Source organism: Moschus berezovskii, chromosome 8, assembly GCF_049115385.1.
Source record: "Moschus berezovskii isolate FMDL1 chromosome 8, NW_MosBer_1.0, whole genome shotgun sequence".
Taxonomy (NCBI): Eukaryota; Metazoa; Chordata; class Mammalia; order Artiodactyla; family Moschidae; genus Moschus; species Moschus berezovskii.
In genome coordinates, this window is record NC_142467.1 from 97,554,701 (window position 1) to 97,694,177 (window position 139,477).

General features: G+C 51.2%; 5 protein-coding genes and 1 non-coding gene across 22 annotated transcripts; 3 read left to right on the top strand and 3 right to left on the bottom strand.

Annotated features, from left to right (window-relative positions):
• Positions 1–568: 568 nt before the first annotated feature.
• Positions 569–48,764, top strand: DOCK6 (dedicator of cytokinesis 6). 6 transcript variants are annotated; one of them, XM_055428658.2, is made up of 50 exons: positions 569–700; positions 9,123–9,210; positions 9,868–10,043; positions 10,523–10,591; positions 10,843–10,972; positions 12,490–12,702; positions 14,668–14,753; positions 16,423–16,489; positions 16,593–16,742; positions 17,671–17,751; positions 17,870–18,023; positions 18,197–18,324; positions 18,458–18,551; positions 18,927–19,089; positions 22,348–22,465; positions 22,552–22,622; positions 22,818–22,956; positions 23,043–23,144; positions 23,784–23,870; positions 24,606–24,837; positions 25,062–25,223; positions 26,554–26,717; positions 27,542–27,646; positions 29,848–29,940; positions 30,177–30,272; positions 30,948–31,088; positions 34,223–34,336; positions 34,462–34,632; positions 34,963–35,102; positions 35,193–35,362; positions 37,474–37,634; positions 37,904–38,086; positions 38,752–38,878; positions 39,183–39,267; positions 39,414–39,510; positions 39,644–39,778; positions 40,084–40,236; positions 40,731–40,889; positions 41,005–41,105; positions 41,929–42,121; positions 42,193–42,336; positions 43,676–43,807; positions 43,907–43,921; positions 45,430–45,555; positions 45,654–45,743; positions 46,293–46,529; positions 46,842–46,985; positions 47,081–47,187; positions 47,870–48,031; positions 48,520–48,764. In XM_055428658.2, the coding sequence occupies exons 1-50, from the start codon at positions 657–659 to the stop codon at positions 48,560–48,562; spliced, it is 6,342 nt and encodes a 2,113-aa protein (XP_055284633.1). In that variant the 5' UTR covers positions 569–656; the 3' UTR covers positions 48,563–48,764. The 6 variants fall into 6 exon arrangements, with proteins under 6 accessions (XP_055284633.1, XP_055284635.1, XP_055284636.1 ...); XM_055428660.2 differs by having other exon boundaries at positions 25,062–25,199; XM_055428661.2 differs by lacking the exon at positions 29,848–29,940.
• On the bottom strand, positions 19,327–21,053 carry ANGPTL8 (angiopoietin like 8). The gene is made up of 4 exons (XM_055428672.2): positions 20,755–21,053; positions 20,416–20,577; positions 19,549–19,658; positions 19,327–19,464 (listed from the first exon to the last, which is right to left on the bottom strand). The coding sequence occupies exons 1-4, from the start codon at positions 21,049–21,051 to the stop codon at positions 19,437–19,439; spliced, it is 597 nt and encodes a 198-aa protein (XP_055284647.2). The 5' UTR covers positions 21,052–21,053; the 3' UTR covers positions 19,327–19,436.
• A 730-nt stretch (positions 48,765–49,494) lies between the features above and the next one.
• Positions 49,495–76,134, top strand: KANK2 (KN motif and ankyrin repeat domains 2). 11 transcript variants are annotated; one of them, XM_088838993.1, is made up of 14 exons: positions 49,623–49,700; positions 51,126–51,343; positions 52,118–52,160; positions 52,303–52,417; positions 52,918–54,129; positions 64,828–65,031; positions 65,129–65,231; positions 66,447–66,698; positions 67,332–67,419; positions 67,921–68,140; positions 69,299–69,441; positions 71,766–71,966; positions 72,048–72,137; positions 74,238–76,134. In XM_088838993.1, exons 4-14 carry the CDS (start codon positions 52,381–52,383, stop codon positions 74,388–74,390), a joined length of 2,703 nt encoding a protein of 900 aa, XP_088695119.1. In that variant the 5' UTR covers positions 49,623–49,700; positions 51,126–51,343; positions 52,118–52,160; positions 52,303–52,380; the 3' UTR covers positions 74,391–76,134. The 11 variants fall into 11 exon arrangements, with proteins under 11 accessions (XP_088695118.1, XP_088695120.1, XP_088695119.1 ...); XM_088838998.1 differs by lacking the exon at positions 52,118–52,160 and adding an exon at positions 74,041–74,112 and having other exon boundaries at positions 74,238–74,373; XM_088838992.1 differs by lacking the exons at positions 49,623–49,700; positions 52,118–52,160 and adding an exon at positions 49,495–49,515.
• Positions 76,135–83,644: 7,510 nt separating this feature from the next.
• On the top strand, positions 83,645–89,705 carry SPC24 (SPC24 component of NDC80 kinetochore complex). The gene is made up of 5 exons (XM_055428891.2): positions 83,645–83,833; positions 87,529–87,673; positions 87,849–87,953; positions 88,079–88,155; positions 89,488–89,705. Exons 1-5 carry the CDS (start codon positions 83,674–83,676, stop codon positions 89,592–89,594), a joined length of 594 nt encoding a protein of 197 aa, XP_055284866.1. The 5' UTR covers positions 83,645–83,673; the 3' UTR covers positions 89,595–89,705.
• An 8,351-nt stretch (positions 89,706–98,056) lies between these two features.
• Positions 98,057–131,326, bottom strand: LDLR (low density lipoprotein receptor). 2 transcript variants are annotated; one of them, XM_055428878.2, is made up of 18 exons: positions 131,110–131,325; positions 121,101–121,223; positions 119,293–119,415; positions 116,445–116,831; positions 114,376–114,498; positions 112,060–112,182; positions 110,356–110,475; positions 109,585–109,710; positions 108,553–108,724; positions 108,224–108,451; positions 106,261–106,379; positions 105,844–105,983; positions 105,300–105,441; positions 105,037–105,189; positions 104,431–104,550; positions 101,991–102,068; positions 100,463–100,620; positions 98,057–99,800 (listed from the first exon to the last, which is right to left on the bottom strand). In XM_055428878.2, the coding sequence occupies exons 1-18, from the start codon at positions 131,174–131,176 to the stop codon at positions 99,765–99,767; spliced, it is 2,538 nt and encodes an 845-aa protein (XP_055284853.2). In that variant the 5' UTR covers positions 131,177–131,325; the 3' UTR covers positions 98,057–99,764. The 2 variants fall into 2 exon arrangements, with proteins under 2 accessions (XP_055284853.2, XP_055284854.2); XM_055428879.2 differs by lacking the exon at positions 121,101–121,223 and having other exon boundaries at positions 131,110–131,326.
• A 4,632-nt stretch (positions 131,327–135,958) lies between these two features.
• LOC129559703 (U6 spliceosomal RNA) lies at positions 135,959–136,065 on the bottom strand. The gene has a single exon (XR_008686632.2). It is a non-coding gene; the product is annotated as a U6 spliceosomal RNA (small nuclear RNA).
• Between the last annotated feature and the right edge of the window lie 3,412 nt (positions 136,066–139,477).

A 139,477-nucleotide genomic window follows, 5' to 3' on the forward strand; every position in this document is an offset into this window, starting at 1 on the left:
TTTTCCAATCCCCCAAATACTGGAGCTTCAGCTTCAGCATTAGTCCTTCCAGTGAATATTTAGGGTTGATCTCTTAAGATTGACTGGTTTGATCTCCTTGCTGTCCAAGGGACTTTCAGAAGTCTTCTCCAGCACCATAGGTCGAAGGCGTCAATTCTTCGGCCTTCTGCCTTCTTCACGGTGCCTCAGCTTACTCATCTGTAAAATGGAAGAAACGATAGGTCTCCCCCAACCCCACCCCCGTTCACGCCCTACCCTACACAAGAGAACTACAGGGCTTTGGTTAACAAACGCTGGAGCTGACACTTACGGTGATTATAGTGATTGCCAGCCAGAGGGCAGAAAGAGCATCCCCAGGGGAGGGAGTCAGAGACCCCCCGCCCCAGTCCCCTGTCTTCTCCCCCCTGCCCACCCCAGCGCCTCAGTTTCCCCAGCTCAGCCCCGAGGGCGCGAAGGCGGCCCCGGGGACCCGCGCCCCTCCGGCCGGCAGGGGCAGCACAGAGCGGCCCGGGACACCCGGAAGGGCCCCGCCCCCGGCCCGGCCCCGCCTAGCCCGGGCTGCCGAGAACCGGGAGGCGCCGCGGCGGCGGCGTTCGCGGCGGGGACGGTGCGCGCGGCGGCGGCGGCGAGGCCGGCGGCGGGACGCGCCGGGCGCCATGGCGGCCGCCGAGCGCCGCGCCTTCGCGCACAAGATCAACAGGTAGAGCGGCCGTCGGGCCCCCTCCCGGGCCGCCCCCACGTGTCCGAGCCCCGCCCCGGGGCGGCCCGGCCCTCCCCGGCCTGGGCGCCCCTCATTCAAGCCCCTCGGGTCTTCGCCAGGTCCGCCCGCTTCCTGCGGCCGCGGGGGCGCAGGCGTGGGGAGGTAGGGAGGGCGGCGGGGGTCGGGACTCGGGGTCGTGTCGGGGCTGCGGGCGCGATGGTGGCGGAGGAGCCGGTGGGACTCGTAGGGGTGTGTCCGGGGGCCTTCCTGGAGGAGGTGGCTCCCGCGCCTCCTCGCCAGCTCCTGGCCGATTCCTGGCCCTCGAACCCCGGGGCGTGGGAGTTGGGGGGCTCCTTCCGTCCCATCTGTGCCTGCTGTGCGGCGGGAATGCATCAGGCGCCGGAATCTGGGGCCGGGGATGGCGTTCCCAGCGACCCTTGAACCCCCTCGGGAAGTTTCCCGTGTTCTTCTCCCCGCCAGGGTCCCGTGCCCAGCTGTCTGGGGCGGGTGGGGGGTGGGGAAGGAGACAGCTGTGGACGTCCCCCCGCCCCCAGCCCTGCTTCAGGCTCTCCTAGCACCGCCTGGACGCGCTGGAGATGGATGGGTGATTGAATGGAAGGAGTGGGGGCTGGGAACAGAACCAGCTGGTGGGCAGACGGGGGAGGGGACGGGCGCCAGGCGCTGGGGAATCCGTTTCCGTGGCCACTGGAGACTCTAAGAGACTCGGCCCGGGGAGGGAGGTGTCAGACTCTCTGGGGCTGAAGCGCCTCCCCCCGCCACTCTGGTCTGTACCTCCAATAGTGCATTCAGAACCTGCTGGGGGCAGGGAAGCGGTTCTCTTGTATTAGGGGATGGGTCGGGACACCCTGTGTGTCCAGCACTGCCCTGGTGGAGACCCCGAAAAAGAACCCACCCTTGGGGGCAGATACAATGGGGCAGACAGAGCAGAAGCCGGATAAAGTAGATTACGTGTTAGTGGTAAGCGGTGTGGGGACATACCAGGCAGAGATGGGAGGTGATGAGTGTGAGAACTATTTTAGACCTGGGAATCAGGATCAGGAAGGCCTGGAGAAGAAGATGACATGTAAACAAAGATCTGAAGGAGATGAGGGAGGGATCCGTGCCTGGATGTGGGGGGAAGGGCATGTGCAAAGGCCCAGGGGCAGGAGCAGGCGAAGTGTGTTTACAGATACCTGAGGCCAGCCGGGCTTCCTTGGTGGCTCAGATGGTAAAGAATCCACTTGCAATGTGGGGGATCTGGGTTTGATCCCTGGGTTGGGAAGATTCTCTGGAGGAGGGCATGGCAACCCACTCCAGTCTTCTTGCCTGGAGAATCTCCATGGACAGAGGACCCTGATGGGCTACAGTCTATAGGGTCGCAAAGAGTCAGACACAACTGAGCGACTAAGCACCCAGCAGGCTGGAGCAGAGTGAGAAAGGGGCTGTGGGAATGGGTTGTACAGGGCTTGTGGGTTATGGGGAGGAGTTCAGCTTTTACCCTGAGTGAGATGGGAGCCATGGAAAGTTCAGAACAGAGGAGGGACGCTATGACCTGGTGTCTGGGGGCAGTTTTTATGTTCTGCTATCTCTGTGTCTGAATTTTCCTTCTGTCTTGGACCTTCGGTGTTTCTGAGCCTGGGGAGGTTATTACTGTTTCTTTGCCACTCAAGTCCCTGTGTCCTTGGGTCCTGGCTTCCACTCAAGTGAGAAACAGAGGCCCTGGGTTTTGCCCTGGGAGATGGACATTGTAGAGCTCAGGGTAAGAAAAGCAGAAAAAGATCTTAGGGCTGCCATGTTGTCGTTGTTAAGTCGTGTCTAACTCTTGCCACCCCTTGGACTGTAGTCCACCAGGCTTCTCTGTCTATGGGATTTCCCAGGCAAGAATACTGGGGTGAGTTGCCATTTCCTTCTCCAGGGGATCTTCCCAACCCAGGGATCTAACTTGTGTCTCCTGGATAGCAGGCAGATTCTTTACCGATGAGTCAGATTCTACCCCACCGGGGAAGCCCTGGGGCCCTAGTGAACCACAAGCAGAGCAGTCTAGTGGGCACCCAGGTGTCTGCATGCTGAGACCTAGGCTTGTATTCATCTCCTTGTTCACTGAAATCATTCATTCCACAAATGCCACATTAACCTGCTTGTTAGACTGTCCCCCAGGTTCCTAATGAACAGGCTCATTTAAAACAAAGATTTGGAGGGACAACTTAAAAATACAAACTCATATAGCCAATGGTTAGGACTCCAGGCGTCCACTGCAGTGGGCATGGGTTCGATCCCTGGTCTGGAACTAAGGTCCTGCAAGCCATGTATCCAGAAAAAAAAAAAAAGTGATGGTCATTATCAGCTTTCCAGGTTGGATTTTATTTTAAAGAATACAAATGAAAAAAAAAACCATTGTGTTACATACAGTAACATTTGTCCATATTGTATGTGCTCAGTTGTGTCCAACTCTTTGCAACCCTATGGTCTTCAGCCCAGCAGGCTCCTTTGTGGGATTCTCCAGGCAAGAATACTGGAGTGGGTTGCCATTTTCTTCTACAGGGTTCTTCCCGATCCAGGGATTGAATCCACATCTCTTGCATCTCCTGCATTGAATTGTCTCCTGCATTGCAGAAGGATTTACCATTTGAGCCACCATGATGGATGCTATGCATTCAGAAAAATGCCAAGTTTAAAAGAGTAATTATGAAACAAATTCCAGGACTTCCCTCCTGGCCTACTGGTTAAAACTCTGTGCTTCCAATGCAGGAGGTTCGGGTTCCATCCCTGGTCAGGGAACTAAGAGCCCACATGCCTTGCAGTGTGGCCAAAAAATTGAAAAAAAAAAAAAAGAAAGAAACAAATGCCATGGAAGAAGTTACTTGGATCAAATCAGGGGCTGTCTCTACCTTCCTGAGCCTTCCCACTCTGGTCACCCTCCCAGGTGATCTGCACCTGGTTCTGCTCCTCAGGGAACTACCATGCTGATGGCTGCTACTATCGTTTCCCCACTTGCATTATAATTTCTTCGTTTAATTTGGCTCCCTGTCTGCTCTGAGTTGGCTTTGCCTATTTAGAACATCCCATAAATTTAACCGCATGGAATGTCGAGTCCTCTATGGCAGCGAGATGTCAGGAGAAGGGCTCATCTGTGTTGCTGCTTATAGTCAGATGCATCCTTTTTCATTGTTGCATACTATTCCCTCTGCTTGTGTGTTCTCCATCTTCAGTCAAGGAACTTGTGAGATGTTTTCCTTTGAGGTTGTGATGATCAGAGCTACCATGAACATTCTTGGCCATGTGTTTCCTCCTGAGTATCTACGCCTCAAGTGGAATTGCTGGATTGTCCTGTTTCCAACTTTGCTTGTTCATTTACAGATGGTTTTCCAAAGGGATTCCCCCAGTAGCAGATGAGACTTTCTAATCCTTGGTGGCATTCGTATTATTTGCCTTTGAATTTTGCCAGCACTCACTGTTCACCTTCTAATTTTTCTGCCAGTCCAGGAGGTGTGTATATAGGGTGGGATATGAAGAGGAGTCTCTTTATGGTTTTATTTTTTGAATTTTATTTTTGGCTGCACTGCATGGCTTATGGGATCTTAGTTCCCCAACCAAGGCTTGAACTCATACCTCCTGCAGTGTAAACGCAGAGTCCTAACCATTGAACCACCAGGGAATTCCCTCTTTATGGGTGTTTGTTTTTTTTTTTTAAGATTTTTAAAATTTATTTCAGTTCAGTTCAGTCGCTCAGTCATGTCCATCGAGTCGGTGATGCCATCCAGCCATCTCATTGTCATCCCCTTCTCCTCCTGTCCCCAATCCCTCCCAGCATCAGCGTCTTTTCCAGTGAGTCAACTCTTCACATGAGGTGACCAAAGTATTGGAGTTTCAGCTTTAGCATCAGTCCTTCCAGTGAACACCCAGGACTGATCTCCTTTACAGTGGACTGGTTGGATCTCCTTGCAGTCCAAGGGACTCTCAAGAGTCTTCTCCAACACCACAGTTCAAAAGCATCAATTCTTTAGCGCTCAGCTTTCTTCACAGTCCAATTCTCACATCCCTACATGACCACTGGAAAAACCATAGCCTTGACTAGACGGACTTTGGTTGGCAAAGTAGTGTCTCTGCTTTATAATATGCTATCTAGGTTGGTCATAACTTTCCTTCCAAGGAGTAAGCGTCTTTTAATTTCATGGCTGCAATCAGCATCCGCAGTAATTTTGGAGCCTCAAAAAATAGTCTGACACTGTTTCCCCATCTGTTTGCCATGAAGTGATGGGACCAGATGCCATGATCTTAGTTTTCTGAATGTTGAGCTTTTTCACTCTCCTCTTTCACTTTCATCAAGAGGCTCTTTAGTTCCTCTTCACTTTCTGCCATAGGGTGGTGTCATCTGCATATCTGAGGTTATTGATATTTCTCCCGGCAATCTTGATTCCAGCTTGTGCTTCTTCCAGCCCAGCGTTCCTCATGATGTACTCTGCAATTTATTTAGTTATATTTATTTTTGGCTGCGCTGGGATCTTTGTTGCTGCTTGAGGACTGTTCTCTAGTGGTGGCGAGCAGGGGCTACTCTAATTGCGGTGCTCTGTCTTCTCATTGCCATGGCTTCTCTTGTCGCAGAGCACAGGCTCAGTAGTTGTGGCACATGGGCTTAGTTGCTCTGCTGCCTGTAGGATCTTCCCAAATCAGGGATTAAACCTGTATCTCCTGCATTGGCAGGAGGATTTTTTTTTTTACCACTGAGCCACCAAGAGAGCCCTATAGTTTTGTGTTTATTCATTTTCTTCCCTCACTTTTTGCAGACTTATGTCAAATTCCAAGGCTTATGTCATTCTTATTTCTGGTTTATCATCCTCCTTCCCTGTAAGAGTAGACCTCTGTTAATCTGACCAGCCCTAGGCGGAAGGTCCACAGTCTCACATGAATTCCTAGTGATGCCACTGCTTCCTCTTTCCCCTCTGAGCACCTCTTTAGAATCATGTCAGGTTGTCAGGTTTTCACCTTAGAAAGATTGATCTCATCAGTCAAATTATGAGACCCGTTCCTGAGAAAACCCACTAAATTCAGCTCAGCATTTTGCCTGCCTTTTTGTAATGTGGTCCCCAGGGACATCTGAAGCGCATCTGATGTGGGAGTGAGACAGAGGAGTGGGTGATGACTCCAGGTGAGGGTCCTGAGCGTCCACAGGGCTGGGGCTGTGCTTACTGAGACACACAGGATGGTGGGAGGGCAGCTGTATGTGTGTAAGTTGCTAAGTTGTGTCTTACTCTTTGCAACTCCCTGAATTGTAGCGCGCCAGGTTCCTCTGTCCATGGAATTCGGCTGGCAAGAGTATTGGAGTGGGTTGCCATTCCCTTCTCCAGGTTCTCTGTATGGGGCCGGTTAATCTATATAGCATAGATCTGAAGATTTGTTGGTGTTCAAATGGTGCTGAAGCGCCGAGACTGGATGGGACCGCTCTGGGGGCAGGTAATGAGTGTGGGCAGGGAAAGGGGAGGTGTTCTGCAGTCTCTGTTCTTGGCTCTGCTCCCTGTTAAGGGCATCATGGCATGCCTAACACTGAAGGACTTTGACCCCCAGCTGACCAGGGTTCTATTCTGGGCACTGCTGTGTGACCCTGGGTGCCTCACGACCCCTCTCTGAGCCCCACTCACCTTTGGTTTACAAAAGCAGGATCAGAAATTCCAGTTTCCCAGGATGCTCTTTGAGACAATGTGGTGACAGCAACTCTTAATTAAGCACTTACTGTGTGCCAGGCCCTATACTCAGAACAATTCAATAAGAGGTGGGTACCAGGGTGGCACAGTGGTAAAGAACCCGGCTGCCAATGCAGGAGATGCAAGACACATGGGTTCTATCCCTGGGTGAGGAAGATCCCCTGGAGGAGGAAGATCCCCTGGAGAAGGAAATGGCAACCCACTCCAGTATTCTTGCCTGGGAAATCCAATGGATTAGAGGAGCCTGGTGGGCTATAGACCATGGGGTGGAAAAAGAGTTGACACTACTTAGCGACCAAACAGCAACAAATACCACTAAGCCCAGAGGCCTGGAGAAGAGGTGTCTTTCACCCATGCTCGCCCAGCTCCAAGTGCAGAGCTCTGTGACTCAGTAAACTAGTTCCTGTGGCCATACCATTGTGGACTCAGTGTTTTCCCACCCTGGGGCACTCACTCCAAGGCCAGTGACCAAATGAAGCTGGACGTTCAGCCCCCACTCCTCTCCCTGCTTTGCAGCAGCAGCTGCAGAACAGCTGGGCCCAGGGCACAGACAGGTTCCCTGTTCCAGCATCTTTTGTAAATCACCCCCAATCCTCTGTGCCCAGGCTTCCAGAGGAAGTGGCCGGGACTTGGGGAATTTGAGGACAAGTCTCTGGTGGCTCCGAGGGTAAAGAACCCGCTTGCAATGCAGGAGACCTGAGTTCCATCCCTGGGTTGGGAAAATCCCCTGGAGGAGGAAATGGCAACCCACTCCAATGTTCTTTCCTGGAGAATTCCATGGACAGAGCAGCCTGACGGGCTACAGTCCTTGGGGTCGCAGAGTTGGACATGACTGAGTGACCAACACTTTCACTTTCCCTGATTTTTAATATCCTTTGAAATTCCTGCAAGCTAGTCTTCCCTCTTCGCCTCCCATCCCCCTCCAATAGAAAGAGTTGACACAGAAAAAGAATCCAGGGTCAGAGAAAGGAGGCTGGGGTCTCACATCGGAGACCCCACGTTGAATCAGGGTCGTGGTCGAGTTCTGTTTGACCCACACAGATTTGAATTCAGAGGCTTCCAGACTCTGCTGAAGCTCCCAACTGACCCCACCCCTGCACCACACCTGTCTTACCTAGGCCCACCCCGCACATTTATCTCATTGGTGACTTGTGAGCCACATTTGAAATCCTTAGCACTTTTAATTTTTTTTTGTTTCAATAGTTTAAAAAAATATTTATTGTTTATTTCTTTGGCTGCACCGGGTCTTACTTGTGGCACTCAGGATGTTTAGTTGCGGCATGTGGGATCTTAGTTCCCCAACTAGGGATTGAACCTGGATTGGGAATGTGGAGTCTTAACCACTGGACCACCAGGCAGTCCCAGACACAACTTTTTATTAAGCAGATTTCCAAACAATGAGAAAAGAGAGAAGCAGGAGTGATTGAGGCCTGAATCTCCCACAATTGCTTTCTTGATTTTAAGAGACACTGAGGCCCAGAAAGATTGTCCCACCTGCCCAAAGCCACACAGCTTAAAGATAAGGGGCTTCCCTCAACTTACGGTAGATTTTGGCAAGTTGGACTGAGAGGGAGATCAGAAAAGATTCACTCATTCCATAAAAAAAAAAACATTGATGGGAATTCCCTGGCGGTCCAGTGGTTAAGACTTGGCACTTTCACTATCAAGAGTTTGGGTTTGGTGGAGGAACTAAGGTGTGGCGTGGCCAAAGGAAATGATTTATTGAGCATCTCCTGTGTGTGGGGTCCAGTGCAGGGGCCTTCATGGGGACAGCGCAGTCCTACTCTTGTTTGTACAGAGCCCTCGGGGAGTGAGGGTCTCCAGGCCCAGAGCAGAGCCCAGCCTCAGAGCCTTGGCACTCACTGTTCCCTCTGCCTGGCACACTTTTCCACAGATAACTTAATGGCTGTCCCTTCCTGCAGGCTCAGCTGAAGGAATTGAGAGTGTGGGGAACCCCTGCCCCTACTGGGAGTGTTCCCAATTCCTCTCCTTCCCCTCCTCCTTCTCCCATGCTGGCTCTCTCTCCCCTGGGGGTCTGACCCTTGGCCCTCAGTCTCTGCTGTGACTCTGAAGGCCAGCGCAGATGCAGATGGTCCAGGAAGGTCACTGCACTGACCTTGGTGGCTGGGTTGCGCTCCAGGAGTCATGCTGGCCTCTTACACACCGTCAGCCTCGGTCTTAGACCCCTGATAGGGTGTGTGTACGAACACCAGGCCCCCTGCTCAGCTCCACTGCTCTGTGAGGGCAGGGCAGCTCCAGATGGGTAAACTGAGGCTCAGGGGCAGGAGTGACTCATCTAGCAAGGGTGGAACGGGGCTCACCTTCCCGATAGGGGGTGAGGTGGGCAGAGATCCCCTAGATGAGGACGTGGAGGCCTTTCTGCAGATCTGGGAGCCTGTCCTGGTGGGAAGAAGAAACCAGGAAGAAGAAGAGCCAGGATCAGTGACCCCCAGGTGCTGCCCAGCCGCAGCCCCCTGTCCCCCTTATCTGTGCTTGGAAGAGGAAAGGGGCTGATGTGTCTGCCACAGCCTTGGGGGCACCCATGCTGAGATCTGTGCATCCTGGATCCTGGGTTCTCTTGGCCCATTACTGGATTTTTTTTTTCTTTTCACAGCCTGGATTTTCCTCTCCTAGCATGAATCTGTGGGCCCCAAAGCCTCAGTTCCCAGGGCTCTGCTGCCCAAGTTTTCCTTCCCCCTATAGTCCCCTTCCTGTCCCCGCAGGACAGTGGCTTCCGAAGTGCGGAAGCAGGTGTCCCGGGAACGCAGCGGCTCTCCCCATTCCAGCCGGCGCTGCAGCAGCTCCCTGGGGGTGAGTGTTTGGGAGGCGCTCCCCCACCCCACCTGCTGTGGGGGAGCTGAGGCTGGGAGGGGCCCAGCTGTGGCAGGGGAGGGGGTCCCAGTCCTGTACCAGCACTGTCGCATTCCCGGTCCCAGTGAGTGTGATGGGGAGGCTGGCTGGTCCCCCTCTGCAGGGATCAGCCCCGTGGGTGGTCAAGGGGGGAGAGGTTCCAGCCCCCAACCACCCACCCCCCTCCAGGCCCACACCTCCTGCTGTCTAGACTGGACCACCCAGCCGGGGATGCTGGGGAGGGAGGTCTGGGGAATGGGCCGCCCTTCTAGCTGCAGTAAGGGAGGGGGTGGGGCTCTCTCGCCCCCAGGGCCTTAGGAATTGTCTCTTTCTTTGCTACAGTCTACAGGCCTTTCCTTCCACCAGGAGTTTCCTGCCCTTCTAGGCACAGGGTGTGATTTCCTGCCTGGAAAGAGGGGCCTGGCCCAGCTAGGGTGGGGGTGGAGTGGCTGAGGTCACTCACTGTCCCCTGTGGCTCCTCCGGGGTCCCTCCCACCACTCCATCACCCTCCATGGCTCCCACCGCCCTCTTGATTGTCCAAGGCCAGCCCAAGCCCACACTCAGCCTCCAGCCCCCAACCCCGGGACCCAGGTCATAGCCACTTTGCTCCACTTCAGGTCCCACTGACCGAAGTCGTTGAGCCCCTGGATTTTGAGGATGTGCTTCTGAGCCGACCACCGGATGTAGAGCCTGGACCTCTCCGGGATCTGGTCGAGTTTCCAGCTGATGACCTAGAGCTACTGCTGCAGCCCCGGGAATGCCGTACCACGGAGCCCGGTATCCCCGAGGACGGGTGGGTCGAGCCCCACACCCTCCCTGTCTGTATCCCCACGCTGCCTCTGTATCCCACATCAACTCCGCTCTCCCGGCAACCTCCCGAGAGCCCTGAGTTCAGCTTCTGGCTTGGCTCTGTGACCTTAGACAAGTCCCCTTTCCTCTCTGAGTCTTTACTCTATAGCCCTGAAAAAGACAGAAGGACAGGCCACTGGAAAGATTTAACACTGGGTCCTGCTTCTGTGTGGGGCTTCCTTGATGGCTCAGACAGTAAAGAAACTGCCTGCAATTTGACAGACCTGGGTTCGATCCCTGGGTTGGGAAGAACCCCTGGAAGAACGCATGGCAACCCACTCCAGTATTCTTGCCTGGAGAATCCTATGGACAGAGGAGCCTGTTGGGCTACAGTCCATGGGGTTTGCAAAGAGTTGGACATGACTGAAGTGACGGAGACTTTCATTTCTCTGCTTTCGTTTACCCTGATTGTATTTTGTGCAGAAAGATGGATGCCCAGGTGAGAGCTGCGGTGGAAATGTACACTGAGGACTGGATCATTGCCCATAGGAGGTGGGTCTGACTCAAGGGCAACTCAGGGTAGAGAGGCCAGGTCTAAGCCCAGAGGAGCCCATTGTCTGCCGCTGTCGCCACTCCTCCTGGTTATCCGCCCACTGTCCCTGCAAGGGTAGCTGAACTTCTACGGCGGAGTGTCTGGTGGATGGATGACTCTGCAGGCATCACGTGGGCCTTGCGGGTGTGTCAGTCAGCACCTCAGGGAGCCCTGGTGAGCCCTTATCTCTGCTACCCTCTCATCCTCCTAGATACCAGCACCTGAGTGCGGCGTACAGCCCCATCACCACGGAGACTCAACGAGAGAGGCAGAAGGGGCTCACCCGCCAGGTCTTCGAGCAGGATACTTCTGGGGATGAGAGGTCCGGCCCTGAGGACTCGGTGAGGGAGCCCTGGCAGAGGTCACTGTCAGGGGGGTGTGTGTGCACGGCCTGCCTGAGGCTTCAGCTCTCAATCCTCTGTGATGGGCAATGACCCAAACAGCCTCCAGCCCCACAAGAAATGTATCAGCCCTGTAACTGAAAAGTTAAGAATCAATCATAAGCCTTTATGAAGTGCTTTTTTTTTTTTTAAAGTTACTCAGTCATGTCCGACTCTTTGCGACCCCATGCACTATAGCCTGCCAGGTTCCTCTTTCCATGGAATTCTTCAGGCAAGATTCTAGAGTGGGTAGCCATTCCCTTCTCCAGGGGATCTTCCCAACTCAGGGATCGAACCCAGGTCTCCCGCACTGCAGGCAGATTCTTACCATCTGAGCCACCAGGGAAGCCCTATTAAGTACTTGGTGTATACTAAATGTTTTATACTTGTCCTCTTTCATCCTGTGAAGCAGGGCAACACCCATTTTGCAGATAGAGAAATTGAGGCGGCTATTCCCTGGTGGTCTAGTGGTTAGGATTCGACACTATCACTGCTGTGGCCCGGTTTTAGAACCTGGTTGCAAGGAATTGAGATCCCGGAGGCTTCCCAGTGCAGCCAAGCCAAAATTTTATTAAAAAAAGAAAAAATAAACCAAGGCATGCCTGGCTTAGTAGAGGGCTTTCATTGGCCTGCTGAGTTTTGAACCTGTATTTTATTAACCAATATTTATTGAGTGCCTACTTTTACCAAGAATCATATAAAGAATTACTGTTATTGTTTCCATTGTTAGCTGTTTATGAATGTAGTTGGAGAAACTGAGGCCCTTAGCTGTTGGGGTTAGAGACCCAGGGTCACAGAGCTGAGCTGGGATTCAAACTAGGGTAATCTGCCTCTGGGGACTTCCCTGGTGGCTCAGCAGTAGATAAACTGCTTGCCAATTCAGGAGTGTGGGTTCAATCCCTGGGTCTGGAAGATGCCCTAGAGGAGGAAATGGCAACCCACTCCAGTGTTCTTGCCTGCGAAATTCCACAGACAGAGGAGCCTGACAGACTCTAGTCCATGGGGCCACAAAAGAGTTGGATACAACTGAGCAACTCAACACCAACAAACCTGCTTCTGACCAGAGCTGAGTCTAGAAGGTCTGGCAGATCCTGGGCTAGTAACAGTGAGAAGAACTCTCCCTCCCCTGGCAACAGTGAGCAAAGTCCTCAAAGGCTCTCATTGGCCCAGCCCAGGCATATCCTGACTTTGTTATGTTCTGATTGGCCAGGCAGGGTCATATGATGACCAGATTGGGGAAATAGCCTTCCCACCCATAGTAAAGGGTAACACCTATTTTGCAGATGAAGAAACTGAGGCATGGCCAGCTGAGTCTTGAGCCTTTATTTTTTCAGCTGATATTGAGTGTCTACTTTTACCAATAATAATCATATCTCCAGACAGAAGTTTCTAGAAAGAAGGTCAGCAAAGCCCTCAGGTGACCCGTGTCATGGTGACCTCAGCCCCTGGTCCTGAGCGTGCCCATTCTCTACTGGCAGGATGACCCTCGACACTCCTCAGGCTCCCTGGACGACACCCCACGAAGCAGTGGTGCTTCTGGCATCTTCGACCTGAGGAACTTGGCGGCAGACTCTTTACTACCCTCACTCCTGGAGCGCGTGGCCCCAGAGGACGTGGACCGGCGTAATGAGGCATTGCGGCGGCAGCACCGGCCCCGCGCCCTGCTCACGCTCTACCCCGCACCCGACGAGGTGGGTGCCCGCTCAGCTGCACAGCCCCTGAGATCAGTACACAGCCAACTGACGTGTACCCCTATGTATGATCCCAGTGAGATTTCCTGGGTGCCTAATGTATACCCTGCATTTTAATTCAGGAGCTCTTACTGGATACTCCTGTATTGTATACCCCTGTATTTATCCAGCCAGCATTTATTGGGAACTTACTATATGCTGCTGCATTTACTCAACCAATATTTACTGTATGCCTACTGTATAGTCTTTAAACAAACAGCATTTAATCAACCAGCATTCATTAAGCACCTATTATATATGCCTGTATTTATCCACCTAGTCTTTTATTGGGCACTTACGGTGGTGCTCAGTCCCTGAGTTATGTCCAGTGCTTTGTGACCCCATGAACTATAGCTCGCCAGGCTTCCCTGCCCTTCACTATCTCCTGGAATTTGCTCGAACTCATGTCTATTGAGTTAGTGATACCATCCAACCACCCCATCCTCTGTTGCCCCCTTCTCCTCCTGCCCTCGATCTTTCCCAGCATCAGTGTCTTTTCCAATGAGTCAGCTCTATTTAATGACTATTATTTATTACATATCCCTTTATTTTTATCTACCCATCATTTATTGGGCTTTTACTATAGACTCATATTTATTCAGTCAATATTCACTGTTTGTCTACTGTATAGTTTTCTATTTAATCAAACAGCATTTGAGCAACTGATATTTATTGAGCATCTATATATCCAACTAACTTTTATTAAACACCTAGTATATACATCTGTCGGAGAAGGCAATGGCAAGCCACTCCAGTACTCTTGCCTAAAAAATCCCATGGATGGAGGAGCCTGGTAGGTTGCAGTCCATGGGGTCGCTATGGGTCGGACACGACTGAGCGACTTCACTTTCACTTTTCACTTTCACACATTGGAGAAGGAAATGGCAACCCACTCCAGTGTTCTTGCCTGGAGAATCCCAGGGATGGGGGAGCCTGGTGGGCTTCCGTCTATGGGGTCACACAGAGTCGGACACGACTGAAGTGACTTAGCAGCAGCAGCATATACATCAGTGTTTTAATTCAGCCATTTACTGAGTGCTTGCTGTATAGCCCTATATTTATTCAACCAGTTCTTACTGGGTGTCTAGTATGTATCACTGTGTATGTCTAGTCAGCATTAATTAGATACTTTCTGTATACATCTATGTTTGTTCAACCACATTGTAATAGGTACCTACTACATACCTCTGTATTTATCCAACCAGGATGTGTGAGTTCCTGTTATATAGCAGCCACTGGGGATACAGCCATGAACAAGATAGACCCAGTCCCTGCCCTCTGAGTTCATTCTAGTGGAGAAGAGACCTCCCTACAGGAAATGACAACCCAGAGTAGTGCCATGATGAGCCGTGTGTCATTGTTCCTCAGGGCTTCCCAGGCGACACTAGTGATATAGAACCTACCTGCCAATGCAGGAGATATTAAGAGATGCCGGTTCGATCTCTGGGTCAGGAAGACCCCCTCAGAGGAGGGCATGGCAGCCCACTCCAGTATTACTGCCTGGAGAATCTAATGGACAGAGGAGCCTGGAGGGCTATGGTCCATAGTGTTGCAACGAGTCGGACACAACTGAAGCGACTTAGCACACACGCATGGACATTGTCCCTCTCACAGCCCTCTGTGTCCCAGCCATGGGGCCCACTGCATCAGGGCCTGGTGAGGACCTGGAGCGTCAGATACCTCCGGGTGAAGGAAGGCTTCCTGGAGGAAGTGCCAGCTAAACTGTGACCTGCTGATGAGCAGGTATTGGCCAGGCCAGGAGGAAGGGAGAAGGAGGGCATTCCAGGCTTGGGGAACAGCATGTGCAAAGGCTCAGAGGCTGGGGACTGAAAGCTTAATCAGACTGAGGGTAGAGCTGGTCTCAGGCCACACGTTGCAACCCCTCCCTGGAGGATGTGTCCCAGCTGCCCTTCCGGCTCTTGGCAGGATGAGGCCGTGGAACGCTGCAACCGCCCAGAGCCACCGCGGGAGCACTTTGGACAGAGGATCCTGGTCAAGTGTCTGTCGCTTAAGTGAGTGTGCTGATCCATCCCTCCCTCAGGCATGCGAGGGGGAACCATGGGGGATTACGGTGAGGCACACAGTCGGCGCTCACTATGCGAACCACGCCATTACTGTGTGCAGCCCTGAGCCCATGAGGAGCCCCATCGACTTTCCGGCTGGGAAATCAGGCTTCTTTCATTATTCACAGCCACTAACCCCAAGTTCCAGTTGTGTGCCAGCCTCAGTTCTCAGCCTTCCATGTTTATTTCTTCTTTCTCTATTTATGTGTGTGTGTGTATTTTTTATTTAAGATTTTTAATTAATTTTAATTTTTCAAAAACCTTTGCTGTGCTGGGTCTTCGTTGCTGCCTGGCTTTCCTCTAGTTGCGGCGGGCAGGGGCTACTCTCTAGTTGCAGTGCATGGGCTTCTCGCTGCGGTGGCTCCTCATGTTGCGGAGCATGAGACCTAGGTGCACAGGCTTCAGTAGCTGCAGCACTTGGGCTCAGTAATCGTGGTCCACAGGCTTAGTTGCTCCGGGGCACGTGGATCTCACCGTACTAGATATCAAACCTGTGTCTCCTCCACTGGCAAGCAGATTCTTTACCACTGAGCCACCAGGGAAGCCCTCCACGTGTATTATCTCTGACCTTCACCACAACATCACGTTGTGGGTGCAGGTGGGAAACTGAGGCATAGGGAGGCATAGGAAGTCATTGTGCCCAAGATCATGGCTTCGTGAGGCCGGAGTCTGGCCCTCGCCCAGTCTGCAGCTGGCACCCAGGCTACAGGGGGCGCTGGTGGCCCTGGGCTGGCTTCCCGCAGCCACAGCCCCCTCCACGTCGGCCCTGGGGAGCGGCCCTGGGGAGCAGCCGGAGTGCGTGGGAATGGAGCGGAACAGGATGTGGCCTTGGACCCCAGCCCGGCCCCGCCCCTCCCTATCCTGAGTTCCTGCCTGGATCGGGGCAGGAAAGGGAGGCCCCATCTGGCCTGAGGCCGTGGTGGGCCGCCCGCCTCCAGCACACAGGCTGGGCACCAGCTCTGGAGGCTCATTCAGTCATTCAGCCCACAGTGAATTCAGCCTCCTGTGTGCAAGCTGTGTAACTGGGGTGACCACATGGGGCTTTCTGGGTGGGGGGTACAACACACACAAAGGTCTGGAGAAAGGGACAGTGAGGACAAGAGGTGGGTGGGTTTGGTCCACACAGGGCAATGGTGAGCCTCAAATGCTGTGTTTTTTTTTTTTTAATTTCTTTCTGGCTGTGCTGGGTCTTTGCTTCTGTGCCCTGGGTTTTTCTAGTAGCACCGAGTGGGGGCCGCTCTCCCGTTGCGGTGCTCGGGCGTCTCATTTCGGTGGCTTCATGGACTCTGGAGTGCGGGCTCAGTAGTGGTGGTGCATGGACTAGTTGCCCTGTGGCATGTGGAATCTTCCCGGACCAGGGATTGAACCCGTGTTTTCTGCATTGACAGGCGGATTCTTATCCACTGGACCACCAGGACAGTCCTCAGTTTCCCCTTTTGCAAAATGGGACAGGTCTTTCCTACCAGTCCTTAAATGGTGCTTCTTTGTGACCCAGTGGGAATCAGATGCCCTCCCACTCCCAGTGCACCAAGGCTGGGCTGGACCTCAAGAGGGAGAGGGGATATGGAGGTGGGAGGGTCAAGGTCAGCCGCTGCCAGAGAGCCCCCACTCATTGCAGGTTCGAGATTGAAATTGAGCCCATTTTTGGCATCTTGGCCCTATACGATGTGCGAGAGAAAAAAAAGGTAGGAGCCCCTTTCTTCCCCTTTCTCCCACCTGCTCCTCTTCCTTGCTGCAGGGTGATGGTCTTACTGGGGGTGGTGGCTCAGCTGTTTCTTGTGCCCCTAGATCTCAGAGAACTTCTACTTTGACCTGAACTCGGACTCCATGAAGGGGCTACTGCGGGCCCATGTCACCCATCCTGCCATCTCGACCCTGGCCCGCTCTGCTATCTTCTCTGTGACCTATCCCTCACCTGACATCTTCTTGGTCATCAAGGTATACCAACTGGGGCTGGCAAGGGGGTGATCATGGTGAAGGCCACAGGTGAGGTCCCTGCTCTCATAGAAGAAGGCATGTCACCAAGAATGGTGATCAGGGCTGTCATGGGGGAAGCCCAAAAGGAAGCCTGAGCCCACAGGGAGCTTCTGAGTGAACCCAGGTGGGGAGAAATCACCAAGGGCTTCTTGGAGAGGTGACAGCTGAGCTGACACCCATGAGTAGGCAAGCTGGGGAGAAATGGCATCCTGGCACATGTGGGTAGACATTTAAAATGGTTTTTTTTTTTTGGTTGTGTTTTTCAGTTTATTAGGGGTGGGAAAACTTAATTGGCACATGGTTTGGGATTTTGTTTCCAGGAGTGAGCTCAAATTTCCTTTCCCAAAATGTTCAATTAGTTTTTGATCAATTAATTAATGACATTAATTAGATACCTTCAGGAAGGCACTGCTTCCAGTCAATCAGGCTTCACAAGGATTCTGGCCTTTGTTCCTCACAGCCCAGGGAGGTGGGGGTTGCCATGGAGCCCATTTTACAGATGGGGAAGCTGAGGCACAAAATCCAGAAGGAATGTGCTCAAGGTCCCACAGCCCCCAAGTGGTCAGGTTTGGAGTCCAGGCCTAGAGCCGTGCTGGGAGTGGACTTTGCTTATACTAAGAAGTAAAGATATAAATATGGGAGGAAAAATGGAGTCTTGGGTTTGGGGGCGGGGGCAGCTAGTTATTCAGGCTGACAGGTAGCACTCAGTCCAGGGGATAGTGGGAGCCATGGGAGGTGTTGGAGCCAGAGCCCTAGCTGGGTGGAATGTTCGGGAGACCTAGCTGGGTGGAATGTTCAGGAGACGGTGAAGGTCAGAGAGGTTGGGAGTGAGGCGGGGAGGTTGGGGCCTTGGCAGCAGCTCACTGGGCTTGCGCCCCACCCCCCTCAGCTGGAGAAGGTGCTGCAGCAGGGAGACATTAGCGAGTGCTGCGAGCCCTACATGGTGATGAAGGAGGTGGACGCAGCCAAGGTGAGTGTGGGAGGCTGGGCCAAGTGTTGGAGGGGTCCCCCCCGCAGAGCAGATCCTGGGTTCGGCAGGCCTGGGACACTGAGCTTGTGGGGTGTGTGTGTCGGGGGTCTGCTCCCAGAACAAGGAGAAGCTGGAGAAGCTGCGCCTGGCGGCCGAGCAGTTCTGCGCCCGGCTGGGCCGCTATCGCATGCCCTTCGCCTGGACCGCGGTGCACCTGGCCAACATCGTGAGCAGCGCCGGCCAGCCGGACCGCGACTCGGACTCAGAGGGCGGTAAGGAGGCGGGGCCGACGGGCCGGAGGCGGGGCCGGAGGGCCAGGGGCGGAGCTACCAGGGTCGGGGAGGGGCGCCCTCTGCTGGCCGGACTAGGTACTGGGCCTGAGTCGGCCGTGTCTTGGCTCCCCGCACCCTTCATTTCTGTCCCTCTCCATCACTGTCTCCCCTAGAGCGCCGACCCGCCTGGACTGACCGCCGCCGTCGGGGACCGCAGGACCGGACGAGTAGTGGGGACGACTCCTGCAGCTTCTCTGGCTTCCGCCCAGCCACACTAACCGTCACCAACTTCTTTAAGCAGGTGTCATGGCTGTGGGGGCAGGGGGCTGAGAGAGGGGGACCCCACACACATCCCTATTACCCTCTTGCGGCCGCACGATCCCCGGGGATCCCAAAACCCCTCAGCCCTGGTTCACTGGGGCGGGTTCGTGCAGGAGGCTGAGCGGCTCAGTGACGAGGACCTCTTCAAGTTCCTGGCTGACATGCGGCGCCCGACATCCCTGTTGCGACGCCTGCGTCCGGTGACCGGTGCGTGGTGTGCCCCGTACATGAGACGCGTCACTCATGTAGCCACTCAAACCCACATCTGCTGTGCCAGGTCCCGGTGACGGTGATAGACAAAGCCCTGACTTCAGGGGTAGACCTTCCAGTGGGGGCCAGAGATGAGAAACAGAATAAATAAGACAGTAGTGGGTCAATCGGGGAGCGTGGGCAGAGCTGATCAAAGATGGGAGGCAGCAACGGGAGTTGAGGGTGACCTCCCGCCATAGCACCTGAAAGATGGAGCCACCAGAGGGCATGTGGGAGAGTCAGAGCCCTGGCCTGTGCGCCGAGTGTGTCGGGGGGGAGGGGGACCCCAGGTGGAGACTCCCAGGAAGGTGCAAACTGGCTCCCCTTCCCCAGCCCAGCTCAAGATCGACATTTCCCCGGCCCCCGAGAACCCCCACTTCTGCCTCTCGCCGGAGCTGCTTCATGTCAAGCCCTACCCAGACCCCAGGGGCCGGCCCACCAAGGAGATCCTGGAGTTCCCTGCCCGTGAGGTCTATGCCCCCCACACCAGCTACAGGTACAACCTCTGGGGCAGCCGGGCACTTTTGAGTATGGGGGGCATCATGCGGAGTGAGGTCTGCTTCCCCTCCGACACACACAGGCGCTGGCCTGGATGCCACTGCTCTGCTTTAATAGGGAATGTATAGGCATGAAGGGGCATATCCTTCCTCCACCCCTCCTCAGCCATCCGTGTTCTATGCCTGCGTCCCCGCCTGCTTCCCTCTCTGCTCCGTGACTGGAAGCGGGGCCCAGCGCCCTGGCCGACCTCAGCGGATGGGCAGCTTCTCCCTGTGCAGGGGCCGCATGGGGCAGGGCTGTGTCCCTCGGTGCATGACTGGTCCTCAGTTCTGCCCAGGCTCAGGCTCAGGCTGGGAGCGCAACCATGTGAAGTCTGGGAGGGAGATGAGGCTTAGCCAAGGCACAGGGATACCCCCATTCCGCTGCCCTTGCTCACCTAGACCCCTGCCAGGCTCACCTCTCCTGAATCTGTCTCAGCCGCTGCTGCTGTGCCATCATCTCCTGCTTCTGTCGCTGCACATGACCCGTGAGGACCCACACGACGTGGCTCTGCTCATCAGCATGGGCCTGTGGGTCAGGACAGAACCCTCAGCTGGGGGCCCCTTCACCTCCTATCCCTGGAGTCTGCCCAGACTCCCCCGCTTCCCACTGTATCTGTGTGATCCGCAAGCCACTGCCACTCCTTGGCCTCAACTTTCCCGGCTGTAAAATGGGAATGAAATAGGAGTTCCTCTGTGGGATTGTTCTGAGCATAATAGAGATTGTGATGATTTAGTCGCTAAGTGTGTTCGACTCTTGCAACCCCATGGACCGTAGTCCACCAGGCTTCTCTGTCCGTGGGATTTTCAGGCAAGAATACTGGAGTGGGTTGTCATTTCCTTCTCCAGGGGACCTTCCTGACCTAGGGATTGAACCTGTGTCTCCTGCATCATGAGTGGATTCTTTACCACTGAGCCACCAAGGAAGCCCATGATAGAGATTATTAGAGGGTATAAAACAGTGCTGGGTACATCATAGGTGTTCCAGAAACACTCCTCTAGTATGCATTTATTGAATAACTACTATGTGCCCCATCCCAGGGTGAGGATTTTATCTGCACTGAGTCCCTGGCTCTATTTTGAGACATCAGTTATTTTTCTTATTTACAAATAAGGCAGCTGAGGCATGGGAAGGCACATGGCTTTTGCCCAGGGTCACACAGCATAGAGGCCAGGGTACCAGAAGGCTTAACTGGGTCTGGGGGGGTCTCTGGGACAGAAGGTTCAGAAATGAGGTCTGATTGTGAATCGAGGTCTTGATTCCCCCAGGGCCAGGAACCCCTTACCTTTAAGGCCTCGAATTCTTGGCGGGCATGGCCCAACCACACGCCCTTCAGTTGAACTTCTAGCCGCTTCATTTTCTCCCGCAGCACCTGCTGTCCCCGGGCCACCTCCCCCAGCGCCTGGGCTGTGGCCTCTGCCTGCAGCTTGAGACCATCCTCTTCTACCTACCAATAGACCATGGATGTCAGTAGGATGACCTACTGAGATCAGCCTGATTTAAACACTGGAAATCCTGTATTCCAGGAACCCCCTCACTCCTGGGAAAACCCCAAAGGTCAGCCCAGGCATAACTCCACCATAGACTCCTACCCACCCCACAACACCCCAACTGCAGTGCCCACCTGCATCTCCAATAGACTCGCACGTAGCTCTTGGGCTGCATCCTGGCCCTGGCTGACCTCCTTCCCCAGGAGCCCCAGCGCCTGGCCATAGAGGCTTAGGCTGTTCCTGGCCTTTGTCAGCTGTGCCTCCGTGGCCTTGTACATGCCGTTGAGAGCCTGGCTCAGCTGCAGGGCCCCGTGGAAGAGCAGGGTCAGCTCCTCCTGCTGCGCTGGCTCTGAGCCACTCATGGAGCCCACCAGTGCCGGCTGGGCCGCTGTGGCCAGGGTGCACAGCAGGCACAGCACGAGCAAGGGCATGGCTGGAGGGCTGGGAGGGTGTGGCCACAGCCTCACTGGGGCTGCCTTTTATGCATTAACAGCCCCCCCCAACTTCAGGTCAATCATTAACCAGCCAGCTGGGTGCCCCGTGTTGTGCAAGGGCCTGGAGGTGGCACCACAGTTGCATCAGGCGAATGTCCAGCCAGCCACGCTGGAATCACGCTGGCTAGGGCTTGGGGCCAGGTGTGGGCTGGGGCACTGGGGAGAGGCTAGGCCCAGGTCTGGCTGGAGAACCCTAAGGCTCCTAGCCTCCATTTCCCATCTGTGGATGGGCGTGACGACCATAACGGCAGTAACAGTGAGGCTTTTATTATTGCCAGTGGTTCACCTGGAGCTGCCCCACTGCTGTTACACAGTAGCTGGTCTCGTAACCTTCTCACAAGCCTGCAGTGCCCAAGTCTTTGTTGACCGGGTTAAGAGCTAGGGGAGCAGGTGGTGGAGATGCTTTCAAGGCCATGCAGCCTGACTCCAGGACCTCCACGTGCTCTGGATCAATGTTCACTGCTGTTTTTCTCCCTGGATGACTGAGCAAATGCTTCTGTTTCCCTGCCTGTGACTGTGAAATGGGGGATGATGTGAGGTTCCCCCCGCTCCCAGTAGGCTGCTGGTAAGAAATAAATGAGTTGTTTCATGTCAGGTGCTTAGAACAGAACCCAACACACAGTTAGCCCCACATTAGTGTTTGGTGCAATTACTGACATTGTCACTTAATATCATTGATATGACAAAGGCTCAGCTGGGAGGCTTGATGCCCTCATTATATAGTTAGGGAAGCGGAGACCCAGGGGACTGCTGGGGCTTGTACAAGCTTACTCTGGAGGAGGGAGGCAGAACTCTGACCCCAGCCCAGCTCTTGCCTCCAACTCTCGCCCCTGTTTCCCCAGCTGAGAGACAGGCCATATAACTCTAGTGGCCTTTTCTGGGGGAAGGGGCAGTCAGGCTCCTGAGCTGGATGATGGGCAGGTCAGCCTGGGCGGGGCTCAGGCTTGATGCTGGCTGCCTGGGCCACCTTCTTGGAAGCCTGGCCCTGAGCACCCATCTGTCTCCTCTACCTCACCATGCACCCTCAGTGACCCTGAAGTCCCTCTGTATTCCCACCCTCTGTTCCCTGATCTGTGCTCTGAATGGTACCTGTCTATTCCCCACTCTCTACACTCACATCTCCCGCCTGCTGCCCATCATTGTCCCTGACCCAGCCCTCAGTGTCCCAGTGGGGTGGCCACTGTCCGCCAGGCTCTCTGTCCCTCCGACGTGGACATGCCCCTGCCCCCGCAGGAGCCTGCTGTACGTGTACCCACACAGCCTCAACTTCAGCAGCCGCCAGGGCTCCGTGCGCAACCTCACCGTGCGAGTCCAGTACATGGCGGGCGAGGACCCCAGCCAGGCCCTGCCGGTCAGTGGCTGGGCCCGGGGGAGGTGGAAGGAGGCGGGCAGGGGGGTTGGTCCCCAGCCAGTCCCTCATGCCTTTGCTCCCCCCAGGTCATCTTTGGCAAGTCCAGCTGCAGTGAATTTACCCGTGAAGCCTTCACCCCGGTGGTCTACCATAACAAGTATGTGGGCTGGGGGTGGGGGGGACTGGTGGGGGTACAGATGGGCAGGAGGAGGGGTGGGGGGATGGGCAGGCTCCTAGAGTGCAGATGGGGGAACCTGAGGCAGACAGCAGGGACAGTGGGGCCTGGCAGAGGGGGTGGGACAGGCAAGGGGGGGCCCAGCCCCCAGCAGAACCCCCAGCCCGGCCCTGCCAGGTCTCCCGAGTTCTACGAGGAGTTCAAGCTGCGTCTTCCTGCCTGCGTGACTGAGAACCACCACCTGCTCTTCACCTTCTACCACGTCAGCTGCCAGCCCCGGCCTGGCACGGCCCTGGAGACGCCCGTGGGCTTTACTGTGAGCCCCCCATTGCCTCTCCCCATCCATGCCCAGCCCTCCCGGCCCTTGTCCGGCCCCGCGTCTGACCCCCTGTCTCCCCCCAGTGGATCCCGCTGCTGCAGCACGGCCGCCTGAGGACAGGCCCTTTCTGCCTCCCCGTGTCGGTGGACCAGCCCCCGCCCAGCTACTCCGTGCTCACACCAGATGTGCGTGCCATGGACCCCCTGCCCGCCAGCACCAGGCCCCCAGAACCCCAGCCATGCCGTGATTTCCTTCGCGCAGCACTCCTGGGTGCCTTTTCCTCTGTTGAGGCTCATCACACCCACCCCTGTTATTAATCCTGTATGCCTTCCTGCCCCATGTGTGTCCCTCCGTGCTGTGGGGTGTCCTTCTCTCGTTAATGGCCCCCACCCCTGCACTCACTGTTCCCCACTAAGGCCCTACTGCCTCACTGCTTCAAGCCCCCGTTTGTAGCCCTGCCTGCCTGGTCACTCTCCCTGGAGCATGTCCTCCCCATGGGAATGCTATGTCAACCTCCCACAAACACTCCATTTGCACCCAGGTCCTCTCCTTATGCCGTTTTCTGTTCATTCCCTCCAATAACATTCATCCTCAGTCTCCCTTCTCCTATGAGCGTCCTGGGCATCCCTGAGCCTGCCCAGTGCGCCCCACAATCCGCCCCCATCTCTGGGCTGGGCTGCAGGGGCCAGGGGACATGGTGCCCAGCTGTTCCCCCAGGCAGGGCCACAGTCAGGCCACAGTGTTGCAATGGCTGAGGCTGGTGGCCTGAGCGGTGGGGCGGGGGGAGGGCGGGCCAGTGCCCACCTGGTGTGTCCCTCCCGCAGGTGGCGCTGCCGGGCATGCGCTGGGTAGATGGCCACAAGGGCGTGTTCAGTGTGGAGCTCACAGCTGTGTCCTCTGTGCATCCCCAGGTAGGGGGTGGGGCCATAACCCAGGAGTCTGGCCCTGGGGTTGGGCAACAGTTTCCTCCGTCCTGGGAGTCCTGGCCTTGGGCCATGGACGTGACTTTGGTCAGCAAGGCTGGCTCCCAGGGAAGCTGCTGACTCAGGCGGGGGTGGCCATGCCAATGGCCATCGTAGCTGGAGCTTTGGCCTTTTTTGCATGGTCTCTCTTCTTCCCCCTGCCCCCGGTTTGTCCCTTGCTATGTCTGTGATCGCTCCTGTCTTTTTCTTTTTTTTTTAAATTTTATTTATCAATATTGATCTATTTGTTTGTTTTTGGCTCTGCTGGGTTTTCGTTGCTGCACACACTTTCTCTAGTTGCAGTGAGTGGGGGCTCCTCCCTAGTTATGGTGCATGGGCTTCTCACTGCGGTGGCTTCTCTTGTGGAGGGCAGGCTTTCGGGCACACGGGTTTAGGTAGTTGCAGAGCGCGGGCTTCAGTAGTTGGGGCATGCGGGCTCTAGAGCCTGGGCTCAGTAATTGTGGTACACAGGCTTAGTTGCTCCGTGGGCATGTGGGATCTTCTCGAGCCAGGGTTCGAATCCACATCCCCTGCATTGGCAAGTGGATTCTTAACTATTGGACCACCAGGGAAGTTCCCTCCTCATCTTTTCCATTCACTGGTCTCCAGCCTCAGGGTCTTGACCCACTCAGTCTCCTGCTCAAACCCCAGGTCCTACCCCGCTCACCCCTGGTCCCCCACCAGGACCCCCACCTGGACAAGTTCTTCACCCTGGTGCATGTCCTGGAGGAGGGGGCCTTTCCGTTCCGGCTGAAGGATGCTGTGCTGAGTGAGGGCACCGTGGAGCAGGAGCTGCGGGCCAGCTTGGCGGCCCTGCGCCTCGCCAGCCCCGAGCCCCTTGTCGCCTTCTCCCACCACGTACTGGACAAGCTCGTTCGTCTGGTTGTGCGACCCCCGGTCATTGGTGGCCAGATTGGTGAGCAGTCACAGCCTCAGACTTTAGTTTCCCCATCTGGAGAATGGGCCCTGTGTCTAGTGGTCCTGGGTGACCTCCCATAGCCCATTTATCTCTCTGATCTCAACTTTCCAATCTGAAAAATAACCCCTCAGTCCCCTAGTCCCCTGACCTTTTGAAGACCACATGACCCCCTTGGACCCTGAAGTCGGAGCTTGGAACTTAACCTCTGCTCTGCCTGGCAGTGAACCTGGGTCGTGGAGCCTTTGAAGCAATGGCCCATGTGGTCAGCCTCGTCCACCGGAGCCTAGAGGGTGCCCAGGACACCCGTGGTCACTGCCCACTGCTGGCTGCATATGTCTACTACGCCTTTCGACTGCCTGGTACGGAGCCCAGCCTCCCAGGTGGTGAGTGTTGGTGGGAGACTCTGGGGCACAGGAAATACCTGGGAGGAAAGCATCCTAAGCAGAGGGAAGGCATGTGCAAAGGTCCTGAGGCTGTACCGGCCTTGGTTGGTTTGCGCAATTTATAGGAGAGCAAGAGAGAGAGAACTTTTTGCCCCAGCCCCAGGACTGTGGTCTCTATAAATTCTATTGAAAGTGATTCAGCCAGTTAGCAAGCAGGGACTGAAGCCGAGCTGCCTGGGTTTGATTTTCAGTTCTGCCTGTAAGCTCTGTGACCTCAGGCAATGACTTTACCTCTCTTGGCCTGTTTTCCTGTCTTTTAAGCAATGATAATAGTAGTGCCCCTCTCATAGGGGTGCTGCTGCTGCTGCTGCTGCTAAGTGGCTTCAGTCGTGTCCGACTCTGTGTGACCCCATAGACAGCAGCCCACCAGGCTCCCCCGTCCCTGGGATTCTCCAGGCAAGAGCACTGGAGTGGGTTGCCATTTCCTTCTCCAATGCATGAAAGTGAAAAGTGAAAGTGAAATTGTTCAGTCGTGTCTGACTCGTAGCGACCCCATGGACTGCAGCCTACCAAGCTCCTCCATCCATGGGATTTCCCAGGCAAGAGTACTAGAGTGGGGTGCCATTGCCTTCTCCATGTGGGGGTGCTAGTAATAATAAATGGCAAGTGAAAGTGTTAGTCACTCAGCGACCCCGTGGATTGTAGCTCACCAGGCTCCTCTGTCCGTGGGATTCTCCAGGCAAGAATACTAGAGTGGGTTGCCATTTCCTTCTCCAGAAGATCTCCCTGACCCAGGAATTGAACGCAGGTCTCCTGCATTGCAGGCAGATTCTTTACCATCTGAGCCCCTAGGGAAGTCCAAATGGCGTAGTAATCCATATGAAATACTTGGCACAGTGAACGCCCAATAAAGTTGGATATTTTCATTTGCTAAATAATTAATAATAACCAGTAACCCCTCTGGACACATACAGTATGCCGGGCACTCAGTGTTTTTCATCCTTCTCAAAATTGCTATGAGACAGAGCCACTATTATACCCATTTTATGGGTGAGGAAACTAGAGGTTTAGAGGCACAAGGTAACTGGGGACTTCCCTGGCGGTCCAGTGGTTAAGACTCTGTGCTTCCACTGCAGGGGACGTGGGTTCAATCCCGGGTCGGGGAACTAAGATCCTTCATGCTGCATGATGCAGCCAAAAGAACCACCCCATAACAACAACAAAAACACAGAAAAAGAAAGTGACTGCACCAAGGGCATCCGACTGGGAAGGGACAGGAGGTCATCAGGGCAGGTGGGCAGGGGGCTGAGCATATTCCTTCCATCCTCAGGGGCCCCTCCAGTGACGGTGCAGCCTGCCACGCTGGCCCGTGGCCCTGGCCGCCCCGCCAGCCTCTACCTGGCACGCTCTAAGAGTATCAGCAGCAGCAACCCCGACCTGGCCGTGGCCCCTGGCTCTGTGGATGACGAGGTCTCCCGCATCCTGGCCAGCAAGGTAGGTGAGGGGCCCCTGCTGGCGCCAGCCTCAGCGGTCATGGCTGCTGGGTGGGTGGGTGAAAGATCTCGGTGTTGAAGGAAAACCGGGAACGGCAAACAACAGCACAGATGAAGACTTGACCCTGGGGGATTCCCTGGCGGTCCAGTGGGTAGGACACTGCACTTTCACTTCCAAGGGTGCGGGTTTAGTCCCTGGTTGAGGAAATAAGATCTCACAAGCCAGGCGTGTGTGTGTGTGTGTGCGTGCGTGCGCACGCGCTAAGTCGCCTCAGTTGTGTCCAACTCTTTGTGACCCAGTGGACTTTAGCCTCCTGGGCTCCTCTGTCCATGGGATTCTCCAGGCAAGAATCTTGGAGTAGGTTGCTATTTTCTTCACACAAGCCACACAGAATGGCAGAAAAAAATAACTTGACCCTGGACAGCAGGGCTGGGCTCTGGCCGTCAGTTCGGGAGCTGTGACTTGGATTCTGAGGCTGACCCAAGGATGGGTGACTGGAGCTGGAAAAAAGAGCAGCGTGTACGTAGCGCAGCGAGGTGTTTCCACATGTGCCACATGCGTGTATCCACGGGGGGTGCCCACGTGCACATTGCCCACACACATTGGAACATGGTTGCGTGTTCCTCGTGATTCTATGCACCGACATATGTGGGAGGCATATACACACATACCTTGTGTGTGTTTTGCACACATGTATTGCAGGGTCACATGTGGGTGTCCACGTGGGCACATGTGTGGCCCAGGGCAGTGAGCACGCCCCGTGTTTGTCGCTGGTTTCCCTGCCCTCTGCCCACAGACACTACCACTTACCCGTGTATCTCCAGGGCATCGACCGCTCACACTCCTGGGTGAATGCTGCTTATGCTCCGGGAGGCAGCAAGGCTGTGCTGCGACGGGCCCCCCCTTATTGTGGGGCCGACCCCAGACAGGTGCCCTCCCTACCTGATGTGCCCCTGCACGTGCATCACCCCACCTCAGCATGGGCTCCTCCCACCTTCCTGGCTGCTGCCGACTAACCTAGGGGGGGCTGCCTGGAAGAGGCGGCAGATCCACCCTGCACCTCCTGCCTTCGTTTGGGGCTGTGGCATGGATCTTGTGGATGTTGTAGGCAACACAGGGGCATCTTCACCAGCCTTTTGCTGCCACACAGACCACAGCCTCAGGCAGAGACAGAAGGGACAGAGTAGTATCCAAACAGCATGAAAATGATGTGCAGTGACAGAAAGGGAGGGGCAGTATGCAAATAGCATGCAAATGACCCAGCCAGTCTAACCTCACTTCCTGCATGGCCTCTCTCTCCCCTTAATCCACTCTGTTCAGGAGATTCAACTGTCCCCTTGCTACAGCAACCTGAACGATGCCCAGAGGGCAGAACTGAACGTTGGCTCCCTCACCCCATCTCATGCAGAGGGACCCCTTCCCAGGACCCTGGTGTGGGGAGGGGCTTTGCCATCAGGTAGTCCTGGAATGAGTCCTGGTTCTGTTAGGGGCTCACTCTGCACTCCAGGCTTTGAATTTTCAGAAGTAGTGAAGACTCACTGTTCAGTGCAGCGGCCCCAAGCCTGGGAAGGAGTTAGGGCATCGCAGGGAGGACTTCGTTGGGGAGACAGATCCTCGGGCCAGCCTCATCCTTGAACTGCTTGCTAGTCGGGGAGATTGATGCCCATCAAACAAACGCACGACTATGTAAGTGCAGGAGGTGAAAACACCTGCAAGGAAGTGAACCAAGACAGGGTGGTCTGTCGAGTCTCTCTCCTAGAGGGTGACCTGAAGAGTGAGATAGAGCCATCCAGGGACGAGTGGGTGTTTCAGGTGGAGCGAAAGGCCTCTGCAGAGGTTGGGAGCAAGCTCAAAGGCCCCTGGGTACCCAAGGCTAGATTCCCTGCACACTTGGCCCCAGGCCGAGTGTTCCAGCTTTATGCCTGTCACCTAGGCAACCTGCACGGCATGGCAACCAGGGGACTGTTCACAGCTTGAGCAGGGGAGCTTCTGGGCAGTCTTCTAAGGTTTCTGAGAGTCTGGCTTCATGGGCCTTTCCAGTACCCCCCTGACATTTTTAACAGGCCTCCCCACAGTGCCCTCAGTTCTCTGGGGTGTCAGCTGGGCTTGGAAGAGCACACTGGAGGTGACAAGGTGTCAAGAGTGCAGGCATTCCAGACCTCAGGAGGAGGAGGAGGGAGGCGGCAGTGAGGCTGGCCTTGGCAGTGGGTAGCCCATCTGATGCAGGCCAGGGAGCCCAGGGCGTGTAGCTGGGACTGTGGGAGCTGTGGGGGCCCCCTCATGCTCGAGGCAAGGGCCTGGGCAGTTTCCAGGGCTGGGCCAGCTCCATCATTGGGTCATCTCCTCTTCCTGTCAGTGGCCTCACCTTCCTTCTGACCAGCAAAGGAGGTGGGGAGAGTGGAGCTTGAGCACTCCATGCCCATTTCACAGATGGGGATGCTGAGGCCTGGCGAGGCCCCAAGTAAGGCTGGAGTGGGGCCAGGCCTGGAACCTGGAGCTCTCGGCTGCTCCTGCTGCCTCTCATCATTTCACCTCCTCTGTCCTGATCTTTCTTTTTTTCTTTCTCCGCCTCCATTCTCCCCTTTAATCCTCTTTGTCTATACTCTGTGCCCCTGTCTACACTCTCACTCCTCCACCTTGTTGCTCTGTCCATCGGTGAATTCACGGACTCGCTCACCGACTCCACCCTCAACCCCACTCGCGCTCCCTGCCTCTGACCACGTTATCTTCTCCATCTATGTTGATTTCATCCTCTCCACCTACACTCCCCGCCACCACCACTTTTCTCTTACCTTTGTCTGCTGGGTCCTGCTCCATCCGTGCTCACCTCTGACGGGCTCCCATCCACATCCTCACCTGTTCCCTTCACCCTGCTTGTCACCTCCTTACCGTGTCTTCCTTATGCTCATCTCTTCCATCACTTTCATGCCTTCTCCGTCTGAATCCGCACACTGCTGTCTTTATTTATTAACACTGCTCGTTCCATCCACGCCCCTGCTGTCCATCCACATGGGCACACCTCCCCTCTGTCCACGCCGCCGACCGTCTCTCTTCTCCATCCGTACCGTCTGTACCCACACTAACTGCCCCCCACCCCCCACCATCCCATCCCCTCGCCATTCCATCATAGGCCATCGACCGCAGCTCTAGCCGAACCTCTTCCTGCCTCGAGAGCTCCTCCTCGTCCCCGCCCACCACCCAGCCGAGACCCACTGTGCAGAAGGTAGTAGGAGGCAGGGGTGGGTGACTCCACTTTGGGGTCCAGAGCTCCCTTGACTCCCCCAAGCCCAGTGGGGTCTGGAGAACCAGGGAAAGGGCACACTGACTCCTTCTGGCCCCTCTCCTCCTGCATGGCCTCCCATTGCTCTAACCCCAAGCCATCGAGCTGCATCCTCCCTGTCACACTGGGGGTACAGCGTGGGTGCCTCTGCACTCCGTGACCCCTGCCCCTGCCCCCAGCTGCTGCATGAGGAGCTAGCCCTGCAGTGGGTGGTCAGCGGCAGTGCTGTGCGTGAAGCCGTCCTGCAGCACGCCTGGTTCTTCTTCCAGCTCATGGTGAGACTCCCTGTTCCCTGCCCGAGAGCAAGGGCCCCTGGAGAGACTCTCTTAAGGGAGAGAAACACCCTGAGATTGCACCTAAGCCCCCTGAGAAATGGCCCCAAGAGACCCCCCACATAGAGATAAGATGCCTAAGGGAATCTCTCCCTGGAGAGCCCCTGAAACTTACCTGAAACCCCCTTCCCTGTGTGAAGGATTCTCCCCCTACTTTTACTGTGACACCATTGAGAAACTCTACCTAGCGAGGAGGCCCACCTCATCCCCAAGAGACAGAAGGAAACTATTGCGATCAGATTTGAACACGCCCCCAGACTCTTCAAGAGGTGCCTTGAACTATTCCTGCTGACTCTAACGCCCCCACCTCAGTCTGGTGGGCCTTGAAGCCCCACCCTTGTTCCTACCGCCCAACTTTGACCCCTGGAGACCAGTTCTAGCCCCACACACGCTCTCTCTGAGCCTCCTACCCGCCTAGCTCGCCCTCACTTAGGCCCCACCCATGGCCTTCTCAGGCCCCGCCCACCGTTCTCGGGCCCCGCCCACACGGTCAGATCCCAGTATCCCTTTTGCCCACCTTTAGCCCACCTCAAGCCATCACTCACAGCCCCCCAAGCTCCACCCCCTTCTGGCGAGCCACCTCCACCTCCACCCCCTATCTTCTCGCTTGGCCCCCAGGTGAAAAGCATGACACTGCACCTGCTTCTGGGTCAGAAGCTGGACACAGCCCGCAAACTCCGCTTCCCTGGACGCTTCCTGGATGACATCGCAGCCCTGGTGGGCTCTGTAGGCCTGGAGGTTATCACCCGCGTCCACAAGGTGAGGGCTGTGGGGCCTCCACGGTGTGTAGGGGGGCGGGGGTGCTGAGGGAAGACATGGAGCCAGCCAGGTGGGGTGCCAATCTGCCCGGTGCTTCCTGGCTACAGGACCACAGATCCCATTCCCTGGATGGGTCTGTTCACTCAATATCTGTTTCTTAAAGCACCAACTGTGTACACAGCCCTAGGCTGGGACAGACCATGGTGACCAAAGCAGACCCAGTCCCTTGCTTTCATGGAGCTGTTAGGGAGAGATTTGAAGGAGGTAAAGGAGCAGTCTGTGTGATAATCCAAGGAAAGCGCATTCTAGGCAGCGGGAACAGCAGTTGCAAAGACCCTGAGGCAGGACCTGCCTCCATTAGAAAGCAGTGAGGAGGTGAGTGGCTGCAGTAGAGTTAACCAAGGACGGGAATGAGATTTGGGGAGGACAGGGAGGTGGCAGGGCAGATCCATTAGCAGTAAGTACTCAGTAAATGGACATTGATATTCTGGGACCTTGACAATTATCCAGACTCTGAACCACTGATTCTAGTGCTCACAGGAGCTGTGCAGACAATAGTAATGGTAATAAAATTGTGTGTTTGTTGAGCACTTGCCGTGTACCTGAATACTTTAGGATCCCATCAATAAACTCTCCCAGCAGCTTCATGAAGTTAGTGTTATTGGTTTCTCCATTTTACTGATGGAGAAACTGAGGCAGAGAATGACTAATAACCTGATATCACATGACTGGGAAGGGGCAGAATGGAGATTTGAACCCTCACCACCAGGTTCAGTTGGGAGAGTAGGGCTTCTGGTGGACCAGAGGGCATGTGCCCACTGGCTGTGGCCAGAATGTTTGATTTTTATTTATAACTTTATTTATTTTGGGCTGTGCTGGGTTTTCATTGCTGCTCGCACCTTTCTTTAGTTTTGGAGAGTGGGGTCTACTCTCTAGTTGCGCTGTGCAGGCTTCTCATTGTTGTGGAACACAGGCTCTAGGGCACGTGGGCTTCAGTAGTTGCGGCACGTGGGCTCCATAGTTGTGGCTCCCAGGCACTAGAGCACAGGCTCAGTAGTTGTGGCGCCCGGGCATAGTTGCTCCCAAGCATGTGGGAATCCTCCCAGATCAAGGATCGAACCCATGTCTCCTGCATTGGCAGGTGAATTCGTAACCACTGAGCCACCAGGGAAGTCTAGAATGTCTGGTTTTCAAAGAGAAAGGGGACTTCTGTATTTGGTGGGAATTTTTCAGATGTTTGAAATGCCTGTCCAGCCCAAGCTGGCTCTTGTGCAATTCCCCATAACCTTTGGGCTGATCTCAAAGGCCTTGACCTGGTTGCACTAAAGTCTCCCTAACAGCTAAGTTCCAGATTACGAGGAAACCCCGCTTCAAGAGGGCTGCAGGGAAGAACAGCACCCTTGAGAAGCAGCTTTGTCACAGCCACTGGGGGTCTTTGGTGACGGGTCCCAGCGGTCATTCCTTCACTGGACATTTATGGAGCATCCAACTATATCAGGCTCCATGCGCCAGGCAGACCCTGTCTCTGCCCTCCTGTGGACTTGGAGCTCAGGCAGGTTTTGTATTTTTGTCTCTGGTTCACAGGACCTGAGAACCCCTGAGGCTAACTTGTGAGGCCATCGGGTAACTCATGAGAACAGGAGGGCAGCTGGGCCTTGAGGCCTCCTTGATGTTCTTCCACTTGCTGGGCACTTCCTGCTCCAGGGCCTTTACTCTTACTGTTCCTTCTTTCTCATCCTTCAGGCTTCCCTTTCTTTTTTTTACTTAATTTGTTTTTGGCTGTGATGGGTCTTCATTGCTGTAAACGAGTTTTCTCTAGTTGCAGCAAGCAGGGGGCTACACTCCAGTTGCAGTGCTCAGGCTTCTCATTGTGGTGACTTCTCTTGTTTTGGCCACCTGATGCAAAGAGCCAATTCATTGGAAAAGAACCTCATGCTGGGAAAAATTGAAGGCAAAAGGAGAAGAGGGTGGCAGAGGATGAGATGGTTAGATAGCATCATCGACTCAATGGACATAAATTTGAGCAAACTCCTGGAGATAGTGAAAGACAGGGGAACCTGAGATGCTGCAGTCCATCAGATCGCAAAGAGTCAGATACAACTTAGCGAATGAACAACTCTTGTTGTGAGCACAGGCTCAATAGTTGTGGAGTATGGGCTTAGTTGCTCCGAAATGCATGGGATCTTCCTGGTCCAGGGATTGAACTTGTGTCCCCTGAATTGGCAGGCAAATGCTTAACCACTGGACCACCAAGGAAGTCCACAGGCTTCTCTTGAAATAGCATTCTGTTAGGTGTCTTTGAAACATGTAGAACTATCTGGAATACTTTTGTTTATCAGGCCAGAGGTCAATTTGCTTGAATATCATCACAAGCGGTTTAAATGTGACCAGAGTTTATTCCTGAGCATAAGTGGGTTGCAGGGAGCTCCACAGTGTGGGCCTGGCCGTCTCAGTTCATCATAGTACCCACCACATCAGGTATTACAAGGTAGTGGGAACAGGAGGACCCACCACATCACTTTTCTTAAATTCCATTGGCCAGAATATGGTCACGTAATTGTTCTCAGTTGCAAGGAAGGCTGGGAAATATAGTCCCTACTCTAACTCTGAGAAAGGGCCCCAATACCTGAGAGAGGATATGGGTGGGGGAGGTTAGCAGCTAGTCTCTGCCATCTGTGTTGTCTTACTGAAGTCTGGTGAGAGAGGGGACTTCCCTGATGGTCCAGTGGCTAAGACTCGGTGCTCCCCATGCAGGAGGCCCAGGGTTTGATCCCTGGCCAGGGAACTAGATCCCACATGCTGCAACTAAGACCCAGCACAGCCAAATGAATAAATACTTATAAAAATACATAAATAAAATCTGGTGAGAGAAGAAAAAATAGTGCCCTCAACAGAGCTGGATGGAGAGTAGACACCTACCTGGGGGGAGGGAGAGGCTAGTCAGAGAGAGGAGGACAGTCAGGAAGGCCAGGAGTCTGGAGCTGAGACAAGGGCGTGTCCAGGAGGCCCAAGGCTTTGGGGCAGTGACCCGGCTCCTGGAGGTCACTGGTGGCCTTGGCGAGAGCCAGGCCCAGGGCAGGGACTGAGGCTAGACGGAGCGGGTGGGCCTAGGCTGACAGGCCGTGTGCCCCCAGGACGCGGAGCTGGCCGAGCGCCTCAACGCCAGCCTGGCCTTCTTCCTCAGCGATCTGCTGTCCCTGGTGGACCGCGGCTTCGTCTTCAGCCTGGTCCGGGCTCACTACAAGCAGGTAGGAGTGGGCATGGTGGGCACGGCGCACCTGCAGGAATGTGAGGGGACTGGCAGTCCTTCGGGGGACGTGGGTGGGGAGTGGGCAGAACCATGTGATGTCACCTGCCAACCCCTCCCCCACAGGTGGCCACACGGCTGCAGTCGGCCCCCAACCCGGCAGTGCTGCTGACCCTGCGCATGGACTTCACGCGCATCCTGTGCAGCCACGAGCACTACGTGACCCTCAACCTCCCCTGCTGCCCTCTGTCGCCCCCGGCCTCGCCCTCACCCTCTGTGTCCTCCACCACCTCCCAGGTGGGCCGGCCTCACTTCCGCCGCCTCTTGACCCGTCAGCCTCTTGCCTTCTAGCCCTCATCTCTGTCCATTTCACACATAGGCCACTGCTCAAGGGATTGACCCCTTCTCTCTGACCCTTCACCTCTGACCCTGCATTCTCAGCAACTTCCCGGGAGGACCAGCTTCTGATTTCTTACTTCTAACTCCCAGACTGGCATTCCATCTGCCATTTCTAAGATCTCTGATTTTGGACTCAACCCCCTGTCATCTCACAGATGAGTTAACCCCGATCTCTCCCCTCTGACCCTTGACCCCCTCATCCCCTGTTTTGTCCCCCATGCTCTCCAGAGCTCCACCTTCTCCAGCCAGGCCCCAGACCCCAAGGTGATCAGCATGTTCGAGCTGAGCGGGCCTTTCCGGCAGCAGCATTTCCTGGCTGGGCTCCTGCTGACGGAACTGGCCCTAGCCGTGGAACCTGAGGCCGAGGGGTGAGTGCAGGCCCTGTCTGGTCCCTCAGGATGGGGAGTAGGGTGCAGGAGCCATGCCCACTCCATCCTGAGCACCTCACTACTTTACAGGGCGTCTCTGCTGCACAAGAAGGCCATCTGTGCTGTCCACAGCCTGCTCTGTGGCCATGACGCCGACCCCCGCTATGCCGAGGCCACCGTGAAGGCCCGGGTGGCCGAGCTGTACCTGCCACTGCTGTCACTCGCCCGGGACACGCTACCACGGCTGCATGACTTTGCTGGTCAGCGGGGCAGGGTGGGGTGGGGCGGGTTCTACCATCTGGGGACCTGATACATCCCACAAGGCTCAGGTTGGGAAAGGTGGGCAAGGAGTTAAAACACGGGTATTAGGGTCAGAGGAGCGGGTTTAAGTTCTGCCACAGGGCCCCAGGAAGGCCTCAAGGTCAGAAAAGGCTCAAGTCAGAAAAAGCGGGCAAGGAGTAAAAAACCTGGGTGTTAGCATCAGAGAAGTGGCTTTAAGTCCTGCCACAGGGCCTCAAGAAAGCCATTAACCTTGCTGAGCCTCAAGTTTCTCACCTGTAAAATGGAGACAGTGGTAGTACCAACTACTCCTAGGATTTTGTGAAAATCTGGGGAGGTGTACTACTGGAATACTGTCAGTGCACGATAAACGGGAGATGACTTATCTTTAGAAAGAGGTGGGAGCAGGGAGAGGTGGGGAACATCAGGGTGAGAGGGCAGTTGGAGCCTTGTGTTCATTGATTTGCACATTGACCAGCACCGGCCATGAGCAAGTGTGCACTGGGGTTGAAGCACACAGACTTGGAATTGGTGGGTTGATGCGCTTTGTCATTTCGGGGAGACTCTCAGTTGTTATCTTTTGATTTTTTTTTTTCCTGCCTCATTTTCTCTCTTCTCTCCTCCTGGGACTCCAATGACACGTATGTTAGACCTTTATGATCCTGTTACGCGTGTCTGCTGTGCTCTGTTCTGCTTTTCACTCTGTTCACTGTCTTGTGCATGAGTTAGGAAACTTTTCACCTGTGTTTGAGCTCACCACCTCTGTCTTCTGCTATGTCTGGTCTTCTGTTAACGCCCTCTGTTGAGTTCCGAATTTCAGATGTTTCATTTTTCACTTGTAATATTTGATGTTTTTTTGTTGTAGATTTCAGCTCTCCGTTGATCTTCTCCATCTTTTTACCCTTGTTTGTGCATCTTTTCTTTATCTGATTTTTAAAAATTTATTTATGTGGTTGCACCGGGTCTTAGTTACAGCATTTGATGTCTTTAGTTGAAGCACATGAACTCTTAGTTGCAGCGTGTCGGATGTAGTTCCTTGACCAGGGATTGAACCTAGACCCCCTGCATTGGGAGTGCGAAGTCTTAGGCACTGAACCACCAGGAAAATCCTCCACTTTGTATTTCAGTGTCCTTGTTTGCTTACTTCAGTATTTGATCATCTCTGTGCGTGCCTGCTTCTGTTGTCTTTTCTCCCCTGTCAATCACATTTTCCTGCCTCTTCACATCTTATGATTTTTTTCTTGTATTTTGGACATTGTGTGTAAAAGGGCCATCAGGACTGAGGCAATGTGCTCTTTTCCCAGTGAGGGTTCGTCTTTCCTTCTCTTAGGCAGATAAGATGAGGGGCTGATCACCTCAATCCAGTCGGAAATCCATGTTAAACTGGGCTGAAGCTTGAGTAAAATTCAGTTGACCTTTTATCTCAGGAATCTCTAGGCTGAGACCTATTCTGTATTTGTTGGTAGCAACTCTCTCTGATGGTACTGTTTTGGGGGCGAGTAGAGAGGATAATCTTTTAAGATCATAGATTTTGGAACCAGACTGTTTAGGTTAAAATTCCAGCTTTACCACTTACCTACTGTGTGACCCCAAGCAAGTAACTTAACCTGTCTTTACCTCAGTCCCTTCTTCCAGAAAGTAAGGATGATGAAAGTACTTATCTCATAGGGTTGTGTTGAAGATGAATGGTTAATATTTTTAAAGTGCTTAGAACACCACCTGATACGTAAGAAATGCCATGTCCGAGTCAGCTGATGCTATAATAATCGCAGCAGCAGTTATTATTATGGTTGTCACCATTGTCATCATCTTTACAATGACTGCTCCTGTGTGTGCACCAGGCCATGTTCTAAGCGTTGAGCATAGAGTGGCCAGAGCAGATAGATATAGTCCAGGCCTTTGTGGATCTTCTTTGCACGATGACTGTATCTGATTGCAAATACAATAAGTAAGCTCTGGGAGTCAGTAACTAGAGACCGCACCCTGGTCTGGGGGGTGGTATCAGGAAAGGCTTCCTTGAGGAGGTGACCTCTAAGTTGAAATTTGAGAAGGAGACAGAACTAACTGAGCTCTCTTGGTTCTCTTGTCCCAGAGGGCCCAGGTCAACGCTCAAGACTGGCCTCTATGCTCGACTCAGATACAGAAGGAGAAGGGGATGTGGGAGGCACCATCAACCCCTCAGTGGCCATGGCCATTGCAGGTGGCCCCCTGGCCCCTGGCTCCCGGGCCAGTATCTCCCAGGGCCCAGTGACGGTGAGTACTGGCCTTGAGCCCAGAGACACCATCTAACATCTGATCATCTTTATGCCTGTGTCTAATGTCTTTTCTCCCTTATCAATCACATCTTCCTACCTCTTCACATGTCTTGTGATTTTTTGTTGTATTTTGGACATCATGTGCCCGATAACCCAGTAATAGAAGTTACGTGATAAAGTACCAGTCGGCCAGTTCTCTGTTAACTATGGAGAAAACGAAGGTCAACTGTCTTCCTTCTGAGCCCCCTGTCCCCTTTCCGGCCCCAGGCTGCTCGCTCAGGCTATGCCCTCTCTGCTGAGTCCAGTCGGACCTTGCTGGTATGTGTGCTGTGGGTCCTGAAGAACGCTGAGCCGGCCCTGCTGCAGCGCTGGGCTGCGGACCTGACCCTCCCTCAGCTGGGTCGTGTCTTGGACTTGCTGTACCTCTGCCTGGCTGCCTTCGAGTACAAGGTTCGAAGGTCGGGCAAGGGACTGGCGCATAGGGGGCAGGTTGAGGACACATAGTGGGGGGGCCTGGAGTGACATGGGCTGGGTGTGAAGGGGTGGACTGTGCACCAGTTGCTGGGGGGAAGGGGTAGACTGTTTCAGTGATGTAAGTTACCAACCAACTGCTCCTGCAGAACTCCAACTGCTTCTCTCAGTTTTGCCTCTGAGAAGTTCCTGATAGAAATCAAGGAATAATAAGAGTCAATGTACCTTTCTCAGTTCCCCGAGTGGCTCAGTGGTAAAGAACCTACCTGCCAGTGCAGGAGACACAAGAGACGTGGGTTTGATCCCTGGGTTGGGAAGATCCCCTGGAAGAGTAAATGGCAATCCACTCCAGTATTCTTGCCTGGAGAATCCCATGGACAGAGGAGCCTGGTGGGCTACAGTCCAAAGGGTCGCAAAGAGTCAGACATGACTTAGCAACTTAGCACATGAGCAGGTGCTGAACCAAAGCAAAAAGGGAAAATTTCCTTCATGAACAGAATCCGGGAGGTGCTGAGAACTTGCTGTAAAGGGGAGGACTGTGTTTGCGAGCACAGGTTCCTGGAGGGATAGGGCCAGAAAAAGCAGACCAGGTGAGCCCACAGAAAGGACAGAGTCACCCTTGAATCTGTTCTCTGCCGTCTCAGGGGAAGAAGGCCTTTGAACGCATCAACAGCCTCACATTCAAGAAATCGCTGGACATGAAGGCCCGACTGGAGGAAGCTATTTTGGGCACCATCGGAGCCCGACAGGAGATGGTGCGACGGAGCCGAGGTGAGAGGAGGGTGTACCCCCACACATGTCCCCACTCAGCGCCTCCCACACTTTGTCCAAGGGTCTCCGAGACGGGAGCCATTCCTGCTGATCTGTCTGACTCACTCTTCCCAGAAGTCCACACATTATCTCTGTACACGTGGCACATGGGTTTCTGTGCTCCCTGTTCACGTCTAAGCGCGTCCACTCCGCAGGCGTCCACATCACCCAGTGTCCTCACAGGGATCCCATATGTGTATCTTTTCGTGGTCATGTGTGTCCTTATGTTTTTGCACATGTGTGAACACCCACCTGTGTGTCTCAGAGAGGAGCCCGTTTGGGAACCAGGAGAACGTGCGCTGGCGGAAGAGCGTCACACACTGGAGACAAACCTCGGACCGTGTGGACAAGTGGGTGTAGACGGGACCTAGTTCACAGGGGTTAGATCAATTTCCAGAGAACTGCTCCCCCAGGGAAGATAAAGGGACAGTGTCCAGCTGTCGGGGGAGGAGTCTGGCCAGGAGAGGCCCTCCCAAGCCCCTCCCATCCCCTCTAGGACCAAGGATGAAATGGAACACGAGGCCTTGGTAGACGGGAACCTGGCAACCGAGGCAAGCCTGGTGGTCCTGGATACACTGGAGATCATTGTGCAGGTATGGCTTGATCCAGCATCTCCATGACCTCTGACCCCACCAAGGGGCCTTGTGATCTCTGACTTCAGAATCCCTCTCCCTCCCTGACTCATAACCACCCCAGTCTCTAAGAGCTGGATTTCTGGCCCACCAGACGGTGATACTGTCAGAGGCCCGGGAGAGCATCCTAGGTGCGGTACTGAAGGTTGTGTTATACAGCCTGGGCAGCGCCCAGAGTGCCCTCTTCCTGCAGCACGGCCTGGCCACACAGCGGGCTCTGGTATCCAAGGTGAGTATCTCTGACAGCCACGCCTCTTAGAGTAACAGTCACTGCCCAGTCACTGAGCACCTGCCTTGTCCCCAGACACACTCCTTAGCCACAGTTTGCAGAGGAATTGAGGATCAGAGTGGCAGAGTTGGTTACCTGGAGTCACACAGCAAGGGCTTAAACTCGCTCAGATGCCAAAGCCTGCTGGTTTGGCCAGAGAAGGCAGAAGAGCCCTGTGCTCCTACCTAAGTCCCCACAGGGAACCATATGAGTCAGAACAGGGAGGGGCTCACTGGTGTCTGTTTCACCTTGGGGGCGGGGGCCAGTTCCCAGAGCTGCTCTTTGAGGAGGACACGGAGCTGTGTGCCGACCTCTGCCTGAGGCTCCTGCGCCACTGTGGCAGCCGCATCAGCGCCATCCGCACCCATGCCAGCGCCTCCCTCTACCTTCTCATGCGCCAGAACTTCGAAATTGGCAACGTAAGTGGGGAACGGGGGGCGTGGTCTGCACAGGGATCCAGGGAGGGCCATTGATTAGGGTTCTTTATTCATTTTTTTTTAATAAGTTGTATTTGGTTACTTATTTTTGCCGGGTTGGGCCATATTCCTGCCCGCGGACTTTCTCTAGTTGTGCACAGGCTTCTCGTCGCAGTGGCTCCTCTTACTGCAGTGTGCAGGCTCTTGGCCTGTGCGCTTTAGGAGTTGCAGCTCGTGGGCTCAGTAGTTGTGGTACATGGGCTTGGTTACCCTGTGGCATGTGGAATCCTCCCAGACCAGGGATCGAACCCGTGTCCCCTGCATGGCAGGCAGATTCTTAACCACTAGACTACCAGGGCAGTCCTGACCAGGGGTCTGGATCAAATAGATGCAAGGCAGAAGGGGAGAGGGGTAATGGCAGCAGGCTGAGAAGGCCCTGCTTGGCGTGAGGATCCAAGGCCCACAGGCAGGCGTGCTTTTCCTCCCGGCCCACCCAGAATTTTGCCCGCGTGAAGATGCAAGTGACGATGTCACTGTCGTCCCTGGTGGGAACAACACAGAACTTCAGTGAAGAGCACCTGCGCCGTTCACTCAAGACCATCCTCACCTATGCCGAGGAGGACGTGGGGCTGCGGGACAGCACCTTTGCTGAGCAGGTGAGCCCCCAGGGCCCCGGCCGCACCTTCCACACCCAGGGTCTTTGCCCCATCCTGCTTGACCCCCGACCCCACCACTTTGGCCACATCACTCCCGGCCCTTCCCCCACTCCAGGTCCAGGACCTGATGTTCAACCTGCACATGATCCTGACTGACACGGTGAAGATGAAGGAGCATCAGGAAGACCCAGAGATGCTTATTGACCTCATGTACAGGTGAGGAGGGCTGGTCGGAACAGTCAGCCATTCACAGACAGGCGAGGGGAGAGGATGGTGGGAGGGAGCAGGTGCGCGTACAGGTAATAAGAGAGACAAGTAAGGATGGACAAGTGATGAGGGACCAGGATAGCAGACAGATGAAGACCAAGGGAGAGGGAAGAGTGGAGCAGTGAGAAGACAGGTGAGGGCACAGTAAGGTAAGGGCAGGTAAATGAGCAAAAAGAAAGGGTACCAGAGGAACATACAGATCGGGATAACAAAGCAGAACGAGGAGAGGTGAGGGAGACGGGTGGGAGAGACAGGTGAGGCGCTCACCCCAAAGGGGTGACAGATCAAGAGAGCACAGTGATTTGGAGGAGAGAGGAGTATTTAGTAAGAAACTGGGGAGTGGGAGGTGGGGGCCCAGGTAATGCAGACAGGGAAGGGAGGGGGCATACAGAAGGGAGGGCCTGAGGCAGACAGGTGGCATGGTTCAGGGTTCCAGGTAAACTGATGAGCAGAAGGACAAGTGAGGGAGTGACACTTGTGAAGGGACGGACAGGTGTGTTGTGGGATAAGTTAGGAGACAGGCGAATAGAGGTGAGACAGGTGAATGGGGTACCGGTGAGGAGATTGGCTGGTCAGTGGGAGACAAGGAGGAGGACTGCTGAGAAGGACAGTAAGTGAGAAGCCAGGTAAGGGGATGGACAGGTGAGACAGGTGAGGGGAGGCATAGGAGAGTGAAGATTCAGGTGAGGAGATCGTCTGGGGTGGATGGACAGGTGAGGGGCAAGCAGGGAGGGGCACCCTCCCACTCCCGTCGCCCTCCCCTGGGCTCTAGGATTGCCCGGGGCTACCAGGGCTCCCCAGACCTGCGGCTGACGTGGCTGCAGAACATGGCGGGGAAGCATGCGGAGCTGGGCAACCACGCGGAGGCCGCGCAGTGCATGGTGCACGCGGCCGCCCTGGTGGCCGAGTACCTCGCTCTGTTGGAGGACAGCCGCCACCTGCCTGTGGGCTGCGTTTCCTTCCAGGTGAGTGGCGGGGGTGGGGGTGTGGCACGTGTGGGTAAAAGACCAGGCTCTGAGCCCCCCTCCCACCCCAGAACATCTCGTCCAACGTACTGGAGGAGTCCGCCATCTCCGACGACATCCTGTCACCTGATGAGGAGGGCTTCTGTTCCGGGAAGCACTTCACAGAGATGGGGCTGGTGGGGCTGCTGGAGCAGGCAGCCGTCTACTTCACCATGGTGAGGCCCAGGGCCTGGGGCAGCGGTGTACTTCTGCTCTTGCTCGCATACCCGCTCCCAGAGATTCCAGATGGAGCTGCTGCGAGGATGCTTTCTGGGTGGGAGACTTGTGGAGGAGAAGGATTTGGGTCCCTCTGAAGCCGCTTTCCTGCCTTTGTCCCCTTAAAACTCTTGGTACATGGGTAAAGCTTGAGTATGTTCAGTGACCATTTTTAAAAAATTTTTATTTTGGTCATGCCTGGAGGCTTTGGGGTCTTAGTTCCCTGACCAGGGATTGAACCCTGGTCCCCTGCAGTGAGAGCGTGGAGTCATAACCACTGGACCACCGGGGAAATTCCTAAAATTCTTTTGTTATGAAAAATTTCAAGAACACATAAAAGAAAGTTGTGTCCCCACCACCCCTCATACCCCGCACCCAAAATCAGTGTCCATCTATGTTTACCATCCTGTTTCAGTTCTTTGCATTGAACCTTCTTTTTTTCCTTTTTTTTTTAAATTTTATTTATTTGTATTTATTTTTTGGTTGTTCTGGGTCTTCATTGCTGCACGAGTTATTCTCTAGTTGTGGTGCATGGGCTTCAATAGTTGTGGCTCCCAGGCTGCAAAGCACAGGCTCAATAGTTGTAGGTGTTGGCCCTGGCCTAGTTACTCTGCGTCATGTGAGATCTTTCTGGATCAGGAATCAAACCCATGTCTCCTGCATTGGCAGGTGGATTCTTTACTACTGAGCCACCAAGGAAGCCCTTAGAGGTTTTTTTGGTGTTGTGTTTCTTATTGTTACTTTGCTGGAGTCTCAGAGACAAAGGCCTTGGGAATAAGCCAGATGGTGGACACAGACCTCGGACAGTCAGCAAATAGCTCGGGACACCTGTTGTGTGCCAAGCTTGATGTTGGCCCTGGCTGGCACTCAGGAGCGCCCATTACCATGTGCCAGCAGGCAGTTGTGTGTGGAGGCCTTAGGCATCATGCCAGAAGGGCTCACATTCAGGTCCTGGTTCTGGGGAGCCCCTCCTGTCTCAGGTTCAATTTCCTATCTGAGGGATGGGGAACAAGAAAATGACTCCTCCTACCAATGAAGGAACATGGATAAAGCATAGATGTACACAGCACCTGGTCCACAGTAGGATGGTGGAGACCACAGAGGATGTCTGTAAGGGCTGAGTGTTTCCTTTCGGCTGGTACCCGATCTGGGGCAGATGCAGTCAGGGTGGGCTTCCTGGAGGAGGTGATAGACGATGGCACCCTGGGGGAGTGGGTAGGAGCGTGGCTGTTCTAGGCAGGAGAGAAGACCAGGGTAGGTGCTGGAAACCCTGACATATCTCCACACCCCCATCCCCAGGGTGGGCTCTACGAGGCCGTGAACGAGGTCTACAAGACCCTCATTCCCATCCTGGAAGCCCACCGCGACTACAAGAAGCTAGCTGCCGTGCACGGCAAACTGCAGGAGGCCTTCACCAAGATCATGCACCAGGTGGGCCCAGGAAGCCCTCCCAGCCCCTGCCCCCAGCCCCAGCCCCTGCTGACCCCTGCCATCCCCAGCTGACTTTGCCCCTTCTCTCTCCCACCACAGAGCTCCGGCTGGGAGGTGAGTGGCCACCTGCCTGCCTCTGGGACCCCCGTGACAACGGGTCAGCAGTGGTCAGGGACCACCAGGGGGCGCTGGCGGAGCACGGCTGCCTGGCCTCAGGGGCTCAGTGGGCGATGACCAATGACGCACCCCCACTACTTCCCCCCGCCCCGGTCCCCTTCCCTGCCCCAGATCTCCAGGGCAGCCTGTGACTCACCCAGCTGGGAGCTCTCTAGTGCCACCCCTCCCTCGGACCGGGCCAGCTTGGTCACTGCCTGAAAGGGGGCCTCGCGCTCCCGCCCTCTCTTTCTTTTTGTCTCTGTCTCCTGGTCTCTTCCCATCCATCTCCCCCGTCTGTCTGCTTGCTTGCTCACTCTGGGTGTCTCATGTCTCCCTGTCTCCTCAGCTTCCCCCAGGATCTCTGCTCATTTGCCATTTCATGTTCCCCCTCTCTGCCTCTCCCCTACTTGGGTCTATTTTTAGGCATCTCCTAGTTTGGGGAGAATTTTCTGGCCAAAGATGGCAGGAACCCAGAGCTAAGGCGGGAGGGCTGGGTGGGGGCCAGGCAGGGCAGGCGGGTCTCCTCCCTCCCCGGATCTCCCTACCCATAGAATGATTGTCATTGGGCTGCATAACCAGGACCCTGGGGGTTGGGGGCTCTGACCTCTGACCTCTGCAATGACTTTATCTCTCTGCCCCTGGCTCCCACCGCCCTCTCCTGGTGCCCACCCCACCCTACCTGGATCCGCTTTGGTGAGTGAACATGAGCCACCCCCGTCCTTCCTGGTGGTGGGTCATCTACCTAGGGTGGGAGGAGGGGGTGTCTCTCTTTCCAAACTTAGATCAGGGAGGGGAGGGGATGCCCTGGAACAAGGGAGCCAGAGCCTCTGTCCCAGAGCAAGAGACAACCATGACTTCCTTCAGCCACGTGTGCATTTATTGAGCACCTACTGTATACCCGGGGCTCCCAGGTGGCACAGTGGTAAAGAATCTGCCTGCCAAGGCAGGAGACGCGAGTTCAATCTCTGGGTCGGAACAATCCCCTGGAGAAGGAAATGGCAACCCACTCTAGTATTCTTGCTTGGGAAATCCCATGGACAGAGGAGCCTGGCGGGCTGCAGTCTCTGGGGTTGCAGGGAGTCAGACATAACTTAGCAGCTAAACAACAACTATATACCCAGCCCCACAGACATTGAGAAGCGACTTGTGAGCAATAGAGCCCTGTTCCTCGTTGAGTATTGAGATTCATACTCTGAAGAACTGCATGGGGCGAGAGGGAGAACCAGAAACTCAGGGTTTGTGTTCAATGAGAATAAAGATTGAGGGAGCAGCAGATAGGCTGGGGAAAAAGAGTCAGGGTGTGGGCAGTGGACAGTCGGCCAGGTCCATATCTCTGCCTGTGATGTGATGTTCTTGGGGTCCCCCAGTCCTCCACCCATGCCCCCATCTTCTGCACATGGGGCTGGAGGACACGTGTCTTTGGGGTAGGGGCCTCCCAGTGAATAGTAGCTCTCCCACAGCCCCAGCGCGTGTTTGGGACATATTTCCGCGTGGGCTTCTACGGCGCCCGCTTTGGTGACCTGGACGAGCAGGAGTTCGTGTACAAGGAGCCGTCCATCACGAAGCTGGCTGAGATCTCACACCGGCTGGAGGCACGTCCTGGCGGTGGGGGTTGGACAGGGCACTGGGCCGCCCTGGGGCTGGGTAGGGGCTGCAGCTGTGTGGCCCTGAGTCAGCCCTGTGTCCCCAGGAGTTCTACACGGAGAGGTTCGGGGAGGATGTAGTCGAGATCATCAAAGATTCTAACCCTGTGGATAAGACCAAGCTGGACCCACAGAAGGTGAGGGCTTCCGACCATCCTCCCAGGATCCCCCAAATCCTATATTCAGAGACTCCATGTACCACATCCTGTGGCCCCTCAAATCCTATTTCTCTAGGAAACTCCAAAGCTTGTCTCTCTCAGGGACCTCAAAATCCTATTCCTCAGGGATTCCCATATATCCAGATGAGATGTGAAAGCGTTAGTTGCCCAGTCATGTCTGACTCTTTGCAACTCCATGGACTGTAGCCCACCAAGCTCCTCTGTCCATGGGATTCTCCAGGCAAGAATACTAGAGTGGGTAGCCATTTCTTTCTCCAGGGGATCTTCCCAACCCAGGGATTGAGCCCTGGTCTCCTGCATTGCAGGCAGATTCTTTACAGAGCCACCAGGAAAGCCCCAGATGAGACATAGGGAGACCTGAGAACCGAAATCCCTGAGAACCCAAAGCCGGCAGACCCAGGGAGGCTCAACCCCTTTTCTACAGGGATGGGGCCCCTGCGGGAGGCCGGCAAACCCCAGATGTGTGTGTTGGGGCTGAAACCCTTACCCCTGGACCCTGCACCCCAGGCCTACATCCAGATCACATACGTGGAGCCGCACTTTGACACCTATGAGCTCAAGGACCGGGTGACCTACTTTGACCGCAACTATGGGCTGCGAACCTTCCTGTTTTGCACACCCTTCACGCCGGACGGGCGTGCTCACGGTGAACTGCCGGAGCAGCATAAGCGCAAGACACTGCTGAGCACGGCCCACGCCTTCCCCTACATCAAGACCCGAATCCGTGTTTGCCATCGGGAGGAGGTGGGTGGTCAGGGGCGGCCTGGGGAGTGGGGAGGTGAAGAGACCCCAGACCAAGGGAGGCAGACTTAAATTCCCAAATTCCAACCTCCAGACCCTAGTCGGCAGACTTAAACCCCTCTCTCCAGACCTCGCTGACCCAAGTCTGGACTAGAACCAGACCAGAGTTAGCAGCAGCACACCAAAATCAGCTGAACCTTGACCCTCACCCGCCAGACCCAGGCAGGCAGGACCCCCCAGACCCAGTTCCTCACACTGCCTTTTGGACCCCTGTGAGGCCCCAGCCGGTGGCGCATGCCCATCCCTACCCCACAGACGGTGCTGACCCCAGTGGAGGTGGCCATCGAGGACATGCAAAAGAAGACTCGGGAGCTGGCCTTCGCCACTGAGCAGGACCCTCCTGATGCCAAGATGCTGCAGATGGTGCTGCAGGGCTCTGTGGGGCCCACCGTGAACCAGGCACGGCCGGCGGGGGAAGCAGGCTGCCCAAAGCCCCACCGGGGGCAGGGGGTGGTGGTGTGCAGACGGCCTCATGAACCCCTGTCACCCCACAGGGACCTCTGGAGGTAGCCCAGGTGTTTCTGGCTGAGATCCCAGAAGACCCCAAGCTCTTTAGGCATCACAACAAGCTGCGGCTCTGTTTCAAAGACTTCTGCAAAAAGTAGGCCTGACCCCATCCCCAGACAGGGCCCCTCTAACCAACCCCCCATTATGACTCTCTGCCTACCTGACTACCCAGTACAGCCAGTCTATCAACTGATCCCCCTTTATGGCCTCTCTGACTTCCATTAAGTCATGTCCACCATCAGTGACTCAGTGGACATGAGTTTGAGCAAGCTCCAGGAGATAGTGAAGGATAGGGAAGCTTGGCATGCTGCAATCCATGGGGTTGCAGAGAGTCAGACACGACTGAGCAACTGAACAACAATATATCCACCTATCAGACCCCGATTATCACTCCTCTGCATGACTGACCCAGCTCATGGCCTCCTCACCTCATTTTTTAATCTTTTTTCTTTTTTCGGTTGCACTGGGTCTTCATTGCTGCACGCAGGCTTTCTCTAGTTGTGGCAGGTGGGGGTTACTCTGTTGCGGTGTGTGGGCTTCTCATTGCGATGGCTTCTCGTTGCGGAGCATCGGCTTTAGGGCCCACTGGCTTCATCAGTGGCAGCACGTGGGCTCAGTCATCGCGGTGTGCCGCTCTACAGCGCGTGGACTTCAGTAGTTGTGGCGCCTGGGCTTAGTTGCTCCAAAGCACGTGGAATCTTCCCAGACCAGGGATCAAACCCAGGTCCCCTGCATTGGCAGGCGGATTCTTTACCGCTGAGCCATCTGATCCTCAGGTGTGAGGATGCACTGCGGAAGAACAAAGCCCTGATTGGGCCGGACCAGAAGGAGTACCATCGGGAACTGGAGCGCAACTATTCCCGCCTGCGGGAGGCTCTGCAGCCTTTGCTCACCCAGCGTCTGCCCCAGCTGCTGGCACCAAACACAGGCGGCCTCAGGTGCCTAACCCGAGTCCCCCACCCACCACCACCACCCCGCCCACCCCAGAGAGAGCGAGATGGGGCAGGCAAAGCCCGGCAGAGTGTGGGGACTGCCATACATGTGCCCATCAACACGGGTGCTCGGGTCTTTGCACATGCGTGTGAATACTTGCACATGTACATAATATTCAAGCTCTAAGCCACCATTTCTGATCCTGGCCAGGTTATTTCTCAGGAGTGTGACTTCATTTTTCTGAGCCTCAGTTTCCTCATCTGTCAAATGGGTATGATTCATATCTCCAGTGGTGGATTCTATGAAGGAATCTCCAGTTCCACGGCTGGATCAGAACCAACGTTAAAGGAACCAGGATGACCATAGAAGGATCTTAGGAGGGGGAGGGGGAAGAGGGGAAGGAAAGTAGTGGGAGGAAGAGGAGGTGATGGCTGGAGAGCATTATGGAGTTGGGGACCATCTGGCCGTGTTGATTCATTCCTCCCTCCCCCAGGAACTCTTTGAACAGAGCAAGTTTCCGGAAGACTGACCTCTGAGCCCACAGGGCCTGAAGCCACTCCTAGAGGAACCAGGACCCTGGCCTCAGCTACCTGTGCCTTCCTGACAGTCTCTTCCACTGCCCACTTGGCTGTGAGGCGACCACATCGTGCACGGGGCTGGGCCCTCTGTTCCTCTGTTCTCGTCTGTGTGCACTGATGCTTCTTGTCTTTTCTAATTTAAAATGGTTTTTGTAAACAGCCTGTGTGGTGTGGTCCCTGGGGGTGCTGGGTCCCAGGTTGCATACTCGACCTAATTGTTGAAGGACACTGAGAACTAGTTGGGTGCAACAGATAGCAGTGACGACCCATGCAAATTCCTGCCCTTGTAGAGCTGACATTCTAGTGGGGAAGGCAACACACAAGTAACAATGTCATGTGTGTTCATGGGGAATAATAGTGACATTTGTTAAACCCTTGCCCAGAGCCCAGACCTGTATAATTGCCTCCCAGAAAGACACTGTCCCATCTATGGGCCTGGCTGCATGAGGGACAGACTGCTTCACGGTTACAGAATCGTCTCAACACCACTGTCGGGCAGGCAGCATTCTTATCGCGGCTTACAGATGGGGAAACTGAGGCAGCCAGTAGTTAGAGGCTTGGTGGTGTTGAGATTGGAAATCAGGTCTGGCTGGCCATGGAGCCCAGGCCTTGGCTGAGGTCTGCGGCCTCGCGCTGACCCACCCCTCCCTTCCCGCCCCGCGGTGGTCACGTCACAGTGTACCAAGCCTGCGCTGGGCGGCTGGGGGAGGGGTGACCTCCCGCAGTCACCACCACCACCACCGCCCGCCCTCCAGGAGCTGGACTCCGGCCATCCCCGCCCCCTCCCGCCCCCCGCAGCCGCCCAGCTGCAGCGGGCCGGGAAAGACAGCAGTAGGGGAACCCTGTCCCAGGGACTGGAGGAGGGGACGAGGCCGGACACCCCCACGCGCGCGCATACACCTGCCGTCCAGGTGCGGCCGGGTCCCTTACCATCCCCCTCCACGTTGGCCCGGCCGCAGGCGACAGGGGGCGGGGCCGGTCCGAGGGGGCGTGGCGGGGCGGGGCTACCGCCGAGGGCTGGGCGGGCAGCGGCGGCGGCGCGCGGAGGGCGCACGGGCGGCGGGACGCTGGGACAGCGGCGGCCGGAGCGCGCGAGGCGAGTAGGACCCGGGTTGGGTCGGGGTTCGAGTCCGGTTTGGGGTTCGAGCGTGGTCCCCACCCCACCCCACCCCACCCCACTCTCAAGCCCGGGGCGCTATCTCGCCGGTCTCTACTAGCCGCTGCCTCCAACTCCATCATCTATGCGCAAACTTTCCGGACTTAGTGTCTCGGTCCCCGCGCCTCTGCTCGGTCCTTATTGACCCTGTCCCTGCTGGTCTCTCCAAACCCCATCCTCCATCCGTACCTCCCTATCCCTTCGCCCCATCACTGCCTCCCCGCTGCCCCTCTCCCCTGCCTCCATCCTCCTTTCTACCTCTGTCCCGTCCCCCTCCTCCCTCCCTTGTCCTCCCTCGCCCTCCTCCGTGGCCGGGCCGGAGCCAGGCCCCAGGCGGCGGGAAGGCTGCCGGGCGTCCGGCCGGGCTGGGCCTCGGCCTAGCGGCTGGGCCGGCGTGGGGAGCTGCAGCTGTTTGCCATTAGCTGGGGACCCCGCAGGCCCCGCCCCCTCCCTGCACGGGGCGGGGTCCTCCTCGCCCCCGTCTTTGGGAAGGGGAGAGGAGCGGGAAGCCCCCAGAGACGTCCAGGCTGGCCTGGGACGGGGGCTTTAGGGAGACCCCGCTGGACATTCGGGCCGCCTCCCTGGGACCCCGCGTTACTTCCCTGAGCCACCTACCTGTCCCCTCGTGGAGTGGCCTGTCTCCCTTTCCATATCTTTCTGTCCTGTCCCGTGTACTCGCCATGCTCCAGGGAAGGTGAGCCACAGACACCCACCACCACTACCCTTTCCCCCACCATCTGCTTTCTCCACCCTTAGTCAGTCACCGACCCACATGGAGCATGGTAACATGGCTTCAGACCTCAGTCTCTGCCTGGAAAACGGGGGTGTGGGTGGTTTGGCTGGCAGTGAGGGGAATCTACGAAGCTAAGGATTCAAATCCAGACCCAGCTACTTCCTCAGGCTGAGTGACCCTGGGCAAGTCACTGTGTGTTTCTTTCTCTTTATTTTGGCTGCCCCACATGGTATATGGTATCTTAGTTCCCCGACCAGGGATCAAACCCATGCACCCTACATTGGAAGCATGGAGTTGTAACCATTGGATTGCCAGGGAAGTCCCCATTGTGTGTTTCTGTGTCCCCAAACACTTCATCTTACCGAAGACACCGTAATGCACGGTGATAGCTACCCCCCTGGTAGGGTTGTCTTGATGATCAAAGGAGTTGCCCGGATGATAATTATAGTTATACTATTATTGACCCCACCCCCTTCGCCTCCAGGGGTCTCCACAGGGGTACCATTCCTGCTTCCTGCCTCTAGTCTCTCTCAGGTTCCCAGAAAATATTTTAATCACTTCCCTGTTGTGCAGAGGGTGACCCTTCAGGCAGGTGGAAGCCAGGTTTCCTACAATTGATGACTGTGTTCCAGGTACTGAAAGAAGTGAGGACAGAGATGTAGAGTGACAGGGCGGGAGAAGTGCAGAGAGACAGAGACGTGGAGAGGCAGAGACGCAGAGAGGCGGAGACACGGGGAGACAAGCAAGAGGCTAAGCAAGGAGGACGTGAGGCAAGACGAGCTCGGCTGCCCCTGGAGCTCCGGCCCCGCCTGAATGCCCAGCAGGTGCTCCACCTGGCCCATCCTCCCAGGTACCCACTACCCTGGCCACGGCCTGAAAAGGGTGGTATGGGCCGGAACCTCTGCAGCAGCGTGGTTAGAGGTCAGACAGCAGAAAGGACTGGCCAAACTCGGTCAGAGTGTGGGGGACAGAAGTACCCTGGCCATCCTCCAGGTCTGGGGGTGCAGGTTAGTGAGCGGCCCTGATTGTCCCTCCCCTTTCCAGCCTCTGGCACCCCCTCTTACTTCCTCCCCCCACCCCCATGACTTCCGGGGCCTCCAGCCACCTTCTATCCTTGCTGCACCCCCGAGCCGCCCCCCCAGCCGGACGCATCCTGGGGGGCGGGGAGGGGGAGCAGGAAGTTCTCGTGTAGCCCGGCAGCGAAACTGTTTATTTTTAGAGAAAATTGTTTCCATAAAGGGGAAAGGCTTTGCTCCTTGCTGCCTCCCCCCAACTTTCCCTACCAGCCCCCCGCCACTGCCCAGCCTGACCCAGCTCTTGTTTGGGGGTCTCCTACCCTGAGCTCTGTTTCTCTTTGTGCCCCTGTGTCTCTGTCTCCCTAGATCCTTGCAGGAAGGCTGGCTGTCTCCCCATTAGTGCCCCCATCTGTCCTGGTATACAGCTCTTGCCTGGGCTGAGGGGAGGGGGCACAGGAAGGGTGGCGCCTGTCGGACTTCAGCACCCCACCCCACCCCCCGCCCCTGCTGGGGGCCTTGTGGAGGCGGGGCTGTGGGAACAGCTGGAGCCTGTCCAGGGGCTGGACAGATGTGCAGGCGGACCGTGAGTTTGGGTTTCTTTGTTCCAGGCTGTGGGGCGCCCCCCCCCAACCGTTTCCACAGGCAGGACGGGTGTGTGCCTGTGAGAGGGTCCCACGCCCAAAGAAAGAGGGAAGTTGTGGGGGAGGGGACAGTGGGGAGGGGTGGCCACCTCCCCTGCCCCTGCAGACTCCTGACTCTGGTTGTCATCACACCCTCTTCACCCTCTTCCCAGGTAAACCTCAGCTGGTGCTGCAGGTGATCTGACTCACAGCCCCCCCAGAGACACCTGAGGAGCTCTGCAGGCAAGAGGATGGCCCAGGTCCTGCACGTGTCAGCCCCCTTCCCAGGTCAGGGGGCTCGTGGGGAAGAGGGCCCCACCTTGGGAGTGGAGGCGGGGAGTGAGGGACACAGGCCAGGTGCTGTGTGGCCTGGAAGAGGGAAGGGGGCCTGACTTGAGTGGGGCTGAGGGTAGGACACAGCTCTGTCCTGCGGGCCTGAATGGGGACAACTCGGTCCTGCCCTCGACAGTCTAATGGAAGAGACAGGGTCTTTCAGGAAAGGAGGTTGGTCTGAGTTGGGAGACAGGGTCCTGACTCAGTTGGGAGGTTGGAAGCACAGCCCTGCCCTGGGAGGGTCCAAGGGGGACACAGGGCCTTACCTTAGGCTGGGGAGGTGAGGAGGGGCCTGAGACCGGGGTTGGGAAGGGGTCTGAGACTTACAGCTGAGCATTGAGCAGCCAGTGGTGTCATCCTTTGGGCCATTAAGCCATGACTCACCCAGGGGCATCAGTTTGCCCCAAGGAGGGGACCACAGTGTTCAGAGGGGCTGGCTTTTCTCTCTACCTCAGGGACCCCTGGCCCAGCCTCCCCGCCTGCCTTCCCCTCTAAAGAGCCTGAGGTCCCCTACTCGGTGGAGACGCCCTACGGCTACCGCCTAGACCTGGACTTTCTCAAGTACGTGGATGACATCGAGAAAGGCCACACGCTGCGGCGGGTGGCCGTGCAGCGCCGGCCCCGCCTGGGCTCCCTGCCCCGCGGCCCCGGCTCCTGGTGGACGTCCACTGAGTCTCTCTGCTCCAATGCCAGCGGGGACAGCCGCCACTCAGCCTACTCCTACTGTGGCCGTGGCTTCTACCCGCAGTACGGTGCCCTGGAGACACGTGGTGGCTTCAACCCACGAGTGGAGCGCACGCTGCTGGATGCCCGTCGCCGCCTGGAGGACCAGGCAGCCGCCCCTGCTGGTCTGGGCTCCCTGACCCCCAGCGCAGCTGGCTCGACGAGCTCACTGGTGGGCGTGGGGCTGCCACCCCCGACACCGCGGGGATCGGGACTGTCCACACCGGTGCCGCCCAGCGCAGGGCACCTGGCCCATGTGCGGGAGCAGATGGCAGGGGCCCTGCGGAAGCTGCGGCAGCTGGAAGAGCAGGTGAAACTGATCCCCGTGCTCCAGGTGAAGCTGTCAGTGCTGCAAGAGGAGAAACGACAACTCACAGTACAGCTCAAGAGCCAAAAGTTCTTGGGCCACCCTGCAGGAGCCCGGGGCCGTGGCGAGCTCTGCCTGGACCTCCCTGAGGCCCCCGAGGACCCAGTGGCGCTTGAGACCCGGAGCGTGGGCACCTGGGTCCGAGAGCGGGACTTGGGCGTGCCCGATGGGGAGGCAGCCCTGGCTGCTAAGGTGGCTGTGCTGGAGACCCAGCTCAAGAAAGCACTCCAGGAGCTACAGGCAGCTCAAGCCCGGCAGGCCGACCTCCAGCCCCAGGCCTGGCCGCCACCAGACAGCCCAGTTCGTGTGGACACCGTCCGGGTGGTGCAGGGGCCGAGGGAGGTGGAGGTGGCAGCCAGCACGGCGGCGGGGGCCCCTGCTCAGCGGGCCCAGAGTCTGGAGCCCTATGGGGCAGGGCTGCGGGCCCTGGCGACATCCAACGGGGCTGAGAGCCCCCCTGTGTTCCGCAGCCATGAGGTGATGGAGACAGTGTTCCCAGCGCCCACTGCATCCACCAGCAACGTCCACCAGGTGAAGAAGATCAGTATCACAGAGCGGAGCTGTGATGGGGCAGCAGGTAAGCCATAGTAGGTGGGAGCAGACTGTGGAGGGTCCCTCCTTTTCCTGTGAATGCTGGGGTGCAGCCCCAGCCCTGTCCTTCCACCAGCAATCAGAACCTCAGTTTCTTCATCTGTGCAAAGGGGACACTTGTGCTGCTGACTCAGTCCCTCTAGGGACCATGTGAAGAAATTAGGTGTCTGAAGAATTAGGTGTGTGCTCATGTCTAGAACATTATAAATATGTAGAAAATAGGAGGTATTTGGGTGAAGGTCCCCAAGGCTGTCAGTTGCTGGGCAAAAAAAATTCTTCCCTGATTGTCAAAAACCAGTCTCAGGTCATGAAAAAGGAAATGTGTTGTTCATGTAACTTAATGACAGCTTCAGGCATAGCTGGATCCAGGTGCTCAAATTGCCTCAGGAATCTCTACCTCCCTCTTTCTCTTCCTCTGTCCTTCCTGGAAGCTTCTCTCTTAGGCAGGCAGAGGTGATCACACCACCCCTGGTATCTGTTGAGGCAGCTCATAAACGGAAAGGGAGCCCCTCAATCCAGATAGCACCAGTAAAAATCCCAGGGGTGACCTTTCTTGGTTGGCTTGGGTCATTTGCTCCTCACTGAGCTAATCACTGAGTCTCTTGCTGCCCAGGCCCAGATCCTGGGGGTGGAGGAGCCCCACCCAAGTCCAGAGGGAGGAAGGGGATGCTCCCTGCAGGAACTGCTGAGTCCTCATGCTCGGAAAGGGGATGTGGGATGTTCGGGATAGCAGCTGCCCCACTGCTGCCGTCCTGAGGCCCCTGGGAGACGCTGCCAGAATGACTCATAATCCTAACAGCTGCTCTTTATCTAATACCAGTCTGGTGCTGACGGCTCTGTTAAGTGTTTCACCCACCGAGGAGGTTAAGACAGTGAGATGTGTAGCAGGGTCACCTGGGTTTAAATTCCACCTCTTACTGTGTGACCTGAATGATCAGCTTCACTTCTCTGGGCCTCAGCTTCCTTGTCTGTGAAATGGCCTTGTAATGGTCCACACCTCTAAGATTCTTCTGAATTAGTGCATACATACAGTAAGCACTTAACCATCATGTGTTGCTACTTCTACTGTTAGTTGTTGTGTCACTACGTTGTGTCCGATTCTTTGCAACCCCATGAACTGTAGCCCGCCAGGCTCCTTTGTCCATGGGATTCTCCAGGCAAGAATACTGGAGTGGGTTGCCATGCCCTTCTTCAGGGGATCTCCCTGACCCAGGGATCAAACCCTGGTCTCCTGCATGGCAGGCAGATTCTTTACCATCTGAGACACCAGGTAAGCCCAGAATACTGGAGCAGGTTGCTATTTCCTGCTCCAGGGGATCTTCCTGATCCAGGAAGATTGAACCCATGTTCTTTTGCATCTCCTGCATGGGCAGCGGATTCTTTACCATTGTGCCATGTGGGAAGCCCCCCTACTAATGATTTTCAGGTCAATTCTTGTCATAACTGGGGAAATTGAGGTTTGCGGAGAAGCTTCACATATCCTTTGTCAAACATCCAGGATCTGAGACCAGGCTGTTCCGAACCTATAGCATGCCTCAAAGATTCAGCCCATTTCCTCATCTAAGTCTCAAATAATATCAGGTGGCCAGAGCCCTGTAGAGGCACCAGAGGGTACAAGCTGGAGGGCGGGGTCCCAGCTGTGTTTTCTTGCTTCCCCATGTTCTTCCTGGCCAACTCTGGACTCCACCCCTGTGTTCCGTGACTATCCCAAACACCCAGCCCTGCGACCCTGGCCCCAAGCCAGAGGCCCCGCCCAGCCCAGCGTCTGGATCTCTTAAGAGGCAACCTCCATTCCAGACATGCCTCCCAGTGCAGCCACAGGGCCTGCTGCCTGCAGGACACACAGACCTAGCCATGTCCCCACCTTGTGCAAGCTGTCCCCCCCCAGAAGTTCTTCCTTGTGTCTCACTTAGCTCCATCTTGCTGCAGCCAGCCCCAGTCTCTGCCTCGCTTAGGCGGAACTGGCATGTGTTAATTCATTTAATTGCCTTCTCATCCAGTGAATATTTACTGAGTGTCTGCCATGTGCTAGATTTTCCTAGGCACTGGGGACACAGTAGTGAACAAGACAGACAAAAAGCCCCTGCAATAAACAAATAGCCCACCAGAAACAAGTGAAGAAAAATCATTTCAGAGAACACGTTTGAAGCAAATAAAAGGGATGTGGGATGGGTGGTGGTTGGATGGCGTGGAGGCCCGTGTTCAAATTCTGGTTTCCCTGCTCCCTAGCTCCGTGCTCTTTAACCTCTGTTAAACCTGTTTAACCTCTCTGTGCCACATTTGCTGGGTGGGGGTGGGGTAGGGCAGTGGCACTGACCGCCCGATGGCACCAGATCAGTGTGAGCTGAAACGCATCGGTTGGTGCTGAGTGTTCAAGATGATATCAGGCACTGGTAGGTGCTCAGGGGTTAGCTGTTGGCTCTTTGAGCCAAGATGTGAGAGAAAAGAAGCACCTGGGAGGTTTCTTGACAAATGTTTTGTTTTTCTGTTTTTTGGCTGCAGTGCATGGCATGTGGAATCTTAGTTCCCCACCCGGGGATTGAACTTGTGCCCCTGCAGCGGAAGCACAGGGTCTTAACCACTAGACTGCCAGGGAAATCCTTGACAAATGTTTAGACCACTTAGGTTGGTCTTGCATAGGTCAATAAGGAGGCTGGGAAGAGTCCAGCCTTTCTGCCACGTAGAATTTGCTTGCTGCAGCAAAGGGCAGGAAGGGTGAGAGGCAGCTGTCGCCTCAGGCTGGCAAAGGTGGATGAGACAGGCAGAGGCCCAGAGACCCCTATACACTCTCATTCATCCCTCACCTTTCAAAGGCACCACAGAGAAATTCCTGGGAGAAGGGGCAGCCAGGCACGTGCATCCATGGGGTCTCTCCAAGGCTTTGAAATTTCCTGTGTTATTGTTTGAAACACAGTCCTATGAATGCAATTCATATTCTTTGTGGAAGATTTGGAAAGTACAGAAGACTCTGTAAAGTGAAAGTCGCTCAGTCGTGTTGGACTCTTTGCGACCCCATGAACTATATACAGTCCATGGAATTCTCTAGGCCAGAATACTGGAGTGAGTAGCCTTTCCCTTCTCCAGGGGATCTTCCCAACCAGGGATCAAACCCAGGTCTTTCACATTGCAGGCGGATTCTTTATCAGCTGAGCCACAAGGGAAACCCAATAATACTGGAGTGGGTAGCTTATCTCTTCTCCAGTGGATCTTCCTGACCCAGGAATCGAGCCAGGGTCTCCTGCATTGCAGGCAGATTCCTTACCAATTGAGACAGAAGACTCTAGAACACTAAATAAGAGCTCCATAAACCCACCACTGTCCAGACACAGCTACTATGGATACTTCTTCTTTCCTTCCAATTTTTTTTTGCTCGTGAAGAAAATAATATGTATTTTTGGAGTCTGGCAACTTGTAGCTGATGGAATTTGTTGTGTTGCCTGATTTTCTATGTAAAAGCATTTAGGCAGCCCTTACAGTGGGCCAGGGATTTATGTGATGTCCTTTTTGTATCTTAATTCATTGACACCCCCAGTACCACTTAGAAGTGGGTAGTGTTTCTATCTCTATTTTACAGATGTGGAAACCGAGGCACTGAGTGGTAACGGAATTGGTCCATAGTTTTCAAAGCCAGGATTTAAATCCTCTGATTTCTTTGATTTAACATTATCCCAGGGACATTTCATCATGTTATTAAAAATTTTTAGGGGAATTCTTTGGCAGTCCCGTGGTTAGGACTCCAGACTTTCAATGTCTAGGGTGGAGGGTTCAATCCCTGGTCAGAAAAACAAGATCCTGGAAGCTGCAAGGTGTGGCCAAAATATATATATATATATATATATATATATATATATATAAAATTGGAAAACATGCTATTTATCTTTTAACAGCTGGGTGACTCTTTACTGTCAAAAAGAAAGAAGAAAGTGTTAGCCTCGTCCGACTCTTTGCAACTCCATGGACTATAACCCGCCAGGCTCCTCTGTCCATGGAATTATCTAGGCAAGAATACTGGAGTAGGTTGCCATTCCCTTCTCCAGGGGATCTTCCCAACCCAGGGATTGAACGCAGGTCTCCTGCATTGCAGGCAGGTTCTTTACCGTCTGAGCCACCAAAGGTGCCATGCAAATTTCCTTCTGTGGGAACCTTTCATCTGCTTTTTTTCTTTTTGGTTGCCCCATGCGGCTTCCCAGGATCTTAATTCCTGGACGAGGGATCGAATTTGGGCCCTCTCAGTGAAAACACCAAGTCCTAACCACTGGGCCTCCAGGGAAGTTCCTGGAAGAGCATTTTTAAGGACCTTGATACCTGTTACCAAATCGCTTTATCCCCCAGCGCCACTAACCCCACGCTGTGGACTCTCTCTTCCTGCACTAGTTGGCCAAGTGATTTAAATTTTTTAAAAATTTCTTTTGGGCTTAAGGAGTTAATCTAATTCTTGGGCCCATGGCCCAAGAATATCACCAACCCCCCTGAGCTAGGCATGGCACCTCTCTTGTTTGACTTTAATTCTTTTTTCACCTTTGTCTTCCACCCTCAATGTTGAGGATTGATAAATGTTTTCAGCTTTGTGGGGCATCTGATCTCTGTTGCAATGACTTGACTCAGTTCTGCTCAGTTCTTTTTTCCCCCAGCTTTACTGAGATATATTTAATATACAAAAATCTGCATGTTTAAAACAATTTTATTTTGTATTGGTATATAGCTGATTAACAATGTTGTGATAGTTTCAGGTGAATAGCAAAGGAACTCAGCCATACACATATATGTATCCATTCTCCCCCAAACCCCCCTCCCATCCAGGCTGCCAAACAACACTGAGTAGAGTTCCATGGGCTATACAGGAGATCCTTGTTGGTTATCCATCTTAAATATAGCAGTGTGTACATGTCCATCCCAAACTCCCTGTCTATCCCTTCCCTCATCCTTCCAGCTGCCTCCCTGGCAACCGTAAGTTCATTCTCTAAGTCTGTGAGTCTCTTTCATAATCTGCACATTTTTAATGTATACATTTTGATGAGTTTAATGTCTCAGCTCTACCTTTGTAGCATGTAAGCAGGGTAGCCAATATATCAGTGAACTAATGTGGCTATGTACCAATAAAACTTAATGCATGGACACTTAAATTTCAATTTCCTGTAATTTTCACGTGTCCCAAAGAGACACCTTCTTTCAGTTTTTTCCCAACCACTTAAAAATGTAAAAACCGTGCCCACAGGCTGTGATTCAGCACCCCCTGCTCTGTCACACCCCCCCACCCCATTGTAATATCATTCCTTGCAACCCACCTTCCAGAAGCTTATTTAGATATTTGAGTGTTCTTGAAAAATATGCCCTAGGCATGTTTAATTTCCTAAAATGGTATTGTGCTTTAGGAAAAAAAAAAAAAACCTCTTTCTGTTTCTTATTTTTTCCTCTCTACACTCTGTTTTGGAACTCTCCACCCTGATCTGGTGGTTTGTCACTTTTAATGACTGCATAGATTTCTGCTCTAGGAATGCGCTACACTTTCTTATATGATCCCCTCCTTGGCGGACACCTGGGTTACTTCCAACTCCTGGCTGCTTTGAATAGTACTGGCTTCGTCCTTACATGTCCTGTCCTGTGGGGTTGCTGGGTTACAGGAAAGGCACAACTTCACTCCAGATTTTGTCTGATTCTCTCCCGAAAGTTCTCTCTGGCCACACTCCCTCCAACCGTAGCATGGATCTGAAGTGTCCATTTCCCTACATCCGCAGTAACATAAAGTTTATTTATCTTTCTAATTTTTTGCTCATTTGAGGCAGTTGTCCAAGGTGGTATCTCCTTGTTTTAAGTAGCATTCCTTTGATTTCTGCTGAGGTTGAGCATCACCATATATGTTTCACAAGTTCCTTAGTGAATCGCTTAGTCGTAGCCTCTATTTTTTTCCTTTGGGGCAATTTTGAGATGTTCCTGGCATTTTCCAGAATAGGGGTTGGCGAACTATAGCCTCCAGGGCCATATGAAGCCTGGTGCCTATTTTCATACAGCCCATGGGCTCAGAGTGGTTTCTGTGTTTTTGAATGGTTGAACAATGTGAAAAGAGTAACATTGTGTGGTATGAGCACAATTATATGAAATTCAAATTTATTAGAACACAGCCAGGCCCATTCATTTATGTACCATCTAGGGTTGCTTTTGTATTGTTTGCAACAGACCTTATGACCCACAATATTTATTATCTGGCCCAGGACAGAAAAATTTTGTTAACGCCTATTCTAAAAGATAATTCTTTGCCTGTTTTTGGCATTATGACTATCTTTCCACAGCCTTTATTCTTCTGTCAATTAAATTTAAGAGGTTTCTTTTTTAACAAAATAGTTTTAACCAAGAGTTTTTTAACTCTTAATGTTGATGTCATTAAGCTCATTGCAGATTTCTTTTTTTAATTTTTAATTCTTTCCACTTTATCTAGGTATGATTGACATATAAATTATATTCGTTGACTGTGCTGTGCTCAGTTGCCCAGTCATGCCCGACTCTGCAACCCCATGGGCTGTAGCCTACCAGGCTCCTCTGTCCGTGGGACTCCCCAGGCAAGAATACTGGAGCGGGTCGCCATTTCCTACTTATTATGTATTATTATAAGTAATACTATTCATATTAGTTGAGGGTGTACACATTGATGATTATATATATGTGTGTGTGTGACAGTATATACATGTATATATGTATGTATATATTGCAAAAATGATGACCACAGTAGGTTTAACATCCACCACCTCACAGTTATAATTTTTTTTTCTGTGATGAGAACTTTTAAGACCTGATCTCTCAGCAATTTTCGAATATATGCCAGAGATTTGTGGGTACAGTTCCAGACCTCCACAATAAAGCGAGTCCCACAATTTTTTGGTTTCCAGGGGCACATGAAAGTTATGTCTACACTGGAGTGTAGCCTATTAAGTGTGCAATAGAATTATGTCTAAAGAGATAATGTACATACCTTAATTTTTAAAATATTTTATTGCTAAAAAGTGGCAACCATCGGCTGAGCCTTCAGCAGGTCGTAATCTTTTTGCAATGGTAACATCAAAGATCACCGATCACAGGTCACCATAAAAAATATAATAATGATGAAAAAGCTTGGAATATTCTGAGAATTACCAAAATGTGGCACAGAGACACAAAGGGACCAAATGCTGTTGGAAAAATTGTACCCGTAGGCTTGCTCCATGCAGGGTTGCTGTTGGGCTTCCCAGGTTACTCAGTGGGAAAAGAATCCCCCAGCCAATGCAGGAGGCTCAGGTTCAATCCCTGATCTGGGACGATCCCCTGGAGAAGGAAATGACCACCCACTTCAGTATTCTTGCCTGGAAATCCCTGGACAGGGGAGCCTGGTGGGCTGTAGTCCACGGGGTGCCGAGAGCCGGACGCGCCTGAGTGGCTGGGCACGAGCACTTCAGTGTTACCCGCAGTTCTCTCACCTGGGGTCTGTGCTGAGCCCTCTCTCCTCACCTCCTTTGGCCTATCTCTTTCTGCAACCATGCCCTGCTGATTTCATTATTGTGGCTTTGAGAGTACGTGTCACGCTCTCCTAAGCCGACTTCCCCATCCCTGCCCATTTTAGCTGGCCATGCAGGGGCCAGCTGGCCGTGGACTTTTGTTCTTCCATATAAATTTTGGTAACAGTTCGCTCCATCTCCCAGTAGAATAACAATAATAACTATTATCAGTTCTGTTATTGTTATTTTAGTATTGCAGTGTCTGACTTTGAACTTCTCACGACTGGAAGCAGCCATCCCAGCTTTTGAGGGGCAGAGCCTGCTCTTCCGTGGGGCAAAACGGGCCATAGCACTGCTCTGATTCACTTTTTTTTTTCCCGCTTTTGAAAAATTTGGGGTAAACAACATATAAAACTTACTTTTAACCATTTCTCAGTGGCAATAAGCACATGGCTGTGTAACCAACCTTACCATCCATGTCCAGAACTTTTATTTTATTTTATGGATTTATTTGCCTATGCTGAGTCTTCATTGCTGCGAGGGTTCTCTCTAGTTGCGGTGCATGGGCTTCTCACTGCAGTGGCTTCTCGTTGTGGAGCGCAGGCTATAGGTGGGCGGGCTTCAGTAATTGTGGCACGTGGGCTCAGTAGTTGCAGGCTATGGGCTCTAGAACAAAGGCTCAGTAGTTAGTAGCAAAAGCACACGAGCTTAGTTGCCCTGAGGCACGTGGGATCTTCCCAGACCGGGGATCTAACCCGCGTCTCCTGCATTGGCAGGCAGATTCTTCACCACTGAGCCACCAGGGAAGCCTCCCAGAACTTTTCCATCTTCCCAGATTGAATCTCTATCCCCTTTAAACACTTACTCCCCATCCTTCTCCCCCAGCCCCTGGCACCTGCCATCCTACTTTCTGTCTCTATGGATTTAACTCTTCTACAGACCTCCTGTAAGTGGTTGCAAAATGTTGCAACATTTGTTCTATGACTGGCTTCTTTCCCTGAGCATAATGTTGTTAGTGTTAGTCGCTCAGTCGTGTTCGACTCTTTGCAACCTCGTGGACTGTAGCCCTCCAGGCTCCTCTTGTCCATGGAATTCTCTAGGCAGGAATACTGGAATGGGTTGCCATTTCCTTCTCCAGGAAATCTTCCCAACCCAGGGATCAAATCCAGGTCTCCTGTATTGCAAGCGGATTCTTTACCCTTATGGTCTGAGCCACCAGGGAAGCCCGGAACATAATGTTGCTGCTGCTGCTGCTGCTGCTGCTAAGTCACTTCAGTCGTGTCCGACTCTGTGTGACCCCATAGACGGAAGCCCACCAGGCTCCCCCATCCCTGGGATTCTCCAGGCAAGAACACTGGAATTTAAGTAAGCAGACCTCCCAAGTGTTTCTATCAGGAAGCCTGGCTTTGGACGACAGTGTTACTTTCCACTTGACCACTGGTGCTTTTGTTTGTCAGATGTGAATTTATTGACAAGATTTAAAAAAAAAATCAGATTCCCGTAAAAACCTGGCGTTTGCTCTTGGTTCCCCAGGGGAGTTGGAGCTCCCCACTCTGGAAGCCGCCTGGCCTGACCCCACCCTGGGCTGAGGCGCTGTCGGAAGCTTTTATGGCCAATGTCTCATCCGTTCGATGTGTTCTTCTTGTGTCGAGTGTTTACTCCCTGTTCCTAGCTCAAGTTGAGTGTCGCCCACGGACTTGAGGAGGTAGTTGCTGTGGTTGTCAAAGTTAAATGTTAAAGGGAATTAAAATGAATTGGTCTGTAGACCCCATGGTCAGTGGCAGGAAGGGAACATACTGGGAAAGTGGGGACATGGAAGCCACACGTGGCCTGAGATGGTGGGACCTCAGTGGGTTCTGAGAGCTGGGCAGCCACTCAGGGTCTCAGGACTTTTGTTCCTGGCTCCAGGATGGTGATCCAGAGCTAGAACTCTGCCAACTCCACTCCTGTTTTTGCAGTGGGCGCCCTCAGAATCCTGAGTCCTACAATGTCACTTTTGTTCTCAGACCAACTTGGGTGTTTTTTTCCCCTAATTATGATAAAATTAGGAAATATTAGGATACAACATAGTGTTTCCCTCATGGCTCCAACGGTAAATAATTTGCCTGTGATGTGGGAGACCCAAGTTTGATTCCTGGGTTGGAAAGATCCTCTGCAGAAGGGAATAGTTACCTACTCCAGTATTCTTGCCTGGAGAATCCCATGGACAGAGAAGCCTGGAGGACCACAATCCGTGGGGTCGCAGAGAGTCAGACACGACTGAGCGACTAACACACACATAACATAAAAGGTTTCATTTTAACCATGTTTGAGTCTCCATTTCACATTGTTGTGCAACTGTCCCCACCATCCACCCTGAGAACATTTTCATTGACCCAAAGTGAAACCCGCCTGGGTGGGGTGTTAACTTTAGTTTTCTAATAGCCCTTATTGTTTTTTTCCTTTTCTATTTCTGGCCACCCACTGTGGATACCCTTATTGCTTCTTTTTACTGATTATTAAAAGGAAAATCTGCTTAATGTTTAAAGTAAAGAAGCAGAAAGCCAGATACAAAATATTATCTACAGCACAACGCTATAGATATTTATAATATTGAAATAATATGACATTATAAATTATATTATAAAATAACTTATAATATTGAAATAATATTATAAAGTGATAATAGTAAGTCTTATCAAAATGTAGCTGACAGTGCTCTTGACTTAACAAATGTTCTTCATGCTCTCGTGCAGGTGTTGTTTTAAGCCGTCTCTCTCACGTTACTGTCTTTAGTGTGTATGGCGTCATGATGGAGGAAATGTCATATCTGAGACACAGAGTGGTTAAGTGACCTGCCTGAGGTCACACAGCTCTTTTGTGGGAGATTTGAGTCCTGACCATGACCACTATTTTCAGCTGTAATTTCCAGACAACACTCAGTATGATGTCAGAGGGGAGGTCACAAGCCAGGATTATAGGGCTCATGTGATCTTCCCTGACCCTGACCGGCTGTGAGGCAGGCGACGAACCAGAACTGGAATGGATCCTGCCACTTCTTTGCAGGGTGACCTTAGGCCACCACCCTCAGGGTCTCAGCTTCCTCATCTGTAACAACCCAGCTTCCACATGGGAAGTTTTGATGAAGTAAGGAAAGAATTAGCCCTCGGAGCACCTGGCCCCGCGTAGGTGACGAGAGGCAGCTGTTATTACTGTTCTTGTTTCGCTGTTGTTCCCTGCAGAAAACGCCTCTTCTCCTGCCTCTTCAGGTCACCCACAGGCTCCTGCAGAATCGTCCTTATCACCCCCGGTGTCTGAGGGGGCCACCCAAGTGCAGCCAGAGAAGAACACAGGCCAGGTGCCTGCCCACGACGACACCACCATCAAGGAGCCCGTCAGGCAAGCAGCCTGTCAGGAACCGGAGTTTGAGGAGCCTGGGGGTGCAGGTAAGTGGGAGTGGCTGCACGGACGACCAGGCGCCAGAAGCCCAGGCGTGGGGTCTGGCTTTGGGAAACTATCATGACACCACCCCTGCTCCTCCAGGAGGGGCCCAGGCAGGCGTGCAGTCCATCATGAAGCAGAAAGAGGAGCCCACAGACCCAGAGGCCCATCGGAGGAGCCTCCAGTTCGTGGGGGTCAACGGCAGGTGAGAGGTCCTGGGCTTAGCCCCTCACTTTGATTCATTCATTCAACCAAAGCACAGGAGACAGATGAGGAAACTGAGGCACAGGGAGGCCTGGTGGACTGATCCAGTCAGTCCGGTGCTGAGCTGGTGCTCCAACCACTACATCACACTGCCCCGTGGAAGGCGCTGGACTCGACTGTGTGCCCCGATAGAGCTCCTGGTCCACTGTGACCTGGGGCACTTATGGGTGGTCCCAACCCAGCGCGGTTGGAGCAATGATGGGGATGCTCAGGCAGTGGGAGGGGGGGGGCCTGGAGGAGGCAGAGATGGCCCTGGGGAGAGTCACCAACAGAGGGGAACACGTGTGCTGCAGGACAAGCAGACCCTTGCAAGGTGCAGAGTAGGGGGTGGGAGGTCTCCTGGTGGAGGATACATCCTGGATAAACGCTCCAAGGCAAGAGGAAGCCATGACGTGAAAAGTGGGAGAGGACTTCCTGGGCGGTCCAGTGGTTAAGACTTCACCTTCCTGTGCAGGGGATGCAGGTTCGAACCCCAGTTGGGGATCTAAGATCCCTCTTGCCTCACAGCCAAAAAACCAAAACATAAACAATATTATAACAAATTCAATAAAGACTTTAAAAATGGTCTGCATCCAAAAAAAAAAAATTCTTAAGAAAAAAAGTGGGAGGCCTGGGGAGCAGGAGTGGGGGACCTTGAATGCCAGGCACAGAAGCTTAGACTCTGTCAAGAGATAGCAAAAAACATGAGGGTCCTATTTGCAGTAGGGTGAGGGTCTGAATCACTTTAACACATGTGTAAAGAGCAAAGTGGGTTTCCCTGGCAGCTCAAATGGTTAAGAACCTGCCTGCACTGTGAGAGAGCTTCGATCAGTGGATCAGGAGGATCTGCTGGAGAAGGGAATGGCGACCCACTTCAGCACTCTTGCCTGGAGAATTCCACGGACAAAGGAGCCTGGTGGGCTATAGCCCATGGGGTCGCAAGAGTCAGACACAACTGAGTGACTAACACTTTCTAGCATAGGGAGAGTGTAAGAGGTACCGAAGGGTAGAAGGGAAAAGCAGCGCCCCTCCCTGACCCCCCAAACATGATCACCATCACAGGCAGTGCTTATTGAGCCCTAGAGCCCTGTCAACTTCATTGTGCCACTATCCCCATTTAATGGATGGGGAAACTGAGGCCCAGAGAGGTCAAGTGCCCCTCCCCTACCACCTACAGCGTCTCCCCCAGGTATGAGTCCTCCTCTGAGGACTCCAGTACCGCAGAGAACTTCTCAGACAACGAGAGCACAGAGAACGAGGCCCCAGAGCCAGAGGAGAGGGTTCCGAGTGTGGCCGAAGCCCCCCAGCTCAGGCCCAAGGAGACAGCGAAGGCCAAGACGAGCCGGGAGGAGTCTCAACGGTCCCAGGAGTCTCTGCACACGCCCACAGCTGAGGGGGCATCAGGATCAAGTGCAAAAGACGAGATCCGGTCAGTTTTCTCGGTGGGAGGGCTTCAGGCAGGGCCTGGGGGCAGAGAGGGTGACCTCTGCCTCAGATCCTGCCATTCAAGCCCTCTGAGGGGAAACTCCCATCAGTCATGTACACCTTAGTCTGAATTAGTGAACCCATACTTTCTGGGCATCTGAAGGTCTGGTGGCTTTGATAAGGGGCCTGAGGGGGGCAATTTGGGCTGTTGGGGTTAGGGTTTAAGGGGCAGACCAAGTCTGTTCTTAAGTGACCACCTTCTTTGGGACATTTTGCCCCACCTGTCCATCCTGTGTATGTCTCCTATTTCTCCTCGTTATGAAAAATCCATCCTCAGAAAAAGATTTCCATCTGCCACTGGCCATTTGGAATAAAGTTTGACCCATGTGTCCATTTTCTCTTGGGGTCTGTGTGTTCCCCATGTCTGCCCCTTGGGGTGCCATGTAAAAGTATCTGAGAAGGAGGGGGGTCTGAGGTTCCACCACTCCGGGGAGCCCTGGCAGGACTGGGTGAGGGCCACGGGGCAGAGTGTTGAGACCCTCTGTGAGCACCCCAGTTGGACATGGTGGGTGGAGGACATCCAGGAAGCTGAGGTGAGTGCTCCTAAGATAAACTCCCCTTCATCTGCCCTTGGCAGGATGGAGCTGAGTCCTGACCTCATCTCAGCCTGCCTAGCCCTGGAGAAGTACCTGGAGAAGCCCAAAGCCCTCACCGAGCGGGAGCTGGTACGGTGGGGCCCGGAGCCTGAAGAGGGTGCTCCTTCCCCTTCACCCCCACCCTGGCTTCTCCTCGTCCACAGTGTCTCGCTGTGCTTTGGATCATGGGTACCTCAGGATCCTATCTGGGAGCTGGTAGGCGAGGGGCTCTGAGACTTGAGTCGTGATCTTTGCAGAGGTGCCAGGGAGGAGGGAGGGCCAAGGATGGTCACCTGCCAGCAAAGCTAGCCTTGGTTCCTGTTGAGGAAGGGGCTGCTGTATTTCCTCTGATGGGTGTGTACACTTGACCTTGAAGATCCCATCCAGGGTGGAGACGTTCACACCTTCCTCTGGGGACATACCTGGGTCTACACTTCCCTTTAGGGCAGGGGACACTACGCTTTTCTCCAGGGGTGGGGCTCACCTAGGGTGGGGTACCCACATGTCCCCTCTGGTTCAGGATGGGCTTCATCTGGGCCAGGGTGGGCTGCCGTTGCCCTCACACCCCTCTTCTCCCTGGCCCGCGTCCAGAAAGTGGCCTACACCACGGTGCTGCAGGAGTGGCTGCGCCTGGCCTGCCGCAGTGACGCCCACCCGGAGCTCGTGCGGCGCCACCTGGTCACCTTCCGGGCCATGTCGGCGCGGTTGCTGGACTATGTGGTCAACATTGCTGACAGCAATGGCAACACAGCGCTGCACTACTCCGTGTCCCATGCCAACTTCCCCGTGGTGCGGCAGCTGCTAGACAGTGGTGAGCCCTGGGGGGCGGGGCAGGGGGCCTCAGGGGGAGCAGGGGAGCTGCCACCCCAGTCCGATGTTCTGATGGGGAAGATGCTACCCTCCTGGTCTGATGGGGGAGGGTGCCCTCACAGCCTGATGGAGGAAATGCCACCCTCCTGATGTGATGGGGGAGCTGTCACCCTCCCAGTCTGATGGAGGAGTCATTGCTTCCCAGTCTGGTGAAGGAGATGCCACCCTCATAGTCTAACGGAAGAGACACCGCCTTCCCAGTCTTATAAGGGAGATCTCACCCAGTCTGGTGAGGGAGATACTGCCCTCCCAGTCTGATGGGGGAAACGCCGCCCTCCCAGCCTGATGGAGGAAACGCCGCCCTCCTGATGTGATGGGGGGAGATCTCACTCTCCCAGTCTGGTGAGGGAGATACTGCCCTCCCAGTCTGATCAGGGAGACGCCGCCCTCCCAATCTGATGGGGGAGACGCCGCCCTCCCAGTCTGATGGGGGAGATGCCGCCCTCCCACGCTGGTGAGGGGATAGAGGCCCTACCTGTGGCCCCAGTGTACTGGAAAAGGCAGCCATGGTCTTATGGAAAACACGTGGCCCTTCCTCCACCTGTGACCCCTGTTTAGCAAAGGTGACACCCCTGGAACCCTAATCTGAGGAAAGGATGTGGCTTCCCATCTGAGGCTCAGAGACAAGTCATGGTCTGCAATTAGACACGAAGAAATTAGACGGGACTCTCCACTAGTCAATCTGATGAAGGAGGCAGAGCCCACAATCTAATGGAGGAGACATAGGCCAGACCAAAAGATGACTAGGGGGCCTTTCAGATTAATGAGGGAGACACAAATCCTACTTTCAGCCCTAAATGTGGGAGCCCAGTCTGATGGAGGAGTCATAGACTTCACTGCTAGGAGCCCCTCCCATGATAGAGATGGGGACCCAGGGGCAGAATAGGGTTATCAGTCTAAGAAAAGAAGGAATGAGTCCACACCTAGACTAATGGGGGAGACATGATGCCCAGTGCCCATTATGGTAGTGAACAAGCCTTCCAGTCTGGTGGCAGAGACGAGGCCTGGTCCTCAGGGCCCCTCCCCCAGCCTTGAGGCAGACCCAGCCAGCAGCGCGGGGGTCTGAGACCCGAAATCTTCCTTGCCTACCCCCCGGCAGGTGTCTGCCAGGTGGACAAGCAGAACCGCGCCGGTTACAGCCCCATCATGCTCACCGCCCTGGCCACCCTGAAGACCCAGGATGACATCCAGACTGTCCTACAGCTCTTCCGGCTTGGAAATGTCAATGCCAAAGCCAGTCAGGTATAGCCCTCGGTGCCGGCGACCTGGACAGCCCTTCCCACTTATGACATCCTAGCCCTGCCTTGAGCCCAGGGCGAGAACCCCTACTCCACAGGCAGAGAAACTGAGGCACAGAGAAGTATTCAGTTCCTCAAGGTTCAACTAGAGGATGGGGACTTGAACCTGGGGGTCTAGCTCCAGAGCCCCATTCTTTAAAAAAAAAAAAATTATTTGGCTGTGCCAGATCTTAGTTGCCACATACGGGATCTAGTTCCCTGACCAGGAACCAAACCTGGGCCACCCTACTTTGGGAGCTTGGAGTCTTAACTACTGGATGACCAGGAAGTCCGAGACCCTGCTTGCTTTTTTACTGATTTATTTTTAATTAAAAGAATTGTATTAGTGGTTTAGGGTTTTTTTTAAAAAATGGAGTATAATTGATTTATAATGTGTTATTTCTTGTGTACAGCAAAGTGATTCAGTTGTATATATACATATATATAGATTATTTTTCACTATAGGTTATTACTAGGTGTGAATATAGTTCCCTGTGCTGTACAGTAGGACCATGATGTTTATTTTATATACAGTAGTGTGTATCTGTAAATTTCAAGCCTCTAATTTATCCTTCCTTCCCCACCTTTTCCCCTTTGGTAACCATAAGTTTTTTTTACTGTCTGAGTCTGTTTCTGTTTTGTAAATAAGTTTACTTGTATCATTTTTTTTAGATTCCACACATATGTGATATCTTTGTCTAATTTACTTTGCTTGGTGTGATCACCTCTAGGTCTATCCATGTTGCTGCAAAAGGCATTATTTCATTAGTTTTTGTGGCCGAGCAGTATTCCATTGTACCACACCTTCTTGGTCTCTTCACCTGTCAGTGCTTTCATGTCTTGCCTGTTGTAAAAGTGCTGCAGTGAGCACTGGGGTACAAGTATCTTTCTGAATTAGAGTTTTCGTCTTTTCTGGGTATATGTCCAGGTGGCTTACTTTTTTAAAAATTGAGGTGAAATGCACATACGATGAACCCTTTTAAGATGACCAAGCTGGTAGCATTTAGCATAGCTGCAGTACTGTGCAACCTCTTCCTCTGTCTGCCTCCAGAACACCTTTACACCCTGATAGGAGACCCGGCACCCGCAGCTGTCACTTCACTCCCATCTTCCCGCCCCCAGCCCCTGGCCCCCTCAGTCTGCTTTCTGTCTCTGCAGATTTGCCTGTTAGGGATATATTATATAAATGGAATCATGTAGTATTGTGTCCTTTTTTGTCTAGCTCTTGTCACAGAGCATAAGTTCGTTCTTTATTTGGCTTTATTTGGCTTTCCCTGGTCTTAGCTGTGGCATGTGTTCCCTGACCTGGGTGGAACCCCGGCCCCCTGCATTGGGAGCTGGGAGTCTTAGGCACCGGACCAACAAGGAAGTCCCTGGACGTTGGTTTTTATTGAGATTTAACCTCATAGCTCAGTCAGTAAAGAATCTGCCTGCGATGCAGGAGACCTGGGTTCAATCCCTGGGTCAGGAAGATCCCCTGGAGAAGGAAATGGCAACCCACTCCAGTATTCTTGCCTGGAGAATCCCATGGACAGAGAAGCCTGGCAGGCTACAGTCCATGGGATTGCAAGAGTCAGACACGACTTAGCCACTAAACTACCACCAACTAGTAGACAGAAAAGCATACAACTCTTAGCTCAACACATTTTACTTACGTTTTTACCTGTGACTTCAGTTCAGTCGTGACCGACTCTGCGACCCCATGAATCACAGCACGCCAGGCCTCCCTGTCCATCACCAACTCCCGGAGTTCACTCAAACTCATGTCCACAGAGTCGATGATACCATCCAGCCATCTCATTCTCTGTCGTCCCCTTCTCCTCCCGCCCCCAATCCTTCCCAGCATCAGAGTCTTTCCTGTGACTTAGGAATCTGATTTAAGTGGGCATATGGATGGATAGCATCACTGACTCAGTGGACATGAACTTGGGCAAACTCTGGGAGACAGTAAGGGACAGGGAGCCTGGCATGCTGCAGTCCATGGGGTTGCAAAGAGTTGGATACGACTTAGCAACTAAACACCAACAAATGATGGGGAGACACAGAGCATGTGCCCGAGGAGACATTTAAGCTGAGACCTGAGGGATGAGAAGGAAACAGCAGGAAGAAAAGGGATCAGCAAGTACAAAGGCCCAGTAGTAGGTAGGATTATTCGAAATACAGAAGGAGGCCCATGAGTGGAGGTGCAGTTAGCATCAGAGTACTCAGGAACCATGGAAGGTTCTAGAGCAGGGGTGTCGCCCTCTGGGGCCTGCATGATCCATAAGCCTGTTCCTTTGCCCTACCCAGGCGGGGCAGACAGCCCTGATGCTGGCGGTCAGCCACGGGCGGGTGGACGTGGTCAAAGCCCTGCTCGCCTGCGAGGCAGACGTGAACATCCAAGATGATGACGGCTCCACGGCCCTCATGTGTGCCTGCGAGCACGGCCACAAGGAGATAACTGCACTGCTGCTGGCCGTGCCCAGCTGCGACATTTCCATCACTGACCGTGTGAGTCCCCACCCCGGTACGCCCAGGGAGGTGGGTGGGAGCACAGTGCAGGGCATCAGCATAGCAACCGATGCTTTGCAGGACGGGAGCACGGCTCTGATGGTGGCCTTGGACGCGGGACACAGTGAAATCGCGTCCATGCTGTATTCCCGCATGAACATCAAGTGCTCGGTGAGTCTCAGCCCTAGCTGGGAAGCGGGTGGGGCTCTGAGGGGGTGGCATACAGGGACCACACCAAGGGCTGCGGGGTCAGCTGTTTGTTGACCATTCATGGTGCCCCCATGAGGAAGCAAGACAGAGCTAACACTGTGCAGTTATGGTTGGTTATCACAGGATTCAAACCAGATCTGTCTGGTTCCAAATCGTGTCCATTACCATGTGGAGGACTTTGACATTTACTCGAAGTGTGTCATTGTATTCAAGGCCTTGTGAAGTTTCACTGTAAAGAAGGCTAACTGTGTCTTAATGGGGAATTTCTCTGATTTGACCCTAGAAATCTGGGTTAAAAAAAAATCATGCCCATTAGCAAAATGCTCTTCTGGAAGTCTAACAGGAGGATAAGATTGATGTTCGCTGTGTCCTGACTGCTTGATGGAGGAGAAAGCCCTTCCAGTCTGATGGGGGAGGCAGGGGCAGTCCTCATAGGTCTCCAAAGCAGTGCCCTTGTCTGATGGAGGAGACAAGCCCTTCTAGTGTGATGGCATGTGTGCATGCTCAGTCAGTTGTGTCCGACTCTTTGCAACCCCATGGACTGTAGCCCACCAGGCTCCTCTGTCCATGGGATTTCCCAGGCAAGAATACCAGAGCGGGTTACCATTTCCTCCTCCAGGGGATCTTCCCAACCCAGGGATCAAACCCACGTCTCCTTCTTTGGCAGGTGGATTCTTTACCACTGAGCCACCTAGGAAGTGCCTGCTAGTCTAATGGACTGTATACCAAATGCCTCCCGAGCGGGATTTCCAGAACCCTCCACAAGAACTCTATTCAGTTGCATAATGTACTGTTACTGTGACCATTTTTCAGGTGGGGAAGCTGAGACTTAGAAGGTTCCATTCTTGGTCCAAAGCCTCACAGACAGGAAAGGGCAGAGACCTTAGGGTGTGAATCCAGACTTCGGCCTGGAACCTCTCTGCCTGCTCCTCCTCACCCCCATCTCCCACTTGCCCTGGCCTCCCTGAGGCATGTCTAGGGCCAGGTTCCAGGGTGGCGAGGTAGGTGTTTGCCACAGCAATTTCCCCAAATAGTCCAGGAGAGAGAAGGTTGCTGAGACAGAAGCCATCCTACTCCTGCTAGGCTTGCAGGTTCTTTCTGAGGCTCCGAGTCTTCCCAGCGTCACTGCTTAGAGTCTTAGGTGCCCAGGGGATCCCCTTGGGATCAGTCCTGGGCCTCCATATCCACACTGGGAGATGGGGGTGATGGGGCTGGGTGGTGTCCTGATGTCTGACATGTGGTCCTGCTCCCAAGGGCTCCACAGGGATGGATCCCAGTCCTCCATCATTGTCCTCTGGGAAAACTGCCGCTGCCTCCGCACTGCTTCTCTGGCTCGCACCCTCACTGCCCCCTCCACTGCCCTCCCCAAAGTGGCCAGAGGTCACTGTGAGCACCTGAGTCTCGGGGTACAGCCCTCCTCTGCTCACAGCCCTCTGCGACTCCCACCCCGCTTGGAGTGGGGTCATCCTCAAAGCCCACCTCCCCCACTCTTACCTCCCCCTTCCTTGCTCACTCTGCTCCAGCCACACTGGCCCGATTGCCGCTCCTGCCTCAGGGCCTTTGCACTTGCTGTTTCCCCTGCCTGGAACACCCTGCCCCTTGGGTGCCCCCCAGCATCCTTCAGACGTCACTCTGCCAGACCACCTGCTCTCCACTGTCACTGCCACCTTGTCACTCAGGAAGAACCCTCCACTGCATTCATCTATGAGCTTCTGTGACACTCTCTCCCCAGCAGTGTCACCTGAGACCAAGGGACCACACAGCCTGCTGTTCACTCACCACAGGCGCAGGGCCAGCCAGCAAAGTCACCACCTCAGACCCCCAAGGGGAGGCCAAACTAAAGGAATTCTGCCTCCCATTTCAGTTTGCCCCGATGTCAGATGACGAGAGTCCTGCGACATCCTCTGCAGAGGAGTAGCCATGAGAAGAGCCCAAGGTGCCACTCCTGGGGACCAGGCAGCCCCGGAAAGAACTGTCCCTCGTCTCCTCCCTGGCCAGCCCCAACTCGATCCACCAAGGTCCCAGTATCAAAGGCAATTGGGGTTTTCCTCTGCTTCCCAGGGGGAGACCCCAACAGTGTGGAGACTTCAGCTGAAAGCGGGTTTTTTCCCAGTACCCCAGTTCAAAGCAGCCGCAGCACAGACTGGAGCTAAACTCACATGTAAATCGGCGCCAGTGGCTGGCTCTGAGGCGTGGGTTTGTGAGGAACGCTGAGAACAATCAACTGGCAATTACGGATGGAGGAGGGTAAGAGGGGAAAATATTGTATTTCTGAATCACAGTTGGAGGGGGAAAGGGGGAAAAATCACTTACTTACTTGTTGCCAAATTTGAAAGTCACTGGAATCGTATATTTTCACTTTAAGCCTAAATGTTGTTATGCACGGATCGCATCATCTAGAGTGGCCTGACACCCAGTCCCCCTACATTTAATTGTCTGGTATATAATTGAGCTTTGTCCACTGCCCCCTGCCCAGACGACTTTCTTGGTCTCATTCTCTCGTGGTCTCTTCACAAAGCAGATTCTGTCTTTGTCCCCCGGTTGAGAGGTTTAGTCGTTTCTTCTGCCTTCTGTTTCTTCCCACTGCGAGCATCCCTCCCACCCACTGTGGCCCCATTCAGGTGTGGGGCTCAGAAGCCAGCAGCCGAGGTGTGCAAGTTGTGCCTTTCTTGAGATTCCCCAGAATCTCCTCCATGCAGGGGGGCCCTGGCAAATATTCATTTTCCTAGAAAATCCTTTAGACCCGAACATGTAGGAAATGAATCCGGTCCCCAGAGGGGTGCCTACATCCCTAGGCTTAGAACCCCAGTGACGAGGCCATCCTTCTCCCCAGACTCCAGAATGTCTCTCCTCTAAGGAAAGAAAACAGGGCATGAGATTGTTGGCAAGCATAGGCCCAGTTCCAAAAATCCCATGTGTGCTCGATTAAAAGTTGGCTGCCCCCGAGGGCTCCCAGTGCAAACTTAAAGAGACAGAGCTTTGCCGAAAACCAAACAAGGGCCAGCTGGTTGTTGTTGTTTTTTTTTTTCAAACAACCTACAGGCTTTCCGGAGCCGCCTGGAACACAGCCTGCTGGAAACGGGGCTCTCCCAACACACGCAGTTTCCTGCATGGCCTATTTTGTCTCAGAATCTCAACATAGTTTTCTTTCCCATTCCTTCCTTTTGTGACCAAAAAAGAAAGAGAAAAGGAAACAGGGAGGGGAGGAGGGGGACAGGTTCTAAGCCTCGAAAAGTGCCTTGTGACCGGGGACTAAGATCCCTTAGTCTTTAGACGGCCTGCCCTCGTTTGTCCAGTCTCAGCGTAGCCACCAGGGTGGGCGCTAAAACCCCAGCAAGACGGGTCAAGCCCTCGGCACTACACGCGTTCATTCAACAAAGCCAAGTGCTGGCTTCTCTCCTAGAAAAGTAGGTTTCCCGGCCTGATGGAGTCTGCTCGCTTTATGATGGAAGGGATAGTACCTAAGACAAGAGAGCTTGGATGGTTAAAGGAGAGAGATACCCTCCCGTTTGTGTGTGTATCTGTGTGTGTAAATGAAAAGGAAAGGAAACCCAAGCTGCCGGGAGACCACTGACAGGAGGCCACAGTTTTGGGCAGCTTTGAGAAGCGGTACGAGAGTTGTGTGTCTATGTGTCCGGCCCTGGAGCCGTGGCTGTGTTTATTTTAAGCTTCTAGAAGCACCTCATTGACCACCGTGCCCCGCCGCCCTCCCCACCGTGAGTCCATATTTATCCCTGTGTGTTCCCTTCTCCCTGCCCTTACCCCTTGGGCTTGGCGTGGTAGGTTACAGGGGGCTCTGCGTCTGACCCCGCTCTCTTCTCACATGTATTCAAGACCTTTAACTTCACTTTCCGACCATGGTACGTCCATAAAGACAGTATTACACTTAAATGAAGTATTCCTTTCTGTAATCATTTTTTAGAAGGTAAAGGAATTTAATAAAGCTACCTTATGAGGAGGCCAAAGTGTCTGTGCCTGGTGTTTGTCTTACTGTACCCCTCTTTTTATTTTTAAATCAACTGATTTTTAAAATTTTGGCTGAGCTACATCTTCGGTGAGGCACACAGGCTTGCCTGTGGGATCTTAGTTCCCCAACCAGGGATCAAACCCACATCCCTTGTGTTGGAAGGGGGATTCTTAACCACTGGACCACCAGGGAAGTCCTTGTGTTTCTCGTGAAGCTTCAAAATAGATCTCTTTTTAAAAAATGGACTTATTTGAACAACGTTCAACACTACAGGAAAGTGGCAAGACTATTAAACACCCTTACGCTCCGCCCTGCGCTGACACTATCCAATACTGTAGTCACTAGCCAGCTGTGGCAGTTTCCATTTAAATGCAAATCAGTTGTAATGAATTCATACTCAGTAGCTGCACACAGCTGGTGGCTACCAGACTGGGCTGCAGAGATACAGAACACGGTCACAGTTTGTTTAGAAAGTTCTAAACAAACCCACTGTGGGCACCTCAGAAAAAAATGTTTCCTGATTTTTTTTTCTTCATGACAAAATAATTTACAGTGATTGTAAAAGGCAAAATTTAAGCAATAATGAAAACATCTGGCATAGGGGAGGGTGCTGTGGTCCCATTTGGTAGAAATGAGCACCATTGTCAGCACTTGGAGGGGGGAAAATGCCAAACATTTTCCTAACAGGCTGAGTATTCAAATACTTTGTTTTCCTGTTTTATTTTTTATTTGAGGCAGCATTATACCTTTTGTGTACGAGTTGTGTACAAAAGCCGGGGGCTTCCCTGGCAGTCCAGTGGTTAAAACTTCGTGCTCCCAATGCAGGGGACATGAGTTGGATCCATGGTTAGGGAACTAAGACCCTCGATGTTGCACAGTGCCGCAAAAAAAAAAAAAAAAAGTGTACAGCTCCATGGCAGTTTGAAAAGTGAACATCCTCGCGTTACGAGCAGGAGGACAGGAAGGGGAGTCCTCCTCAGCCCCGCCCCTCTCCAGTCCTGGGACCTCGCTCCCTCTCTTCCCCAGGGATAACTGATAACGGATGACTGGTCTCCTGATTCTCACTTCCTCTGTTTTCCCTCTGGACTAGGAGATAATGGGTGGTTTTCAGAGGTTATAGGAAGTCCTAGAAATTTTATGCAATGTTGTATATTCCTGAGTGGAAGGTTCACTGATCTTGTCAGTTTTCGGAAGGGTCTGTGGTTTGTGAGCCAAGAAGAGACCTTTTGGATATTAAAAAAAAAAAAGAATGGATAGATAGTGGGAAGCTGCTGTATAGCACAGAGAGCTCACTTCAGTGTGATGACCACAAGGAATGGGGATGAGGGAGGGGATGTATGTATGCACATAGCTGATTCACTTTGTTGTATAGCAGAAACCAATACAACATTGGAAAGTGATTATACTCCAATTTTTAAAAAAAGGATAATTGCAAAGAAAAATAATATTGTTCAGAAACTTCCTGGCAGTCCAGAGATTAGGATTTGGTGCTTTCACTGCTATGGTTCAGGTTCGATCCCTGCTTGGCGAACTAAGGTCTCACAAGCTGCATGACATGGCCAAAAAACAAAATAAAAATTCTTTCTCGTAAGCAGTCACCCAGGATCATTTTGTCATCTTTGCTACCTTGTTCAGCTCATGCTGAAGACCTCATTCCCCACTCCCCAAAGCCACTGTCTTGTTTGGCTTTTTTAAAAATACAAGTCTGTTTATTTTTGCGGCAAAATATACGTAACAAAACGTTCACCATCTAAACTATTTCTAACTGTGAAGTTCAATGGCATTAAGTACATTCACTTTGTTGTGCAACCCTCCCCACCATCCATCTCTGGAACTCTTTTCATCTTCCCAAAGTGAAACTCTGTCCCCTTTAAACATTAACTGCATCACCCCCACCCCCAGCTGCTAGCAACTCCCATTCTCCTGTCTCCATGAATTCAAGTACTCTAAGGACCTCGGATAAGTGGAAGTGGGGAGTTTCTGTCTTTTTATGACTGGCTTATCCCACCTAGCATAATATACTCAACATTCATCCATGCTGTAGCAAGTGGCAGAACTTTCGTACTTAAAGACTGAATAAAATTCCATTGTTTACATATACCACATTTTATTTATCCATTTATCCATTGAGGGACACTTGGTTGCTTTCACATTTTAGCTATTGTAAATTGTGCTCAGTGTTCAAAGTCCCAGCTTTCAACATGGGGGGGTGGTATATACCTAAAAGTACAATTGCTAGATCATGTGGTAGTTCTATTTTTAGTATTTTGAGGAATCAGTTCAGTTCAGTTGCTCAGTCGTGTCTGACTCTTTGCGACCCCATGAATCACAGCACACTAGGCCTCCCGGTCCATCACCAACTCCCGGAGTTCACTCAAACTCATGTCCATCGAGTCGGTGATGCCATCCAGCCATCTCATTCTCTGTTGTCCCCTTCTCCTCCCACCCCCCAATCCCTCCCAGCATCAGAGTCTTTTCCAGTGAGTCAACTCATCGCATGAGGTGGCCAAAGTATTGGAGTTTCAGTTTTAGCACCAGTCTCTCCAATGAACACCCAGGATTGATCTCCTTTAGAATGGACTGGTTGGATCTCCTTGCAGTACAAGGAACTCTCAAGAGTCTTCTCCAGCACCACAGTTCAAAAGCATCAATTCTTCGGCGATCAGCTTTCTTCACAGTCCAGCTATTTTGAGGAATAGCTATAATTTATTCCAGAGCGTTTGGCCCAGTTTACATTTTCACCAACCAGTTCCTCCATTTCTTCACCAACAATTGTTATTTTCTGATTTTTTTAATTGTTTTATTTTAATTAATTTTTATTGAAGTATAGTTGCTTCCAGGTGGCAGTAAAGAATCCACCTGCTAATGCAGGAGATGCAGGTTTGATCCCTGGGTCGGGACGATCCCCTGGAGAAGGAAATGGCAAGCAACTCCACTATTCTTGCCTGGAAAATTCCATGCACAGAGGAGTCTGGTGGGCTACAGTCCATGAGGTCACAAAGAGTCAGACACAACTTACTGACTGAGCATGCACGCACATATAATAATTGCTTTACACTGTTGTAAAGCTTTAGCTTCTGCTTTATGATTTATTTTTAATAGGAGCCATCATAATGGCTGTGAGTAGTTCTTGCTTTATTTTTTGGCAGTGAAGTGAGCGGTCTTTCCATCCTCAGGCTCTGCTGGTGCAACCTGGGATGGCTTATCTCTTGAACAGCCTTTCCCAGCTGATAAGGGAGCTATCATTAGCTCATGGCTTAGAAAGGTTAAGAACTTGCCAAGGTCACAGGTGATCTGCAGAGCCAGAAACTGAATCCATGGTCTTATCGCCTTTTTATTCCACTCAGCATTGTGCATGCCTTTCAGTGCAGAGAAGGTCAGCCCTTAACACTAAATAAAGGTCACATAGCTGATGGTAACAAAGCAAACTCAGCATCAAATGCTCCACCATCAGGAGGGTGAGCAATGCCATAAGCACTGACTCTGGGGTCCCAGCTCCATGCCCGGAAACCGACATTTCTGCAGGAAACTACTAAGGTGACCACTTCTATATTTGCAAGTCACTTTATGAGACAAAGGATGGGGAACTTTTTTTTTTTTTTAATTAATTCATTTGACTGCCCTGGGTCCCAGCTGTGGCATGTGGGATCCAGTTCCCTGACCAGGGATTGAACCCAGGCCCCCTGCAGTGGGAGCTCAGAGTCTTAACTACCGGACCACCAGGGAAATCCCAGAACTTTTGTTCTTGAACTTCCTCTTCTCCATACTCTTCCCCCAGGAGAGCTCTCATCTGATACTGGCTGCATCCTGACAGCCTGAATTTCTATCCACAGCTCAAATGTCTTTGCAGACTGCTTTCCTGATGGCTCCACAGTCATCCTCCAGGCCCTGGGGCCTTCCCCACACTTTTCATTTCATGCACTCCCTCACCCCCAAGTCTGTTCCTCTCCATAGTGGTCACAAGGACCACCACCACCTAATAGGTATTTGGGCCAAACACCCAGGAGCTGTCTTTCTCTTCTTTCCACACATCCAGGCTTGCTGGCAAGTCCTCTCAATTCCAGAAGATCTAGAGCCAATCCCCTGCCTAGCTCTCCCCTACGTAACACCTTCCAATGCTTCCTAGTGCATCAGAATAAACACTCGCGAAATCTCTTGCTCACTCCTCTCTGGCCATGACAACCTCCTCACCATTCCTTAAAGAAATTAAACTGCTGGCACTTCCCTGGTGGTCCTGAGGTTAAGACTCCGAGCTTCCAAGGCAGGGGGCCTGGGTTCCATCCCTGGTCAGGGAACTAGACCCCATATGCTGCATCTAAGAGTTTGCACGCTGCAACTAAAGATCCGAAGTGCCGCAACTAAGACCTGGTGCAGCCAAATAAATATTACGAAAGAAAGAAAGAAATTAATCGTCCACACCTCAGGAGCCTTTGAACTTGTTCTTTCCTCTGTCTTGTGCCTTGTTTCCTTTTCATCACTCAGGTTCCTATCCATACGTCCCCTTCTCAGGGAATCCATCCATGAGCCCCCAACCTAAAGTCATTTCCCTCCCCTGCTCCAACTCCAGTGATTTTGTCCTATGATGACCCTGTGTCATTGCCCTCATAGCAAGTCTTTCTGGCTGACTGAAATGACCTCATTCATTTCTTTGCTTGTTGTGAGGTCTTGTCACTAAAAGCAGTGACTTTCAATGATTTTTTTAAAAAGATTTTTGGCACTCTCTTAAATTTTTCTTAATTCAGTGGTTTCCTTAAAGTTTTTTTAATATAATTTATATCTTCTTATTTATTCTCTTTTGGCTGCGCTGGGTCGTCAGCACTGTAGACAACCTTTCTCTCTATTTGTGGCACACAGGCTTCTCATGGTAGCTTCTCTGTTGCAAAGCATGGGCTCGAGGGTGTTCGGGTTTCATTAGTTGCAGAGTGTGGGCTCAGTAGTATGGCACATGGGCTTAGTTGCCCAACGGCATGTGGGATCTTCCCGGACCAGGGATCAAACCTGTGTCCCCAGCACTGCAAGGCAGATTCTTAACCACTGGACCAACCAGGGAGGTCCTCATGATTTTTCACATGTCCCACAGCAAGATGCAAATTTCATATGTGACCTAGGGATCCAGGTGTTACAACTGCATCACAAATCATCTCCAAATTTACTGGCTTTAAACAACAACAAGGCTCGTGCTCACAAACCTGTGGTTTGAGCGGGCTTGCTGGGAACATCTCTCTCTGCTCCTCTTGGTGTCAGCTGGGAAGGTTCAAAGGCTGGGGGTTGGAATCAATTCAGTGCTCACTCCCTTACTTGTCTGGTGGTTGATGCTGGTTTTGGCTGGGCCCTTATCTGGGAGACTGTTCACATGGCTTGGGCTTCCTCAAAACATGGCAAATGGGCTCAGAGAGCCTATCCTGGAATGAGAGAGAGGGAGAAAGCAAGCTAGCACCAGGCAAAAGATGCATCTTAGTTTCTGACCGAGGCTTACAAGTCACACAACATCCCTTCTGCCACATTCTGTTAGTTGCACAAAATCCTGCTGAAGTTCAAGAGAAGAATAGAAGTGCCTCTTGACAGGGAGTGGCAAAGCTGGAACTATTTCTGTCGCTATTTTTTGGAAAACACTACCTGCCACACCCCGTAGACAAATGTTTGGAGTTTCCCCAAAACAATACCTAGCTTTTTGTACACAATGCACTGATTTTTCCCCCCATTGTATTTTGTAGAAAATGCTGGTCATGACCTGCTGGATTGATGTCTTCACCTCATTTGAGGGACACGTCACAAAAATGAACAGTTTTTCTTTCCTGTACTGTAACCCTGCACAACACAGTGTTCAGTAAGAGCTGGATACCTCACCTACTAGCTTTCTATATATGTTTTACTTAGCACCTATATAGTAATCCCTTTTAGTTCACTCAGAATCGACTGATATGGGATCTTAAATGCTGTGTGCTCAGTCGTGTGCAACTCTTTTCAACCCCATGGACTGTAGCCCACCAGGCTCCTCTGTCCATGGGGTTTCTAGGCAAGAATACTGGAGTGGGTTGCCATTTCTTCTCCAGGGGATCTTCCCAACCCAGGGATCAAACGCGTGTCTCCTGTGTTGCAGGAAGACAATTCTTTACCGACTGAGCCACCAGAGAAGCAATAACACCTGCACAGCACTTAGTGAATACCAGGCACTGACCTTATTTAACCCTCATGCCAACCCTTTTATTTACTGAGGTATAGTTGATTTACAGTGTTGTGCTAATTTCTGCTGTACAGCAAAGTGACAGTTTTACACACACACACATATATACCTTTTAAAATATTTTTTTCTATTAGGATTTATTCCATGAGATTGGATGTAATTCTTTGTGCTATACAGTAGGACCTTGTTGTTTATCCATTCTAAACATGATAGTTTGCATCTGAGTCAGTGAGTGCTTAGTTTTCAGTCATGTCGACTCTGTGACCCTTTAGACTGTAGACACGAGGCTCCTCTGTCCATGGGATTTTCCAGGCAAGAATACTGGAGTGGGTTGCTATTTCCTTCTCCAGGGGATCTTCCCCACCCAAGAATCTAATCCACATCTCCTGAGTCTCCTGTATTGCAGGTGGATTCTTTACCTGCTGAACCAGCACAGAAGCCCTGCTAACCCCAAACTCCCAGTCCATCTCTTTCCCTTCCTCCTCCGCCTTGGCAACCACAAGTCTGTTTTCTATATCTGTGAGTCCATTTCTGTTTTGTAGATAGGATCATTTACTCTCAAGCCAACTCTTAAAGCAGACACTATGATGACCCTCATTTTGCTGAAGAGGAACGTGAAGAGCAGAGGGATGAATCAATTCGCCTGGGGTAACACAGCTTGTTTTTGTTGTTTAGTCGCTAAGTCCGACTCTTTGCCACCCGTTGGACTGCAGTCCCGTCAGGATCCTCTGTCTATCAGATTTCCCAGGCAAAAATACTGGAGTAGGCTGCCATTTCCTCCTCCACAGGATCTTCCCGACCCAGGGGTGGTACCCGGGTCTCCTGCCTTAGCAGGCGGATTCTTTACCACTGAGTCACCACGGAAGCCCAGTAAAACAGCCAGTAAGTGGCAAATCTGGGGTTGAAACCCAGTAAATCTGGTTGCAGACTCCATTTTGCTATGCAGCCTCTTATAGACTTTACTTATGTTTATTATGAGTATCCCATGCACACACCACAGAACGTCGGTTCCACGAGAGGCAGTTATCAGCTTAGTCCCCAGAACCCCAACCTGGAAGCAGCAGGCACTGAATTTGGTAAGAAGGAAAGTTTGAAGCTCTTGCAGCCGCTCCCAAGCCAGCCCAAGCGCATCAGGCAGGACTGCGGAGGCACGCCCTCCCTGCGCAGACTGGCCTTCGCCAATGACTGACAGAGGCGCTGGCGCAGGCGCACTTGTCCGACTCGAAGCTGCCGCCCTCATTCTCTGATGACTGACGTGGGATCAGCCCAATGGAAACGAGCCTCTCCGGAAGGGGGCGGGGCTCAGGGGACAGTTAAATTTGCGCGGGATTGGTTCTAAAGTAGTCATGGCGGCCTTCCGCGATATGGAGGAGGTGAGCCAGGGGCTGCTGAGCCTGCTGGGCGCCAATCGCGCGGAGGCGCAGCAACGGCGGCTGCTGGGGCGCCACGAGCAGATGGTGGAGCGGCTGCTGGAGACGCAAGACGGCGCCGAGAAGTGGCTGCGAGGTGAGGACCTGGGCGGGCGGGGCGAGGGGCAGCCGGGGTCCGTGTAATGGGAGCGGTGGCCAAGCCAGTCACGAACCTCCTTCCTTCTGGGCGCCCCTTCCCCTAACCTATTTCCCTGTGCAGGTGAGCACTGTCCACTCTGAGCCTCCGTTTCCCCTCCCATGAAATGGGATCCAGGATAGCAGCGGGGGTTTGTGTGTCAGTCGCTCAGTCGTGTCCGATTCTGCGACCCCCATGGACTGTAGCCCGCCAGGCTCCTCTGTCCATGGGGATTCTCCAGGCAAGAATACTGGAGTGGGTTGCCGTGCCCTCCTCCAGGGGATCTTCCCAATCCAGGGGTCAAACCCAGGCCTCCCGCATTGCAAGCGGATTCTTTACCATCTGAACCACCCAGGGGGGTTAGTGGTGAATATATGAGTTTGCAGGCTCTGCCGCTCTGTGAGCAGGAGCTGGGGTACTCAGGGTTTGAATTGAAACTCAAGTGTCAAAACATCAGGCTTGAATTCCAGCATTCCCACTTCCCAGCTATGAAATTTGAGGTGACTTACTTAACCTTGCAATGCCTATTTTTCCTATAACTTGGTTGTAACAATAAATAATCCACATCTTCCTGTTGAGGTTGTTCAGATGTTTTACTGAGCACCTGCTGTCCCCAGGCATAGTGCCAGCCCTGGGGTGACAGCAGGGAATAGAGCAAACACAATCCGTGGGGCGCAGGGTCTGCTGATACTCTAGCGTGGCAAGGGAGAGGATAAACAAGAAAAATGAATTTATCAGGAGGTGATGGCCTAAGGATTCCAGCCCTTAACTCATGAGCCCTGTGGTCCCAGTCCAGTGACTTCCCTCTCGAGCCTCAGTTTCCTCATCTGTGAAATGGGGCTGCTGAAACCCCTTTGATGACTCGAAGTGAAATTCACAGAAATGACGCTTGCATAGCACTGTGCCCTTGAAAGGGGTAGGGGTAGGGGCTGCCCATGTTGCAGCTTTTCTCAGCATCAGGGTATTTTTGGTTTTTTAAAGGCTTTAAACTTTTTTTTTTATTGTGGTAAAATTGACGTAATGTGAGGTTTACCATTTTAACTATTTTTAAGTGTTCGGTTCAACGGCATTAAGCACATTCACATTGTTGTGTAACCATCACCACCATCATCTCCAGTATGCCATTGTATGGATACACTATATTTTATTTATCCATTTATCACTGGACACTTGGGTTGCTCCCACCTCTTGGCTATTGTGAATAATGCTGCTATGAACAGAAGGGTACAAAATAATCTCTTTGAGTCCTTGCTTTCAATTCTGTTTTTGTATTTTCCCAGAAGTGGAAATGCTGGATCAGATGATAATTTGATATTTAATTTTTTTTTGAGGAAATGTCATCTAGTTTTCCACTGTGGTTTCAGTGCCAGGGATTTGTAATGCCTTTTGACAATTACACTTTATGAGGGGGTGCCATTTGGGTTGAGACTTGAATGAGCTGAGAGCTAACCATAGGATGCGTGGGGGGAGGAGTGATTCTGGCAGAGGGGACTCTCAGGGACAAGGTCATGAGGTGAGAATGAGCCTGGAGACCCAGGAGAAAGAGGCGGATGAGGTCAGCAGTAGCCAGAGCCTGCTGGCCCGCAGGAGGAGTTTGGATGTTGGTTCTAAGCATGTTGGAATCCGCCTTCCAATGCAGGAAGACGGGCTCAATCCTTGGGTCGAGAAGATCCCCTGGAGAAGGAAATGGCAACTCGCTCCAGTATTCTTGCCTGGAGAATCCCATGGATAGAGGAGCCTAGTGGGCTACAGTTTACGGGGTCGTTTAAGAGTCAGACATGACTTAGCAACTAAAACAACAACTACTAAGCTTGATGGATGTCCTGGGCTGGGTCTTCTGCTCTTTCCTCCTCCTCCTCCTCCCTTTTCTCCTCTCCCAGTCCACTAACTCTACTTCCACGGGTGGTTGGGGAGAAGATCAGCATAACCTGCCTGGGTTTCAGCAGAATGGATGGATTTGGGGCAAGGAGAGAAGAGTCAGCATTCCAGGGTGCTGGGGTTTGATCAAAGAATCCAGTTAAGGGACTTCCTTGGCAGAGGACCAGTGGTTAAGACCCATGCTTCCCCTGCAGGGGGCTCAGGTTCGATTCCTGGTCGGGGAACTAAGATCCCACACGCTGCCCAGCGTGGCCAAAAAAAAGGATCCAGTTCAGATCCCAGCTTCGGAGCTAAGTTTGTGGACAAGTCACTTCTTTGAACTTCTGTTGATAGCTTCTCGAATGCAAGGAGGGCTAAGCTGCCCTCAGAGGGTTGTGAGAGGACACAGTGAGTTAGGGCTCCCTGGTCACCCGTGGCACAGAGCACACATGTAGGCCGTGATGGCTTAGACTGAACATCCGGGAGACTTACTTGGCTGTGGTTTGGACGGTGCCTGGAGAAGGGGCTGGAAGGCTGCGTAAGAGAGCCAGACCCCCAGCTCTCCAACAGGAAGTCAGCAGGCACCGTCTAACACCGGTCAAGGAATAGCAGCATAAGCAAATTATTTAGAAATATGAAGGCTGATGCCAGAGAAAACAGTGAGGAGTTTAAGTGGCTGCTTCAGAGGGTGGAGAGGCTTAGAGAGGAGTGTGTGTGTGTGTGTGTGCATGAGCAAGTGTGTGTTTAAATTTTCACAACCATAGACATGTAGCGCTTTGATTAAAAATTAAGTCGATCTAGGTCTGTAAACAAACAGCGGCCCTCTGAGAAGCGTCATCTGTGTCTTCGCTGGGTTGGCCGGTTTCTCTGACTCAATGAGAAGGAACACAATGACCTTCTCAGGGCATTTTTGATCTTTTCAGATGTTCCGTTCCAAATATGTTTATTCTGAGTAGGTGTTGGCTGATATCTAGCAACTGTAAGACACAATTTATGCCTTGAGGAAGAGAGACAAAAAATAAATAGGCCAGGGTGATGGCTAGGAGCACAGTCATGCCCCAGGAGGGAGAGGACAGTGTCCATTCTGCCTGAGTCAGACATTATCCAGGAGGTCCTCAGGCTGGGAATGGGTGTGCCTAATGGAAGCATCCCTAGAGGACAGGCAGGCGGGGGCCCAGGAAAACACATGAGAAAACATGGCATGTCTGCACGTATTAATGAAGCATCTTTGCAAGCCAGAACAGAGGGAAAACACGTGGTCGGGAGAAAAGCAAGGAGAAAGGAGGTCGGCAAGGAGGGCGAAGGTGCTCCTGGACCTTACCCTGGAGACACTGGGGGAGCCCTGGGAGGTCTTTGAGCAGAGGAGTGACTTGGCATTCGGCCTCTGACGCAGCCACTCTGAAGGCAGAGAGCAGTACAGACTGGCAACAGGAGCAACCAAAGCAAAGCAGCAGGGCCGACAGGGTGGTCCTGGAGGGATGAAGGACCAGCACGAGGAAGGAGGGGCCCTGCCAGGATAGATGGCCAACTGCATCCAAAGAGTGAGTCCTGGGCTTGTTGCCTGGGCAACAGGGTGGAGAGTGATGTCATACATAAGACTAGGTGGCCAAAGAGGGACTGGAATTTCTTCACCTGATAGATTCAGGTGGGACTCTGGTGGGTATTTGCAAATAGGACAATGGATGTGGGAGCCACAAATGGAAGTGGGCATATAGATGGGGGCGTTGAGGCCGCCGTCTGCTCTGAGGCTCTCCTGGGGAGCCTGAGTTGAAGGGCCCAGACTTCACCCCACCCTGCAGAGATCCTCACCGCAGAGAAGGAGGTGGCCCAGAGCCTCCTGGATGCGAAGGAGCAGGCACACCAGAGTGGTGTTGAGCTGCGGCAGCTAGAAGCTGAGCTTCAGAGGGCCAGTGAGGAGGACGCCCATCTGAAGGCCAACCTCCTATATCCTTTCCTGCGTGTGCGGAGTGGTTGGACCCCAGCCCCGCCTGGAAGGCACCTGTTCACTCTAGAAAACACACCTAGAGCCTGTGGCTCGGGGCCGACAGGGTTGGTGTGAGGTGTGAGCATGTGGGCAGCCCTGCCTCCAAAACCAGGGATCCTTAACTACCTGCTTTACTCAGCTCACAAGAGAACTGGAGGAGCTCAAGGAGATTGAGGCAGATCTCGAAAGACAAGAGAAGGAAGTCGATGAGGACACGACAGTCACCATCCCTTCAGCTGTGTAGGTCCCTCGATGTGATGTAGTGCGTATCCCTGTGAGTGTGTATATGTGTCTGTAGCCCATGGATCTTTGCTAGAGTTGACACTGGAATGACTTCTCTATTTTTTTTTTGTCGTCTTGCACAGGTACGTGGCTCAACTTTATCGCCGAATTAGTAAAATCGAGTGGGATTATGAGTGTGAGCCTGGGATGATCAAAGGCAGTATCCTTTGTGGGGAACGTGAAAACCTGGGCACTGCTGGGGAGAATTAGACGGTGCAGATACTGTGGCAGATCCCACACACTGAACAGCATGATCATATGACCCAATTCTACTTCTGGGAATTGGAATATGACCCAATTTCGCTTTGGGTATACCCACAAAGGAATGAAAGCAGGGACTTGTACAGGTGTTTGTACATCCGTGTTCACAGCAGTACTGTTCACAAGAGCCCAAAGGTGGAAGCAACCCAAGCATCTATCAGCAGATGACCAAATAAACAAAATGTGGTCCATCCGCACGGTGGAATATTATTCAGCCTTAAAAAGGGAAGACATCCTGACACATTTTACACCATGGATGAACCCAGGATATAGTATGCTGAGTGAAATAAATCAGACACAAAATGTCAATACCATATAGTTCCACCTACCTGAGATCTCTAGAGGAGTCAGTTTCATGAGGAGGGAAAGTAAGATGAGGATTATCAGGGTAGGGTAGGGGGAGTCAGTGTTTAATGGAGACAGAGTTTCAGTTTTACAGGGCTCTTCCCTGGTAGCTCACCTGGTAAAGAATCCACCTGCAATGCAGGAGACCCTGGTTCAATTCCTGGGTTGGGAAGATGCCCTAGAGAAGAGAATGACTACCTATTCCAATATTCTGGCCTGGAGAACTCCATGGACAGAGGAGCCTGGCAGGCTATGGTCCATGGGGTCACAAAGAGTCGGACACAACTGAGTGACTTTCACTTTGACTTTTCAGTTTTACAAGATGAAGAGTTCTGGAGATGAATGGTGATGGTTGCACAACAGCATAAATATACTGAATGCCACTCAACAGGGCACTGGAACATGTTTAAGGTGGTCAGTATAATATTACATAGATTTTACCATAATTCTTTTTTAAAGTACACCGTCAGAATTTACTTTTCTGTTTATGAAAGTTTGTTTCAGTCTCTTTTTTTTTTAAAGCTTCATGTGTTTGTTTTGGCTGTGTTGGGTCTTTGTTGCTACGTGGGCTTTTCTTTAGTTGTGGAGAGCAGGGGCTTCTCTAATTGCAGTGTGGGGGCCTCTCGTTGTGGAGCACTGGCTCTAGGGTGCACAGGCTTCAGTATTTGTGGCACACAGGCTTAGTTGTTCTGCAGCATGTGGGGTCTTCCCAGACCAGGGGTCGAATCTGTATCTCCTGCATTGGCAGGCACATTCTTTACCACTGAGCCACGAGGGAAGCCCCTCTAAGTATCTTAATAATAACAAGTGAAAGACAGTATCCTTTGGTCATGGAGTTGACGGGGAGGGCAGTGCATGCTGGCTTTCCTTACATCCATGCTCTCAGTCCACCACGGCCCCAGCATTGCCCAGCCCATCCACCTGGACAGCACCCAGCTCTCTAAGAAGTTCATCAGCGACTATCTCTGGAATCTGGTGGACACGGAGTGGTAGCCCGGAGCCTCTGGGACTGCTCACACAGCCCCACACAGTGGGAATCAGCCATGGTGGGTGGTCAGTGCCTCGGTGGTGAGATCAGCTTAAAATTAAATGTTAAATAAATGAGTTTTAGTTTTTTACTGATTTCAACCCCCCGCCCCATTCCACCCTCCCGACTTTGGCCTCGGATGCTGGACTAGGTAATCAAAGAGAACCAGCTTAACTGTGCCAGGGCTGCAACTTCACATCTATGACAGTGCATGCCAATGACACGGTGGTAGCCAATGACAGATTCCAGGTCTTCATCTGTGATTCAAGCGTGGCCCCTTTTTTATCCGTTCAGTCTGAATGCTGCTGTGTGCCCAAGGTGAAGACACAAGGTGAAGGTGACAAGGATCTCTTCAGCCGACGGAGGAGTCAGAAGTGATCAGATGCCACCCTCAGGCTAGAGAGTGTCCAGAGTGCTGTGGGACCCTAGCCAGGAAGGGAACCTGCCCCAGAGGATGGGGGTGGTGTTCATGCTGGGACTAGAAAGGAAGAGCCAGTCACAAAGAGGTTACGTAGGGGCCCATCCCTGGCTCCAGGGTGGACTGTGTATTGGAGACCACTGGTTGCCTCCCTAATATTCATTCACCACTTGATAACTCCTTTTAACTGCCCAAGTCAAAACACAACTTTCCCCAGTCTCCTTTACAGTTAAATTTAGGACAATTAAATGTAAAAAGAAGTGTTGTGTGTGACTTCTTAAAAGGCAAGGGAGTATCCCCTTTCCCTTCCCCTCTATTTTCTGGAATTTGGGTGTGATGGCTGGAGCCCTGGCAGCTGTATTGCCAAATGAGGAGGGATGAAATTCTCTAGAGATGATAAGAGCCTGGTTCTCTGATGATGGTAGAGCTGGATTTCAATACTGGACTTCTTGGGTGCAGGGGCTAACCTGCTGTGTGTGTCTTTCTTAGTTTAGTTTTTCTATCACAGACCCATAATAAACCCTCACTGATTTAGCATGCAGCCAAAGCCTGGGCCAGCCAATCAATGCATTCACCTAACTCCCATCCTCAGTGACTGAGGTACTACTACCAGTAGGAAGTTGATGGCCAGCCTCCCTGCCTGTCTGAGGGCAGCAAGTGAGAAGTAGGGTCCCTTTGCTATCAAGTGCCTCCTGAATACAGCTTTGCCTGAAGCCAGTAGATTCAGCAGTTACATGAACCGCTGGGTGCTGGGTTTTGTGCACCTCTGTACAACTTACAATAAGTACAATTTGTATTTCTTGATCAGAGAAGGACATTTCTAGGCAGAAGGAACAGTACGTTCTAGCAGCACGTGAGTACATCAAATGGGCACTAAAATTAGTCCATTCCCGTACCCCTTGGAGGTCCTAGGGCAAGTAGTCCTGCCTGTTGGGTCCAGGAGATAGACCCCAAAAAGGGGTTATTAGTGTCACTGAAATGCAAGCATCCCCAGGCCATATGGCTCACAAGATTCCCAGAACTTCAGAGGCCTTGCTTTTATGCCGAGGCCTGGCTTTACATATTCAAGGATATATTCCCATAAGCCCTCCTGGACTGTTTTCATTTTCAACGTTGGCAGAGTTTTTTTACGATGTGGGAAAGAAGCAGAGCCCTGCATTGGTACCCTTGGCCTCCAAAGGGCAAAAGACTTGACCTAGACCAGGGTTTTCCTGCCTCAGCCTTCGCAGTGCTGCTGCTGCTGGGGGCTGTCCTAGACATCATAGGATAATCTGGCAGTAACCCTGGCCTCTACCCTCTAGATACTGGGATCCAACCCCTGTCCTGAAAACCCTGAGGGTTGGGGGGGGGCAGACACACTCAGGGCTGCCACACCCCCCTCCACCCCGCTGCCTTGTAGCCTGAGCCGGGAACCCATGAGTCTTCTGCCGAGATCAGTTGAGAAGCTGCTGTCACCTTGATGGCTGTTCCTGCTGACACAGCCAGCCTCCACTTGCTCCCCTGCAGGAGTGAAGGTGCCAGGAGGGCTCCTTGCCCTGAGATGACGGGCCCAGCCGAGGGTCCCAGGGCTGGCAGAGAAGTGTATTTCCCTCTAGTTCAAATTTATGGGCACAGAGTCCCTGGGAGAGAAAGCTGATGATGGGAGGCAGGTACAGTTACAGGCAGTTTTCTCTGGGCCCCAGCTCAGGGCCTGAGCCCCTTCCCCAGGGATCTGCTCCCCTGCCATAATCACACCCCTCTCCAAGCAGTGGCTTTGTTCAGGGAGGGGCCTAGGAGGCATTGCCTGCCTGCCCAGAGCTCAGTGACCAAGAAGAAAGACATTTAACATTTGAGGGAGGCTGGTTGTATGGACATAAGATTCAGAGGGGCCATGTCCAATCTCCCCAGGCAGCCCCCCGAGACCAGCCCAAGGAGTGAGCAGGGGGTGAGGCACGCAGCCCAGTGGGGCCTGACCGGCGGGTTCGGGGAGATGCCTGAGCTCACAGGGGCCAGGGGAGGCCCTGGCCCTCTGCATGCCTGGGCCCTGACTCACTGCCCAGCGCTGGCCAGACGCCTGGATGGCCTTGGCCCACGGCCTCCAGCCTGCACCCCCACCCCCGCCCCGCCTGCTTTCCCTCTGAGAGCCAGCCCATCAGTGGCCACCAGCCTTTTCCCCAATTATAGAGGCCGGCCAGGGGCACATTGAACATTAGGCCAGCCCTGGTGGGTGTACAGGATCAGTTTCCCCCCTACCACCAGGAATGGAGCACAGAACCCAAACCTTGGTGCCCCCAGAACTGAGACTCGACCTCACAAACCCACCCCGTTCCTCTTCTGGAATCCCCTCAGGCCAGCATCACCCTAAGCTGGTGAGGGGGATCCATTTTACAGGTAGGAAAACCGAGGCACAGCTTGGTCCAGTCAGTTGCCCAAAGTCACAGTGACCCCTCCCCAGGAGGCTGAACCCAGCAGGGGGGCCCCAGGTTCCATGGAGGAGACTCTTGGCTCTACAGATGAGAAATGGACTCCGAGGCGCCAGCCTCTTATCCAAAGTTACCCAGGTGGAAGGAGACCAAGAACTGGAACTCAGGCCTGTACTTGGTAGAGTCCTGCCAGGCAACCGAGCACTTAAAATCCTTAGTAATCAGTGGTTGCTGGTCAAATATCCACACACCTGGCCAACCTGGCTTTTTTTTTTTTCGGCTAGAGATAACACAGCTTACATTTCAATGATTGTCTTTCAATCCGTTTCCTATGCTTTCATAAATTTTCATATAACTGACATCTCAGAAAGTAATGTTTGAAGACTGCTTTAAAACACTAAAGTTACATTGCTAAGCGCTAAGTCACTTCAGTAGTGTCTGACTCTTTGCGACACCATGAACTGTAGCCCACTGAGCTCCTCTGTCCATGGAATTCTCCAGGCAAGAATTCTAGAGTGGGTTGAGATTTCCTACTCCAGGGGATCTTCCTGACCCAGGGATCAAACCCATATCTCATGCAACCTGGCTTTTAATTGCTGTTTCTGGAGAAAATAGGCAAGGGTATATGGAGTCGAGAGGCCAAATCTCTCACCTGGATCTCTGTCAAGCTTGGTGGGCTGAGGCTGGGGACAGGCTGGGAAGACTGACCACAAGGGATCGATACAGACATGGCAGTGCTTAGACCAACCCCAGGAAGGCCCCAGGACCTCCTAGTGGCCTCCACACCTGACTCAGCAGTGTGTACTGGACATCTGTGACCTGCCAGGCCCCCCCTCCAGGGAGCCACACTACTGTGGAGGCCATGAGCAGGTGCTATGTGCCGGCTCCCAGTGTCCGTCAGTGATGGAACCAAGGCACATTGAAGGCAAGCTGTTCACCAACAGTGTCACAGCTGATGAAGGCAGAGCCTATTGGAGGCCCCAGGGAGGAAGAGTAATTTGAGTCCAGACAGATCTGAGCCCCCAGGGGACAAAAGTATGGAGACAGTGACCCAGGCAGAGGGAACAGCAAGTACAAAGGTTCAGAGACAGCAAAGAGGCCAGCAAGGAGAGAATGAGAGCCCATGGGGCTGGATCAAGCTAGGCCTGCAGTCCACAGTGAGACATGAGGAGGATTTTCAGATTCCGGGGGTGGGGTGGGGGAGCTCAGAGTTGGGGCTTGGGAAAGGAGAGTCTGACACTGCCCTCTTGACACAGGTCATGGTGTAGAGGCCCAGCCGACTATGGGAATGGTTTTGTTTTGAACCCCCAAGCTCCCGGCCTTCCGTCCAATCATAGGCACAGCTTGGGAGAGGAGGCTGCGGTGTAAGCAGAGCAGCTGTGCCGGGGAGGGTGGAGCCCCTCCACGGAGGGCAGGAGTCAGAGCTGAAACCTGAGCTGCCTGGAGGGGAGGCTGGACAGGACCCAGGAGTCCTGGGGGCTGTTCCCCGCCTCTCAATTCCACTCCACTCCGTGGGGTGGGTGATGTGGCCAGTATTTGCTCAAATTCCAACTCTCAGCTGCTCTTGTCTCCTCATCACTGAGGGAATTCACTGCCTAGAGGGGGGCGCTGCCCCCCACCATGGGGGAGGGGCCGGCATGCGGCCAGCTCTCCCCCCTCCCTGCCTCCCCCTCTTTCCTCCCACGGACCTGGGCTCAGCCCCGCAGGCTCCAGCCTGACTCACCACAGGCAGCTGTGGTTTCAGATGCCTGTGGGGGCTGGGGGGTGGGGGGTGGAGGCAGCAGAGGATGTCAATTGGGGTGTCAGGCTTGGGGGAGCAACTTCCTCCCACTACCCTGCTGGTGTTGGTCGGCGCTCTTGAGCCTCTTGGAGAGGCGGGAGTTCAGAGTCACCTACCCACACCCTGTCCTCAGGGACAGCAGCTCCCAAGCTCCAGTCTGCTTTCCACCCCTTTGGGGGAGCCCACAGACCAACTCCAAGCAGCCGGCCAGCTGCCCCTCATTTTACCTGAGTGACAACCACGCCTTTTCCCAGGGGATCCCCTGTGAGCCCAGAGACGTTCACCACCACGGCTTTGCCTTTTAGGCTGCCGCTATTGAAGGATAAAAAGGCAGGGCATCCAGGTCTCGCCAGGAGCTTAGGACCCAAGCCCAGTGACCCCAGCCTCCCCTTTCCCATCTGTAAAATGGGCTCTGGCCCTGGCCCCTCCTTGGGCGGCCACAGAGAGGCTGCAGACAGTTAATCCCCAAGAAGGGTCTGCTCTTATTTTTCCTGACACACTCACTGGCACGCTGGGGGCGCCCGAGGAAGGATTTCAGTTACTACTCCCTCCGTTAACAGAAAACTGCCCAGGCCAGGGATCAGAAACTTCCATCACTCCCAGGCTCTCCCTCTGCCCGGGGACCCCCGCCCCGAGTCCTGCCCACCTTCCCCTCTCAGCGCTCTCGGCCACTGCCCGGCCCCTCCCGCGCGCGCCCGGGCTGTTCAGGCTCATTTGTCCGGTTTGCCACGCGGCTGAGCATGGAGTCAGTCAATCAACCAATTATCGAGCGCCGGCCTGCAGGCCCGGGACGCTTCCTGTGCGGGCCGCTCAGCTCTCGCCCCCAGAGGCATTTTGGAACCTTCCCAAGACAAAAGGTGGAAGGAAGGAAGGAAGTGCCACCCCGTGGACACAGAAAAGATCGCAGTCCCGGCGGCTCCCGGCGCTTCTCTCCGCCACCCGCGGAGCCCGGGAGGCGGGGATTAGCATCGCCCCGTTTGCAGGTGGGGAAACGGAGGCGCGGATGGGTCCAAAGTCACCAAACTCTAGCCAGTCTGCACACTTTCCCACCCACTGCCTCCATCCTCCGGGTCCTCTGCCCTTGGGCCGGGTCCTGCAGGGAACCCCGTTTCCCACGTCCTACTGGGTTCAGCCAAAGGGGCGCAGGTGGGAGGCGGGGCCTGGAGGAGGGAGAGGCTAGAATCTCCTCTCTCTGTGCCGTGGACGGGTCTCCTCCCAGCTCCCACAATTCCTGGGCTCCAGTAATGCCACCCCTTCTGCTGTTATTTCTGGATGCCTCATTGTCCCCGCATTTGGTCCTTTTTTTTTTTTTTGGCCTGTGCTGTGCAGCACGCGGGATCTTAGTTCCCCGACCAGCGATTCACCTGTGCCCGGTGTAGTGAAAGTTCTGAGTTTCTAACCACTGGACCCTCAAGGGAAGTCCCATTTGGCTCAGCCGGATCTTTAGTTGAGGCATGTGGAATCTAGTTCCCTGACCAGGCATGGTACCCAGGTTCCCTGTGTTGGGAGCACAGGGTCTTAGCCGCTGGACCACTAAGGCAGCCCTTAAGTTTACCATCTTAACCAAATTTAAGTGTGCAGTTCAATGGCTTTCAGCACATTCGCTTTGTTGTGCAACCTTGCTCACCATCCAGCTCTTTCCTCCTGCAAAACTGAAAGCCTGTACCCATTAAACACCAACTCCCCCTCCTCCTCCCCCAGCCCCAGGCACCCACTTTCTGTCCTACTTTCTGTTTCTTGGAATTTGAGTGCACTGGGGACTTCAAGGACAGCAAGGAGATCAAACCAGTCAATCCTAAAGGAAATCAACCCTGAGTATTCATTGGAAGGAGTGTTGCTCGAAGCTGAAGCTGCAGTCTTGATGCGAAGAGACCCATTGGAAAAGACCCTGATGCTGGGAAAGATTGAGGGCAAGAGAAGGAGGCAGGCAACAGAGGATGAGATGATTGGATGGCATCACTGATTCAATGGACATGAGTTTGAGCAAACTCTGGAAGTCTGGCATGCTGCAGTCCATGGGGTCGCAAAAGAGTTGGACATGACTGAGCGACTGAACAAGGGACTCATATAAGTGGAATTATACAGTAGTTATCTTTTTGAATCTGGCCGATTTCCTTTAGACAATGTCCTGGAGATTCATCCATTTAGAGCATGTTTCAGAACTTTCTTCCTTTTTCAGGCTGGATGATATTCCACTGTGTATATATACATTTTATTTATGCATTCACCTACAGATGGACACTTGTGTTTGTTCCACTTTTTGGCTCTTGTGAATAATACTATGAACACGAGTGTGCAAATATCAAAGTCCCTGATTTCAGTTCTTCTGTGTGTATATACACAGAAGTGGACTTGCTGGATCACATGGTAGTTTTATTTATTTTTTCAAATGTTGGCTGTGCCTGGTCTTAGTTTCGGCATGAAGGATCTTTAGTAGAGGTGTGTGGGATCTTAGTTCCCTGATCAGGGATCGAACTGCATCTCCTACCTTGGAACCACAGGATCTTAACCATTGGACCATCAGGGAAGTCTTTTGTTTTTTTGTTTTTAATTACAGCCATACAAATGGCATGCAGGTAGCATCTCATTTTGGTTTGTCCCATTTAGTCTTTTATGCTTAGTTCCTTGTATTTTTTTTCCTATCCAATGACCTGCTGTATTCTTGTTTCCCACTTGAAATGCCAGGACTACCTGTGGCTTGACTGCCACGCCCTAAGATAGGGGTCTGAAATGCCCTTGAGGTCAGACTTAGGTAAAGCTGGGATGCACAAGAGAATAGAGGTTCAGGGGACTGAGGAGAGTGCAGTCCACACCCTGATATCTGTGGCTCCGAACAAACGTTATCACAATGAAGCCAGATTTGTGATGTGAAACCTCTCAATTTATTTCTATCTTAGCAATGAATTTAATAGAATTACATTCAGGAAAAAAGTTGTTTTTTTTTTTAAAGGAGAAGGATGGGAGGAGGAATAGTTAGAGAGTTTGGAATGGACATGTACACACTGCTATATTTAAGATGAATAACCAACAAGGACCTACCATATAGCTCAGGGAACTCTCTTCACTGTTATGTGACAGCCTGGATGGGAGGGGAGCTTGGGGGAGAATGGATACATATATGTGTATGGCTGAGTCCCTTTGCTGTCCACCTGAAACTATCACAACATTGTTAATCAGCTATACTCCAATATAAAATTTAAAAGTGAAAGTGTTAGTCGCTCAGTCGTGTCCAACTCTTTGTGACCCCATGGACTGTAGCCCCTCAGGCTCCTGTCCATAGAATTCTCCAGGCAAGCACACTAGAGTGGGTAGCCATTCTCTTTTCCAAGGGATCTTCCCGACCCAGGGATAGAACCTGCACTGGAGGCAGATTCTTAAAATAAAAAGTTTAAAATAAATAAATTAAGGAGAATCCTTCCCTGACACCTCCCCCCTCATATGAAAGAGCCTCTTGTCAGTCAGTTCTGTCTCATTATCTTTTTAAATATCTTTTAGAATAATCTTTTAAAATAATTTTTTGTATTTGTTTCCTCTTCTAAAATGTCATCTCCTTGAGGGCATAGACTCTTACTGCAGTGTCCCACACTCCTTGAACATGACCTGGCACACAATGGGTGCCCAGTGTTTGTTGAATGAGTGAATAAGCAGGAAATTTAGCAAAAATTCAATTCAGCACCCCGCAGAGCTCCTCCCAACTGAGCACAATATCTCCTTAGAGGCTGCAGCCTGTGTTGACGCTGTAGGAAAATGTTCCCTTTCCAGATCCTTCTCCCCGGGGGTAGTCTTGTCCATCAACAGAGGTAGCCAGAGAAAGGCAGAAGAAAGCACTTCTGGTTTAGTCAAATACTTTATTTAAGAAATGTAATCGATCACAGTAAGGCATTCAGGCTATAAAAACATTCTATACAGTGGTTTTAAAAAGCGACACCCATCCTCAAAAAGCAACCCATATATACAACACAGAACCTGATTCTTTTGAAGAGGGCTGTGCACGGCACGCTCAAATAAGCTTTGTACAGAAAGACGAGGCATCTTTGCAGCAACCAGAATTTGCAAAAATAAATAGATATTTCTTTTATATATACACACATAAGTGAGAAATATTTCAACAAATATACAAAGTGCAAACATAACAAAAAGCCCCCACTGTCTGCTCGGCGGTGGTGGAGGCGTTATTTACATGCTTCAGAAAGAGAAAAGGTGTTCACAGTCTCCGGCAGAGGTGCCCGTGTTCTGTGGCTGTATGGTAGTCAATCCACTCGGACGTTTCCATGGGAGGCTGCCCCCCCATCCAACCCCCACTCCCCCAGTGGTCATAAATATGATATGTGTGGCAATTTCAGAAAGCATTCTTGTTTAATGAATCCCATGAAATTCCCGAGCCCAGAGCACATCTTACAGGGCAGACCTGCCATGCATGTTTCAGATGGACACCAGCCAACCATGACCAGCTTGTTGGGGATATGAATGGCTCAGTGGCCTCTGCCTAGAAGTGGAAACAGTAGGCAGATCATCTAGTCGTAATCTTGGCTTTGAAGTCATGATCAAGCCACCATATACACGTCTCCCTATGTGCTGGGAGAGGGGCCAGGTCGGTACCAATCATCAACCGGGACTCTTTGCAGCCAGAAGGGAACCAGAACGGGAAGTAGTGCAAAATAATAATAGAATGTCAACTTTACACAGTGTACGACCCTGAACTGAAAAAGTGCAAGGGGCAGGGCTGGGGTCCAGACACCCACTCCCAGACAGAGGGATACAGTTAGAGGTGGGAGCTGCTCATCTTCACACACAAAGTAAGGGGGTCTCAGGCACTTAATACATGTACGTTAAGGGCGACTGTTGGCTCGCATTTGTCTTCTCTGGGGATGATCAGGGTTTTGGTGAATGAATAGGGTTCAGTGGGTGCCACTCCTGGAAGGTTGGACCCAGGGCCCCATCCTGGCTTAAGTGGAAGACAAACCCGGCTTGGAAAACCCTAGTTTGATCCTGACCAGGTGGTGGCAGACCAACTCTGGCCATCCTGCAGGCTTGCCTGGCAGAGGTAAACACGTTCAGTCCTGAGTGTGGGGCCTGGGCTAGAGGGTGGATGGCAGCAGCAGCCACCTGGGACCCTGTGGGTAGCACCTGCTCTCGTGCGTTCAAAGCCACTAGCTTTCCGGCTCCGTGTCCCTCAGTCATTCTCTCCGGGGAGGAGCATGTCTAGAAGGAGAGCAGCTCAGAGATTCCCAGAGATGACAGATTCCCCAGCTGTTCTGCCTTTCTCCTTCATGTGTAAAGAAAGGAAGAAAAAAAAGCAACCCAACTGCCTCCCCTGGGCGCCGTCTAAAGCCTGTTCTGCCTCCCAGAAAAATAAATATATAAAACAAAGCTCTGGCAGACAGGCAGACAGGGCCTGGGCTGCAGTCACCAACAGTGCTTTTGGCGCGGAGGTCTCAGGAAGGGTTTGGGGGCAGGTTCGGGGGAGAAAGTGTTCTTCCTGCCTTTGAGTGACCGGCGGCAGGTTCCGGGGAGGGACAGGACTCAAGGCAGCAGTTCACGCCACGTCATCCTCCAGGCTGACCATCTGTCTCTGTCAACAAAACAGTAAACGCCGGAAACGATCAGTCCAACATCCAGTAAACACGGCCACAAGCCACCCACGCCTGACTCTCTGCTGGTCCCCCAGGCCACCCCCCTCACCTCCCGCTGGACCTGCACACAGGCCTCCACCCTCGTCTCGGGGCTCTGGAACTTGGCCCAGGCCTGTTCCTCACACAACCACCAGGGGCGCCCGTGAGCACCCGAGTCTGATCATGTGGCTCCGCGGCGCTCATCTCACTCCCAGCAATGGTGCTCCCATAGGCCCACAGCGTCCTGCTCCATCTACCCCTGCCCCTCCCACTCTCCGCCCCGCGCACACAACAGGCAGGGTTCAGCCACAGGGCCTTTGCACAGGTGGTGCCTGCTGCACTCCGTACACGCCCTACTCAAGAAAGCCTTCTGGGCCACCTCATCTGAAGTCGCCTCCCCTCCTTCCCAGACCTCCCACAAAAAAACTCAGTCCCCCTTCCGGCTTTCACCTTTGGACCTATGTTCCCTTGGCTTATCCTCTGGCCCTGCCGCCCCCGCCCACCCCATGCCCCCCACTCCGTGAAATCGTCCGCTCTCGAAGAGGGCCTGGCCTTTAGGAGGCACGAGGAACACTCTGACAGACACCTGGGTGCTGCCGAGGTCCCCAGCGGGGCGGCTCACCGAGGGGTAGGTGTAGCCGTCCTGGCTGCGGCAGATGTGGACCTCGTCCTCCGTGGTCTTCTGGTACACGGGGTTGTCGAAGTTGATGCTGTTGATGCTCTTCAGCCGCCAGTTCTTCCAGAGGAGGAAGGTCCCGAAGGCCAGGAGGATGAGCAGTGCTGCGGGGAGAGGGAGGGGTGCCGCCTTCAGACGCCAGGCCCTTTCACGGGGAAATGTTTTTGTTCCCATTTATTATTTGTATTTTTCCAATCTTCCTAATACCTGGGACTTCTCTGGTGGTCCAGCAGTTAAGACCCACTGCAGGGGAAGTGGGTTCCAACCCTGGTAGGGGAACTAAGATCTTCCCAATGCCCCACAAAATGTAAAAAAAAAGACAATACTTGCCCAGTGTAAAAAATGAATAAATAAAGAATCCATCAGTGAGTATAACAAATCTCTAGCTTGAAGACTGCCTCGTCCCCACAAACCTATTGTTGGGTACATAGTAGGCTTGCATTATGAGGCACTGGGTCAGGGGCTGCCCGTCTCTTGAGATCAAAGATTTAGGACACATCCCCAGTGACCGGGGAAGTCACTGGTGGAATTTTTCAACCTGCTTCTGCTTTTGATGACAAGAAGGCTATTGTCAATTTTTCCACATTTCTTGTGTATTAGTCACACGTCAGTTACTTTGCTTTCACTGAGGGGATTGTTCTCAACATTCGGGGACACCACGGCACATTCTGCTTCTGTGTGAATGCGGATAACGCGGGATCCCTCTTTGCATCATTGATGGTGGGTCTTGGGGTGCCGTTTCCTGTCCTCTCCCTGCCCCCTCTCCTGGGATCCAAGCAACAGCCAGGGGCTCACACAGCCTAGGTTTGTAAAAGATCCTGGCTGGTGCCCAGAGGGTGGGAAGATGCCAGGTGGGCATTACCCTGGGGCAGCCCCAAGGGAGGTGAGGGCCTCCCCAGGCAAGTGTATCAACCCACAGCCAGACAGCTGGTGGGGACTTAGATCTCTGGTCTCTGTGAAAGGACACCTTGAAAGGATTTTTTTTTTTTTTTTCAAAAAGGAAAAGTGGGTATAATGCAAACTGTCATGATTGACAGGTGAGGACAGGAAAGCAGAAATCTCCAAACTGCCCCCTGAAACAGAACAGCGCATCAGGAGGTAGCCCTGCTGGTGCCTTCCCGTCCTCTGGGTGTTGATGAAAGTGCCCATCAGTCACAGCAGGAACCCTGGCCCAGTCCCCCTTCCTCCCACATGACATCTCAGTGTCCCACTCTGCTATCAGCTCCAAGGGGGCGAATGTTTGTTTCTCTCTGGGCTCTGTCCCCAGCGCTCCGAAGTGACCTTGGTATACAGTAGTTGCTCAACTACATTTGTTTAGCGAATGAAGCTAGGAAGGGAGTTGCTCAGTGATAAACAGGACACACAATGGGGCCACCCGATTACTGGAGGAAAGGTGGACCAGAACAGCTTGCTGGGAACTGAAGTCATTTTGCAGGAAGCAAAGGAACCAAGGGAGGACCGGCCACAGGCTTACCGATGGGGAGGACGATGTATAGGGCACCCACGCTCCCGGGCCTCTCCGTGTCCGCTCGGCCGGCAACATCACCCAGGGCTGCGGGAGAGAAGGGAGAAAGTGAGGCCCAGATCCACCGCGAAGGGTGGGAGAGCACAGCAGGTGTATGATGCCAACATGCAGAGGAAAACACCTGACACTCAGTGTCTGCAAACGTCCAAAGGAAGCTGCAGTATCTCCCAGGCTCGAGCGGTGCCAGGCTGGCTTCTGTGCAGGCCTCGCTTGTGGGCAATTGGGATTATGGCCCAAATTTAAGAGGGTGTTTTAGGCTTGAGTTATGAGGCACTAGGAAAGGGGGATGCCGGTCTCTGAGACCAAAACTTGTAGATATATTCCTAGGGGCTGGAGAGGTCACTGATGGAATTTTTCAACCTCCTTCTGCATTTGATGTTGTTGTTGTTGAGTTGCTAAGTCGTGTCCCCCAGGCTCCTCTGCCCATGGGATTTCCCAGGCAAAAATACTGGAGTGGGTTACCATTTCCTTTTCCAGAGGATCTTCCTGATCAGGGATTGAACTCACATCTCCTGCACTGGCAGGTGAGCCACCTGGGAAGCTCCTGCATTTGATGACAAGGAGCCTATTCTGGATGAGGGCAGGGGTCACCTCCTGTCCCTGTAATTCTCAGCAATTTCAGTGCTTGGGTTGGATCGCACCAAAGACCCATAGTCCTGTGCCAGCTGGCCCCGGCTAATAAATATTTGGTGAAGGGACTTCCCTGGTGGGCCAGTGGGTAGGACTTCACCTTCCAATGCAGAGAGTGGGGGTTTGATCCTTGGTTGGGAAGCTAAGATCCCACATGCCTCACCACCAAGAAACCAAAACATGAAACAGAAACAATATTGTAAGAAATGCAATAAAGACTTAAAAAAAAAGGTCCACATAAAAAAAAAAAACTAACAAAAAAAGAGATATTGGAGCTGACATCGTTACATAATCACATGCATGCGCCTGGGCCAGACAACGGGAGGGCCCGTGTGAGTGAAAATATAAAGGCCTCCAACAGACCAGTGCGCTGGGAAGACCACACAAGCCTCATCTGAGTCTCATGATAAGCCAGTCAGCAGTAATGACCAGCACCAGTAATATTGAAGTCCCTCCTGGGTTTTAACCCTACCAACTGTCATGCATGCTATGGACAGAGTTTGTACCCAGTTTTACATTTGCGCTTGTTTAAGAAACCTCACCACAAAAATAATTTAGGGCAGTAGCAGCAGTGTCCTTGAGAAGTTTTTCTTTTAAAAGAGCTCATTTGCCAAATTCGAGAAGCCCCAGATGGGCCCGTCTGTGAAATGGTATTTCAAGCGGTGGCACTTCAATCGAAAATGGTTCTGGGCCTCTCTCTACCATACAGTTCCTGGTGTTTCCCCTTTATGGTGGAACAAAGGATTCAGCTACTTTGAAAGGGGAAAAAAAATGTCTGAAACTTGCTAATGTGCTTTTTTTGTTTTTCCTGGTCAGAAAAGCCTGTGCTGTTTCCGGACTGCTCAAAAACAGGGTCGGGCGCCCTCTGGTGGACAAAGCAGTGAACGGCGGGTCTCCAATCAATCAAGCTGGGGAAGTGGTAGCATAAGACCCTGAGGGCAGGCTAAGAAGGCACCTGGGGACTCGCCTCAGTCACAAAATTTAAAGGGATCCCCCCCAAACTCAGTAAACCAGTAACATTATAATGCATTTTTTAAAAAATAAAAATTAATGCCAGTGGCTGATGGTCCAGTGATTTGGATTCTACCCTCATTGTTGACGGTCTGGGTTCAGTCCCTGGTTGAGGAGCTAAGATCTCACAAGTCACGTGGCATGGCCAAGAAAAAAAAGAAAAAAAAACAAAAATTAATGTCAATATCTCCTGAAGAACAAAAGAGCAAAATTTTTAGGAAAACAGGATCTGATGATACATTTTGCAAAACCTGCCTCACTGGAACCAAGCAAACTTTATTTATCAGGATTGTCCTCACAGGCCACAATTTAATTATTTGATTTAAAAATAATAATGCATTAGAAATAAATTAATTTTTAAGGTGAAAAATAAAAACTAAAAAATGAAAAAAAATTGCATTAAAATATTATCTGAGTCCTGGATTTTCTGGTGCCCCCTTTAGGCGCTACCCCAGAGAGTGCCTGACCTGCCTCACACTAGTCCTGGCCTTGCCGGGCAGACACCTGAAACTTCAGGTTCTTCCCACGTTCATGTGATCCCCACTTTTCCAGGGAGGTGGGCAGGCACTGTTACTAGCTCCAGGAAGGGAAATTGAGACTTCAGACAGGCACAAGCCATGCCAGAGACAGTCAGCAAATGAACCAAGACTAAATCTTACACTCTGTCTCTTCACAGAGATGCTGGTTATCAATGAACTGGGGCAGGGACCTGGGGCAGAGGGGGAGGGTAGGTGGCCCCAGGCTTTACCTTGTTGGGACATTGTCACCGACTCGGCTGTGGTGAGCTCAGGGCTGGCTGTGCGCTTTGGCCCCACCGCTGTCGAGCTGACTGTGGAGGGTCCTCGGGTGGTCACTGCAGATTCAGACTCTGAAAGAATAAACATTTCCTGAGTGTCCTGTGGCCCGAGAGCCAATGAGAGTTGTGCTGCTGCTGAAAACAGGTAGGAAGCAAGTGCTGTGGGCCACAAAGAAATAGCTGAAGACAAATGCAGTGAAAATACAAACCCTCTAGTGTCTACATTATTATATTACACATTGTCTTTCAAAAGGGAGATTCATAAGTGTTACAGACACACTGACGCCCAATAGGGACTTTCTCTGAGGATGCAGAGACCGAAAAGGGGGCCGCATTCTCCCTTAATTTCTGCAACTAAAATCGGGGCCTCCCCGCCAAAGAGGGCTGGAAAAGAGAGAACTGGAGCTGAGTCCATCTCCTTGCTAGGCAGTGCTGATGTACTCAGCATTTGAGAAAGGCCTTACAACAGCCTCCAGGGGGCTTGCTCTCCCATTTGACAGATGAGCAAAGAAAGGCTGCAGGGCCTACCCTCAAGGGTGGCAGAAGGCTGATCCCCACCTGTGAGGCAGCTTCTCATGTCCTTGGCCAGCAGCATGCCGTCGGGGCAGGCACAAGTGAACTTGGGTGAGCGGGGGTTGATCTGTGGGGCTGGCAGACACAGGTACTGGCAGCCACCATTGCGGAGGGCAGTCCTCTCACACCAGTTCACCCCTGCGGCGGGAAAAGGCAGGCAGGATGAGAATGAGATCAGAAATATTCTGGAAAATTCCAGAGCACAGGCAGAGAAGTGGAGGTAGTGGGGGAGGCCACCCCATCTTTACCTCTTGGCTGCGTGAGGTTGTGGAAAAGGACAATGTCCTCCGGCGATAACAGGTTTTCTGCCATCAGATTGATGTCTGAGCCTGTGAGGCGGTTGGCACTAAAAATGGCTTCGTTGATAATATCTGTCCAAAATACTTTATCCTACAGGGGCATAAGGAAAATGACATATCCCCATCAACCATAGGGGACATGACCACTGGTTCTACACCCCTCCAAATGGGTCCACGGGGGTGCGGGTGGCAGGGTGAGGGAGCAAGGAGAGGTCACAGGCGATGTCGGGGGCTTTAGGACTTGGGCATTCTGCTCCCCGAAGGAGGAAGGGCCCCACCCCGAGGACCCAGCACCGGGAAAATCATCAGATCCCCCAGCTCCTGCATCGACGTGCAAGCCTGAACCACATGCCGGTGTGTCGGCGGAAAAGAACTGAATTTGGGGTTATAAACTCTCACAGAGCCCCCTGGCCATCTCTCTCTTCCAGAGCCTTTTTTCTTTAAAACCGTCTTAATTTTAAAAAAGGAGTGATTGCGTGCCCCCAGCCCCCACCTCAAAGATGGCCAAGGAGAAGGGGTGCGCCAGCTTCTTCTTGTCCTCCAGCACGGTCTTCCGGTTGCCCCCGTTGACATCGATGCTGGAGATGGAGTGCAGTTTGGAGTCAACCCAGTAGAGGCGGCCGCCAGAAAGATCTAGAACCCACCGTGGGGGCAAGGAGAGGTCACAGGCGATGCCCGGGCCTTGGGGCTTTGGGCATTCCGCTCTTCACAGGAGGGAACCCCCCACCCAACCAGACCCAGCGCCTGGGAAAGCCATTCAGATCCACACGCCCCCGCAACCCGAACCGCATGCAAGTGTGGTGTGGGGAGAGCGGAGCTGAGTTTCTGCTTCTACACTCTCACAGAGCCCCCTGGCCATCTCTTCTCCAAACCCTGCCTGACCCCAAGGACTACTGTCCCCCCAATGTACCCAGAGTGATGCCATTGGGCCACTGGATGTCCTCAGTCACCAGCGAGTAAACGTCCACGCCGTTGAGGCCCCCCTTCTTGATCTCGGCAGGGGTGCCCCAGTCAGTCCAATACATGAAGCTGGGGGGGCAGCAGAAAGGACAGACGGGGAGGTCAGGGAGGGAAGCTGTGACCACTAGGGAGAGCTGCTCTCTCCCTGGCATCAGCCAGGCCAGGACCCCCCCCTCCATAGTCCCTATTGGGGGAGGCCCTGGATGGGTTCTTTCTGGTCCCCTAACTTAATCTTGCTGCTCCCTGGTGGCTCAGTTGGTAAAGAATCTGCCTGCAGTGCAGGAGACTGCCTGAAATGCAGGAGACCTGGGTTCGATCGATGGGTGGGGAAGATCCCCTGGAGAAGGAAATGGCAAGCCACTCCAGTATTCTTGCTTGGAGAATTCAATGGACAGTCAGGTGCCTGGCAGGCTATAGTCCAGGGGGTCGTAGGGTCAGACTTGACTTAGCGACTAAACCCCACCAACCTTGCCAGTTCCAGGGCCTGCAGCCTGGTGAGACCTGGCAAGATTGGGGGACCTTTGAGAACAAAGGGAGGTTTTCATTCCAGTGTTGGGACTGGGGCCCTGGAATCTGCTCTCTGAACACTGCTTTCTGAGCCTGAGGGCTTTTATAAATTTGTTTTGGTAATTTTTTTGGCTTTTTAAATACACACCACACACAGATATATATATATATACACAAAGAGATTTTTTTTTAAATTGTGGTGTTAATAAAATATACATAAAATTTACAGTTTAAACATTTTTAAAAGTACTAATTTCCATGTGCTGGAGAGCAGTTTAAATAAATCATGGCCCATCAGGCCAAAGGAAAGGAAACTCAGACCAAATGGAAGAGCCAGGTGGTGGTGCCTGCTGTTTAGGAGGAGAAATATAAGAGCAGAGCAAGTGATACAAGTCTAAGTGGAGTGTGTGTCTGGGAGGGTCTCTCTCCTGGCATCGGGATAGACCAGATGACCCTCCACCAAATGAGGGCATTAGTCTTGTTGGATGAAGGCCTGCTGGGCCCACCTTCAACCAAGGGTCCCTCCAATCTGAGCCGTGGACACCGTGCTAGGACAGCCAAGTGTGGCTTCGCCAATGTTTTCTCTCTGAGGCCCATTGCTCCCTCTCCTCCAATGACTGCAGCCAGAACAGGCTACCCATCCTGGGCTGTGAAATTCCTAGCCCCAGAGACCCTCCCAGACACACATGTAATGTGCTAGAGCAGGTGTGCTCTGCGTGGCATGGTACTTGGGACAAGGCCATGCTTTCACAGGGGTCCCTGTGGACACTGGAGCTGCTGAGTCAGCCATGGTCCCACCTGCAGGGGGCGTGCCATGGGGTGGCGACCTTCACTTCGTTTGCAAAAATGGTCATTTCGCTAATGCTGGCCTGAAGTGTGTGTTTTTTTTTTAAGTGTTCAGTATTTCTGAAGGACATTGTCTTTCCTGTTTTCATGCTAACTGGGCTGTGTGTTCACTTGGGAGAGGTCTTGGGGGTGTAGCGAACAGTCTACACCCCCCACCCTGTGCAAAGTTCAGATGATAAAATTCCCACCATGACGGACCCCCTCCCACTGAGAGTGCAAGGGACGTGGGAAGACCCCACATGCTTTGGAGTTAACTAAACCCATATGCCACAACTACTGAGCTTGAGCTCTAGAGCCCAGGAACCTCAACTACGGAAGCCCACACGGCCTGTGCTTCCAAGCGAGAGAAACTACCACAGTGAAAAGCCTGCCGAAACAGCGAAGAGCCAGGCATCTGAGAATAAATAAACACATAAAGAAAACCTGTGCCCCCCAAAAAACCTAAAAAACAAACAGAAAGCTAAGGTGGTCTGGTCTGGTCGTCTGGTCTACCTAAGTCCAAACCTCCCCCCATCTGGAGCTCTAATCCATTTGTGAACCCCAGCCCTAGGAATACCCACCCGTGGACAGGATCCACCACAATGGCCCGTGGCTTGGAGCCTTCCTCCTGGAAGAGTGTCTTCCTCTTCACGCCTTTGGTGTCAGCCACGGAGACGGTGCCCAGGATGGAGTCGGTCCAGTAGATGTTGCTGTGGATCCAGTCCACTGCCAGCCCGTCGGGAGCGTGGAGATCCTCGCCAATAACAGTGTCGTAGGAGGAAAAGCCGGGGGCTCCATCGATCTGGGCACTGAGGGGAGAGGAGAAGGAAGAGGAGAGTGTCAGCTCCAGGGGCCCTTCGTCCACCCAGGGACTGGGGCTGCATGTGGCTGGGGGAGCAGGCAGGCTCACCTGTAGATCTTCCTCTGGGACAGGTCAGACCAGTAGATCCTGTTACTGGCCACCTCCGTGTCCAGGGCGACCACATTCTTAAGGTTGGGGATAAGGCTGGTGTACTCACTTCGGTCCAGAGTCATCTTCCTCACTTCGTGGCGATTGGTGAAGAAGAGGTAGGCAATGGTGCCTGGGGAGCCGGGATGGGGGAGTTCAGGGGAGTGGAAGGGACACCGACCTCCAGAAACATGGCATCCCTTGATTTAGGTGCTTCTAAGAATCACTGCATGGTTGCAGTTCTAACCTAAACTTCAGGTAGAAGAAACTCAATGATGTCTATTTGTTTCATTGCATGCTAAATTGATTTAGTCCTCTTTTTGACCCCACGGACTGTAGCCTGCCATGCTCCTCTGTCCACAGGATTCTCCAGGCAAGCATACTGGAGTGCATTGCCATTTACTTCTCCAAGGGAACTTCCCCACCAAGGGATCAAACCTGCATCTCTTACATCTCCTGCATTGGCAGGCAGGTTCTTTACCACTAGTGCCACCTATTTTGTTTCATTATGAGGTATATTTGGTCTCTTCTCAATGGATTTGCTTTTTTCCCCCTTCTCTCTCTCTCTTTTTTTTTTTTTTGGCCTTGTCACATGCAGGATCCTAGTTACTGGACCAGGGATCAAACTCAAGCCCCCTGCATTGGAAGCAGAGTCTCAACTATTGGATCACCAGGAAAGTCCTGGACTTGCTTTTTCTTTGGTATAAATTCCTTTTGCTGGGGCGGGTATAGGCTGGCTGGCTCATGACTTCCCATCTCTTGTCCCCTGAAACCCTTGCAAGACCAGAAGCTGCAAACCATCCCCAGTGGGATTGATCTGCATCTTCAGAGAAGCCAGATGAGTGCGGGCAGTCGCCTAGCCTAACTGCTAACTGGGCTGTGTGTTCACTTGCCAGATGTCTCAGAAGCAAACGGTCTACCCCTGGGTGCAAAGTTTGGATGCCGAAAGTCCCACCACATGGGCTACCCCTCCTGCCACCTCCCTGCACTTACCCACGGCCTTGCAGGCCTTGGTGAGGGGCTCCAGCCGGAAGCCCTCTTCGCACTCGCATTTGTAGCTGCCCTCGAGGTTCACACAGAGCTGGCTGCAGGTGTCAGGGTTCTGACACTCATCGATATCTGAGAGTTGGGACACAGAGAGAATAGAGGCATCTTTCTAGCAGGGCGCAGATGGAGCCATGGGCTCTGACCAAGAGCCACACCTCCCTGTGGCAAATGGCGGACAACCCATCCTGTCTTGGGGAAACCTCCAGGACAGGAGGCTCTGACCAACAATTTTTTTAAAATTTTTATTTATTGATTTGACTGCACCGGGTCTTAGTTGCAGCACATGGAATCTTTAATTGCAGCATATGAACTCTTAGTTGTAGCATGTGGGATATAGTTCCTTGAGCCGGGATCAAACCCAGGCCCCCTACTTTGGGAGCATGAAGTCTGAGCCACTGGAAGTCCCTGATCAGCGAAATCTTGAAAATAGCCAAGCGTCATCTCTAACAATGACCCAACCTCACCATTCACTTCAGGGCACAGTCAACTGGATGAAGTTGCATCAGCTGAGATTTCTTTCTTAGTTATTAATCCCCAAAGGGCAAAAGCAAGTGCTCCCCAAGGGCCAAGCTGGCAACAGACTTAAGCACCTGGCCTCCTACCAGCCCTGTGAGGAGGAAATGGCACCTGCCCCCACTTAACAGATGGAAAAACTGAGGCTGAGGCTTTGACACCCCCCTCTTCTTCTAAGGAAAGGGCCAGGGGCTTGGGAATTACCTTCGCATCTGTGCTTGTCCACTAGCTGGAAGCCTTCAGGACACAGGCACTCATAGCCAATCTTGAGGTCGTGGCAGATGTGAGAGCAGCCGCCCCTGTTGTCCAGACACTCGTTGGTCCCTGTGCCATATGTGGGAGGGGCACGGGTCACACTCTGGCCTCCGGCCACCCCTCCCCCAACACCCTGCACTGTTTCTACCGCATCATAACAACACGATGACTGCATGGCTGGTGAAGTTACCAAGACTCTTAAGAGGTCTTAGAGCCACTGTCACATGTGACACCATGAATGAACCATGAGGATGTTGTCGATGTTTAGTCGCGAAGTCGTGTCCCACTCTTTGCGACCCCATAGACTGTAGCCCACTAGGCCCCTCTGTCCATGGGATTTCCCAGGCAAGAATACCAGGGTAGGTGGCCATTTCCTCCTCCGGGGGATCTTCCCAACCCAGGGATCGAACTTGAGTCTCCTGCAAAGGCAAGTGAGCCACTTTACTGCTGAGCCACTAGGGAAGCCCTATGAGGGTATTACAGTGAGTGAATTATAAGCCAGGTACGGAAGGACAAATACTGCACTATTCCACGTGAGGCCCTTAATGGGGTCATATTTATAGAGACAGAAGGTAAGAGGGTGGGTGCAGAGGTTGGGGGAGGGGGAGTTAGTGTTTAGTAGGGACAGAGACTCAGTTCTGCAAGATGAAATAGTTCTGGAGGTGGATGGTGGTGATGGTAACACAACACTGTGAATGTACTTAAAACATGCCTGACCTCTACACCTAAAAATGGTTAAAACCAAAAATTTTGTGGGGTTGTTTTTACCATAATTAAACAACATTTTAATTATAAAAAATAAAAGCCACATACCACCTACTACAGTTACATGTATTAACTCACTTAATCCTCCCTACAGGAAATGGCAGCCCTCTCCAGTATTCTTGCCTGGAGAATCTCATGCACAGAGGAACTCCTCCATGGGATTGCAAAGAGTCGGACAGGACTGAGTGACTAACACACACAAAATCCTCCCTATGACCTTAAAGGCAAGAGAATTATAGCTGGGGAAATCAAGGCATGGCCAGGTTAAACAGTTTGTTTAAGATCACACGGCTTGAGGCAAACCTAGAGCGCTGGGCTCCATAATCCATGCTTTTACCCTCTATACCAAGCGTGGACCAAAGCCAGCCCCCCACCTGCTCTTTGACAGCTAGGAATGGTTTTTATATTTTAAAATAGTTGAAAAGAAAATGAGAATCAAAAGCAAAATATTTCAAAAGTTCTATGAAATTTGAGTGTCTGTATCCATAATAGAATATTGGAGCATGGCCCTAGGCATTCAAATGCACGTGTATGGGCTTGTGTGGGTGCTCTCCTGCTACAAAGGCCAAGCAGAAGAGCTGCAACAGAGACCCTATGAACTGGAAAGTCCAAATCATGGGTCAAAGTGCTGCTGAAAATACTTGCATCACCTGATCCCCAGCAACCCTAGGATGTCTGGGAAGTTACTGCCCCATCTTACAGATGGGAAAACTGAGGCTTAGAAGCCAATCTACTTATCCCCAGGCTCCCCCCTAACATCTGTCCAACCCCAGTCACAGCACTTGTGGGCTTGGGCAGGGCTGGCCCCTCACAGCACCACAGCACCCACGTCTCAACGTGGTGGAATCTACCCTCAACACTACCAGCTGCCCACACCCCAGGGCTCACCACAATCCTTGAGGGGCTCGTCCGACCAGTCCCGGCAGTCCCTGATGGAGTTGCACACTTTGTCCAGGGAGATGCACTCACCGCTTTGGCACTTGAACTTGTTGGGCCCCTCGCAAAGAGTCACTATGAGAACCACAGGGGAGGGTCAGATGTTTCCAGGTGACAGGAGGTGGCTTAGTGCTTTTTATTAATATGATTATTTATGCAAGAATAGATACAAATGTATTTGGTGGTAAAACAGAATAGTTACTGATCATACATGAAGCCTCCACTCAACTTAAGAATTAGAATATCACCAATGGCAGGGGCTGGTAAATTCTGGCCTGATGCCTGTTAGTTCAAATAAAAGTTTTATTAGCACACAGCGCTGCCCATTAGTTTATATACTGTCAGTGGCAGACTTCATGCTATAATAGCAGAGTAAAGGAGATGTAATTGAGACTGTGGTCTGCAGAGCTGAAAATTCTTACTCTCCGACCAGACCTAAACTACTATAGTGGTCTATGCCATCCCATTCTACTACCTCCAGAGGTAATGATAATCTTGAATTTTGATTACCATTTCTTTATTTTTTCATGAATATTGAAACATATATTCTATCAAACATATATGAATGAACAATCTACTGTTGAATTTTGCTTGTTTTTGAGTCTTACATAACTGTATCCAGTCAAATTCCTACAGTTTCCTTCTTGCTTGCAACCCCAAGGTTAGGCAGTTCGGCTGGGCTGCAGACAGGGGCTGTGGCCTCATTTTTCTCAGCTGTATGATATTCCACTGTGATGACACTGCCGTTTAAAATTATCTCCATGCAGCCCTGTTCACAGCAGCACTATTCACAACAACCAAGGGGTGGAAGCAACCCAAGCGTTCATCCATGGGTGACTGGATAAACAAAATGTGGTCCATCCATACAATAGAATATTATTTTGCCTTAAAAAGGAAGGCATTTCTGACATCTTCTATAACATGGATGCACATTGAGGAAACGATGCTTAGTGAAATAAACCCGTCACACAAAGACAAATTTGTGATTCCAATAACGTAAGGTCAAATACTGCTGCTGCTGCTGCCACCAAGTCACTTCAGTCGTGTCCGACTCTGTGTGATCCCATAGACGGAAGCCCACCAGGCTTCTCCGTCCCTGGGATTCTCCAGGCAAGAACACCGGAGTGGGTTGCCATTTCCTTCTCCAATGTGTGAAAGTGAAAAGTGAAAGTGAAGTCGCTCAGTCGTGTCCGACCCTTAGCGACCCCACGGACTGCAGCCTACCAGGCTCCTCCATCCATGGGATTTTCTAGGCAAGAGTACTGGAGTGGCTTGCCATTACCTTCTCCGAAGGTCAAATACTAGAGGAGTGGAATTCGTAGAGACAGTGGAATGGTGGGTACCAGGGACTCGAGGAAGGAGAATAGGGAGTGAGTGTATAACGGGGACAGAGTTTCAATTTGGGAAGATGAAAGAGTTCTGGCAATGGATGGTGAGGTGGTGACTTAGCACCATTGGACTATACTCTTAAGAATGGTTAAGACAGTAAATTTTGTTACATGTGTTTTTTTGTTGTGTTAGCCACTCAGCCTGTCTGACTCTTTCAGACCCCATGGACTGTAGCCCACCAAATTCTCCAGGTAAGAATACTGGAGTGGGTTGTCATTCTCTTTTGCAAGGGATCTTCCTGATCCAGGGATCGAACCCTGCATCTCCTGCATTACAGGCAGATTCTTTACCATCTGAGCCACCAAGGAAGCCTCTAGATGTATTTCACCACAATTAAAAAAAATTTTTTTTTACATTAATTCTACTGCTGGGACTTCCTTGGTGGTTCAGTGGTTAAGGCTCTGAGCTTCCAATGCAAGGTACGTGGGTTTGATCCCTGGTCAGGGAACTAAGAGTCCCATGTCGTGCAACATGGCATATATATATATAAAAACTAATTCTACTGTTGATGAACATTCTGGTTGCTTCCACTGTTTTGCTGTTAGGACAGTGCTACTCTGCTTATTCTAGAACCTATCTCCCAGTGCCCAGATACAAGTTTCCCAGGAGTGGAACTGCTATACTATAAATTCAGCCAAGTGGAATTGTACTGTACATGTAACTCTGAGCTCAGGTTCATGAGCTATGTACACTCCAACCTCATTAAATCTCACAGTCCTGAAGTGGGTGTTTTCATTTTGCAGATTAGAGAAAGTGAGGCTCGGAGAGCTCAAGTAACTTGCTCAAGGACACACACGAGGCTCCTCCTTTGTCTGGAGGCACTCTGCTCCTCCCACCACATCTCTCCACAGCTCGGGACCCTGGAGGGGTGGGGCTCACCATTGATGCAGCCCAGCTCGTCACTCAGGTCCTTGCAGTCAGGCTCCCTGTCGCATTGCCGGCTGCCATGGATGCAGGTCCCATCTGAGCACTGGAATTCATCAGGCCGGCACGTGGCCACAGCTGGGAAAGAAAGAGCCAAGTGTGGACAATAAGAAAGGGAAAGCACCCTAACACAACCATTACATTTTCTTAGGTTTCTCTCTGGTCTGTTCTTGCATGCAGGAAACTCATTAAAAAGTTGGCAGGTCGGGGAATTCCCTGGTGGTTCAGTGACCAAGACTCTGTGCTCCCAATGCAGGGGGCCCAGGTTCAATCCCCGGTCAGGAAGCTCATGCCACAATTAAGACCTGGCACAGGTAAATAAATAAATATTAAAAAATAAAAAGCTGGCAAACCTAGTAGGCCATTCTTTGCAGAAAAGCAATGATGTGGTCCCAATCCAGATAGAAGCCTGGCTAGGTAAGTTATGATGTTGCTGTTGTTAAGTCTCTAAGTTGTGTCTGACTCTTTGTGACCCCATGCGCTGTAACCCACCAGGCTCCTCTGTCCATGGGATTTCCCAGGCAAGAACACTGGAGTGGGTTGTCATTTCCTACTCCAGAGAATTAATATCTTCCTGAGCTAGGGATCAATCCCAAGTTTCCTGCATTAGCAGGTGGATTCGTTACCACTGAGTCACCAGTGAAGCCCACTGCCCACCTCCCCCACAAAAAAGTCATTACTACTGAGTATCATACAGCCCTTCCAGTGACTCAGACTGTGAACATGAAAATGTTTCTGAGCTGACACTAAGTGAGAAGAATGATGTTATGATGCAATCTTGGCAGATGCATGTGGTGACTAGAATAGGATCACTCTAACCAGACTAGACCTTGACCTCAAACAGGTTTTCACTTAACCCTAATTCATTAAGCTCTAAGCTTATGCTTTCTGCACTTACCTGTGGGTTATATTTCACTATAAAAATGCTGACAATGTGAAAATTCAATTTGAAGAGGTCAGTGGGGAAAAAAAAGGTGATAAATAAGTATGCAAATGTTTAGAATTCGTTTGGGTACGTGTGTACTCTTATGCTGTAACCCAGGTCCACCAAGGCCAACACTGTTGCTCCATCTACAGGGGAGGAGATCAAAGCACAGTAAGGCTAAGGCCCCGGCCAAGGGTCACACAGCTTGAACATCACCAGTCAGGCCTGGATCCTTTCTGGACCAAAATAATACAGTGTGCTGCAGTTTGCTCCTCTTGGCAAGAGATAAATTAAATAGGGGTTCGAGGGGCTTCCCTGGTGGTATAGTAGATAAGAATCTGCCATCCAATACAGGGTACATGGGTTTCATCCCTGGTCTGGGAAGGTCTTCCGCGGCGCACAGCAACTAAACCAGTATGCTCCAAGTACTGAACCTGTGCGCCTAGAGCCTGCGCTCTGCAAGGAGAGAAGCCCACAGACCGCAACTGGAAAAGGCCCTCATGCAACAGTGAAGACCCAACACAACCAAAAACTAAGCAAATGAAGTAAAATAATAATAAACCTTAAAAATAAATAAATAAACAGGCGTTCAAAAGGGAACTCCTTTGGAAGACAGCTTGTCCGCTATGTGATCAGAAAGACCGAAAGGAACATGAAATGCGACCGACTTTTGGTATTTTTTTTTAGGTGCTTATCATGTTTTATTGACACCATGTTGCCTTGAATATAATCTTAAGATATCTTTGGATATCATATTCTTTATGCAGGATATTAGCTCTTTCTTTTCTTGTATTTGAATCATTCCATCAAGGATTTATTATAGTTGGAGATAAGATCTTTGGAAGCAATGTTCCGTTTTTGTGTGTTTTTTTTTGATGGAGCCAAGGTGTATGGGATCTTAGTTCCCTGAGCAGGGATCCAACCCTCACCTCTGCATTGGAAGAGCAGAGTCTTAACCACTGGACCATCAAGGAAGTCCAGGACTGACTTTCTTATTGTGTAATGCGGAATCATTTAACCACCTAAAGGCAGTGCCCCGCCCCGTCCCCTGCCGGGAGAGCCCCCAGCCTGGGTGAGGGGATTTCCCAGGCACCCCTACCGCAGTTCTCCTCGTCCGACTTGTCCTTGCAGTCAGGGTCATGGTCGCAACGCCAGCTGGAGTGGATGCACTCGCCACTGCCGCAGTGGAACTCGAGGGCCGAGCAGGGGTTGTTGTCCTGCAGGGGGCCTGATGGGTGGGGGCTCCCGCAGTGCTTTGGCCACTCGTCTGAGCCATCGTCGCAGTCGGGGTCGCCGTCGCAGGCCCAGAGCTCGGGGATGCACATGGAGCTGTTGCACTGGAAGTTGGCAGGGCCGCAGGTGGGCATGGGGCAGGACGCCTCATCCGAGCCGTCTAAGCAGTCCAGGTCTAAGTCACAGACGAACTTCGGGGCAATGCACTTGCCGTCATTGCAGCGGAACTCATCCTGGGAGCATGTCTTGGGGACTGCGGGGAAGGATAGGAGAGGACAGCCTGGTCACCGGGGAAACCACTCCCCAATCCTGACACCAACCCATTGCACAGATGGGGACACTGAGCTGAGGAGAGGCCAGAGCTCAGTGAGTGGACTCCGGGCACACGTCAGGGGGCCTGGTGGACAACCACCCAGTTCCTGGGCCCCTCTGGGCCTCAGTTTCCTCATCTGTTCCTGTCTCAAAGCGTTACTGTGAGGACTGGGGTGTAAAGGTACACGGGAACCTCTATTTAAGAGTTTGCACAGGGAACTATAGTCAATATCTTATAATAAATATAGTGGAAAATAGAAAAAAGAATGTAAGTGTGAATGTGTGTAACTGAATCACTTTGCTCTACACCTAAAACTAACCCAACACTGTAAATTAAATATACTTTAGTTTAAAAAAAAATAAAGTGGAGTAGGAAATGGCAACCCACTCCCGTATTCTTGCCTGGAGAATTCCATGGACTGTATAAACCATGGGGTCACAAAGAGTCAGACATGACTGAGAGACTTTCACTTCACTTTACTATTAAAAGCCTCCTTCATTTTATTAGTGGTCCTCGAACAGCTCTGAACGTTTGGAAATTGGGTGTTGAAGAAAGGTAAAGTAGAATATTTTGATCCAACTGGCAAAACAGTTGTTTTTGAAATACCAGATAGTAAATGTGATCTCCTTGACCTTCAGCTCAAACATCTCCCTGAAAATAATGCATTCAGGTTCAGAGGAAGCATAGAGACGGCACTTCAAATGTCACATCGTATTACTTATAAAATAAAAAGGAGGTAATTGTGACTTTAAAAAACAAAACAAAACCAAAAAATGGCTGGGGACTTCCCTGACAGTCCAGTGGTTAGGGCTCCAGGCTCTCGCTTCCAAGGGCCCAGGTTCCACTCCTGGTGTAGGAACTAAGATCCCGCAAGCCACTCAGAGTAGCCAAAAATAAAAATAAAAAATGTTGCTGTTATTACTATTATTTGCTTGTTTTTATTTACGACATTGGACTTTTGGAAAGTGAAATTCGCTCAGTCGAGTCCCACTCTTTGCGACCCCATGGATATGCAGTCCATGGAATTCTCCAGGCCAGAATACTGGAGTGCGGAACCTTTCCCTAAGTCTTCAGGGGATCTTCCAAGCCCAGGGATTGAACCCAGGTCCCTAGCATTGCAGGCAGATTCTTTACCAGCTGAGCCACAAGGGAAGCCCAAGAATACTGGAGTGAATAGCCTAACCCTTCTCCAGGGGATCTTCCCAACCCAGGGATTGAACCTAGGTCTCCTGCATAGCAGGCAGATTCTTTACCAACCAAGCTATCAGGGAAGCCCATATTGGGCTTTTTAAGTTGAAGTATAGACTTACAAAGCTGTGTTAGTTTCCAGGTGTGAACACAGTGGCTCAGTGATTTCAGACAGCACAAAACGATCACCAGTCCAAGTCTACTTGCTGTGTGTCACCCGACAAGGTTATCACCATCTTGTTGACTACGTTTACCATGCTGTGCATCAATCACTGTAACTTATTTATTGCACAAGAGGAAGTTGGTTCCTACTAATCTCCTTCCTCTCTTTTACTCATCCTCCCACCTCCTGGGTTTGATGGTACTATTATTTTTTTTTACTTCTTCAGTTTTATTGTGCATAAATGTCAATCTTTTTTTTCTTCCCATGGTGGATGGAATTTAATAATTTTCTTTTTAAAAGTCGGATTGAAGTATAGTTGATTTCCAATGGTGTGTTAATTTCTGCTCTACAGCAAAGTGACTCAGTTATATATACATGTATTCTTTTTCATAGTCCTTTCCATTATAGTTTATCACAGAATATTGACTATAGTTTCCCTGCCCTATACAATAGGACCTTGTTTATGCTGGTATTATTAAAGAATCAAAAGATACAGTAATTATGTGAAATGATGAAGGTATTAAATAACCCTATTGTGGTCATCATTTCACAATATATATAAAATTATCACACTGGACACTAAACCATGTTACATGTCAATTATATCTCAATAAAGCTGAAAGAAAAAATAAAACACTTGGAAGAGAGGCCCAATCCCTTTTATTTTAAAATGTTCCCCAATGAGAACCAAGGTTAGATATGCATCTCTAAAAAAACACTCACTTTTCAGGTTTTTTTTAAAGACACTCTCGGGGGGGGTTTCATATTTTGTCAACTTGAAGATTTGATGTGATCTCAATTATTTAAATTTCCCCCAGGGTGTATTTTTTTTTTTAAGAGCCTTACTTTGACTTTAAAAAATCTACACAACTAGAAAAGAAATTATAAATAATGAATAAAATCAAAGAGGCAAGACAGAACCTGCTACAGAGTGCCTTCCCGTCTGAAACTCTATGGTTTGGAACAAACTCTGACCTCAGCCAGGAACCCAGTCAGGTCACTTGGACATGGCTAGGATCGATGGGCCACCAGACAAGGGACCCCACTTACGACAGCCTTCTTCGTCTGAGCTATTCTCGCAGTCCACCTGGCCATTGCATCTCCAGGACTCCGGAATGCAGCGGTTGACACGGCCCCCACAGCTGAAGTCCCCCATCTTGCAGGTGACAGACTCTATGGGAGAAACAAAACTGAACCTTAACTCAGAGGGAAGACCGCCTTGCCACTCCGATCTCTGCAAGGGAAGGACCCAGAGTTTTCTGATAGGAGATTCAGGCTCACTTTTCTGGACCAAAATGAAGGAAATTTAATGGAACTTATTAAAAATTAGTTGCTAAGGACTTCCCTGGGGGTCCAGTGGCTAAGACTCTGTGTTCCCAATGCAGGGGGCCTGGGTTCAATCCCTGGTCAGGGAACTAGATGCCACAGCTAAAGATCCTGCATGTCACAAGGAAGACTGAAGGTCTTGCATGCCACACTTAAGACCCAGCGCAGAAAAATAATTTTTTTTTTAAGTTAGATGCTAGGTGTTGCAAAGGTTTTGGAATGAGATAGAACTGGTGGTTGCAAAGCATTGTGAACATATTAATGCTACTAAACTGGTAACTTTTTTTTTTATTTAAAATTTTGGGGTGGTTTTTAAAAATATTGAAGCACAGTTGATTTACAGTGTTGTGTTAATTTCAGGTGTACAGCAAAGTGACTCAGTTATACGTGTGTGTGTGTATATATATATGTTTTCTTTTTCATATTCTTTCCCATTATAGGTTATTACAAGATATTGAATATAGTTCCCTGTGCTATACAGTAGGTCCTTGTTGATAATCTATTTTATATGATTATCTACTCGATGGACATAAGTTTGAGTGATCTCCGAGAGTTGGTGAAGGACAGGGAGGCCTGGCGTGCTGTGATTCATGGGGTCGCAAAGAGTCGGACACTACTGAGCGACTGAACTAAACTGAACTGATGCATCAGTTAATCCCAAATTCCTATTTTATTCCTACCCCCAATGGCTTAATTCAGTGGTTAGGATGCCAAGCTTCCACGGCAGCTGTTGTGGGTTCGATCCCTGGTTGGGAAACTAAGATCCCACAAGCCACCGGGAGTGGCCAAGAAAACAAAAAACAAACATACAAAAAGGCTAATTTGTGGGACTTCCTTGGTAGTCCAGTGTTTAAGACTTTGCCTTCTAACACAAAGGGTGAGGGTTCGATCCTGGTTGGGAAGCTAAGACCCCCATGCCTTGAACCCAAAAACCTAAATCATTAAGAAACAATATTATAACAAACTCAATAAAGACTTTAAAAATGCTCCACCAAAAAAAAAAAATCTTAAAAAAGGACTAATCTGTGTAACACGAACCTCAAGAGAAAAAGAGAGCCTTTAAAGGAAAGTCCGAATAATATCGTCTCTGTGTGCATGCGAGGCGTTTCAGTCCTGTTCAGTTCTTTGTGACCCCATGGTCTATAGCTCGCCAAGCTCCTTTGTCCATGGAAGAAAACTAGGCAAGAATACTGGAGTGGGGTGCCATACCCTCCTCCAGGGGATTTTCCTGACTCAGGGATCAAATCCGAGTCTTTTACATCTCCTGCATTGCAAGTGAATTCTTTACCTCTGACCCACCTGGAAAGCCCTTCTCTGCCCATCTCCTAATTCATAGAAGAATACATTAGTATGCTTGTCAATTTCTACCAAGTCTGTCACCCACTATCATCAAATCACTTTGCCATCCAGCAGAAGTTAACAATTGAAAATGTTTAAGTGTTACACAACTACATTTAGATTTAAAAAAAAAAAAAGGAGTTAAAAAGAAAAGGTAGGACACATGTCACATCCAAAGGCGGGGAGAAACTCACTGCACGTCTCCTGGGACTCATCAGAGCCGTCCTGGCACTCAGCGGCCCCATCACAAACCCACTTATAGGAGATGCATTTTCCATCTCGGCACTGAAACTCGTTTCTCCCACAATTGTCTTCCACTAAAGAGAAGGAAAGGAGAAGGAAGAATCAGGGCTGGGATCACAAAATGACCGAATTCTTTGTGTCTCTTTCCTGCCATGTGAAGAATGAACCAGAAATACAATCCTATTGCAGCAGTCACGTCTCCAGGAAATAAAACATGCACAATTAAAATGAGTGAACCAAAAGTATAGTGGAGGACGCAAAGAACACTTCCTAAAAAGAGATTCTGACATCATGGTTGGTGAGTCCAAAGTGTGGGTCCATTGGGCGATGGGGACAAAATATTAGAAACTGGGTGCACATTAACAAAGCAAAGACATGATTTAGCAGGTCACAAACCTGTGTTGGAGACATGATTTAGCAGTCACAAACCAAGGAAAGCTGAGACTGCAAAAGCATTAAGCTGGAGGAAAATTTGAGAAGCTTTCTCCAGTAGGTAGAAAGGAACTAAAGAGATAAAAATTGGGACTTCTTTCATGGTCCTGAGGTTAAGAACCCACCTTCCAGTACAGGGGACACAGGTTTGATCCCTAGTTGGGGAACTAAGATCCCACCTGCCAAAGGGCAACTAAGCTCATGCACCCCAACTACAGAAGCCCACAGGATGAAGCTGAGACCAGCACAGCCCCCACAAAAAAGGTATGTAAATTATGATAAATTATTAATGTAGAGGTCAGAGAGCAGAGATCCAGCAGAGAAGATAATCATATAACTAAATTTCGGATCTTAAGAAATGGGTTGTTGCTATTCAGTCGCTGAGTTGTGTCCACCTCTTTTCGACCCCATGGACAGCAGCACGCCAGGCTTCCTTGTCCTTCACTGCCTCCTGAAGCGGGGGCTCCTCTAGCTGTGGTGGCTTCTCACTGTGGTGGCTTCTCTTGCGGCAGAGCACAGGTTCTAGGCCCACAGGCTTCAGTATTTGTGGTGCACGGGCTTAGTTGCTCCGAGGCATGTGAGATCTTCCCGGACAGGAATTGAAATTGTGTCTCCTGCATTGGCAGGCAGATTCTTTACTCCTGAGCCACCAGGGAAGCCCCTCTAAAATATATGACTTTTATACCTTCTGGCTCAGATGGTAAAGAATCTGCCTGCAATTCGGCAGACCTGGGTATGATCCCTGGATGTGGAGGATTCCCAGGAGGAGGGCAAGCAACCCACTCCAGTATTCTTTCCTGGAGAATCCCCATGGACAAAGGAGGCTGGCGGGCTACAGTCCATGGGGTTGCAAAGAGTCAGACACAACTGAGCGACCAAGCACACAAAGAGAGCAAAATAATACTGACTGCATTTAGTTTTAGGTATCATGCCTCGATTCAGGGCCATTGTTATGTGTGAGCTTTGATTGAAGCAAACTTTTTTTGTGAAAGTTGCTCATTCCGACTCTTTGTGACCCCATGGACTATACAGTCCATGGACTTCTCCAGGCCAGAATACTGGAGTGGGTCAATTAGTCACTTCAGTCACTTAGTTGTGTCAGACTCTTAGGGACCCGCTGGACTGCAACACACCAGGCTTCCAATAAACTTTTATTGGTTGGTAATAAAATTGGTATTACTCCTTTAATCTTTAAATATAGACTTTGATCCCCTTCGTAATCTAAATTAACACAGTTAATAAAAATTATGATCCAGTTCATCTCAGGATAAGGAAATAGGACCAAGAAAGAAGAAGCTAGCAGAAATTTCCTCATGAGTCAGATATTCTGAAGGCAAATGATATGCAAAATATAAGTTCGGGCTGATGGCTATGTTTATTATATTTTTCACTACTTTCATAAGAAGATTAAGAACCTTTTTTCTTTTATCACTTTATTTTGAATGTTGACCGTAACCAAAAAAAAAACAGTTTAATAGTTTGCACAAAATGTATTCATTTGCTTATTTTGCACAAAGGCAATTAATGAACTCTTCATGCACAAGGCAGAAACTATGTCTCCAGAATTAGTCCATTCCTGGAAGAAACTTCCAGACAAAAAGAACGGAAGATGGTAGATCCTTGAATGATTCTTCTCATGCAAGAAGTCTCTTCTTCCTTCATTCTGCATATGGGAGAAGACTCATCTTACGTGCTTTGTGTCTTTTCATGTATTCAGATTTTTTCCGCTTGAAATCCTCTTTAAGTGGACTTTCCGGGTGGCTCAGATGGTAAAGAATATGCCTATAATGCACGAGACACAGGAGACTAGGGTTTGATCGCTGGGTCGGGAAGATCCCCTGGAGGAGGAAATGGCAACCGACTCCAGTATTCTTGCCTGAAGAATCCCATGGACAGAGGAGCCAAGTGGGCTACAGTCCATGGGGTCGAAAGAGTTGGACATGGCTGAGCACGCATGCATGCACATTCTCTTTAAACACTCATAAGTTTTTTAAAGATTTATTTATTTGCATATTGGCTGTGCTGAGTTTTCATTGCTATGTGAGGGTTTTCTCTAGTTGCAGTGAGCAGGGGCTATTCTCTAGCTGCAGTGTACAGGCTCTAGCATGTAGGTTCAGTAGATGTGATGCACTGGATTAGTTCCTCCGTGGCATGTGGGATCATCCTAGACCAGGGCTCCAACCAATGTCCCTTGGTTTGCAGGGTGGATTCTTAAACACTGGAGCACCAGGTAAGCTTGAGACCTTCAAGTTTTAACTGAGCACATTACCCAAGGGAGGATCTATAATTTCCCAGCTTCCTTTGCAGCCAGGTGTGGCCATGGGACCAAGTTTCAGTTACTGAGCTGTGAGTGAAAGTAAATGTGCAAACTTCATGACCTTAGAGGGTGGCACTGACAAGTTGATTCCTACTAGTGAGCATTTTGCCCCTCTTACCCTCAACATTCAAGATAAAAACAGACCTAATTAGATATGGTGGAAGGTCAAGCCATAAAAATAAGAATGATCAAAGGCACTCTTTGAAGTATGGCTCCCTGTGTCCAATTGCTAATCATCAGCCTTGCCCTTAACGCTTGGCAATAAAAAAGGATGAAATAATGCAATTTGCAGCAACATGGATAAACCTGGAGGTTATCATACTAAGTGAAGTAAGCCAGGCAGAGAAAGATGAATATTATACAATATCATTTATATGTGGAATATTAAAAAAAAAGATACAAATGAACTGATTTAAAACAGAAATTAGACCCACAGACATAGTGAACAGATTATAGTTATCAAAGAGGAAAGAAGTGAGGGACAGATAAATTAGGAGATTGAGATGGACACATACACGCTACTATATATAAAATAGAGAACCAACAAGGACCTACTGTGCAGCACAGGGAGCTGTATACTCAGTTATCTTGTAATAATGTGTAAGGAAAAAGAAACTGAAAAAGAATCAGATCACTGAAACTAACACAGCATTATAAATCAAATATACTATATATATATATATATATACACACGTTACTTCATATATAGAGATATAAAGGAAAAAAAAAGCACTTGCCCTCATTACATCATGATTTGAGATTTTTAACTATAGTAGGAAGCCATCCCAAATAACAAGGTATTTAAAAATGCTGTGTGGTTGATTTTTATCTCACCTTTTTAACATATCTGCTTTTCTGTATAATTACGGTTTCTAATGTACACCAGATGATAGCATAGGTATATGACAAATAATTATATTAAGGAGAACATGCTGGATCTGGTAAAAAAACATTTCACAACCTCAGATCCTAAAGCTCTGCAGTCCCTTCGGGTATAACGCCCCCTCCTGACTCCCTCCCTCTTTGCTTGGCTAACAGTTCAGCTTCGAAGCTAACCTTCCCCAAAACTGGGTTTAGCAGCCCGTGGGCTTCCCAGGTGGCATTGGTGGTAAAGAACCCACCTGCCAATGCAGGAGATGGTAAGAGTCACAGTTCGATCCCTGGGTCAGAAAGATCTCCCAGAGGAGGGCATGGCTACCCACTCCAGTTTTCTTGTCTGGAGAATCCCATGGACAGAAGAGCCTGGTAGGTACAGTCCATGGGGTCGCACAGAGTTGGACACCACTGGAAGTGATTTAGCACACACACATGCAAAAGCTCTTAAGACACCCATTTCTCACTCCTAACATACAAGATCAAAAGCATTTGTTTACCGAGTCCCCCAGCCTAGATTTAAACTCCTGGAGAGTAAGGAATGTCTTTTTCTTCCTTTCAGCGTGAAACCGTCAGAGCCCAAAGCCTGAGTCAAAACAAGATTCATTCGGCTGGTATACCCCAATGAGGGACAGGTCCATCATCTTACTGGGCAAAGATTTTGGAAAAGTGGAACTCTTCTAGTTCATCTCTTCAGAGGGCAACAGGGCAGAATCTGTCAAATTTTAAAGTGCAAAGTCCCTGGGACCCAGAAGAATTATTAACACAGATATATAACAATGTCAAGTTCAAAAAGGTCCAAAGCTTTTTTTTTCCCTACTGAGCAGTGTGGTTTGTGGGGTTTTAATTCCTCAACCAGGAATCAAGCTTCTACCCCATACAGTGGAAGCTCAGAGTCCTAACCACTGGACAGTCAGGGAATTCCCTGTCCGGTTTCTTTGCTCGAGTACATACTATTCATGTGCTGTTCTAGCTCAGGCACAACTAACCGATAATGATAGAAACTGGGCTTTCTGGTGGCAGAGATGTAAAGAATCTGCCTGCAATGCAGGAGACGAGGGTTTGATCCCTGGGTCAGGAAAATCCCCTGGAGAAGGAACTGGCAACCCACCCCAGTATTCTTGCCTGGAGAATCCCATGGAGAGAGGAGCCTGGTGGGTTACCGTTAATGGGGTCGAAAAGAGTCGGCACAACTGAGTAACTAACACTTTCACTTTTCCCAATGACAGAAATCAGATTAGTGGTGCCTCTGGTCTGTGTCTGACAGGTGAGTAAGCTGAAGAGAGCCAGGAACTTCCTGGGGGGAGAGAAGTCCTCTAGGTCCTAATGAGAGGTGGTTACACGGAAGTAGATGTCTATCACAACTCACTGAACTCTTATCTGTCGATTTTACAGTATGTCAATTGCACCTTTAATTCAAAGGAAACAAAGTCTGGGTCTTCAAAGCTCATTGTCCAGTGTTCCAGCCCAGAGGTACAGTCAGGTGAGGTTAGGAGAGAGAGGAGTGGAGGGGTGGAAGAGGCTATAGGTGATAAAGAGAGAAAAACACACAAGGAATGTTTAGAAGCATCAACAGAACTTGGTAACTGAACTTACAAAGAGACCAGGCTGGAGGTAACCCCAGTGGAGAGCTCAGGAGATTCAAATAAGCTGAGCTCGAGAATCTGCCGCTATCAGAACACAAACTGACAATGGATCCCCCAGCTACTGATCCAGACAGGACACGGCCCTCTGAGGTGCCTCTACAATATACCCCACGCCCACTGACTCACAGCTGAATCGTGATTATGCCTGAAAAAGGAAATGACTCACTTCTGGCTTCCCACATTGGGTGGGTAAAAAGCAATCGAAATTCCAGGACTCTCAGAAAAAAAAAGCAAAAAAAAAAAAAAGGAAGTTCAGGCCAGGGGCATTCTCTACAGAGGAGGATGATTCTGGAGGAGGAACTTCTGCCATCTGCTTTCCCAGCCAGGAGATGGCAGTTTCAATTATCCCTAATCCACTTTGCCCAAGGAACCATCTCACATGCAGAATGTGCTACTGGAAAGGCTAAAAATATTAAACCATCTTGAAAGTGCAAAAATGAAAGTGTTAGTCGCTCAGTCGTGTCTAACTGTTTTGTGACTCCATGAACTGTACCCCACCAGGCTCCTGTGTCCATGGGATTCTCCAGGCAGGAATACTGGAGGGGGTTGCCATTTCCTTCTCCAGGGGATCTTCCCGACCCAGGAATCAAACCCAGGTCTCCTGAATTACAGCCAGATTCTTGAAAGGCTAGAAACATTAAACCATCTTACAGCCCTTTAAATAGGGATAAAGAGGACCTTCTATGGTGGTCCTCTGCACTCTGCACTCCCAATGCAGGGGCGCTGGGTCTGATCCCTGGTTGGAGAACTAAGATCCCACATTCTGCAACTAAGCCCACGCGCCACAAATTAGAGAGCCCCCACCTCACAACAAAGATCCAGCACAGCCAAAAATAAAAATTACAATAACAACAAAAGTAAGAGAGAGAAAGAACAACCACACCCTTCCCTGGACACCAACGAGCCCTCCCCCGGGCAACAGTTAATCAAATATTTTCATGTCATAGATGGCTGAAGACCCTACCAACAAGAAGACCCCACTACTACATATTTCTGTCTGAACAGCTGTTCATTCCACAGCTGGCCATCAGCTGTAACGTCTGAATGAAAAGTGAGTGGATTTCACCATTACTGATAGCAGTCAGCTGGGAAATGTCTCGTGGCCTTGCTTATATGGCCGAGGATAAGCGACAGTGAGCACCCAGGAAAGCATCTTAAGACGGGTTGTCCCGGCAGTGGGCAACCGCGACCTGAGCGAGGAGTCAGAACTAGTCCTATTTCAAACACCACAGCCCAAAGAAACCACAGCTCTTTCTTATTTCCTCCCAGTTCCACAAGCAAGTTTTAGGTTTTGTATGTCAGTTTCAGTTGAATTTCAGCAAAAGCAAACCAGAGCGCCACATCCCGTAACTCCTCATCCTGGGGATGCCTAAAATTACATAAGCAACACACCCCCTCCCCCGCAAAAAAAGGAAAACAATCGAAACTCTAGCCCTAACTCTTCTGTCACGGGTGAGGAATCAGGAACAAGGTTATCGAAACAGAAAAGGAGAATATACATTTCTGCTTTTTCTCCAGCACACATATGAGGTGGTAAATGCTTTCAAGGTTTTCCTTCCGTGGATACTGAAGATAGTGGTTGTTCAGGAAAACCAAAATAATACATGGAGGGAATTCCCTGGAGGTTAGGATTCAGTGCTTTCACTGCCAGGGCCTGGGTTCAACTCCTGGCCAGGGAACTAAGATCCTACAAGTCGAGAGGCATGGACAAAATAATAATAATAAGTAAAAAATAAATACTTGGAATCATTTTCTTGAAAAAGAAATGGCCTGGGTCTTCTCTGGCAGTCCAGCGGTTGGGACCTCGCTTTCCAGTGTAAGGGATTCGGGTTCAATCCCTGGTTGGGAAGCTAAGATCCCACAGGCCTCAGGGCCAAAAAACCAAAACATAAAACAGAAGCAATATCTTAACAAATTAAATAAAGACTTTCAAATAAAGATGTTCCACACAAAAAAAATCTTTAAAAATAAAAGAGAAAAAAATGGCTGAAGCTAAGAGACTTACCAGAAAATGAATGAAAAATCCTTTTACCAGTGCTCTTTTCCACAAGAGGGACCACCAAGGTATTTTCCCCAGAGGTGATCTCCGCGGTAGTTTGTTGTCTGCTCCTTTGAGGGAGGGGTAGACAGTTTCTATCACTGTTCACTGCTGACTACTGCATGGTGTCTTAGCAACACATGATTACTTGCTAGACAGCAGAGCAGAGCGTGGATGCTGTTAACATACTGAATGTGGGACGTGAAAGGCAATCAAAGCACTGAGCAAAAAAGACATCTAGAATTGGGTCTTATTAGGGGAGGAACCCTACAGATATGAGCAGGAATGCCCTAGAAAGACAGAGTGAGGCAGATATTTCTCTTCAAGGTTTGCAGTCTCAGAATCATTCTCCCTATCTTCAGTGAGTGTTGCACTGAAAGATAAATATGCCTGACAATGACCAGTGAATCCCCCTGGGGCTTGTTGTTAAAGCAGTTGTCGTTCAGTCACTAAGTTGTGTCCGCCTCTTCCCGATCTCACAGACTGCAGGATGCCAGGCTCCTCTGATCTCTGCTATCTCCCGAAATTTGCTCAGATTCATGTCTGTTGAGTCAGTGATGCTATCTAACCATCTCATCCTCTGTTAAAGCAGACACAACTTAGTGGGAACACTCTACTTTCTGAGTTTGGGTGTGTCCCTGGCATATTTGATATCCCACACACAACTGTCAATTAATTGACTTTGATTTGGCTAAAGGAAAACAAGCAGGTAAGATTCCAATTACTACCATTCCCAAAGTAAACAGACAAGAAATTCCCACCTCCTCGGGGCAAACTGGAGTAGTCAGGACTGCTACAAATGTCTATCATCAAGTTAACACAGAGTAGATACTTAGTGGAATACACAGTAGAATACTGGAGTGGGTTGCCATGTCCTTCTCCAGGGATCTTCCGGACCCAGGGATCGAACCCAGGTCTCCCACACTGCAGGCAGATATTTAGTTACCTGCCCACTCATTCTCAGGAGTCTGGGGAACACACCCAGATTCAGAGCCTCCTTGAGAACCAAACTACATCAGATCCTCAAGCTGCCCAGTGAAAAAGGGAACTGAAGCAACATATCTTGCTCAATGTAACTTCACTGCCATTAATATCCTCTTAGGGAAGGAGTAGATCTGTGTGTGAAATACAGGCTCATCAACTGTCTCTTGACCAAGCCACCATCCCTCTGCTTAACACAACCCAATGGCCAAATTATTACAATAACCCTCTGCCATGTAGCTGAAATCCTTCCTTTCCTCCCAGAGGAAACTGTGATGTGTGTGTCACAGGTACCGATTCCAAGAGTTCAAAGTTCTCTGCTCAAAGCCACCCCTCCCCCCATTAAAAAAAAAGCTTCCTGCATCCTGTTCATGGTACAATTCCAATACTTTTCTAGTCCCAGCTAGTTGTTAAGTAGGAAAAGGACCATTTCTTTATTATCCAGGGCGAGGTCAAATGCCTCTCTCAGCCACTGGATAACTCAGGATATTGCACCAACTAGCCTGTTGCCCAAATCTAAAATTCAAACCCCCTAAAATGAAAGGTTGTCATGTTGTCATGAGAGCAGCTCAACTGAACTCATTTTAGCGCCTATAAACAAACAAGGCAACCCCAAAGGGGTTCATTCGGTCCCCAGCTCTCAGTCCCTGCCCAGGCATGGATGAAAGTCTCTGTTAAGTGCTCTTCACGTCCGATCCGGGAAGGACTGGAGTTTCTAGGCAACGTTTCAGACTGGGAAGGAACTGAGGCCTTGAAGGTGGCCTGGGGGTCACGTCTGGGAACTTGTTCCAGTCGGGCGGGGTCAGAGAAGCTCCCAAGGACAAAGTGGGTACGAAGGCATCACTGCAGATAGAGGAGGAAACAGGCCTTGCCCGAGCGGGGCTCAAGCGCTCGGCGGGCACCTCATCTACGCCTGCAGAGCTTCTCCAGGGGCCCGGGACTTGTCGCATCCTTTGTGACGGAAGCCCCTGACAACCCGAGGAATCGCCTTCGACATCCTCACGGAGATCTAGCTGAGGCGCGAGGCGTGCGCCAGCCCCGCCCCGCGCCGCTAGGGCCTCAGCAACCGCAGCCTCCCATTGGCCAGGGGGTGTGGCTCGAGGCTCGCCTGTTCGAATGGCGTCCAATGGGAGCTCGGGGGAGGGCCCACGGCGCTGAAGGCGGGGCTGGAGGAGGTGGCTAAGGGCGGAAGCTTGGTGCAGGTTGGACGAGTCCCGCTCCGCTTCCAGAGGCAGCAGCGCCCTTGGGAAGCACAAAGCCAACTTGACCGCCGCCGTAACCCATGAGGGTGAAACGATGTTGGGGAGCGCCCGTAGGGGCCTCCAGGCTGAGCAGCCGGTTTTCGGGTCCGTCTCACCCCTGGAATAACTCTGGGAGGGAGTACGTCTTCCTAACGCGCACCCGGCTCTAAGAAAAGGGGAGTGGTCCCCCACTGGGGGGAAACTTGTGGGGAAAGCCGCGTTGCGTTTCCCTCCCAGACCCCTCAGACACCTATCCCCCGAACCCTTTTCCCAGTCCAGCCATTGGGGAAGGACTTTGTGCCATTTTCCCACGTCTTCCATGGATTGAATGATTTTTCGTTTTCTCTCCCGCCGACCCCCCAAAATACCAAGGGGCTCCCCTAATTCAGGAGCTCACCCCTATCCCGTGCAGGCTTCTGGAGCCAGCCTTACCTGCAGCTTCCCCCGCAGCGATGAGCAGGGCGATGGCCCAGCGCAACCCCCAGCCCGCGAGCCTCATGATCCCAGCCTCCGCTTGTCACGCTCCGGCCCAGGCCGCTGTCAGCTTGCAGTGACCGCTCTGGAAATCCGGGCTTCGCGCGGCCCGGACGCGACTGCACGCGGGGCCCCAGTCATTTGCAGCATTTCTATGTGAGGTTTCCCGGAGAGGGAGGAGTTTGCAGTGGGGTGATTTTCAAATATCTTCACCTCACTGTGGGAGGAGGAGTTTGGAGAGGAGGAGTTTCAAACGGCCGATGTGACATGGGCTTCTTAACCCATGAAGCCCTGACTCAGATTCCAGTTCTTTCCAAAGCTAGTGCCGGACAGGCTGCAGGGTTTGTCGCAGGAAGAGTTGAGCCGCCCCTACGCCCGCCCTCGAAATGAAATCCCGCATCTCCTTTAAATTTCTCTCAAATTTTGATTGTTATGTTCTCTTTGGTGCCCAAAGAAGATTCGATCTGCCCTTCCAAATCGTCTAATTGGCCAATGACATCTCCCCTATGATTCAAAACCAAAAACTAGAGATGTTGGAAACTTACACCCCCACCCCTTTTCTTTACTTGTCTTCTCCTTTCTAGGAATTGTGTATAGATTTTAACTGTTTCCGTCATATATAGTTTTAGAGGGTTCTTCCAAATTGCCCCATAAAACAGTTACAAGTGATGCATTCAAATAAAATCATCACAAAAGTACAGGCAAAGACTGATTTTGTTTTGTGGGATCCAGCACTTGGATGAATTATGGGCCAAAATATCTCTGAAATCTACTGACCTCATACCTGGGGTCTGAACATAAATATTGATTTATCTTATTCAGAGAAAGGGTTGAACAAACAGAGTGGCCACTTCCTCTCCCCAAAGCCGAATCAAAACACACTAGAGATTTCAGAGCTGAACCTGAATGCCTAAACCCCCAAGAGCTGATGGTGAACAGCTTTTAAGAATCAGAGTGTCTCTTTGGTGGAGATTCATGAATTTGCCAGGGTCCCTAGCCAAAAAGTCCTCCTACAAAGGACCTGGCAGTTTGGAAGGGTTCTCTCCGGAATGAGCAGAGTTCCCTGAGAGAGGTTTTACAAACTGAGCTTGGCAGGCATACTAACCTCTCAGCAGGTTTTCGGAGAAACCCAGGAGAGAAGGCAGAAAAGAGGCAGAGAGGAGATAATTGAACTCTCAGAAAGAAAAACAGTGATTAATCCAGGAGAAGAAACTTATAGACAGTGTCTGGCAGTATAGAGCCCCAGCTTCTGAATCATACAGAATTTGGGCGAGTCACTTAGCTTTGCCAATTAAAAAAATGGGACATTAGGACTTCCCTGGTGGTCAAGTGGTTAGGACGCCATGTTTTCACTGCAGGAGTGGGTTCCATACCTGGTCGGGGAAGTAAAAATCCCATAAGCCTCAAGGCAGGGTGGGGGAAGGAGATAAAAACCAGGGAAAAAGTAATGCCTACTTCCTTTACTTGGCAGGTTCAGTGTCAGGGTCAAAAGGAAATCATGAATAATCTTACCTGCAGAAATTGACAAGGATGGGCAAGTTCTGGGAGTTACAACATTTATGAATGTGTCACCCTCCATTCCATTCCTTATTACATATTAACATATGCTCTTTTTTTCTCCCCCCCTCAAAATCAGGAGCACTAGGTTTGATTTCCCTTCTGAAAATTTACAAGACCTCACAGACTCAGTTTCTGTTGCGAGCCCAGCTTTCTCTGATCCATCTGGTGGTAGATGGCTTGTTCTGTCCCAACAGCCCTGGAAAGGGTTACTAGGAAGAGACTGTCTTTCAGAGAGGACTTAGCTTACTTAACATATGTTCAGAGCTAGTCGTATGGAGATATAGGGACAGGCCTGGAAAAGGGCTACAAAAACCCTGAAAAGAACATTCCTGGAGGGCTCAAGCCTGAGCAAGAATTCTGGGACGGTTTTACCCAGATCTCCCTTTGATCTGTCTGCAGAAATTTCAAGGTCCTTTCTGTTCCTGCCACATAAGCATATATTGCCCTGAGGATGGAGTCACACTGTTTAAATTTCTCTAATTAGAGCCTCCATATGCTCTTCTGTAACTTACTCATAGGGTTCTTATGAGGATTAAGTAAATTTATACATATATATGTATATATAAATGATTATATAAATGATTACTTATATAAATATATGTAGCACTGTTGTGTGTTTTATTTGTTTTTACTTTTGACTGTGCTCGGTCTTTTGCTATGTCTCTAGTTGCAGCAAACAGGGGTTGCTCCTCTTTGCAGTGCTCGGACTTTTTTTAAAAATTAATTTATCTTTTTATTGAAGGATAATTGCTGTACAGAATTTTGTTGTTTTCTGTCAAACCTCAGCATGAATCAGCCATAGGTATACATATATCCCCTCCCTTTTGAACCTCCCTCCCCATCCTACCCCTTTAGGTTGATACAGAGCCCCTGTTTGAGTTTCCTGAGCCATACAGCAAATTCCCATTGGCTATCTATTTTACATATGGTAATGTAAGTTTCCATGTTACTCTTCCCATACATCTCACCCTCTCCTCCCCCTCTCCCAATTTCCATAAGTCTATTCTCTATGTCTGTTTCTCCATTGCCTCCCTGTAAATAAGTTTTTCAGCACCATTTTTCTAGATTCTGTATATGTGCGTTAGAATATGATATTTATCTTTCTCTTTCTGACTCACTTCACTCTGTATAATAGGTTATAGGTTCACCCACCTCATCAGAACTGACTCAAATGTGTTCCTCTTTATGACTGAGTAATATTCCATTGTGTATGTATACCACAACTTCTTTATCCACTCATCTGTCGATGGACATCTAGGTTGCTTCCAGTTCTAGCTATTGTAAATAGTGCTGCAATGAACAATGGGATACATGTGTCTCTTTCAATTTTGGTTTCCTCAGGGTATATGCCTAGGAGTGGGATTGCTAGGTCATATGGTGGTTTTATTCCTAGTTTTTTAAGGAATCTCCATACTGTCTTCCATAGTGGCTGTATCAATTTACATTCCCACCAACAGTGTTCCCTTTTCTCCACACCCTCTCCAGCATTTATTGTTTGTAGACTTTTTGATGATGGCCATTCTGACTGGTGTGAGGTGATATCTCACTGTAGTTTTGATCTGTGTTTCTCTAATAAAGAGTGAAGTCAAGTGGGCCTTAGAAAGCATCACTACGAACAAAGCTAGTGGAGGTGATGGAATTGCAGTTGAGCTGTTTCAAATCCTGAAAGATGATTCTGTGAAAGTGCTGCACTCAGTATGCCAGCAAATTTGGAAAATTCAGCAGTGGCCACAGGACTGGAAAAGGTCAGTCTTCATTCCAATCCCAAAGAAAGGCAATGCCAAAGAATGCTCAAACTACCGCACAATTGCACTCATCTCACACGCTAGTAAAGTCATGCTCAAAATTCTCCAAGCCAGGCTTCAGCAATACGTGAACCGTGAACTTCCAGAGGTTCAAGCTGGTTTTAGAAAAGGCAGAGGAACCAGAGATCAAATCGCCAACATCTGCTGGATCATGGAAAAAGCAAGAGAGTTCCAGAAAAACATCTATTTCTGCTTTATTGACTATGCCAAAGCCTTTGACTGTGTGGATCACAATAAACTGGAAAATTCTGAAAGAGATGGGAATACCAGACCACCTGATCTGCCTCTCGAGAAACCTATATACGGGTCAGGAAGCAACAGTTAGAACTGGTCATGGAACAACAGACTGGTTCCAAATAGGAAAAGGAGTACGTCAAGGCTGTATATTGTCACCCTGCTTATTTAACTTATATGCAGAGTATATCATGAGGAACGCTGGGCTGGAAGAAGCACAAGCTGGAATCAAGATTGCCGGGAGAAATATCAATAACCTCAGATATACAGATGACACCACCCTTATGGCAGAAAGTGAAGAGGAACTAAAAAACCTCTTGATGAAACTGAAAGAGGAGACTGAAAAAGTTGGCTTAAAGCTCAACATTCAGAAAACTAAGATCATGGCATCTGGTCCCATCACTTCCTGGGAAATAGATGGGAAAACAGTGGAAAAAGTGTCAGACTTTATTTTTGGGGGCTCCAAAATCACTGCAGATGCTGATTGCAGCCATGACATTAAAAGATGCTTACTCCTTGGAAGGAAAGTTATGGCCAACCTAGATAGAATATTAAAAAGCAGAGACATTACTTTGCCAACCAAGGTCCGTCTAGTCAAGGCTATGGTTTTTCCAGTGGTCATGTGTGGATGTGGACTGTGAAGAAAGCTTAGCGCCGAAGAATTGATGCTTTTGAACTGTGGTGCTGGAGAAGACTCTTGAGAGTCCCTTGGACTGCAAGGAGATCCAACCAGTCCATTCTAAAGGAGATCAATCCTGGGTGTTCATTGGAAGGACTGATGCTAAAGCTGAAACTCCAATACTTTGGCCACCTCATGCGAAGAGTTAACTCACTGGAAAAGACTCTGATGCTGGGAGAGATTGGGGGCGGGAGGAGAAGGGGACAACAGAGAATGAGATAGCTGGATGGCATCACCGACTCGATGGACATGAGTTTGATTGCACTCCGGGAGTTGGTGATGGACGGGGAGGCCTGGCGTGCTGATTCATGGGGTCGCGGAGAGTCCGACACGACTGAGCTGAACTGACTGAATAGAGTGACGCGGAGCATCTCTTCATGTGTCTGTCAGCCATCTGTGTGTCTTCTTTGGAGAAATGCCTGTTTAGGTCTTTTACCCACTTTTTGATTGGCTTGTTTTTCTGGTATTGAGTTGTCTGAGCTGCTTGTATATTTTGGAAATTAGTCCTTTGTCAACTGTTTCATTTGCTAAAAATATGGAACGCTTCTCCAATTTGCATGTCATCCTTGTGCAGGGGCCATGCTAATCTTCTCTGTATTGTTCCAGTTTTAGTATATGTGCTGCCAAGGTGAGCACATGCTCGGACTTATTCGGTGGCGTCTCTTGTTGCAGAGCACAGGCTCTAGCAAGTCAGCTTCAGTAGTTGCAGTATGTGGGCTCAGTAGTTGCAGCTCCTGGGTGCTATAGCGTGGGCTTCAGTAGTTGTGGCTTATGGGCTTAGTTGCTCCGTGGCAGGCGGAATATTCTGAGACCAGGGATCTAACCCATGTCCCCAGCATTGTCCCATCCACTGTGCCATGAGGGAAGTCCTAAAGGATTATATAGATAATGATTTTCTATATAAATGATTACATATATGTGTCACATATATGTATCAGTTCAGTTCAGTTCAGTCGCTCAGTCGTGTCCAACTCTTTGCGACTCCATGGACTGCAGCATGCCAGGCCTCCCTGTCCATCAGCAGTTCCTGGAGTTTCCTCACACTCATGTCTATTGAGTCGGTAATGCCGTCCAACCATCTCATACATATATATATGTGTATGTATATATATATATATGTGCAATTGGGGACTTCCCTGGTAGCATTAGTGGCAATGAACCTGCTTGCCAATGCAGGAGACATAAGAGACATGGGTTCAATCCCAGGATCAGGAAGATCCCTTGAAGAAAGGCATGGCAACCCACTTGTTTTCTTGCCTGTAGAACCCCGTGAACAGAGGAGCCTGGCAGGCTACCGTCCATGGGGTTGTAGAGTTCGACACATATTGGAGCCATGCTTGTCTGGCACATAATGACCACAGTGTATCGGTTCCTTGTTTTGATTTTGCCTGTCTTTGCAATGACATCTTCTTTTTTTCATCGCTCTTCTCTTTAAGGGGAACTTTCTTCCTCACAGGCACTTAAAAACAAACCTTCCATGGAATCCACTTCATCTAAAAGTTCCTAGGCTTGCAAAATCATCTAAACCCAGGGCACGTGTTTTCCTTGTTCTGATGCCCTTTGTCCAGGTTTCCACCCCTCTAAGTCACCAGGAGGCTCAGACCAAAATAGGTCTCCACCCAAAAGAGTCTGGTCTTTTGGCTAAGGTGAGTCTTCATAGCTGCCTTTGAAACAGAACTCAGCAGTCAGACAGGGTGAGTAACCACATGTGCCTTGGTGCCTCCCAATGGGTGCGTTTAGAGACCAGACTTGATGCTGTAGCCATCAGTTTATCTCCATAAGATGCCTATAAGCCACATGAGGGCAGAGACAATATTGTATAGTATCTCTCGAGCCTAGCAGTCAGTCAGTTCAGTCTCTCAGTCGTGTCCGACTCTGTGACCCCATGTACCGCAGCACGCCAGGCCTCCCTGTCCATCACCAACTCCCGGAGTCCACCCAAACCCATGTCCATTGAGTCAGTGATGCCATCCAACCATCTTATCCTCTGTCATCCCCTTCTCCTCCTGCCCTCAATCTTTCCCAGCATCAGGGTCTTTTCCAATGAGTCAGCTCTTCGCATGAGGTGGCCAAAGTATTGGAGTTTCAGCTTCAACATCAGTCCTTCCAATGAACACCCAGGACTGATCTCCTTTAGGACGGACTAGTTGGATCTCCTTGCTGTCCAAGGGACTCTCAAGAGTCTTCTCCAACACCCCAGTTCAAAAGCATCAATTCTTTGGCTCTCAGCTTTCTTTATAGTCCAGCTCTCACATCCATACATGTAGTAAGGGCTAAATAGATAAGTGAAAATAAGTGATATTATTTTTGATGTGCCTGCCAACAGCATTATAGATGCCCTGCTTCTGAATTCCGCTATTGTTCTTGTTCAGTTGCTCAGTCATTGTCTGACTCTCTGAGACCCCATGGACTACAGCACACCAGGCTTCCCTGTTCTTCACCATCTCCCGGAGCTTGCTCAAACTCACATCCATTAAGTTGGTGATGCCATCCAACCATCTTGCCCTCTGTTGTCCCCTTCTCCTCCTGCATTCAATCTTTCCCAGCATCAGGGTCTTTTCCAATGAGTTGGCTCTTCGAATCAGGTGACCAAAGTATTGGAGCTTTAGTTTCAGCATCAGTCCTTCCAATGAATATTAAGGGTTGATTTCCTTTAGGATTGACTGGTTTGATGGAATTTTGATCATTCATAACTCAGATTTGTCCTGGACTGCCACTCCTTTCTTTCAAGAAGAACCACAGACTTGAAAGCAAACCCATATTGAGAACATGGGAAAAGCCCCAGATCCGTAGTTGGGGAGGTTCAAAACTGACCATGACACCACCTCATCGTCAAGGACTCCAGGAGAGAGAACAAGGCAGGATGTGTGTATAAACATGTATAATCCAAACCCATAGACTGATCCAGCACAGAGTGATCCCTAATGTCAACTATGAACTCTGGGTGATGAAGATACGTCAATGCAGGTTTATCAGTGGTGCCAGATACACCATTCTGGTGGGGATGGGGAGAGCGGGGGAGGCTGGCAGGCCAGGAGGTTATGGGGAAGGGCTGTTGGAAAATAGTGATTATAGACCTGCCACAAAACTTCAGTTTGTAAAAAATTTGCAGTGTCTGCAAAGCACGATAAGGTGAAGAATAGTGGATGTCCCTGGTGGTCCAGTGGCTAAGACTCCGTGCTCCCAATGCAGGGGATCTGGGTTCCATCCCTCGTCAGGGAACTAGATCCCACGTTCTGCAACTAAAACCTGAGGCAGTCAAATAACTAAATAAATATTAAAAAATAAGTGAAGCATAATAAAATGATGCATGACTGTATTACTTATTATGTGTGTGATTAAGAAGAAAGTGAAATAAACCAGTCACAAGAAGACAAATGCTGTATGATTCCACCTTCAGGAGGTCTCTGTGAAAGTCATTCAGTTGTGTCTAACTCTTTGAGAAGCCAAGAACTATACTGTCCATGGAATTCTCCAGGCCAGAATACTGGAGTGGGTAGCCTTTCCCTTCTCCAGGGGATCTTCCCAACCCAGGGATTGAACCCAGTTCTCCCACATTGCAGGCAGATTCTTTACCAGCTGAGCCACCAGGGAAGCCCTCAGGAGGTCTCTAGAAGGAGTCAAATTTCTATAGAGGAGAAAGTAAGATGATGGTTTCTAGGGGCTGAAGGAGCAGGACTGGGGAGTTATTTTTTAGTAGGGAGACGATTTAAGTCTGGGAAGATGGAAATATTTTGGAGATGCATGGTGGTGCTGGTTGAAAATGTGATGCCCTTGAATGGTGCACTTAAAATGATGAAGATGGCAAATTTTATGTTATGTGTCTTTTTTTTTTAATCTTTTGGTCGCACTGCAGAGCATGTGGAATCTTAATTCCCCAGCCACAGATTGAACCCACATTCCCTGAACCCACGTTAACCACTGGACCACCAAGGAAGTCTCTGTTAAGTGTTTTTTGCCATGCTTAAACATTTAAAGAGAAAGAAAAAAAAATAGGAAGAAAGGGAGGAGGGAGGGGAAAAAGGGAGGAAGGGGAAAAAAGAAAAGA

Coding starts and splice junctions, on each gene's coding strand:
- SPC24 (XM_055428891.2), top strand. CDS start 83,674: ATGGCGGCCTTCCGCGATATGGAGGAGGTGAGCCAGGGGCTGCTGAGC. Junction 83,834..87,528: donor CGCCGAGAAGTGGCTGCGAG/GTGAGGACCTGG, acceptor CCCACCCTGCAG/AGATCCTCACCGCAGAGAAG. Junction 87,954..88,078: donor GTCACCATCCCTTCAGCTGT/GTAGGTCCCTCG, acceptor CGTCTTGCACAG/GTACGTGGCTCAACTTTATC.
- DOCK6 (XM_055428658.2), top strand. CDS start 657: ATGGCGGCCGCCGAGCGCCGCGCCTTCGCGCACAAGATCAACAG. Junction 40,237..40,730: donor AGAACTTCGAAATTGGCAAC/GTAAGTGGGGAA, acceptor CGGCCCACCCAG/AATTTTGCCCGCGTGAAGAT. Junction 45,556..45,653: donor AGATCTCACACCGGCTGGAG/GCACGTCCTGGC, acceptor CTGTGTCCCCAG/GAGTTCTACACGGAGAGGTT.
- KANK2 (XM_088838992.1), top strand. CDS start 52,381: ATGGCCCAGGTCCTGCACGTGTCAGCCCCCTTCCCAG. Junction 65,032..65,128: donor TGAGGAGCCTGGGGGTGCAG/GTAAGTGGGAGT, acceptor CTGCTCCTCCAG/GAGGGGCCCAGGCAGGCGTG. Junction 66,699..67,331: donor AGTGCAAAAGACGAGATCCG/GTCAGTTTTCTC, acceptor TGCCCTTGGCAG/GATGGAGCTGAGTCCTGACC.
- LDLR (XM_055428878.2), bottom strand. CDS start 131,176: ATGAGGCTCGCGGGCTGGGGGTTGCGCTGGGCCATCGCCCTGCTCATC. Junction 108,725..109,584: donor CAAGGCCTGCAAGGCCGTGG/GTAAGTGCAGGG, acceptor CCGGCTCCCCAG/GCACCATTGCCTACCTCTTC. Junction 100,621..101,990: donor ATACATCGTCCTCCCCATCG/GTAAGCCTGTGG, acceptor CTCTCCCCGCAG/CACTGCTCATCCTCCTGGCC.
- ANGPTL8 (XM_055428672.2), bottom strand. CDS start 21,051: ATGCCCTTGCTCGTGCTGTGCCTGCTGTGCACCCTGGCCACAGCGGCC. Junction 19,659..20,415: donor AAGAATTCGAGGCCTTAAAG/GTAAGGGGTTCC, acceptor CCTGACCCACAG/GCCCATGCTGATGAGCAGAG. Junction 19,465..19,548: donor CTGAGACAGATTCAGGAGAG/GTGAGCCTGGCA, acceptor TCTCCCTCCCAG/ACTTCACATGGTTGCGCTCC.